This window comes from Salmo trutta, chromosome 18, assembly GCF_901001165.1.
Source record: "Salmo trutta chromosome 18, fSalTru1.1, whole genome shotgun sequence".
Classification (NCBI taxonomy): Eukaryota; Metazoa; Chordata; class Actinopteri; order Salmoniformes; family Salmonidae; genus Salmo; species Salmo trutta.
Window position 1 is genome coordinate 18,072,380 of NC_042974.1, and position 121,896 is coordinate 18,194,275.

Here is a 121,896-nt window from a genome sequence, read left to right on the forward strand (position 1 = left end):
ATTGTCTGCAGCCGACTCTGATCGTAGCGTAATGAAACAAACATCGAGCAGCACTGACGAGCTAACTCCGGGAACCCTCAACCTTCTAGCCCTCCGTGGCATCGGCTGTGCCACAAAAGCATGTTGAAGTGGCAAAGTCGACATCAATGTTTATGAACACAGGGTCACTATAGTTATTGTTCTTTGTGGTTGTAAATATTATTGAGTTAATTCTATGAGGGGGGAGGGTGTTCAATTTATTTTACAGTACAATGGGAGGGTCATGTGAAAGTTATTTTTGCCAGGGGCACTCTACAAAACTCAGACATAATTTTCAAATTATGCATTCATGTTTAGTGAGTTCGCCAGATCAGATGCAGTAGGGATGACCAGGGATGTTCTCTTGATAAGTGTGTGAATTGGACGATTTTCCTGTCCTGCTAAGCATTCAAAATGTAACGAGTACTTTTGGGTGTCAGGGAAAATGTATGGAGTAAAACAAGTACATCATTTTCTTCAGGAATGTACGGAGTAAAAGTTGTCAAAACTATAAATAGTACCCTGTCCCTAGGAAGGGTGCGTTACTTGAGTGGATTGAGTCACTGACATGATCTTCCTGTCCGGGTTTGGCGCCCCCCTCGGGTTTGTGCCGTGGGGGAGGTCTTTGTGGGCTATACTCTGCCTTGTCTCAGGGTAGTAAGTTGGTGTTTGAAGATATCCCTCTAGTGGTGTGGGGGCTGTGCTTTGGCAAAGTGGGTGGGGTTATATCCTGCCTGTTTGGCCCTGTCCAGGGGTATCATCTGACGGGGCCACAGTGTCTCCCGACCCCTCCTATCTCAGCCTCCAGTATTTATGATGCAATAGTTTGTGTTGGGGGGGGCTAGGGTCAGTCTGTTATATCTGGAGTATTTCTCCTGTCTTATCCGGTGTCCTGGTATGCTCCCTCTAATTCTCTCTCTCCTTCCCAGAGGACCTGATCCCTGGGAACATGCCTTAGGACTACCTGGCCTGATGACTCCTTGCTGTCCCCAGTCCACCTGGTCGTGCTGCTGCTCCAGTTTCAACTGTTCTGCCTGTAGCTATGGAACCCTAACCTGTTCACTGGAAGTGCTACCTTGTCCCAGACTTGCTGTTTTTGACTCTCTCTCGCTCTACTGCACCTGCTGTCTCTAACTCTGAATGCTCGGCTATGAAAAGCCAACTGACATTTACTCATGAGGTGCTGACCTGTTGCATCCTCTACAACCACTGTGATTATAATTTGACCCTGCTGGTCATCTATGAACGTTTGAACATCTTGGCCATGTACTGTTATAACCTCAACCCGGCAGAGCCAGAAGAGGACTGGCCACACCTCAGAGCCTGGTTTCTTCCTAGGTTCCTGCCTTTCTAGGGAGTTTTTCCTAGCCACCGTGCTTCTACATCTGCATTGCTTGCTGTTTGGGGTTTTAGGCTGGGTTTCTGTATAGCACTTTATGACATCAGCTGATGTAAAAAGGGCTTTATAAATACATTTGATTGATTAAAGTACAGATACCCCAAAAAACTACTTCAGTAATATTTAAGTATTTCTACTTAAGTACTTTACACCACTGCCCCTCCCCCTCAGTAAATGTCGATATGTCCCTAAAATGCTTATGCTTATGTGTTAATGTTCAGATTGAGCGTCGGTGTTCTTAACAAAACACCCTGTACAGACGAAGCCTTCATTCAATAACACTTTTGTGTAATGGAACAGAGTCTTAATCAAGGGCTAGGGAGTCCACATCGGCCTAGCCAGGTGGGCACAACAACGGGGAATATTTTAACATCTGACAAGACACGTGATACAAAGCAATCGAACTAGCTAAGTTTATACATTTAAAAAGCTAAATTGTTAAATATAGAAAGCAGTTAGGTGGTCAATTTGTATGCTGGTTGCACTGCAGCAGCGTCAACAATCCGCTACACTGGAGTTGTTTTCCCAGCGATCTGGGGAAACTATTTCCGATTCACAGATGATTTTGACAATTTAACACAACGAAGCGACTTACCTTTTACTCAACACATGCAGATCATCTCGTTTGTTGTGAACATTAGTAAGAGATAAAGTAGAAAAGCCGCGATCAATAAGAAAATCCGCATAAACATCCTGATTTTGACGTAATCACCTGTGTTACAGTAGAAACTGCTCGGTGGGATTTATTGTACTAAAATGATGGTTCCACAACAAAAGTTCCTGTGATGCCCTTGCCTTTCCAGACTGTGCATAAATCAGGCCTATATACTAATACAATGTTGAAGGAGAACATTAAGAACATTAATTGGTCTTAATGATCATGGATTGGTCTTTGTTTATTAAAAATGGTTGATGGAACAATTAAACAAGTGACAGGCAATTGACAACTGTCAAATTCAATCATATCATTCATTATTGTATGATGTTGATACTACAGTTTGGATAGATTATCATTAAAATGTAATATGCGAACTGGCCATAGAGATCCTATTAAATTACAAGTGGGGACTATGTCATTAATTCTCAAAGTTCCTGAATGGTATGAAAATGGCAGCCATATTGGTCAGGGGGAAATCCGAACCAGTCTAATTGAAATGAATGGCAATAGATGCATAATCCTGATTTTACTTATGCAGGAGAATAAAAGTAAGGCATGTGATATCAGAAATTGTCATCAAATTATTGTCAACCTAAAATATTGTCATATAATTATAAATACAGTTTATATGGGTTAACAATTTTTCTGTATATATTGCCTCAAAACTATATGTAAACAGACCATAAATGTCTAAATGTTTTGTTTTCTTTGAAAGCTGTGAGTGCTATTGTATTAAACAATATCAGTACTTTAAAAACTTGTCTAAGTCCTATCATCAACTGATTAGGCCAGTGTACAGTATGGCTTTGGATTGACTGCATTGTTTGAATGGGATGTTGGCATATTGGTAGTTAACTTGAAAAATCTATGGAATCGTTCCTTTAAAACTGTCTGGCTAGCTAACAAACAGAGTGTAGGTACATTTTTGTAATTCATTATTTGACACAATATCTTATCACAGTGCTGGCAAACCATGGTTGACCAACTCCCTGACAAAAATGGCTGACCCTTAGACCCGGTTCATGGACATTCTAGTATTGTAATTCCTAATTCTATGGAACTGGCAATTTTTCTGTCTCATCACTTTAAGTTGAATTCATTCAACAGAAACCTAAGAGGTAGTCTTTCCAATGAGACATTGAGAGGCCTTAACCTGCACCCTGTGTCACCTCCATTTGCTTTAAATCTTTAACACTCGTATTCCAGGCCTATTCCTGGATAAACAATGAGCAACATCCATTTTTGGAATTATTGACATTTCTATCAACCACAAAATATGGTTTCCCATTGTTCTGAAGAATAAACAATGTTATTTTCAGTAAAGTATTCATATATTATTCATTACCTAATTATCAAATATTAAAACAAATATATCAAAACAAATCTTGTAAATTGAATGGAATAATCTTATGCTCAGTGTTGATCATTAACCTTTTATGACCCCATGACAGAAAAAACAAATATTCTATATATTTTGACAGAATTTCCTATGGTGGTTGGTTATTGTGCCCTCTTATATTCATGTAAACACACACACACACACACTTAATGCGGTGTAGCGGACACAAGTGTTACCCGATATAGCCTGAGAGAGAGACTGGTGTCAGTTAAGGTCATAGCTCACTTTTACTAGCTACTTAAGCACTGAGGAAAATATAACAAAACAGCTCCCTTTACACTTGATTGTCAGAAACAGCGGGCAAGGATTTCCCTTACTCCTTCAACAGTTGTCTGAATAGGCACCTCAATGGTATCTTGTTTTCTGTTTCATGTGCAGTAGGTCAATGTATATGTGGGTTGATGCCGGGCTAGCAATGATGCTAACCACTGTAATGACCTGTGAGCTTTAGACAACTAAGACAGACCACTGTGTCATACAAGCTATAGTGTATTCATATTGTGATTTGGATGGACAGAACGGTGTTACACAATGTTACAACTAACATAGCAGCTCTTTACATTTTAGGCAACACTACGTAACATAAAGTAATAGTGCATTAAATTGATTTCCAGTGTGGATTAGCCCAAAAGCAAAGTCAATCCATTACAGGACAGGATAATTCACTCTCTCGAGGGATAAGTGTACATTCAGTTCATTGTATCATACAACACTTCCTTACATGGCATCTGTTATGTGGTTACGATACAGTCATTTAATAGATGTAAATGTTCAGGAGTTGTGTTTGAAAGAAAAAAAGCAATGCAATTCGCCACAATAAGTTACAATGTGTTTATTAATTTCTTTGATAGACAATGTGGTGTGCATTGGAAGGAAACATGGGGCGACACAGCTATACAACCTTCTAGAACTTAATCAAAAGGCAAACAAAAATGGTCTCATGGATTCAAAATGTAATTGAATAGAGAGGGGCTCTGAAAAAAACTAAACTTGAAGGGTACAATTCAAGCAGGACAGAGAAAATCATATTTCCAGGAATGGAGGCTGCTGTAGGCTTGAGGAAGAACACTGGAGGCTGGAAGCTGGAGGCTGGAAGCTGGAGGAAGGAGAGGAGAACGAACACCTGCTGCTCTCTCTGCGCCCATGGATCTCTCAGGACTGGACCATGATCAGGAATTCTGTGGCGGGAGAGAAACCATAGAATTAGAATGCGAAAAACATTCTGAGATTAGTTCTAATTCTGGATAAGAACAAAAGCATTCTGAGATTAGATCAGAGCAGTACTCCACAAACATTGGTTATTTATGTAATCACTTCAATAGACAGCCCATACAATTAGGAATTGGAATACTAGAACGGACATGAACTTTGTTATCAAAGACAGTAAAGTATGAAGATAGGCAGAAACTGCTTCTCCAATAGAAATCCCCAATCAGACTTTTAGGCGATGTCATGGCGACGTTGGCTAGCTAAACTCATGTGCAGAAACATGTCATTGGGTCTAACTGTCGTCTCATGCCAAAATGCACATGTGCAGGCCTTCAAATCAATGGCACTCCTTCGATATAAAGTTGTATTCGATGAAAATGATAACATGTCAGTTTGTCACTTTCACAAGGTTGGAGTAATAACATATTCAACTACACTGAGCAAAAATCTAAACACATCACGCAACAATTTAAAAGAGTTTACTGAGTTACAGTTCATATAAGGACATCAGTTAATTGAAATATATTAATTAGTCACTAATCTATAGATTTCACATGACCGGGAATACAGATATGCAACCTTTGGTCACATATACCTTAAAAAAATGTAGGGCCGTGGATTTTTTTTGTCAACATTTAGGAAGTATAGAAAATAGAAATGACAATTGCCTGCTAAAGTGCGTTTCCATTTAATTATCTTGTGTCAATAAAAAACAGCTGGACGTAATGACGTCACACTTAAAACAAATATTGTTTTGAATAAAAATGTAGTGGTTGAAGTGTTTCCAGTGGTGGAAAAAGTACCTAATTGTGATACTTGAGAAAAAGTATAGATACCGTAATAAAAAGTTACTCAAGTAAAAGTTAAAGTCACCCAGTAAAATGCTACTTGAGTAAAAGTCTAAAAGTATTTGGTTCTAAATATACTTCAGTATCAAAAGTAAATGCAATTTATAAAATATACTTAAGTATCACAAGTAAAAGTAAAATTATAAATCGTTTCAAATTCCTTATATTAAGCAAAGCAGACTGCACTACAGATGACCACGTGTTCTCCTGATAAGTGCGTGAATTGGAACATTTTCCTGTCCTGCTAAGCATTAAAAATGTAATGAGTACTTTTGTACTACATAATTTTCTTTAGGAATGTAGTGAAGTAAAAGTAAAAGTTGTCAAAAAAATGTATAGTAAAGTATAGATACCCCCAAAAATACTTAAGAAGTACTTTTAAGTATTTTTACTTAAGTACTTTACACCAATGAGTGTGAATTGGAGCTTCATAGTTACATTCCGTGCCCCGCGTACCTTCAAAAGTATTCGGCAATCATCATTTATTCTAATAACACCATTTCCGTCATAATTTGTCGCAATAAAGACAGTTAAAATAAAAATCCACTCCTGTCCAACAGATAAAAATGTTGACCGTCTTTAGAAAATGTCTCCTATATCTGACGTTTCCATTACACATGTCGCAATGATTTTGGTTAATGGAAACTTTCTTATTGACTTCTCCAACCCCAAATCCCGGCCTGGTCTGCTTGGTCTGTTTTACAATCTTTCCCAGAAGTCTCCCAATGTTGTCGGAATACTTATGTAAATAAAGTATTTCTTGTTTTGCAAAAATTTCTTAAAACCTGTTTTCGCTTTGTCATTATAGGGTATTGTGTGTAGATTGATAAGGGGAAAAAATATTTGTATCCTTTTTAGAATAAGGCTGTAACGTAAAAAAATGTGGAAAAAGTCTGAATAGTGTCTGAATAGTTTCGAATGCACTGTTTCACATGCCTTACTTTTATTATGCATACCACCATACACATACAGTGCCTTGCAAAATGATTCACCCTCTTGGCGTTTTTCTTATTTTGTTGCATTACAACATGTAATTTAAATTGATTTTTATTTGGAGTTCATGTAATGAACATACACAAAATAGTCCAAATTGGTGAAGTGAAATAAGTTGTTTCAAAAAATAAAAAAATAAAAAACCTGGAAATGTGGGGCGTGCGTATGTATTCACACTCTTTGCTATGAAGCCCCTAAATAAGATCTGGTGCAGCCAATTACCTTCAGAAGTCACATAATTAGTTAAATAAAGTCCACCTGTGTGCAATCTAAGTGTCACATGATCTGTCACATGATCTCAGTATATATACACCTGTTCTGAAAGGTCTCAGAGTCTGCAACATCACTAAGCAAGGGGCACCACCAAGTAAGCGGCACATGAAGACCAAGGAGCTCTCCAAACAGGTCAGGGACAAGTTGTGGAAAAGTACAGATCAGGGTTGGGTTATAAAAAAATATCAGAAACTTTGAACATCCCACGGAGCACCATTAAATCCATTATTAAAAAAATGAAAGAACACCACAACAAACATGCCAAAAGAGGGCCGCCCACCAAAACTCACAGACCGGGAATGAGAAACTGGTCAGAATTGAAGGAATGATGGATGGCACTAAATACTGGGAAATTCTTGAGGGAAACCTGTTTCAGTCTTCCAGAGATTTGAGACTGGGATGGAGGTTCACCTTCCAGCAGGACAATGACCCTAAGCATACTGCTGAAGCAACACTCGAGTGGTTTAAGGGGAAATATTTAAATGTCTTGGAATGGCCTAGTCAAAGCCCAGACCTCAATCCAATTGACAATCTGTGCTATGACTTAAAGATTGCTGTACACCAGCGGAACCCATCCAACTTGAAGGAGCTGGAGCAGTTTTGCCTTGAAGAATGGGCAAAAATCCCAGTGGCTAGATGTGCCAAGCTTATAGAGACATTCCCCAAGAGACTTGCAGCTGTAATTGCTGCAAAAGGTGGCTCTACAAAGTATTAACTTTTTTTTTGGGGGGGGGGGGGGGGGGGTGAGTAGTAATGCACCCTCAAGTTTTTTGTCTTATTTCTTGTTTGTTTCACAAAAAAATATATTTTGCATCTTCAAAGTGGTAGGCATGTTGTGTAAATCAAATGATACAAACCCTGAAAAATCCATTTTAATTCCAGGTTGTAAGGCAACAAAATAGGAAAAATGCCAAGGTGGTGAATACTTTCGCAAGCCACTGTTCATTAGTATCTTTCACAAAATCAATTTGCCCCCATGTCCAAAAGATGTTGGATAAAGCATAACAACAAACCCTAGGTAATACAAACACCCAAACACTTACAAAACCTTCTGGTTTATTATTCCATCAATAAAAAAATTGACCAAAATTACCCTGAACCAAATCGTTGGTTTGTAACCAGAGAATAATGTTTAGGGTTGTCTGAATTGTCAGCTTTATTGGAATCAATGGAATAGACCCAAAAGTGCAAACGTCACCCATCTGGCACTCCAGGTAGGCTCAATCAAACGCTAAAAGTATATGAAAGGTTTCGAATACTATTTCAAACCAAGGTCTGCTGGAAGCTGTGACTTATGGATCTCTGCTTGGCAAGAAGACCAACAGGGATTGCCATTAAGAGCATCTGATTGAACTCTCCAATCTGTTCTTGTCACCCTCAAAACCTTGTACACACGCTACTCTATACTCTACCAGTGCTGTCCCAAAGCCTTCCTAATGACCTGAAACATCTGCTGTATGTAAAACCTACACTCTACCTATTCCCTTCTATCCTGGGCTGGCCCTTCAAAGCCATACATCTGTGTTGACAGATTACAACTCTAAAGAGCATAACGTTAATCTCATACTACAAAATACACATGGCCATACAATGCCATAAATATGAAGAGAGACCTGACCATCGGCATGCTTGGCTTAGATTCAATAGTATTCTGCCATTCTGGAACAGGATGGCAGAATACTAGGAAAGAAATGTAAACTATTTGATTCAAGGAAATGCTAACAGCCTTACAAACTGGCTCATGATAATGCCCCAGCCTGCAGGTGATTACAGAGAGCGACTCACCTTCTACTCCGATCTTGCCGTCGTTGTCATCATCGGCTGCAGACAGGAAGCCTTTGCATTCAGCGTCTGTCAGTGTCCGCGCCCCGGGAACAAACCGTTGCAGGAAGAACCTAGGGGAGTACACACACACACACACACACACACACACACACACACACACACACACACACACACACACACACACAATCAGAATACAAACACATATACAATAATTTTGTGAGCCTTACACATACAGTACCATGCATCTGTCACGTGCGCACACACACAACTTGTTTTCCAGGACAGCCCTTCTGGCATAAAGGTTATTTGGCTCAACTTAAACAAGGATTGAAAGTAATAAAGCTAGGTTATATAGCTGAAACATCAAATGATAAACTCTCTGGCACAATGTTCAGCCTGGTCTCTCTCCAGCTTTGTAACAATGTTCAGCCTGGTCTCTCTCCAGCTTTGTAACAATGTTCAACCTGGTCTCTCTCCAGCTTTGTAAAAATGTTCAGCCTGGTCTCTCTCCAGCTTTGTAACAATGTTCAGCCTGGTGTCTTGCCAGCTTTGTAAAAATGTTCAGCCTGGTCTCTTGCCAGCTTTGTAAAAATGTTCAGCCTGGTCTCTCTCCAGCTTTGTAACAATGTTCAGCCTGGTCTCTTGCCAGCTTTGTAAAAATGTTCAGCCTGGTCTCTCTCCAGCTTTGTAAAAATGTTCAGCCTGCTCTCTCTCCAGCTTTGTAACAATGTTCAGCTTGGTCTCTCGCCAGCTTTGTAACAATGTTCAGCCTGGTCTCTTGCCAGCTTTGTAACAATGTTCAGCCTGGTCTCTCTCCAGCTTTGTAACAATGTTCAGCTTGGTCTCTCGCCAGCTTTGTAACAATGTTCAGCCTGGTCTCTCTCCAGCTTTGTAACAATGTTCAGCCTGGTCTCTCTCCAGCTTTGTAACAATGTTCAGCCTGGTCTCTCTCCAGCTTTGTAACAATGTTCAGCCTGGTCTCTCGCCAGCTTCCTAACAAGTGTTTTTTTATATGCATTGTCATAGAAGATGAGGGACAGTCAATTGAGTAAAATCTCTGCTATACTGCATCTGTCCATAAACTCAACTGTACTTGGGTCATACAGTTGGTGTCCTAAATTCTGCTGGCTGGCAAATGTATTTAATGTAGACAGCACATTATATAATGCAAATATAACAATTATCCTTTTTTTTACCCATGGATTTTATTAAGAAAAAGGAATAATGGTAGCCCTTCATTAAAATGACAGGGCAGTTGGATTGGACAATTTGATCTCATTGGCATTCGTGGCACTTGGAACAAAAAAATAGGTCATTGTATTAAATAATATTAAGTCTCCTGTCACTCAGCATATATTTAGAAATCCTCTCTGTGGTTCTGATGGCTCAGCAGGTTGCCGCTGGCACAGTTGGTGGTCCTGTGTGGCTCAGCTTATAAGAGTCTGCTGCTGGCAAAATGCCAATGTCATGGGTTCAATTCCCGCAGGAATCACATACGCTTAGTAAAAATGTATGGTATGTATTCACTGTACTGTGAGTTGTTATGGATAAAAGCATCTGCTAATTGGCACAGTTGTAGTTTTGAATCCCACCAGTGCGACATACAGCCAACTGAATGTATTAACGATAAGTCACTTTGAATAAAGGTGTCAGTAAAATGACCATGTAATTAAATAAAGGTGTCAGTAAAATGACCATGTAATTAAATAAAGGTATCAGTAAAATGACCATGTAATTAAATAAAGGTGTCAGTAAAATGACCATGTAATTAAATAAAGGTGTCAGTAAAATGACCATGTAATTAAATAAAGGTATCAGTAAAATGACCATGTAATTAAATAAAGGTGTCAGTAAAATGACCATGTAATTAAATAAAGGTGTCAGTAAAATTACCATGTAATTAAATAAAGGTGTCAGTAAAACGACTATGTAATTTGCACTCCTATATTATCATTACACAGGAAACTGGTCACAAGTGTCTCTCCTTCTAAAGGATTACTCCAAATGTCATACTTGAGCTCTGACTCCTCGATGTAGCCACTGTTGTCGTCGTCAAGGATCTGGAAGACATCTTTGACTTCTTTGGGAGACTTGGAGGTCAGGCCACACAGCTGGAAAAACTTCTTGAAGCTGAAGGAGTCTGGGGCTGAATGGAGTAAGAGAGAACACGTCAGAGGAGGCTGGTGAGGGGAGGACGGCTCATAATAATGAACTGGAATGGAGTAAATGGAATGGTATCAAACACATGGAAACCAGGTGTTTGATGTGTTTGACACCATTCCATTCATTCCATTCCAGCCATTACTATGACCCGTCCTCTCCCTTTAAAGTGCCACCAGCCACCGCTGGAACCCATGCACCCATAAATGCACCAATGCATGCACACACAGACAGTAGACACGCAGCATGTGAGTGCACACACACACACACACACACACACACACACACACACACACACACACACACACACACACACACACACACATACAGTGAGGGAAAAAGTATTTGATCCCCTGCTGATTTTGTAAGTTTGCCCACTGACAAAGAAATGATCCGTTTATAATTTTAATGGTAGGTCTATTTGAACAGTGAGAGACAGAATAACAACAAAAAAATCCAGAAAAACGCATGTCAAAAATGTTATAAATTGATTTGCATTTTAATGAGGGAAATAAGTATTTGACCCCCTCTCAATCAGAAAGATTTCTGGCTCCCAGGTGTCTTTAATACAGGTAACGAGCTGAGATTAGGAGCACACTCTTAAAGGGAGTGCTCCTAACCGCAGCTTGTTACCTGAAAAAAATACACCTGTCCACAGAAGCAATCAATCAATCAGATTCCAAAATCTCCACCATGGCCAAGACCAAAGAGCTCTCCAAGGATGTCAGGGACAAGATTGTAGACCTACACAAGGCTGGAATGGGCTACAAGACCATCGCCAAGCAGCTTGGTGAGAAGGTGACAACAGTTGGTGCGATTATTCGCAAATGGAAGAAACACAAAAGAACTGTCAATCTCCCTCGGCCTGGGATTCCATGCAAGATCTCACCTCGTGGAGTTGCAATGATCATGAGAACGGTGAGGAATCAGCCCAGAACTACACGGGAGGATCTTGTCAATGATCTCAAGGCAGCTGGGACCATAGTCACCAAGAAAACAATTGGTAACACACTACGCCGTGAAGGACTGAAATCCTGCAGCGCCCGCAAGGTCCCCCTGCTCAAGAAAGCACATATACATGCCCGTCTGAATTTTGCCAATGAACATCTAAATGATTCAGAGGACAACTGGGTGAAAGTGTTGTGGTCAGATGAGACCAAAATGGAGCTCTTTGGCATCAACTCAACTCGCCGTGTTTGGAGGAGAAGGAATGCTGCCTATGACCCTAAGAAAACCATCCCCACCGTCAAACATGGAGGTGGAAACATTATGCTTTGGGGGTGTTTTTCTGCTAAGGGGACAGGACAACTTTACCGCATCAAAGGGACGATGGACGGGGCCATGTACTGTCAAATCTTGGGTGAGAAACTCCTTCCCTCAGCCAGGGCATTGAAAATGGGTCGTGGATGGGTATTCCAGCATGACAATGACCCAAAACACATGGCCAAGGCAACAAAGGAGTGGCTCAAGAAGAAGCACATTAAGGTCCTGGAGTGGCCTAGCCAGTCTCCAGACCTTAATCCCAAAGAAAATCTGTGGAGGGAGCTGAAGGTTCGAGTTGCCAAACATCAGCCTCGAAACCTTAATGACTCGGAGAAGATCTGCAAAGAGGAGTGGGACAAAATCGCTCCTGAGATGTGTGCAAACCTGGTGGCCAACTACAAGAAACGCCTGACCTCTGTGATTGCCAACAAGGGTTTTGCCACCAAGTACTAAGTCATGTTTTGCAGAGGGGTCAAATACGTATTTCCCTTATTAAAATGCAAATCAATTTATAACATTTTTGACATGTGTTTTTCTGGATTTTTTCTTGTTATTCTGTCTCTCACTGTTCAAATAAACCTACCATTAAAATTATAGACTGATCATTTCTTTGTCAGTGGGCAAATGTACAAAATCAGCAGGGGATCAAATACTTTTTTCCCTCACTGTATACACACAGGTTAGAGTTCAGGCAAGATTGACTCGCTGAGGAGCTTAGAAGGTAGCGTGCCTGCAGTCCAGACTGGAAATGTCTCCCTTTATAGGCTGGCACACAGACACTCTTCCTAAACTGGTACAGTCCTCTTCACCCCAGCACGTGGACTAAACCGATCCTCGGAATGCTAAATTCTACTGCAATAGTTTGTGGACTACTGTCAGCCTACTACTGAGTAGGAAGCACTTTACCTTACAATAACTCCTACAGTACATGATAACTCTCTGTTTTCCTCTCATTCTCATTCTCTCTCTCTCTCTCTTTCTCAATACTCTCTCCCTTTTCTCAGGTAGTCCTGCCTCCTGAAGTAAGACCTACCTTGGAACTCCTTGACGGCATTCTCAATATCCTCCGCGGAAAGGATAGAAGTGAGTGACATATTAATCCTGTAGGACAGAGGAACATCGAAAATTATTCACACACACACACACACACACACACACACACACACACACACACACACACACACACACACACACACACACACACACACACACACACACACACACACACACACACACAAGGGCTATTTAAACGGTCAAATCCAGTCTCTTCATTTTGAGAATATGAGTCAGTAATTCTGACTGCATTCATATTCCTTAATGAATGGAAAAAAGCAGCTGGATTGCACAAGGGTGTACAGTAGGCTAAGCCAATAATAATGCATTGATACAAAACTCATCAACTATGCAATGTTACAAATCAATTTCTTCAGAATCTTTCTCAAATTAATCAATCTTAAGTAACCAGAACCAACAACACTGCCATGAATTGAACAACACAACCCTTTAAACCTACCTATATGTCCCTTTCTCTCCCTCCCAGGTGATGACTTCTAAAAGTACAGCTTTAGTTCGATCTGTCAGCTAGTTTCCTCTCCTTGCTCTGTTAATCTGCTGATGTCAATTTAGTGAAATTATGTCTATGTCCCTGTTCTGTCTGCTTTGTCGTAATCTGGCTGCTGGATCTGATTCCTCCGATTTAGGCGATTTGAAATTATCTGGCAAAAAGGCAATCGATGAACACGCAACAACACTTCTGCATGCATATGCATAATGGCGTCTGACAAATGGATTAGGAATAGTCTGGGCTATTTAGCGAAAATCTTTAAGCCAAATTCCGTTAAAAACACAAATTCCGAGAAAAATTACCTAAGAGAGGGTCAGCCTGGTAAATTAACCTGAAAATTCCTCCGCATCACCTGAGCCGCACTAGGCTTCCTAAGCATATCTCGGTCGGCAAAGTTACAGCACGCACACGTCACACCAAAAACTCCAATAGTGTTTTATCCTGCTCACCGCTTTGATTGTCTCGCCTTGCCGGTGTCCAAAGCAGAGGATGTAAGGCTTTGTGGTGACTGATGTCAGCCGATGAGGACTTATATATGGACTGGATACACCGAGAATCAGCAATGTTTGAGTTACCTGTCCTTGTATCAAATTCTCACAGCCAGCCCCCTCTCGAATTCCTTACCTAACTAATTAACCGTTAGCCTACTATTTATATCCGTCTTCACTAGCTGATGCGTGCAAATAGGCACTGGCAACTGTACCGCACTTATACTATAGCAGCAAGTGATTTACGCATCTATCTCTCTTTCTCTCTCTCTCTCTCTCTCTCTCCCCCATCACACTCGCGTGCACACACACACACACACACACACACACACACACACACACACACACACACACACACACACACACACACACACACACACACACACACACACACCACGTATTGATATTCCCTATAGCAAGGATCTCTATAGGCATTTCCCCAATTATTTTATTTGGTCCCCCAAGTTTTCTGTTTTTTAAAAAATAATAATTTTCATTGTTGGACATTAAAAGACTGTAAAATCACAAGATAATTAGCTGAAAGTGATTTTAATTTAGGAAATCTGTTCTCAAGTATTCCCACGCGTAAATAGAGGCATATGGGATCTTATCCCAATGTAATAAAGGTTTGAAATGATTCTGTTTTTGTCAAATGCTATATCTTTTTGGTATTCTTGCGGTCAATTTGCAGTCTGCAAAGGATTTATACCTGTGTTCTTGCCCCTGGCCATCCCCTGCCCTATAGTCTTAAATGGTGGTAGTCATTAAAGTGCTAAATGATGTAGGACTTTCATTTATATGATAACATTGAACATTGAGAAATATTATTAACAAATAATCAAAAGAAACATCTACTGACAGATCCATGAACAGATTAAAATTAGGATTGCCTGTAATCCTAAAATATTAATTCCCTACTATTCTGTCAAAAACCAAGTGGGGGCAGATGAGGACAGATGATCTAATATCTTCTCATGCTAATCTAATGTAGGCTGTCAGACAGATATTACACTGGCCATCCATCAGCAAATGGCATGGCAATTTAACCATGTCACACCCCACCAGTATAAGGTTGCACTTGAATCCAACATATTAACTCACAAACATCTTAATCTCAATACTTAGTGAATAAAGTCTACTGTACATGGTATTTTACTTTTTTTTTCAAAAGTCTGTTTTAGTTTATATGAACATGCAGGAAATTGTTAGAATAAAAACTCCTGTATGAAATGTTTGCTCTGCACAGCTTTCTTATACTCTCAGGGTACCAAACAGTGTTCTGTTCCACTGTAAAGGTGAATAGCCCACACACTGTATTCTGCCTCCTGAATAAATTCACTCAACCTACATGTTGGCTGATAGCCAGCACACTGTGCTTGTGATTCCACCTGGTCACTATAACAACCTTCTTGGCTGTGGTGAGGGATGTGTAAGCGATCAGTGGAGGTTTTCAAAACATCCGGAACAGCAGCAGCATCTTTCATGACTTCATTTAGTCAGGACAAAATGAAGGTGGAGGGAAGATGAAGGGACCAAGGGAATTATTTTTCTCAATTATACTCGACCCAAAACCCAAAACCCAGTCCAACCCCTTACCAACCATTCATCTCTTGATTGACAGATCTTGATAGTTGATATAAAGGCATGCATAGAAGAAGAAACATGTTTGTGAAATTTTCATAATTTGATTCAGTGCCAGACAGTGCCTCTGGCATTAGATCGTTTGACTTTTACACCACCTAGTGGTTTATCTCTGCCAGTGCAGGGCCCTCAACAACTTCTGACTCAAACTCGAATCAATCAAACTAGAAGGTTGGAAATAAAAAAAGCAAACCGCCTTTTCTCTTATTGATGTAATAAGCATATACAACAGTGAACAATTGGTTGAATATTTAGGAGCCATTTTGGCCTACTTATGTGGATGTTGTGTTGTCTATAGTTTGTCTGTCGGCAGTCTAGTAGGCCTACACTAGAGGCATGGGTCATGGGTCACTGGTCACCTGTAGCCCATAGGCATACAGGTGACCAGGAAGTAGGGATGCAAAGGCAATAAACATAGATAGAGAACTCTAGTGCCCAAAAGCCAGTTTTAGCATGGGCAGCGCCATTGAGGACTTTCACCGTTTTGAAGTAGTCAACGTGGTGGGACTTCCTATGGTTTAAGGAAGGATCACATAATTCCATCCAGGTCATCAGGAGGGATCAGCCAATTAATTATACTTGTGAGCAAACATTCCAATGACATATCAATTACCCAAGCCCAGCTCAGTTAATCCCAACCACTGTGTCGCTGGAAGCTGCTATAGACCACCAAGTGCTAACAGTCAGTATCCAAATAACATGTGTGAAATGCTTGATAATGTATGTGATATCAATAGAGAGGTATATTTTCTGCATGATTTAAATATTAACTGGCTTTCATCAAGCTGCCCACTCCAAAAAAAACTTCAAACTGTAAATAGTATTTGCAACCTTGTTCAGGTTATCAGTCAACCTACCAGGGTAGTTACAAACAGCACAGGAATTAAATCATCAATATGTATTGATCACATCTTAATGATCACAATATAGTAGCCATATCTAGGAAAGCAAAGTTCCAAAGGCTGGGCCTAATAAACAGTATTTGATCCCCTGCTGATTTTGTACATTTGCCCACTGACAAAGAAATGATCAGTCTATACTTTTAATGGTAGGTTTATTTGAACAGTGAGAGACAGAATAACAAGAAAAAACTCCTGAAAAACGCATGTCAAAAATGTTATAAATTGATTTGCACAGATAGTCCACTTGGGTAGCTAGCAGGACTGACTTTGTGTTAGCCAGCCAACGTTTAATTACTTCTGCGTTATGAAAGGAACTAGACACGGACACGAATGATCCATTGGTAGTTTGTTGTAACCAAGTATTGGTGCTAACCATGTATTAGTTAGCTACGGCGTCATAGGATCCTCCTCTCCACCCTCTCCGAGTTGGGCATCTCCGGCGCGGCTCACTCTTGGATTGCGTCCTACCTAACAGGTCGCTCCTACCAGGTGGCGTGGCGAGAATCTGTCTCCGCACCATGTCCTCTCACCACTGGTGTCCCCAGGGCTCGGTTCTAGGCCCTCTCCTATTCTCGCTATACACCAAGTCACTTGGCTCTGTCATATCCTCACATGGTCTCTCCTATCATTGTTACGCAGACGACACAATTAATCTTCTCCTTTCCCCCTTCTGATAACCAGGTGGCAAATCGCATCTCTGCATGTCTGGCAGACATATCAGTGTGGATGACGGCTCACCACCTCAAGCTGAACCTCGGCAAGACGGAGCTGCTCTTCCTCCCATGGAAGGACTGCCCGTTCCATGATCTCACCATCACGGTGGACAACTCCATTGTGTCCTCCTCCCAGAGTGCTAAGAGCCTCGGCGTGACCCTGGACAACACCCTGTCGTTCTCAGCTAACATCAAGGCGGTGACCCGATCCTGTAGGTTCATGCTCTACAACATTCGCAGAGTACAACCCTGCCTTACACAGGAAGCGGAGTAGGTCCTAATCCAGGCACTTGTCATCTCCCGTCTGGATTACTGCAACTCGCTGTTGGCTGGGCTCCCTGCCTGTGCCATTAAACCCCTACAACTCATCCAGAACGCCGCAGCCAGTCTGGTGTTCAACCTTCCCAAGTTCTCTCACGTCACCCCGCTCCTCCGCACACTCCACTGGCTTCCAGTTGAAGCTCGCATCTGCTACAAGACCATGGTGCTTGCCTACGGAGCTGTGAGGGGAACGGCACCTCCGTACCTTCAGGCTCGGATCAGTCCCTACACCCAAACAAGGGCACTGCGTTCATCCACCTCTGGCCTGCTTGCCTCCCTACCTCTGTGGAAGCACAGTTCCCGCTCAGCCCAGTCAAAACTGTTCGCTGCTCTGGCACCCCAATGGTGGAACAAGCTCCCTCACGACGCCAGGACAGCGGAGTCAATCACCACCTTCCAGAGACACCTGAAACCCCACCTCTTTAAGGAATACCTGGGATAGGATAAAGTAATCCTTCTAACCCACCCACCCCCCCTAACCCCCCCCCCCTAATTTTTTTTAAAGATATAGATGTACTATTGTAAAGTGGTTGTTCCACTGGATATCATAAGGTGAATGCACCAATTTGTAAGTCGCTCTGGATAAGAGCGTCTGCTAAATGACGTAAATGTAAATGTAAATGTATGTTGTTGACGTAAAGAATATTTGCTGGTCTGTGGTGTGTAGTGAGGAGCAACCAGATGCTGCACTTTACATATTTATGAAATGTCTTATTCCAGTTACTAGTAGGCAAGCACTCATTAAGGAAAGGACTGTAAAAACTGTTAAATCCCCGTGGATTGATGAGGAATTTAAAAATTGTATGGTTGAGAGGGATGAGGCAAAAGGAATGGCAAATACGTCTGGCTGCACAGCCGGATATATTGATAAAAGACACCTTGTTTGAGAGAGATTTACATGGTTATCAAAACGTCATGCCTACATGAAACACAGCCCTTATTTGAAGTGTTTCTAAAATCCCCTATGGGAAAAATGGATGGTGGAAAAACGGTTGGAACCATTTCCCTGTTTGACCGCTAGGTGTTATGAGTATTATGACACCTCCACTGTGGGGCTCTATGGCACAGGCAGAGACAATAGAGAAAGCAAGACATTTCATAGGGCCTTTTTTCTGGTTAATCTGTGGTGAGTTGGAGGGGGAGAACTAAGTACACCATACCCAGCTGCTATCGCATTGGTGTGTGTTAATCTGTGGTGAGTTGGAGGGGGAGAACTAAGTACACCATACCCAGCTGCTATCGCATTGGTGTGTGTTAATCTGTGGTGAGTTGGAGGGGGAGAACTAAGTAGACCAGACCCAGCTGCTTTCGCATTGGTGTGTATGGGAGAGCCACCCCCTTAGTAGACCGGAACTGTGATTTTTTTCCCAATGGTAAAAGGCCTTTTGGCATTATCTTTAAAATCCACAATCTTTGGCACAGGTATGGAGAACCTACTAATTACATCTGCCTGCATGGAATTGTTGCAATCTATGTTTTAGAATTTTGCTGCTAATAAATGGGCAAAAAGCCCAACCACAGATAGTGTCTGCATGAACATTTCATTTACAATCCCACCAGACTCGGTTAACCACTACAAAAGTAAGAGTTCACCTCTCGATGACAATGGATTATTTTATGGACATTAGATTGAATATTTTTCATGCAATTGGCTGTCACCTAACTCTAGAGTCTAGAAAGTTTGTCTCTATGTTTTTGGTATGATGTGTTTATAATTAGTTTATGGACATTGGAGTGAATCTTTTTTATATATATTTTTTTTATATATGATTTATTTATTTGTTATGTTTATTTACTTGTTTATTTTTACACCCTTTTTCATCATATCCAATTGGTAGTTACAGTCTTGCCCCTATCGCTGCAACTCCCGTACGTCCTCCGAAACACAGCCTCGCCAAGCCGCACTGCTTCTTGACACAATGCACGCTTAACCCGGAAGCCAGACACACCAATGTGTCGGAAGAAGCACCATACACCTGGCCACCGTGTCAGCGTGCATGCGCCCAACCCGCCACAGGAGTCGCTGTAGCGCGATGGGACAGGGACATCCGGCCGGCCAAACCCTCCCTTAACCCAGACTACACTGGGCCAATTGTACGTCACCTCATGGGTTTCCCGGACGCGGCTGGCTGCGTCATAGCCCGGTATTGAACCAGGATCTGTAGTAACGCAGCTAGCACTGCATGATGTATTGATACACAATGTGATGATAATTAGTTTATGGACATTGGATTGAATCTTTTTCCTGCAATTGACTGACACCTTACTCGAAATCCTCCTGACTTCAGAGTCTGGAAAGTTTGTCTCTATGTTTTCGGTACGACGTGTTGATAATTAAGAGGTCTGTGGTTTTACAGGTTGGTTCTCCTGTGTGTCTTTCTCACTCAAACACCCACAGGCACAGCCACACACAGCCCACGAGCGCCGCCCCTTCCAATACAACTGTTGGATTTTCAAATCTAAACAACGAGAGGTCTCAACCCCCTAGGGGAAAAAACATTTTACAGGACAAATCGATGCGTCCGCTCAATTCCTGAGTGAATATTGCTTTAATAAATAGCTTCCTGTCCAGACCAGTGAGTCACCGCTCTTCCTCACTGTGTGGTCATGTGGGTCACATTAACAACATTCCCTGGTCTGATGAAAGCAAGATTGAACTCTTTGGCCTGAGTGCCAAGCTTCACGTCTGGAGGAAACAAGGCATTGCTCATCACTTGGCCAATACCATTCCTACGGTGAAGTATTAGGTGGAAGCATCATGCTGTGGGGATGTTTTTCAGCAGCAGGGAATGGGAGAATTGTCTACATCGAGGGAAAGGTGAACGGAGCAAAGTACAGAGAGATCCTTGATGAAAACCAGCTCCAGAGCGCTCAGGGGCGAAGGTTCACCTTCCAACAGGATAATGACCCTAAGTACACACCCAAGACAATGCAGGAGTGGCTTCGAGACAAGTCTATGAATGTCCTTGAGTGGCCCAGCCAGAGCTCGGACTTGAACCCGATCGAACATCTCTGGAGAGACCTGTAAATAGCTGTGCAGCGACGCTCCCCATCCAACCTGACAGAGCGTGAGAGGATATGTAGAGAAGAGAAAGAGAAACTCCCCAAATACAAGTGTGCCAAGCTTGTCGCATCATACCCAAGAAGACTCAAGGTTGTAATCGCTGCCGAAGGTGCTTCAACAAAGTACAGAGCAAAGGGTCGGAATACTAATTTAAATGTGATATTTACATTTACATTTTTTTTTTTACATTTGCCAACATTTCTAAAAACCTGTTTTTGTTTTGTCATTATGGGGTATTGTGTGTAGATTGATGAGAAAAATAAAACAATTGAATACATTTTAGAATAAAGCTGTAAAACAAAATAATTTGCAACCTGTGTTGCACAGCTGTCAATTTCTTTGTCCTTAAATTAAACTGGTATACTTTTTTATTTATCACAACTTTCTTTAACCAATTTTGGTCTTTAATGCAAGGCCGACAGACAAGTTCCTTACCTTGTCCCCCTTCCACTTGCCTCTACCACTTTTGCGGTTATGCTACAATTAGTTGGCTATAATTTTCAATAGAGCAGACATTTTTGTATATTTTTGTAAACTGCATGTGTGACATAAATCTACCAGTCCAATTTATGATATAATTTACAAATATTGTACCTTTAAAAAATATATATATTTTTTAATCAATTAGTATATTTGAGTTTAATCATAATATTTGTTGTAATATTTGGTATGTGCTTTCTGATGGAGTTAACTGAAACAGCAATGAACTTACTATGTTTTGTTTTAAAAATAGCTACAGTTGAAGTCGGAAGTTTGCATACACCTTAGCCAAATACATTTAAACTCAGTTTGTCACAATTCCTGACATTTAATCCTTGTAAAAAATTCCCTGTCTTAGGTCAGTTAGGATCACCACTTTATTTTAAGAATGTGAAATGTCAGAATAATAGTAGAGAGAATGATTATTTTCAGCTTTTATTTCTTTCATCACATTCCCAGTGGGTCTGTCATGCCCTGACCGTAGAGAGCCTTTTTATTTCTCTATTTGGTTAGGTCAGGGTGTGATTTGGGTGGGCATCCTACCTTATGTATTTCTATGTTGGCCTGATATGGTTCCCAATCAGAGGCAGCTGTCTTTCGTTGTCTCTGATTGGGGATCCTATTTAGGCAGCCTTTTCCCACTGGGTTTTTGTGGGATCTTGTTTTTGTATAGCTACTATGAAGCCTGCAGAACTTTATGTTCGTTTGTTTTGTATTTTGTTGTTTTGACGGTGTTCATTTTAATAAAGGAAAAAATGTTCGCCTACCACGCTGCACCTTGGTCTCATCCTTCAGATGAACGTAACAGGGTCAGAAGTTTACATACACTCAATTAGTATTTGCTAGCAATGCCTTTAAATTGTTTAACTTGGGTCAAATGTTTCGGTTAGCCTTCCACAAGCTTCTCACAATAAGTTGGGTGAATTTTGGCCCATTCCTCCTGACAGAGCTGGTGTAACTGAGTCAGGTTTGTAGGCCTCCTTGCTCGCACACATTTTCTATAGGATTTAGGTCAGGGCTTTGTGATGGCCACTCTAATAACTTGACTTTCTCTTAAGCAATTTTGCCACAACTTTGGAAGTATGCTTGGGGTCATTTTGGAAGACCCATTTGCGACCAAGCTTTAACTTCCTGACTGATGTCTTGAGATGTTGCTTCAATATATCCACATAATTTTCCTACCTCATGATGGCATCTATTTTGTGAAGTGCACCAGTCCCTCCTGCAGCAAAGCACCCCCACAACATGATGCTGCCACCCCCGTGCTTCATGGTTGGGATGGTGTTCTTTGGCTTGCAAGCTTTCCCCTTTTTCCTCCAAACATAACGATGGTCATTAAGGCTAAACAGTTCTATTTTTGTTTCATCAGACCAGAGGACATTTCTCCAAAAAGTACGATCTTTGTCCCCATATGCAGTTGCAAACCGTAGTCTGACTTCTTTATGGCGGTTTTGGAGCAGTGGCTTCTTCCTTGCTCAGTGGCCTTTCAGGTTATGTCGATATAGGACTTGTTTTATTGTGGATATAGATACTTTTGTACCTGTTTCCTCCAGCATCTTCACAAGGTCCTTTGCTGTTGTTCTGGGATTGATTTGCACTTTTCGCACCAAAGTACGTTCATCTCCAGGAGACAGAACGCGTCTCCTTCCTGAGTAGTATGACAGCTGCGTGGTCCCATGGTGTTTATACTTGCGTACTATTGTTTGTACAGATGAACATGGTACCTTCAGGCGTTTGGAAAATACTCCCAAGAATGAACCAGACTTGTGGAGGTCTACAATTATATTTCTGAGGTCTTGGCTGATTTATTTTGATTTTCCCATGATGTCAAGCAAAGAGGCACTGAGTTTAAAAGTATGCCTTGAAATACATCCACAGGTGCACCTCTAATTGACTCAAATTATGTCAATTAGCCTATCAAAAGCTTCTACAACTTCTACAACAAATTACATAATTTTCTGGAATTTTCCAAGCTGTTTAAAGGGACAGTCAACTTAATGTATGTAAACTCCTGACCCACTGGAATTGTGATACAGTGAATTATAACTGAAATAATCTGTCTGTAAACAATTGTTGGAAAAATGACTTGTGTCATGCACAAAGTAGATGTCCTAACCGACTTGCCAAAACTATAGTTTGTTAACAAGAAATTTGTGGAGTGGTTGAAAAACGAGTTTTAATGACTCCAACCTAAGTGTATGTTACGTGCCTCCTAGTAGGAGGGAGGTGCAGGAATCAGGAGCAGGAGAGCAAGGAAGTCCCAGTGGCACAATAAAGGAGTCCCAACTCAACAACAACATGGGGGGAAACACGCTCAAACGAAGTCGCCACACACAGGGAAAGTAACGCAACACACGAAGGAGAAACCTCTACTCCTAAACATAGTTCAAAACGGTACAACTACCGAGTGAAAAGAAAACCCTGTGGTGCAGACACGCACCCCTAACAAAGTAACACATACAAACAATCCTGCACAAAGACTAGCAGGCAGCGGAGGTAAATAAACCCACCGAAATCAACTAATGGAACACAGGTGTGACAAAACAGACAGACACAAACGAAAAGGAAAAATGGATCGGTGGCAGCTAGTAGGCCGGCGACAACGACTGCCGAGCACTGCCGGAACAGGGAGAGGAGCCACCTTCGGTGGAAGTCGTGACAGTGTATGTCAACTTCCGACTTCAGCTGTATATTTTAGAGATTATTTCATTTTCAAATAACTGAAAGTTAGATTTAGGTCTTAGTGACAGAAATATACATGACTAAACACAATGTTAGCTACTATATGACATGTGACTATTCCAGTTGAACCATTGACCTCTCAACTCCTCACCTTAGTTACTACTGTATGTGGTGATCACTTTGATGATAAATAGCGGATGCTCCGCTTATTCCTTTTCACACTATCCTACTGACCCAAACCATGCTGGTTTCGATATTTTTTTTTCACATTGTCCTTTTCAGCAACTATGGGGGATGCGTTACCAGGCCAGCTCAGTACAGCTTGGTTTGGCTTGGTTCAGTTCAGATCAGTATTGTGAGAAAAGCTCTATTAAAGTGGGTTAGGTGATGACAAAATTCCCCTCTTGTCTAAATAGGTACTCGCATGTGGAGTGGTACTGAAATAAAAGTAAACTCTAAAGAAAAGATGAGACACCATATTGAAAAAGAACGTTTATTCTCTTCTATATATCGTTCGACGTCCATTTCCCAAAAAGTGCACCATTGATTTGACAGTAAAGCAAAACTCAAATTAACGAGGACAGCGGAGACACAGCCATGCTACATTTACATTCAAAGTGGACAGAAAGATGCACTATGGGTAGACAGTCACAGGCTATGTCTGATATGACACCCTATTCCCTATGTAGTGCACTACCTTTGCCCATCGGCAATGGGAAAAGGTAGTGCACTATCTATGGGATAGGGTGTCATCTCAGACACAGTCACAGTCACGTGTATAAAAGTGTTAAGATGAAAAGGGGGATGTCTTGGGTCAAGTTGTTCCTTCAGATCAAGAGGTGTTGGTCAGGTCTTCATTTATCCTTTGATCATGGCAGCAAACTCTGAAAATGTGAACACAAAAATGTATATCAATGGTTCAATAATTTCTTATTCAACAGTTAATTTTCAATTACATCTGAGATTGCAAAGACTTGCAAGGAACATGCATGTTTTGTTTTTGAAAGAATGCTCCAAAATTCCAAAAGGAATATTCCTCACCATCAACTCCAATCATGCCATCACCATCCTTGTCCCCATCAGCCAGGAAAGCCTTGGTCTCAGCGTCAGTCAGGGCTCTGGCAGAAGCAGAGAAGTTCTGCAGGAACAGCCTGGATAGATACAGCGCATACAGGCAATGAGCAAAGACCGTGAGTACAGACTATCCTGCTGCTTTTCTTCTCCACTCATATTTTGCTGAGCTAAAAATACAGAGGGGTAGGTTTGTAGTTAGGTATCCCCCCCCCCCCACTAAACAATCAGTCAAGCCCCCATTCACTCTAAGGAACATGATCAAACTCTCCCTTTCAGCACACCAATAGAGCTGTGAGCCTGGTGAGGCATGAGAGAGCAGGCATAAACCAGAATCAGAGGTGTTAGAGGATGAGTGGAATATCAGAGGGGTCCTTACTTGAGCTCATCCTCCTCAATGAAGCCACTCTTGTCCTGGTCAATGACGTAGAAGGCCTTCTTCACGTCATCGCTGGACTTGCTGGCCAGGCCAACCTTGGCAAAGAACGCCTTGTGGTTGAAGGAGTCAGCAGCTGAGGGGAGATCAGGTATCCATTAAACTGCTGTAGGAGGATTTCACAGTTACAGCTATACTGAACGATGCTGGTGGGCCATGGCTGTGCCTGCTTGGCCAGGGATAGTCTAGTGGTAGAGCTGCTGCCCCCGGACTGGACCACATACTCCTGGAGGCAGCGGTTCAATATTCCAGTCACTCTTTTCTGTGCTATATCCCTCTCATCTATCTCATCAACCACAAACAGAAAGAAAAGAAAGAAGCCTGCTCTATACAATGTCACACACAATCATAGAGAGAGAGAGAGAGAGAGAGAGAGACAGACAGACAGACAGAAATTAGAGAGTGAAAGTGAAGTGAGGCATCTATAAGAGGTTTACCTGTGCAAGCAGCGAGGGCTGCAGCAACATCAGCATCGTTAAGACCGGCGAAGGACATGTTTAGCTGTGTAGAAAGCGGAGAAGATCTGTTACAGCCAAGCAAATGTTATTCTGTTCTTCACCTGCTTCTGTATAGCAACTGAAACTACTGATTTCATTATGCTGAAACTTTGTCCTTTATCCAAGTTGGATATTTGGAAGATTGAACCTCTCCACCCATATTAAACAATTACATTTCCTAATAATATAAGTGGTAATAACATAGTTATTGTTATGTTATTAACATCTGAAAATCAAGTTCTATTATTTTGGTTAGCTTTGGTTATTTTGGTTAGGATAGGTTAGGACATGTTCTTTGGATTAGTTTTGGTTATTTTGGTTAGGATAGGTTAGGACAAGTTCTTTTGATTAGTTTTGGTTATTTTGATTAGGATAGGTTAGGACAAGTTCTTTTGATTAGTTTTGGTTCTTTTGGTTAGTTTTGGTTCTTTTGATTAGTTTTGGTTCTTTTGGTTAGGATAGGTTAGGACAAGTTCTTTTGATTTGCTTATTTTGATTAGTTTTGGTTCTTTTGGTTAGGATGGGTTCACACAGCAGAGAGCATCAGGATGGAAGGTCTTCTATTCCAAAGCCCAGACTTGCAGGTAGTGAATGATAAAGTATATCATCCCAATGATGTAGCCTAGGGATTTAGTTGTATGATGTCCTTCCATTTGGTTCCTTGATTATTCCAAAGGCAAACAACTTTTCCTGAGTTTCTTTAATTGAGATAGCCTTTATAGTAGATGCTTCCTCCATGTTCAGTTCCATACCAAGGTGTAGTAAAGCCGAAGGGTTGAAGATACATGCAAGATGTTGTCGACCTGACAAGATGAAGATTTATCCCTCTGCAACAGACTCACCTCAGGTTTGGCTCTAAGGCTTGAGTGGATTCGCAAAGATGATTCTGCCAACTGGTGTAAGCCCCCCCTGCCTAAGCCTTCGACCTTATATACCCTACTCACCTGAAACATGAGATGTAATGTAATAGACACCACATGCAAAGCAGTTGGTAGAGAATGTGTCCTGTAGTCGGCGTCCTTTCTATTTATATATACATACATGAAAATGCTTAAAAGGTACTTGTATGCTTAATATTAAATCGGGCTAATAATATACACTTCTGCTATGGATGAAATATACTTGCTGCCGAAGCAGATTTATATCTTGTGAAAAGCCATACAGATGATGTGATGAGGTAAATTGGATTTGTAGTTATTGAAAACCAGACTTTACACACAGATGTCTGAATCTTTTGTTGGTTTCGAAGTTCACAAGTGAGCACCTGCACGTGCGCAAACGTTACTGTGATATTTAAAAAATAATTAGAAATGTTTAGATTTCAAATGAAGTGTTATTTGTCACATGCTGTAACGCCCTGGCCATAGAGAGGGGTTTTTGTTCTTTATTTTGGTTAGGCCAGGGTGTTACAATGGGTGGGCGTTCTATGTGCATTTTTCTATGTTGGTTTGTTTCGTTGATTTTGGCCGTGTGGCTTCCAATCAGGCACAGCTGTAGAGTGTTGTTGCTGATTGGGAGTCACACATAAGTGCCTGTTTTTCCATTGAGGTTTTGTGGGTAATTGTTTCTGTTTTGTATTGCACCTGACAGTACTGTTTGGCTGTCGGTTTTCTTGTTTTGTACAGTGTTCTTTCGTCCATTAAATTACGTCAATGATGAACACTAACTCCGCTGCGCCTTCGTCTACTCTCTCTCCCGACAGCCGTTACAGAATTACCCACCAAAAACGGACCAAGCAGCAGAGGAAGGAGAGGCACCAGGAAAAGGAAAGTAAATTGGACTCATGGACTTTGGAGAAGATGGAGAGGAACGTTCAGGACTCCTGGAGATGGGAGGAATTAAAATAATTGTTATGTATTTTGTCAACGTTTATGATGAGTAATTTAGTAAATTCACCAGAAGTTTTTGGTGGGTATGCTAGTTCTGAACATCACATGCTAATGTAAAAAGCTGTTTTTTTATGTAAATATGAACTTGATTGAACAAAACATGCATGTATTGTATAACATAATGTCCTAGGAGTGTCATCTGATGAAGATCATCAAAGGTTAGTGCTGCATTTAGCTGTGGTTTGGGTTTATGTGACATATATGCTTGCTTTGAAAATGGCTGTGTGATTATTTTTGGCTGGGTACTCTCCTGACATAATCTAATGTTTTGCTTTCGCTGTAAAGCCTTTTTGAAATCGGACAATGTGGTTGGATTAACGAGAGTCTTATCTTTCAAATGGTGTAAAATAGTCATATGTTTGAGAAATTGAAGTTATAGCATTTTTAAGGTATTTGTATTTCGCGCCACGCTCTACCATTGGATATTGGTGAGGCGTTCCGCTAGCGGAACGTCTAGATGCAAGATTAACAGTTCAAAAGTCTAATTTACAACCGAGCTGCTCTAATGAGTAATTGGCATGTGCAAAATGTCTGTAATGAGTGGTTGCTCATGTAGCCTAAGTGTTGAACAAAAGTAGAGTTGATGATTTATTGCTGTAGGTGTAGAGTGCTGTATTATGTTGCAGAAGGAAACAAAGACACTTGAAGGCTAATTATAGTGGTGTTGATGTTTCTTTTAATAATTTGATGTTGATGTTTCTGTTAATAATTTTAAAACACCATTTAAAGGCCCATTGCAGTCAAAAATGTGATTTCCTGTGTTTTATATATATTTCCACACTTTAAGGTTGGAATAATACTATGAAATTGTGAAAATGATGATAATGCGGTTTTAGTGTAAGAGCTGTTTGAAAAGACTGTCTGAAATGTCAGACTGTTTTGGGATGGGGTTTTGGAATGGCTGGGGACATCACCAGATGATAAATTAGTTAGTAGACTAATAACAAAGACAGTTCCAAACCTCTCTGCCAATAACAGCTAGTTTTAAATTTTCCCCTCCCCACTCAAGCCACTCCCAGACAGTCCTAGCAAAATTCTTGCTTGAGAAATGGCTCTTTACTTTGAAGCTATTTTGTTTATTTTTGACAATTTTAATTGAAAATAATCACTGTAAAGTAATTAATTGTTACCCAGAAATGATTTGATATTAAGATAAAAACGGCTTCCTTGGACTTTTAACTAGTGTGTAAATCACCAAGTGCTGCTGACACAATTTAAATTATATATGAGGAAAATAAAAGCAAAAAACTCAAGCAACATAACATAATTCAAAATCTAACCCAAAATGTCACATTACATTTTATAGGTTGTTTTATCTTTCATATGATCTTCTTTGTTTGTTTGTAATTGTTATATAAGATTTGCACATTTTGCAAACACGACAATAAAATTATACCAGACCACATGAAAAATATTAATTCATAGAGCTCTAATTAGGGCCTAATAACGTATGGAATCGTTAGTCTGTTCAATAGCATGTCACACATCTTTCCCAACAGTAGGATGTACTGGTCCCTCCTGGGCAGTTCAACATGTTGATTGGGGACCTCTTTGCTGAGGAATGTAAATGCTTTTCCTCAGTGTGATTGTAATTGTGTATATAATGGTGCCTGAGGGGATGGCTGCCGTTTTACGGGCTCCTAACCAGCTGTGGTATTTTGCTTGTTTTTATGCATTGTTTGTAACTCATTTTGTACATAATGTTGCTGCTACCGTATCTTATGACCAAAAAGAGCTTCTTGAAATCAGAACAGCGATGTCACGGTTGTTGTAAGGAGAAGCGGACCAAAGTGCAGCGTGTCGTTCCACATTTTAATTACACTGTGAAACTATGCAATACATAAATAAACTGAATGACAAAAACAACAAACCGTGATGCAGAGGTGAAACATACACTGACTCAAAGATAATCTCCCACAAACCCAGGTGGGATAAAAAAAACCCTACTTAAGTATGATCTCCAATTAGAGACAACGAGGACCAGCTGCCTCTAATTGGAGGTCATCCCAAAAAACAACATAAAAATACAAAACTAGAACCTGAACATAGAAATAGAAAACATAGAAAAAAAAAAACCCTGTCACGCCCTGACCTACTCTACCATAGAAAATAACATATTTCTATGGTCAGGACGTGACAGTTTAGGTGCGGATTCCGACCGCACCTAAACAAAACAACAACAAACCCCCCCCCCCCAAAAAAAGGGAGGGCAGGGTGGGTAACTATTGTCTATGGCGGCTCTGGTGCAGTACACATAACCTTCTCATCCCGCGGATCCTCCCACAGAGGAGGCGGCTCCGGTTCGGGGCATAACCCCCGCTCCGCCCGCTGATCCCTCTGCTTCTGTGCCACCGGACCGTGGATCGTCGTCGAAGGCTCTGTACTGCAGACCGCCACCGGAGGTTCTGGACTGCAGGCCACCGCCGGAGGTTCTGGACTGCAGGCTGCCGCCGGAGGTTCTGGACTGCAGGCCGCCGCCGGAGGTTCTGGACTGCAGGCCGCCGCCGGAGGTTCTGGACTGCAGGCCGCCGCCGGAGGTTCTGGGCTCCAGGCCGTCGCTGGAGACTCTGGGCTGCAGGCCGTTGCTGGAGGGTATGAACTGGGGAACGTCGCCGGAGGGTCTGGACTGGGAACTGTCGCCGGAAGCTCTAGACTGGGAACTGTCGCCGGAAGCTCTGGACTGGGAACTGTCGCCGGAAGCTCTGGACTGGGAATGCGCACTGGATGCCTGATGCGTGGGGCTGGCACAGGTGGCGCCAGACTAGTAACACGCACCTCAGGGCGAGTGAGGGGAGTAGGAACAGGACACCCAGGACTGGGCAGGCGCACTGGAAGCCTGATGCATGGGGCTAGCACAGGTGGCGCCAGACTGGTAACACGCACCTCAGGGCAAGTGCAAGGAGCAGGCACAGGGCCTATCAGGCTGAATAGACTCACTGGAGGCCGGGTACGTGGAGCAGGCACAGGATATACTGGGCCGTGGAGGCGCACTGGAGATCTCGAGTGTAGAGCTGGCACAACCCCTTCTGGTTGGATGCTCAACCTAGCTCGACAAATGCGGGGCACGGGCACAGATCGCACCGCCTGTGAATGTGCACTGGCGACACAGTGCGCATCACCCGCATAACACTGTGCTTGCTTCGTCACTCGCTCCCCACGGTAAGCACAGGGAGTTGGCTCAGGTCTCCAACCTGACTCTGCCAATCTCCCCCGTGTGCCCCCCCAAAAAAATTTATTTGGGGGGGGCTGCCTCTCGCACTTGCCTCGTGGTTGGCATAGTGCCTCGTAGTATCGCCGCTCCGCTCTCGCTGCCTTCAATTTCCTCTTTACGATGGCGATACTCCCCAGCCTGCCTCCAGGGTCCTTTCCCGTCCAATATCTCCTCCCAAGTCCATTTGTCCTGCTGACCACGCTGCTTGGTCCTTTGGTGGTGGGAGATTCTGTCACGGTTGTCGTAAGGAGAAGCGGACCAAAGTGCAGCATGTGTGTCGTTCCACATTTTATTTACACTGTGAAACTATGCAATACATAAATAAACTAAATGACAAAAACAGCAAATCATGACGCGGAGGTGAAACACACTGACTCAAAGATAATCTCCCACAAACCCAGTTGGAAAAATCCCCCTACTTAAGTATGATCTCCAATTAGAGACACGAGGACCAGCTGCCTCTAACTGCCTCTAATTGGAGATCATCCCCAAAAAACAACAACATAGAATACAAAACTAGAACCTGAACATAGAATTAGAAAACATAGAGAGAGAAAAACCCTGTCATGCCCTGACTTACTATAACATCTTTCTATGGTCAGGACGTGACAAGCGATTACTCACCTCGAACTGGATTGAAGATTTTTTTCTTTAATGAGTCCGACGCAAAGGTTGTAAAGCTTGTCAAGACAAGGTCCAAATCCCCATCATCAGCGTGAAGAAAAGATGGGGGAAAAAGGAAAGGAGGGCTGGGTGCCTGTAAGAATTTGCACACGAGTAGGTAAACCACCACTTACCTCAGCATTATGGGCCACGTGCAATCATTGGAAAACAAACTGGACGATCACGATTAAGACTATCCTACCAACAGGACATTAAAAACTGTAATATCTTATGTTTCACCGAGTCGTGGCTGAATGATGACACGGATAATATAGAGCTAAACTGTAGACCACACTATCTACCAAGAGAGTTCTTATCTATATTATTTGTAGCTGTCTATTTACCACCACAAACAGATGCTGGCACTAAGACCACACTCAACGAGCTGTACAAGGCCTTAAGAAAATAAGAAAATGCTCTTCCAGAAGCGGCGCTCCTAGTGGCCAGGGACTTTAATGCAGGCAAACTTAAATCTGGTTTACCTAATTTCTACCAGCATGTCACATGAGCAACCAGAGGGAAAAAAATTTTGAGACCACCTTTACTCCACACACAGAGGCACGTACAAAGCTCTCCCATGCCCTCCATTTGGCAAATCTGACCTTAATTCTATCTTCCTTATTCCTGCTTACAAGAAAAAAACATAAAGCAGGAAGTACCAGTGACTCGCTCAATACGGAAGTGGTCAGATGGTGTGGATGCTACACTACAGGAATGTTTTGCTAGCACAGACTGGAATATGTTCCGGGATTCATCCAATGGCATTGAGGAGTATACCACCTCAGTCACCAACTTCATCAATAAGTGCATTGACGACATTGTCCCCACAGTGACAGAACATACACTACCGTTCAAAAGAAAGCACATTTCTTGTCCATTAAAATAACATCAAATTGATCAGAAATACAGTGTAGACATTTGTTATTGCTATGCCCTCCGACGAACTATCAAACAGGCAAAGCATCAACACAGGGCTAAGATTGAATCATACTACACAGGCTCTGACGCTCGTCCTTATGTGGCAGGGCTTGCAAACTATCACAGACTACAAAGGGAAGCACAGCCACGAGCTTCCCAGTGACACGAGCTACAAGACGAGCTAAATCTCCTCTATGCTCGCTTCGAGGCAAGCAAGACTGAGGCATGCATGAGAACATCAGCTGTTCCGGACGAATGTGTGATCACGCTCTCCGTAGCCGACGTGAGTAAAACCTTTAAACAGGTCAACATTCACAAGGTGCGGGGCCAGACTGATTATCAGGACTTGTGCTCTGGGCATGTGCTGACCAACTGGCAGGTGTCTTCACTGACATTTTCAACATGTCCCTGATTGAGTCTGTAATACCAACATGTTTCCAGCAGACCACCATAGTCCATGTGCCTAAGAACACGAAGGCAACCTGCCTAAATGACAACAGACCCGTAGCACTCACATCCGTAGCCATGAAGTGCTTTAAAAGGCTGGTCATGGCTCACATCAACACCATTATCCCAGAAACCCTAGACCCACTCCAATTTGCATACTGCCCAACAGATCCACAGATGATGCAATCTCTATTGCACTCCACACTGCCCTTTACCACCTGGACAAAAGAAACACCTATGTGAGAATACTATTCATTGACTACAGCTCAGTGTTCAACACCATAGTAACCTCAAAGCTCATCACTAAGCTAAGGATCCTGGGACTAAACACCTCCCTCTGCAACTGGATCCTGGACTTCCTGATGGGCCGCCCCCAGATGGGCCGCCCCCTACCTCTGCGGAAGCACAGTTCCCGCTCAGCCCAGTCAAAACTGTTCGCTGCTCTGGCACCCCAATGGTGGAACAAGCTCCCTCACGACGCCAGGACAGCGGAGTCAATCAGCACCTTCCGGAGACACCTGAAACCCCACCTCTTTAAGGAATACCTGGGATAGGATTAAGTAATCCTTCTAACCCTCCCCCCCTACCTCCCCCCCCAAAAAAATATATATATGTACTATTGTAAAGGGGTTGTTCCACTGGATATCATAAGGTGAATGCACCAATTTGTAAGTCGCTCTGCATAAGTGCGTCTGCTAAATGTCGTAAATGTAATGTAGGTAGCAACACATCTGCCAAGCTGATCATCAACAATGGGGCCCCTCAGGTGTGCGTGCTCAGTCCCCTCCTGTACTCCCTGGTCACTCACGACTGCATGGCCAGGCACGACTCCAACGTCATCCTTAAGTTTGCAGACGACACAACAGTTGTAGGCCTCATCACCAACAATGACGAGACCTGGCCGGGTAGTACCAGAATAACAACCTCTCCCTCAACGTAACCAAGACTAAGGATATGATTGTGGACTACAGGAAAAGGAGGACCGAGCACGCCCCCATTCTCATCGACGGGCTGTAGTGGAGCAGGTTGAGAGCTTCAAGTTCCTTGGTGTCCACATCACCAACCAACTAGAATGGTCCAAACACACCGAGACAGTCGTGAAGAGGGCACGACAAAGCCTATTCCCCCTCAGGAATCTAAAATGATTTGGCATGGGTCCTCAGATCTTCACAAGGTTCTACAGCTGCAACATCGAGAGCATCCTGACTGGTTACATCACTGCCTGGTACGGCAATTGCTTGGCATCCGACCGCAAAGCACTACAGAGGGTAGTGTGTACGGCCCAGTACATCACTGGAGCTAAGCTGCCTGCCATCCAGGTCCTCTACACCTGCCGGTGTCAGAGGAAGGCCCTAAAAATTGTCAAAGACCCCAGCCACCCCAGTCATAGACTGTTCTCTCTACTTCCGCATGGCAAGCGGTACCGGATTGCCAAGTCTAGGACAAAAAAGCTTCTCAACAGTTTTTACCCCCAAGCCATAAGACTCCTGAACAGATGTTCAAATGTCTACTTGGACTATTTGCATTGTGCCCCCCCAACCCCTCTTTTACTCTGCTGCTACTCTCTGTTTATCACATATGCATAGTCACTTTAACTATACATTCATGTACACACTACCTCAATTGGCCTGACCAACCAGTGCCCCCGCAAATTGGCTAACCGGGCTATCTGCAATGTGTCCCGCCACCCACCACCCTCCAACCCTTCTTTTACGCTAATGCCTCTCTCTGTTTATCATATATGCATAGTCACTTTAACCATATGTACATGTACATACTATCTCAATCAGCGCGACTAACCGGTGCCTGTATATAGCCTCGCTGCTGTTATAGCCTCGCTACTGTATATAGCCTCGTTACTGTTATTTTTCACTGTCTTTTTTACTGTTGTTTTTATTTCTTTAGTTACCTATTGTTCACCTAATAGCTTTTTTTGCACTGTTGGTGAGAGCCTGGAGACTGCAGCCCGCTGGAGACTCTGGGCTGCAGGCCGTTGCTGGAGGGTATGAACTGGGGAACGTCGCCGGAGGGTCTGGACTGGGAACTGTCGCCGGAAGCTCTAGACTGGGAACTGTCGCCGGAAGCTCTGGACTGGGAACTGTCGCCGGAAGCTCTGGACTGGGAATGCGCACTGGATGCCTGATGCGTGGGGCTGGCACAGGTGGCGCCAGACTAGTAACACGCACCTCAGGGCGAGTGAGGGGAGTAGGAACAGGACACCCAGGACTGGGCAGGCGCACTGGAAGCCTGATGCATGGGGCTAGCACAGGTGGCGCCAGACTGGTAACACGCACCTCAGGGCAAGTGCAAGGAGCAGGCACAGGGCCTATCAGGCTGAATAGACTCACTGGAGGCCGGGTACGTGGAGCAGGCACAGGATATACTGGGCCGTGGAGGCGCACTGGAGATCTCGAGTGTAGAGCTGGCACAACCCCTTCTGGTTGGATGCTCAACCTAGCTCGACAAATGCGGGGCACGGGCACAGATCGCACCGGCCTGTGAATGTGCACTGGCGACACAGTGCGCATCACCGCATAACACGGTGCTTGCTTCGTCACTCGCTCCCCACGGTAAGCACAGGGAGTTGGCTCAGGTCTCCAACCTGACTCTGCCAATCTCCCCGTGTGCCCCCCCCAAAAAAATTATTTGGGGGGGCTGCCTCTCGCACTTGCCTCGTGGTTGGCATAGTGCCTCGTAGTATCGCCGCTCCGCTCTCGCTGCCTCAATTTCCTCTTTACGATGGCGATACTCCCCAGCCTGCCTCCAGGGTCCTTTCCCGTCCAATATCTCCTCCCAAGTCCATTTGTCCTGCTGACCACGCTGCTTGGTCCTTTGGTGGTGGGAGATTCTGTCACGGTTGTCGTAAGGAGAAGCGGACCAAAGTGCAGCATGTGTGTCGTTCCACATTTTATTTACACTGTGAAACTATGCAATACATAAATAAACTAAATGACAAAAACAGCAAATCATGACGCGGAGGTGAAACACACTGACTCAAAGATAATCTCCCACAAACCCAGTTGGAAAAATCCCCCTACTTAAGTATGATCTCCAATTAGAGACACGAGGACCAGCTGCCTCTAACTGCCTCTAATTGGAGATCATCCCCAAAAAACAACAACATAGAAATACAAAACTAGAACCTGAACATAGAATTAGAAAACATAGAGAGAGAAAAACCCTGTCATGCCCTGACTTACTATAACATCTTTCTATGGTCAGGACGTGACAAGCGATTACTCACCTCGAACTGGATGAAGATTTTTTTCTTTAATGAGTCCGACGCAAAGGTTGTAAAGCTTTGTCAAGACAAGGTCCAAATCCCCATCATCAGCGTGAAGAAAAGATGGGGGAAAAAGGAAAGGAGGGCTGGGTGCCTTGTAAGAATTTGCAGACGAGTAGGTAAACCACCACTTACCTCAGCATTATGGGCCAACGTGCAATCATTGGAAAACAAACTGGACGATCACGATTAAGACTATCCTACCAACAGGACATTAAAAACTGTAATATCTTATGTTTCACCGAGTCGTGGCTGAATGATGACACGGATAATATAGAGCTAAACTGTAGACCACACTATCTACCAAGAGAGTTCTTATCTATATTATTTGTAGCTGTCTATTTACCACCACAAACAGATGCTGGCACTAAGACCACACTCAACGAGCTGTACAAGGCCTTAAGAAAATAAGAAAATGCTCTTCCAGAAGCGGCGCTCCTAGTGGCCAGGGACTTTAATGCAGGCAAACTTAAATCTGGTTTACCTAATTTCTACCAGCATGTCACATGAGCAACCAGAGGGAAAAAAATTTGAGACCACCTTTACTCCACACACAGAGGCACGTACAAAGCTCTCCCATGCCCTCCATTTGGCAAATCTGACCTTAATTCTATCTTCCTTATTCCTGCTTACAAGAAAAAACTAAAGCAGGAAGTACCAGTGACTCGCTCAATACGGAAGTGGTCAGATGGTGTGGATGCTACACTACAGGAATGTTTTGCTAGCACAGACTGGAATATGTTCCGGGATTCATCCAATGGCATTGAGGAGTATACCACCTCAGTCACCAACTTCATCAATAAGTGCATTGACGACATTGTCCCCACAGTGACAGAACATACACTACCGTTCAAAAGAAAAGCACATTTCTTGTCCATTAAAATAACATCAAATTGATCAGAAATACAGTGTAGACATTGTTATTGCTATGCCCTCCGACGAACTATCAAACAGGCAAAGCATCAACACAGGGCTAAGATTGAATCATACTACACAGGCTCTGACGCTCGTCTTATGTGGCAGGGCTTGCAAACTATCACAGACTACAAAGGGAAGCACAGCCACGAGCTTCCCAGTGACACGAGCCTACAAGACGAGCTAAATCTCCTCTATGCTCGCTTCGAGGCAAGCAAGACTGAGGCATGCATGAGAACATCAGCTGTTCCGGACGAATGTGTGATCACGCTCTCCGTAGCCGACGTGAGTAAAACCTTTAAACAGGTCAACATTCACAAGGTTGCGGGGCCAGACTGATTATCAGGACTTGTGCTCTGGGCATGTGCTGACCAACTGGCAGGTGTCTTCACTGACATTTTCAACATGTCCCTGATTGAGTCTGTAATACCAACATGTTTCCAGCAGACCACCATAGTCCATGTGCCTAAGAACACGAAGGCAACCTGCCTAAATGACAACAGACCCGTAGCACTCACATCCGTAGCCATGAAGTGCTTTAAAAGGCTGGTCATGGCTCACATCAACACCATTATCCCAGAAACCCTAGACCCACTCCAATTTGCATACTGCCCAACAGATCCACAGATGATGCAATCTCTATTGCACTCCACACTGCCCTTTACCACCTGGACAAAAGAAACACCTATGTGAGAATACTATTCATTGACTACAGCTCAGTGTTCAACACCATAGTAACCTCAAAGCTCATCACTAAGCTAAGGATCCTGGGACTAAACACCTCCCTCTGCAACTGGATCCTGGACTTCCTGATGGGCCGCCCCCAGATGGGCCGCCCCCTACCTCTGCGGAAGCACAGTTCCCGCTCAGCCCAGTCAAAACTGTTCGCTGCTCTGGCACCCCAATGGTGGAACAAGCTCCCTCACGACGCCAGGACAGCGGAGTCAATCAGCACCTTCCGGAGACACCTGAAACCCCACCTCTTTAAGGAATACCTGGGATAGGATTAAGTAATCCTTCTAACCCTCCCCCCCTACCCTCCCCCCCCAAAAAATATATATATGTACTATTGTAAAGGGGTTGTTCCACTGGATATCATAAGGTGAATGCACCAATTTGTAAGTCGCTCTGCATAAGTGCGTCTGCTAAATGTCGTAAATGTAAATGTAGGTAGCAACACATCTGCCAAGCTGATCATCAACAATGGGGCCCCTCAGGTGTGCGTGCTCAGTCCCCTCCTGTACTCCCTGGTCACTCACGACTGCATGGCCAGGCACGACTCCAACGTCATCCTTAAGTTTGCAGACGACACAACAGTTGTAGGCCTCATCACCAACAATGACGAGACCTGGCCGGGTAGTACCAGAATAACAACCTCTCCCTCAACGTAACCAAGACTAAGGATATGATTGTGGACTACAGGAAAAGGAGGACCGAGCACGCCCCCATTCTCATCGACGGGGCTGTAGTGGAGCAGGTTGAGAGCTTCAAGTTCCTTGGTGTCCACATCACCAACCAACTAGAATGGTCCAAACACACCGAGACAGTCGTGAAGAGGGCACGACAAAGCCTATTCCCCCTCAGGAATCTAAAATGATTTGGCATGGGTCCTCAGATCTTCACAAGGTTCTACAGCTGCAACATCGAGAGCATCCTGACTGGTTACATCACTGCCTGGTACGGCAATTGCTTGGCATCCGACCGCAAAGCACTACAGAGGGTAGTGTGTACGGCCCAGTACATCACTGGAGCTAAGCTGCCTGCCATCCAGGTCCTCTACACCTGCCGGTGTCAGAGGAAGGCCCTAAAAATTGTCAAAGACCCCAGCCACCCCAGTCATAGACTGTTCTCTCTACTTCCGCATGGCAAGCGGTACCGGATTGCCAAGTCTAGGACAAAAAAGCTTCTCAACAGTTTTTACCCCCAAGCCATAAGACTCCTGAACAGATGTTCAAATGTCTACTTGGACTATTTGCATTGTGCCCCCCCAACCCCTCTTTTACTCTGCTGCTACTCTCTGTTTATCACATATGCATAGTCACTTTAACTATACATTCATGTACACACTACCTCAATTGGCCTGACCAACCAGTGCCCCCGCAAATTGGCTAACCGGGCTATCTGCAATGTGTCCCGCCACCCACCACCCTCCAACCCTTCTTTTACGCTAATGCCTCTCTCTGTTTATCATATATGCATAGTCACTTTAACCATATGTACATGTACATACTATCTCAATCAGCGCGACTAACCGGTGCCTGTATATAGCCTCGCTGCTGTTATAGCCTCGCTACTGTATATAGCCTCGTTACTGTTATTTTTCACTGTCTTTTTTACTGTTGTTTTTATTTCTTTAGTTACCTATTGTTCACCTAATAGCTTTTTTTTGCACTGTTGGTGAGAGCCTGGAGACTGCAGCCCGCTGGAGACTCTGGGCTGCAGGCCGTTGCTGGAGGGTATGAACTGGGGAACGTCGCCGGAGGGTCTGGACTGGGAACTGTCGCCGGAAGCTCTAGACTGGGAACTGTCGCCGGAAGCTCTGGACTGGGAACTGTCGCCGGAAGCTCTGGACTGGGAATGCGCACTGGATGCCTGATGCGTGGGGCTGGCACAGGTGGCGCCAGACTAGTAACACGCACCTCAGGGCGAGTGAGGGGAGTAGGAACAGGACACCCAGGACTGGGCAGGCGCACTGGAAGCCTGATGCATGGGGCTAGCACAGGTGGCGCCAGACTGGTAACACGCACCTCAGGGCAAGTGCAAGGAGCAGGCACAGGGCCTATCAGGCTGAATAGACTCACTGGAGGCCGGGTACGTGGAGCAGGCACAGGATATACTGGGCCGTGGAGGCGCACTGGAGATCTCGAGTGTAGAGCTGGCACAACCCCTTCTGGTTGGATGCTCAACCTAGCTCGACAAATGCGGGGCACGGGCACAGATCGCACCGGCCTGTGAATGTGCACTGGCGACACAGTGCGCATCACCGCATAACACGGTGCTTGCTTCGTCACTCGCTCCCCACGGTAAGCACAGGGAGTTGGCTCAGGTCTCCAACCTGACTCTGCCAATCTCCCCGTGTGCCCCCCCAAAAAAATTTATTTGGGGGGGCTGCCTCTCGCACTTGCCTCGTGGTTGGCATAGTGCCTCGTAGTATCGCCGCTCCGCTCTCGCTGCCTCAATTTCCTCTTTACGATGGCGATACTCCCCAGCCTGCCTCCAGGGTCCTTTCCCGTCCAATATCTCCTCCCAAGTCCATTTGTCCTGCTGACCACGCTGCTTGGTCCTTTGGTGGTGGGAGATTCTGTCACGGTTGTCGTAAGGAGAAGCGGACCAAAGTGCAGCATGTGTGTCGTTCCACATTTTATTTACACTGTGAAACTATGCAATACATAAATAAACTAAATGACAAAAACAGCAAATCATGACGCGGAGGTGAAACACACTGACTCAAAGATAATCTCCCACAAACCCAGTTGGAAAAATCCCCCTACTTAAGTATGATCTCCAATTAGAGACACGAGGACCAGCTGCCTCTAACTGCCTCTAATTGGAGATCATCCCCAAAAAACAACAACATAGAAATACAAAACTAGAACCTGAACATAGAATTAGAAAACATAGAGAGAGAAAAACCCTGTCATGCCCTGACTTACTATAACATCTTTCTATGGTCAGGACGTGACAAGCGATTACTCACCTCGAACTGGATGAAGATTTTTTTCTTTAATGAGTCCGACGCAAAGGTTGTAAAGCTTTGTCAAGACAAGGTCCAAATCCCCATCATCAGCGTGAAGAAAAGATGGGGGAAAAAGGAAAGGAGGGCTGGGGTGCCTTGTAAGAATTTGCACACGAGTAGGTAAACCACCACTTACCTCAGCATTATGGGCCAACGTGCAATCATTGGAAAACAAACTGGACGATCACGATTAAGACTATCCTACCAACAGGACATTAAAACTGTAATATCTTATGTTTCACCGAGTCGTGGCTGAATGATGACACGGATAATATAGAGCTAAACTGTAGACCACACTATCTACCAAGAGAGTTCTTATCTATATTATTTGTAGCTGTCTATTTACCACCACAAACAGATGCTGGCACTAAGACCACACTCAACGAGCTGTACAAGGCCTTAAGAAAATAAGAAAATGCTCTTCCAGAAGCGGCGCTCCTAGTGGCCAGGGACTTTAATGCAGGCAAACTTAAATCTGGTTTACCTAATTTCTACCAGCATGTCACATGAGCAACCAGAGGGAAAAAAATTTGAGACCACCTTTACTCCACACACAGAGGCACGTACAAAGCTCTCCCATGCCCTCCATTTGGCAAATCTGACCTTAATTCTATCTTCCTTATTCCTGCTTACAAGAAAAAAACTAAAGCAGGAAGTACCAGTGACTCGCTCAATACGGAAGTGGTCAGATGGTGTGGATGCTACACTACAGGAATGTTTTGCTAGCACAGACTGGAATATGTTCCGGGATTCATCCAATGGCATTGAGGAGTATACCACCTCAGTCACCAACTTCATCAATAAGTGCATTGACGACATTGTCCCCACAGTGACAGAACATACACTACCGTTCAAAAGAAAAGCACATTTCTTGTCCATTAAAATAACATCAAATTGATCAGAAATACAGTGTAGACATTGTTATTGCTATGCCCTCCGACGAACTATCAAACAGGCAAAGCATCAACACAGGGCTAAGATTGAATCATACTACACAGGCTCTGACGCTCGTCTTATGTGGCAGGGCTTGCAAACTATCACAGACTACAAAGGGAAGCACAGCCACGAGCTTCCCAGTGACACGAGCCTACAAGACGAGCTAAATCTCCTCTATGCTCGCTTCGAGGCAAGCAAGACTGAGGCATGCATGAGAACATCAGCTGTTCCGGACGAATGTGTGATCACGCTCTCCGTAGCCGACGTGAGTAAAACCTTTAAACAGGTCAACATTCACAAGGTTGCGGGGCCAGACTGATTATCAGGACTTGTGCTCTGGGCATGTGCTGACCAACTGGCAGGTGTCTTCACTGACATTTTCAACATGTCCCTGATTGAGTCTGTAATACCAACATGTTTCCAGCAGACCACCATAGTCCATGTGCCTAAGAACACGAAGGCAACCTGCCTAAATGACAACAGACCCGTAGCACTCACATCCGTAGCCATGAAGTGCTTTAAAAGGCTGGTCATGGCTCACATCAACACCATTATCCCAGAAACCCTAGACCCACTCCAATTTGCATACTGCCCAACAGATCCACAGATGATGCAATCTCTATTGCACTCCACACTGCCCTTTACCACCTGGACAAAAGAAACACCTATGTGAGAATACTATTCATTGACTACAGCTCAGTGTTCAACACCATAGTAACCTCAAAGCTCATCACTAAGCTAAGGATCCTGGGACTAAACACCTCCCTCTGCAACTGGATCCTGGACTTCCTGATGGGCCGCCCCCAGATGGGCCGCCCCCTACCTCTGCGGAAGCACAGTTCCCGCTCAGCCCAGTCAAAACTGTTCGCTGCTCTGGCACCCCAATGGTGGAACAAGCTCCCTCACGACGCCAGGACAGCGGAGTCAATCAGCACCTTCCGGAGACACCTGAAACCCCACCTCTTTAAGGAATACCTGGGATAGGATTAAGTAATCCTTCTAACCCTCCCCCCCTACCCTCCCCCCCAAAAAAATATATATATGTACTATTGTAAAGTGGTTGTTCCACTGGATATCATAAGGTGAATGCACCAATTTGTAAGTCGCTCTGCATAAGTGCGTCTGCTAAATGTCGTAAATGTAAATGTAGGTAGCAACACATCTGCCAAGCTGATCATCAACAATGGGGCCCCTCAGGTGTGCGTGCTCAGTCCCCTCCTGTACTCCCTGGTCACTCACGACTGCATGGCCAGGCACGACTCCAACGTCATCCTTAAGTTTGCAGACGACACAACAGTTGTAGGCCTCATCACCAACAATGACGAGACCTGGCCGGGTAGTACCAGAATAACAACCTCTCCCTCAACGTAACCAAGACTAAGGATATGATTGTGGACTACAGGAAAAGGAGGACCGAGCACGCCCCCATTCTCATCGACGGGGCTGTAGTGGAGCAGGTTGAGAGCTTCAAGTTCCTTGGTGTCCACATCACCAACCAACTAGAATGGTCCAAACACACCGAGACAGTCGTGAAGAGGGCACGACAAAGCCTATTCCCCCTCAGGAATCTAAAATGATTTGGCATGGGTCCTCAGATCTTCACAAGGTTCTACAGCTGCAACATCGAGAGCATCCTGACTGGTTACATCACTGCCTGGTACGGCAATTGCTTGGCATCCGACCGCAAAGCACTACAGAGGGTAGTGTGTACGGCCCAGTACATCACTGGAGCTAAGCTGCCTGCCATCCAGGTCCTCTACACCTGCCGGTGTCAGAGGAAGGCCCTAAAAATTGTCAAAGACCCCAGCCACCCCAGTCATAGACTGTTCTCTCTACTTCCGCATGGCAAGCGGTACCGGATTGCCAAGTCTAGGACAAAAAAGCTTCTCAACAGTTTTTACCCCCAAGCCATAAGACTCCTGAACAGATGTTCAAATGTCTACTTGGACTATTTGCATTGTGCCCCCCCAACCCCTCTTTTACTCTGCTGCTACTCTCTGTTTATCACATATGCATAGTCACTTTAACTATACATTCATGTACACACTACCTCAATTGGCCTGACCAACCAGTGCCCCCGCAAATTGGCTAACCGGGCTATCTGCAATGTGTCCCGCCACCCACCACCCTCCAACCCTTCTTTTACGCTACTGCCTCTCTCTGTTTATCATATATGCATAGTCACTTTAACCATATGTACATGTACATACTATCTCAATCAGCGCGACTAACCGGTGCCTGTATATAGCCTCGCTGCTGTTATAGCCTCGCTACTGTATATAGCCTCGTTACTGTTATTTTTCACTGTCTTTTTTACTGTTGTTTTTATTTCTTTAGTTACCTATTGTTCACCTAATAGCTTTTTTGCACTGTTGGTGAGAGCCTGTAAGTTTGCATTTCACTGTAAGGTCTACACCTGTTGTATTCATCGCACGTGACAAATAAACTTTGATTTGATTTGGTTAATGTTGTAAATTTCTATTGTAGCTGGAAATGGCTGATTTTTATGGAATATCTACATAGGCATACAGAGGCCCATTATCAGCAACCATCGCTCCTGTGTTCCAATGCCACGTTGTGTTAGCTAATCCAAGTTGATCATTTTAAAATAATAATTGATCATTAGAAAACCATTTTGCAATTATGTTAGCACTTCTGAAAACTGTTGTTCTCATTAAAGAAGCAATAAAACTGGCCTTTTTTAGACTAGGTGAGTATCTGGAGCACCAGCATTTGTGGGTTCGATTACAGGCTTAAAATGGCCAAAAACAAATAACTTTCTTCTGAAACTCGTCAGTTTATTTTTGTTCTGAGAAATAAAGGCTATTCCATCCAAGAAATTGCCAAGAAACTGAAGATCTCGTACAACACTGTGTATTACTCCCTTCACAGAACAGAGCAAACTGGCACTAGCCAGAATTGAAAGAGGAGTGGGAGGCCCCGGAGCACAACCGGACAAGTACAAGTACATTAGAGTGTCTAATTTGAGAAACAGACACCTCAGAAGTCCTCAACTGGCAGCTTCATTAAATAGTACCCTGAAAAACCAGTCTCAACGTCAACAGTGAAGAGGCGACTCTGGGATGCTGGCCTTCTAGGCAGAGTTGCAAAGAAAAAGCCATATCTCAGACTGGCCAATAAAAAGAAAAGATTAAGATGGGCAAAAGAACACAGACACTGGACAGTGGAAGATTGGGAAAAAAAGTGTTATGGACAGACAAATCTAAGTTTGAGGTGTTCGGATCACAAAGAAGAACATTTGTGAGACGCAGAAAAAATGAAAAGATGATGGAGGAGTTCTTAATGCCATCTGTCAAGCATGGTGGAGGTAGTGTGATCGTCTGGGGGTGCTTTGGTGGTGGTAAAGTGGGAGATTTGTACAGGGTAAAAGGGATCTTGATGAAGGAAGGCTATCACTCCATTTTGCAAAGCCATGCCATACCCTGTGGACAGAGCTTAATTGGAGCCAATTTCTTCCTACAACAGGATAATGACCCTAAAGCACAGCTCCAAACTATGCAATAACTATTTAAGGAAGAAGCAGTCAGCTGGTATTCTGTTTATAATGGAGTGGCCAGCACAGTCACCGGATCTCAACCCTATTGAGCTGTGTGGGAGCAGCTAGACCGTATGGTACGTAAGAAGTGCCCATCAAGCCAATCCAACTTGTGGGAGGTGCTTCAGGAAGCATGGGGTGAAATATCTTCAGATTACCTCAACAAATTTACAACTAGAATGCCGAAGGTCTGCAAGGCTGTAATTGCTGCAAATGGAGGATTCTTTGATGAAAGCAAAGTTTGAAGGACACAATTATTATTTCAATTAAAAATCATTATTTATAACCTTGTCAACATCTTGACTATCTTTCCTATTCCTTTTGCAACTAATTTAATCTATGTTTTCATAGAAAACAAGGACATTTCTAAGTGACCCCAAACTTTTGAATGGTAGTGTACATTTCCCAAACAGAAGTCATGGATTACAGGCAACATCCGCACCGAGCTAAAGGCTACAGCTGCCTCTTTCAAGGAGCGGGACACTAATCCGGACGCTTATAAGAAATTCCACAATGCCCTTAGACGAACCATCAAAGAGGTAAAGTGTCAATACAGGACTAAGATTGAATCCTACTACACCGGTTCTGACACTCACCGGATGTGGCAGGGCTTGAAAAATATTATGGACTACAAAGAGAAACACAGCCGCGAGCTGCCCAGTGACGTGAGCCTACCAGACGATCTAAATGCCTTTTATGCTCGCTTCGAGGCAAGCAACACTGAAGCATGCATTAGAGCACCAGCTGTTCCCGACGACTGTGTGATCACGCTCTCAGTAGCCGATGTGAGCAAGACCTTTAAACAGGTCCACATTCACAAAGCTGTGGGGCCAGATGGATTACCAGGACTAGTACTCAAAGCATGAGTGGACCAACTGGTAGGTGTCTTCAGTGATATTTTCAACCTCTACCTGTTTCAAACAGACCACCATAGTCCCTGTGCCCAGGAAAGCGAAGGTAACCTGCCTAAATGATTACCGCCCCGTAGCATTCACGTCAGTAGCCATGAATTGATTTGAAAGGCTGGTCATGGCTCACATCAACACCATCATGCCTGAAACCCTAGACCTATTCCAATTTGCATACTGCCCCAACAGATTCACAGATGACGCAATCTCAATCGCATTCCACATTGCCCTTTCCCACCTGGGCAAAAGGAACACCTATGTGTCACGCTTGTGTGTAGAAACGGACCAAGGCGCAGCGTGAGTATCGTTCCACATCTTTATTATATGTGAAACTTAGCCAGACAAACATTAAACTATAAACAAAATAACAAACCGTGACGACAGAGGTGCAACATGCACTAACTCAAAATAATCTCCCACAAACACAGGTGGGAAAAACAACTACTTAAATATGATCCCCAATTAGAGACAATGATAACCAGCTGCCTCTAATTGGGAATCATACAAAAACCCCAACATAGAACCTTCTCATCCCGCGGATCTGCCAGCATTGGAGGCGGCTCTGGTGCAGGACGAAGAACCCTCTCATCCTGCGAATCCACCAGCATCGGCGGAGGCTCTGGACTGCCGACCGTCACTGGAGGCTCTGGACAGCCGACCGTCGCTGGAGGCTCTGGCCCGCAGACCGTCGCTGGAGACTCTGGACCGCAGACCGTCGCTGGAGACTCTAGACCGCAGACCGTCGCTGGAGACTCTGGACCGCAGACCGTCGCTGGAGACTCTGGACTGCAGACCGTCGCTGGAGACTCTGGACTATGGATCTTCACAGGAGGCTCCGGGCTGTGGACCATCTCAGGAGGCTCTGGGCTGTGGACCGTCTCAGGAGGCTCCGGGCTGTGGACCGTTTCAGGAGGCTCCGGGCTGTGGACCGTCTCAGGAGGCTCCGGGCTGTGGACCGTCTCAGGAGGCTCCGGGCTGTGGACTGTCTCACCAGGCTCCGGGCTGTGGACCGTCTTAGGAGGCTCCGGGCTGTGGACCGTCTCAGGAGGCTCCGGGCTGTGGACCGTCGTTGGAGGTTTCGGACTGTGGACTGTCGTTGGAGGTTCCGGACTGTGGACCATCGTTGGAGGTTCCGGACTGTGGACTGTTGTTGGAGGTTCCGGACTGTGGACCGTCGTTGGCGGTTCCGGACTGTGAAACGTCGCCGGAAGCTCTGGACTGGGAACGTCGCCGGAAGCTCTGGACTGGGAGCTGTCGCCGGAAGCTCTGGACTGGGAACTATCACCGGAAGCTCTGGACTGGGAACTGTCGCCGGAAGCTCTGGAACGGGAAGGCGCACTGGAGGCCTGATGTGTGGGGCCGGCACAGGTGTCACCAGACTGGTAACACGCACCTCAGGGCGAGTGAGGAGAGCAGGCACAAGACGTATCTGACTGAGGACACGCACTTCAGGGAGAGTGCGAAGAGGGGGCACAGGACGTACCTGACTGAGGACACGCACCTCAGGTAGCGTGCGAGGAGGAGGCACAGGACGCACTGGGCTGTGGAGGCGCACTGGAGACCTGGTGCGTAGAACCGGTGCAGAATATACTGGACCATGGAGGCACATTGGAGGTCTGGAGCTGGCACAACCCATCTTGGCTGAATGCTCACTTTAGCCCGGCAAGTGGGGGGCGCTGGCACAGGACGCACTGGGCTGTGAAGGCGCACTGGTGACACAGTGCGTAGAGCTGGTGCAGGATATCCTGGACCGAGGAGATACACCGGAGACCAGAAGCGCTGAGCCGGAACAACCCGTCCTGGCTGAATGCTCACTTTAGCCTGGCAAATGCGGGCAGCCGGCAACGAGCGCACCAGGCTGTGAATGTGCACTGGGGATACGGTGCGCATCACCGCATAACATGGTGCCTGACTGGTCACACGCTCCCCACGGTAAGCACGGGGAGTTGGCTCAGGTCTAAAACCTGACTCCGCCAATCTCCCCGTGTGCCCCCCCCCCCAATTTTTGGGGGGAGCTGCCTCTCTGGCTTCCGTCGTTGCCGTGCTAATTCCTCGTATCGTCGCCGTTCCTCTTTTGCTGCCTCTATCTCCTCCCTTGGATGGCGATACTCCCCAATCTGTGTCCAGGGCCCCTTGCCGTCCAGGATCTTCTCCCATGTCCACTCCTCCTGGCCACGCTGCTTGGTCCTCTGGTGGTGGGAGATTCTGTCACGCTTGTGTGTAGAAACGGACCAAGGCGCAGCGTGAGTATCGTTCCACATCTTTATTATATGTGAAACTTAGCCAGACAAACAATAAACTATAAACAAAATAACAAACCGTGACGACAGAGGTGCAACATGCACTAACTCAAAATAATCTCCCACAAACACAGGTGGGAAAAACAACTACTTAAATATGATCCCCAATTAGAGACAATGATGCCTCTAATTGGGAATCATACAAAAAACCCAACATAGAAAAAACTAGAACACAACATAGAAAAAATAAACTAGATAAACCCCCCAGTCACGCCCTGACCTACTCTACCATAGAAAATAAGAGCACTCTATGGTCAGGATGTGACACTATGTGAGAATGCTGTTCTTTGACTACAGCTCAGCATTCAACACCATAGTGCCCTCAAAGCTCATCACTAAGCTAAGGACCCTGGGACTAAACACCTCCCTCTGCAACTGGATCCTGGACTTTCTGACGGGCCGCCCCCAGGTGGTAAGGGTTGGCAACAACACATCTGCCACGCTGATCCTCAACACTGGGGCCCCTCAGGAGTGCATGCTTAGTCCCATCCTGTTCTCCTGTACTCCCTACTCCCTGTATTAGTCACATGCGCCGAATACAATAGGTGTAGATCTTACGAGGCCCTAACCAACAGTGCAATTTCAAAAAACGTGGATAAGAATAAGAGATAAAAGTAACAAGTAATTAAAGAGCAGCAGTAAAAAAGAACAATATATACAGGGGGGTGCCGGTACAGAGTTAATGTGTGGGGGCACCGGCTAGTTGAGGTAGTATGTACATGTAGGTAGGTGTTAATTAAAGTGACTATGCATAGATGACAACAGAGAGTGGCAGTGGTGTGGAGAGGGGAGGGGGGCAATGCAAATAGTCTGGGTAGCCATTTGACTAGATGTTCAGGAGTCTTATGGCTTGGGGGTCGAAGCTGTTTAGAAGCCTCTTGGACCTAGACTTGGCACTCCGGTACTGCTTGCCGTGCGGTAGCAGAGAGAACAGTCTCTGATTAGGGAGGCTGGAGTCTTTGACAATTTTTACTCCAACACCATCATTAAGTTTGCTGATGACACAACAGTGGTAGGCCTGATCACTGACAGCGATGAGACAGCCTATAGGGAGGAGGTCAGAGACCTGGCAGTGTGGTGCCAGGACAACAAACTCTCCCTCAATGTGAGCAAGACAAAGGAGCTGATCGTGGGCTATAGAAAACGGAAGGCCGAACAGGCCCCCATTAACATCGACGGGGCTGTAGTGGAGCTGGTCGAGAGTTTCAAGTTCCTTGGTGTCCACATCACCAACAAACTATCATGGTCCAAACACACCAAGACAGTCGTGAAGAGGGCACGACAACACCTTTTCCCCCTCAGGAGACTGAAAAGATTTGTCAGTTCCACAACTACACCATGGAGAGCATCCTGACCGGTTGCACCACCGCCTTGTATGGCAACTGCTCGCCATCTGACCATAAGGCGCTACAGAAGGTAGTGCATATGGCCTAGTACATCACTGGGGCCAAGCTTCCTGCAATCCAGGACCTATATGCTAGGCAGTGTCAGAGGAAAGCCCCAAAAATTGTCAAAGACTCCAGTCACCCAAGTTATAGACTGTTCTCTCTGCTACCGCACAGCAAGTGGTACCGGAGCACCAAGTCTAGGACCAAAAGGCTCCTTAACAGCTTCTACCCCCAAGCCATAAGACTGCTGAAGAATTAATCAAATGGCCACCCGGACCATTTACATTGACACACCGACCCCTCCATTTGTTTTTACACTGCTGCTACTTGCTGTTTATTATCTATGCATAGCCACTTCACCCCTACCTACATGTTCAAATTACCTCGACTAACCTGCACCCCTGCACATTGACTCGGTACCTGCACCTCCTCGATATAGCCTCGTTATTGCTATTTTATTGTGTTACTTTTTATAATTTTTTACTTTAGTTTATTTGGTAAATATTTTCTTAACTCTTTCTTGAACTGCATTGTTGGTTAAGGGCTTGTAATTAAGCATTTCACGGTAAGGTTGTATTTGGCGCATGTGACAAATAAAGTTTGATTTGATTTGATGTAGACTCCTGCGTCCCAAGAGGCGCAATCGAAAGCATTGTGAAATTTGTACGGTGATGTACGGTACTGTAGGCATAGGTATTGCGTAATGGCTCTCCCCAGATCTGGATGTTTGAATGATGATTGGAGTAGACCAATCACCTTTCATTGTTCTCAGCAATAGTAGTATAGCCATAATGAGAAACAGCCTGGAGGGGAGTAGGGGAGGTGAAAAGGGATGAAAATAACATCCGGAATCCCTCAATTGGACAGAGGTGATGACTAACTCAATCAATCTTTTGTGCCAAATACATTCCTACTCCTGTCCCCTCTCCTCTCCCCCCAGCCACCGATAGCTCCGTCATAAAGATTTTTAAAATGATATTATTATTTTACCTTTATTTTAACAGGGAGTCCCATTGAGACCAGGGTCTCTTTCACAAGGGAGCCCTGCATGCACACTATTTACCAAATACAATAAAAATCAAATCAAATCAAATGAAAATGTCAGTGAAGACACTTGCCAGTAGCGATCACTGCCTCATTGCCTGCACCCGTAATGGGTCAGCGGTCAAACGACCTCCACTCATCACTGTCAAACGCTCCCTGAAACATTTCAACGAGCAAGCCTTTCTAATCGACCTGGCCCTGGTATCCTGGAAGGATATTGACCTCATCCCGTCAGTAGAGGATGCCTGGTTATATTTTAAAAATGCCTTCCTCTCCATCTTAAATAAGCATGCCCCTTTCAAGAAATTTAGAACCAGGAACAGATATAGCCCTTGGTTCTCCCCAGACCTGACTGCCCTTAACCAACACAAAAATATCCTGTGGCGTTCTGCATTAGCATCGAACTGCCCCCGCGATATGCAACTTTTTAGGGAAGTTAGAAACCAATACACACAGGCAGTTAGAAACGCCAAGGCTAGCTTTTTCAAACAAAAATTTGCTTCGTGCAACTCCAACTCTAAAAAGTTCTGGGACATTGTAAAGTCCATGGAGAATAAGAACACCTCCTCCCAACTGCCCACTGCACTGAGGATAGGAAACTCTGTCACCACCGATAAGCCCACTATAATTGAGAATTTCAATAAGCATTTTTCTACGGCTGGCCATGCTTTCCACCTAACTACCCCTACTGCATTCAACAGCATTGCACCCCCCACAGCTACTCGCCCAAACCTCCCCCATTTCTCCTTCTCCCAAATCCATTCAGCTGATGTTCTGAAAGAGCTGCAAAATCTGGACCCCTACAAATCAGCTGGGCTTGACAATCTGGACCCTTTCTTTCTAAAATTATCTGCCGAAATTATTGCAACCCCTATTACTAGCCTGTTCAACCTCTCTTTCGTGTCGTCTGAGATTCCCATAGATTGGAAAGCAGCTGCTGTCATCCCCCTCTTCAAAGGAGGTGACACTCTCCCAAATTGCTACAGACCTATATCCATCCTACCCTGCCTTTCTAAGGTCTTCGAAAGCCAAGTCAACAAACAGATTACCGACTATTTCGAAATCCTACCGCACCCTCTCCGCTATGCAATCTGGTTTCAGAGCTGGTCATGGGTGCACCTCAGCCACGCTCAAGGTCCTAAACGACATCGTAACCGCCATCGATAAGAAACAATACTGTGCTGCCGTATTCATTGACCTGGCCAAAGCTTTTGACTCTGTTAATCACCACATCCTCATCGGCAGACTTAGTAGCCTTGGTTTCTCAAACGATTGCGTCGCCTGGTTCACCAACTACGTCTCTGACAGAGTTCAGTGTGTCAAATCGGAGGGCCTACTGTCTGGACCTCTGGCAGTCTCTATGGGGGTACCACAGGGTTCAATTCTTGGGCCAACTCTTTTCTCTGTATACATAAATGATGTCGCTCTTGCTGCTGGTGAAGCTCTGATCCACCTCTACGCAGACGACACCATTCAGTATACTTCTGGCCCTTCTTTGGACACTGTGTTAACAACCCTCCAGACGAGCTTCAATGCCATTCAACTCTCCTTCCGTGGTCTCCTGCTGCTCCTAAACACAAGTAAAACTAAATGCATGCTCTTCAACCGATCGCTGCCTGCACCTGCCCGCCCATCCAGCATAACTTCTCTGGACGGTTCTAACTTAGAATTTGTGGACAACTACAAATACCTAGGTGTCTGGTTAGACTGTAAACTCTCCTTCCAGACTCACATCAATCATCTCCAATCCAAAGTGAAATCTAGAATTGGCTTCCTATTTCGCAACAAAGCATCCTTCACTCATGCTGCCAAACATACCCTCGTAAAACTGACCATCCTACCAATCCTCGACTTCGGCGATGTCATTTACAAAATAGCCTCCAATACCCTACTCAACAAGCTGGATGCAGTCTATCACAGTGCCATCCGTTTTGTCACCAAAGCCCCATATACAACCCACCACTGCTATCTGTATGCTCTCGTTGGCTGGCCTTCACTTCATAATCGTCGCCAAACACATTGGCTCCAGGTCATCTACAAGACCCTGCTAGGTAAAGTCCCCCTTATCTCCGCTCACTGGTCACCATAGCAGCACCCACCTGTAGCAGGCGCTCCAGCAGGTATATCTCTCTGGTCACCCCTAAAGCCAACTCCTCCTTTGGTCGTCTCTCCTTCCAGTTCTCTGCTGCCAACGACTGGAACGAACTACAAAAATCTCTGAAATTGGAAACACTTATCTCCCTCACTAGCTTTAAGCACCAGCTGTCAGAGCAGCTCACAGATCACTGCACCTGTACATAGCCCATCTATAATTTAGCCCAAACTACTACCTCTTCCCCTACTGTATTTATTTATTTTATTTATTTTTGCTCCTTTGCACCATATTATATATATTTGAACTTTGAACTTTCTTCAAACTACAAATCTACCATTCCAGTGTTTTTCTTGCTATACTTTATTTACTTTGCCACCATGGCATTTTTTTTGCTTTTACCTCCCTTATCTCACATCATTTGCTCACATTGTATATAGTCTTATTTTTTTTTCTACTGTATTATTGACTGTATGTTTGTTTACTCCATGTGTAACTCTGTGTTGTTGTATGTTGTCGAACTGCTTTGCGTTATCTTGGCCAGGTCGCAATTGTAAATGAGAACTTGTTCTCAACTTGCCTACCTGGTTAAATAAAGGTGAAATAAAATAAATAAATAAAATAAGTATGCATACGTGTGTGACCAGATGAATGTCACTGCGTCCCAAATGGCACCCTTTTCCCTATGGGCCCTGGTCAAACGTAGTGCACCATATTGGGAATAGGGTGCCACATTGGATGTTTCTAATGGGTTTTATACTGCAGCAGGTGGCACTCTTGGGTTTTTCCTCTTGTTTTTGTGTGAAGACATTTCACAGCCAGCTGGATAAACTTTGGAAATCAGTTTGTTACCATTCTATTTCTATGGTTGTGTAGAGACTATCCAAACCCTTTTAATAAATCTAGCACTGGAAACCTCATCAGTTAATATTTTATGGTACATAATTTGCCAGGCAGAGAATTACATGGAAAATGGTAATTACTTAGTAATACCAGTAATACCTGACCCCTAACCCCTGACCTTTACCCACAGACAGGTATTGGAATCCATTTAGACACAAATTATTTTTTTTATTTTTATTTCACCTTTATTTAACCAGGTAGGCAAGTTGAGAATAAGTTCTCATTTACAATTGCGACCTGGCCAAGATAAAGCAATAAGATAAATAAGATAAAAGTGTTCCCCCCTTAACTATTCTCCCTCAGATGATGTCCTTTGTATCCATTCCTGCCATTATTTAATATGAGTGTTGTTGTAAAATGTCAGAACAGTGGACAACCCGTTATTGGATGAAACTAGGACTGAATCCAAGCTGATGTGGGACATTCTAACATTCTGACATTTTAACTCCACTTAGAGGTGATCCTTGGACTAAATTCCACCTTGTCATCAATTAGTATGTAAAAATAATGAAATACAGTTACTGTACATTCTAGCTGGAAACAAATATCTGCAAGTAAATGTTCAGAGTGCAATTTGTTCACTTCTCCTTCCCTTTCTTCATAAATAGAAATGGCCTTATTCTATGTCACCGAGTATGACATTCTCTCAGTCTGATATCTGAGAGAGAGAAACGTATTCATAAATGTGCCTCATTGACAAAAACAGTGTAACTTGGGAGTTCTGAAACCCTAGCCGGGTGCTGGCTGGGGCCCTTTGGAATGTGCTGGCTCTAACTGAACAGAGATCCTCTAGCTGGCCAGCCCCCTAAAGAGCTGGCTCCAAGAGGTCCTGACAGTGGCTGTGTCTTTCTGAACCAGCTATAGGTGTGCCAGAGCTGAACATATATCTGTCTCCTATATGCAGTGCCAGAAGGTGGGTCCTGTTTGAGCTTTATGTGAACCTGTGTTCACATGATGTATGTTCACTATATACAGTTACTTCTCAGTACCCCAGGGAGTAATGCCAGATGGGAATCCCCACGTAGCTAGTGCTGAATCAGTCTTATATACTCTAATATTATAAATAAACATTCTTTAGTTCTTTGAAGGACTTCCTCAGTTGTGACACTCAATGTTCGATTAATAACAAAAGTCGGTGCTAATCCAAATGTGAATTTATTTCAATTTTCAAAAAGTGCAAAAGCATGGTGGTAAAATTTTGCACACCGGCTGAATGCGAACATAAGACATATTTAAAAAACATAACAGTCAACACGCTTTGGGGGTGTGGGGTTACAGTCAAAACAGTCTGTGCGACATTCATAAATAAAATGAATATAAAAAAGATGCAGTATGTGACAGGCAGCGGGCCAGGACAAAACCTCAACAGCAGATTTGTGGTTCTATGATAACCAAGCCAATGATAGATGACTTATGCGTTCACCAAGGTGACGAACTCTGTGGAAACAAGGAGGAAACAACAACAATTATTGCAAGGCAGGTCTTGATGAGATCTTTTAAAAAGTGCACCTCATAAAATCCTCATTCCTACATGGCATCTAAAAGTAGTTATGTGTAACTAAAAGTTACACATAACTACTAAAAGTAGTTACTTGTTATTTTTAGGGGTACTTCTATATCCAATTGGTAGTTACAGTCTTGTCCCATTACTGCAACTCCCATAATGACTCAGGAGAGGTGAAGGTAGAGAGCCATGCGTCCTCCAAAACATGACCTTGCCAAGTCACACTGCTTGCTTTAACCCAGAAGCCCTCCGCAATGTGTCGGAGGAAACACTACAGCTGGCAACTGAAGTCAGTGTGCATGCGCCTGGCCTGCCACAAGGAGTCGCTAGAGTGTGATGGGACAAGGCCATTCCGACCAGCCAAACCCTCTCCTAACCCGGACAACACTGGGTCAATTGTGCACCACCTCATGCGTCTCCCAGTCACGGTCAGCTGTGAAACAGCCTGGGATTGAACCCGGGTCTGTAGTGACACCTCAAGCACTGCGATGCAGTGCCTTAGACCGCTGTGCCACTAGGGAGGCCTAGTTACTTGTTACAGTTACTTGGCCAACTGAATAGGGTAATGTACATAGTTGCTAGTTTGATAGTTTAATTGAAATGTGTAAAAGTGATTTGTTACCATCTACTCCGATCATGCCATCACCATCAACATCTCCTGCTGCAAGGAAGGCCTTGGTCTCTTTATCTGTCAGAGCTCTGGCACCAGCAGAGAAGGTCTGGAGGAACAGCCTGGAGAAAGAGGAGGAGGGTGGAAGAGAGGGGGGAGAGAGGGAGGGAGGGAGAGAAGGAGGGAGGAAGGGAGAGCCGGAGGGAGAGAGGGATGAGGGGGGAGGAAGGAAGGGAGGAGATAGAGAGGGAGGAGGGAGGGAGGGAGAGAGGGAGTAGGCATTTTTTTTTAAATTGTGTGCTATTTTCCCATGTGAATTCATGACTTGAATTCATTAGTTGAATAAAAATGCATTTGACCATCGAATTGACCCTTGGATCTATTTTAGTTGAAAAGATTTACATTTCTGGCCTCAGAATAGTCAGAAGGGAATAGCCCAAATATGTAGGTTACTGGTGTTCATTTCAGTTGAAGGGTGTGTTTATGTTACCCCTATGCAATCAAATGAATATGAGACATGGTGAGTAGAGAGCAAGGAATAGTCAAGATATGCACTGGTATTCATTTCAGTTTCAAGGGTACTGGACAGTAAGGTAGCCTTTGGCAACTGAATCAACATGAGACTTACTTGAGCTCATCTTCCTCAATGAAGCCACTCTTGTCCTGGTCAACGAAGTAGAAGGCTTTCTTCAAATCCTCAGCAGACTTGCCAGCCAGGCCAACCTTGGCGAAGAACTCCTTGTGGTTGAAGGACTCAGCAGCTGTGAGGGATAAACACAGTGGTCATTTCAACATGACAACTTGCTCATGGATGATTAAACCTGGTCAATATGGCCCCTTCCACTTTCACTGACATTGATCGTCATAAATCAATTAAGTTTAGCACACCTGCACAATGCTTGAGGGCAGCAGCGATATCCTCATCCTTAAGCATTCCCTTGAAAGCCATTTTTAGATTCTGAGAAATGGAGAGAGAGAGAAAGTAAGAGAAGAGAGCGAGAGAAACATTTTTGAAGTCCTGATCATAAATATTTAACAGTAAATACATAGACTATCTTTTGACTGATAACCACAACTATTGTCAAGAAAACTGTCTTAGGCTTATAGATATATGTAGATAGACCTTTTCTCAAATGTTCTTTAATTAATTAACTAACTATTTAGTTCATTCATGGATTTAAATGGATAAGAAATAGCATTGGTTCTGTTCTTTATGTATCATACAAGTTTACATTCCAAACTTAGCTCCTCTGTGCTAAAAGGTAGAGTGCCCCAATGCAAGAAACTACAGTAGGCCAGCACCCATACAGTAGTATGCTGTGACCCATGACCTTTAGCTCTGCTAGACCTGTTTCTATTCTGTCTCTCAACCATTCACACACAAAGATTCACATAGGACTTTCATTGTCATGAAAGTCCAGCCATGGTAATTTAGATGGAGAACAAGCATTGGTTTAGAAAGAAAGATTGAGTAAGACATGTCTGCCAGTGATAGTAAGTCTTTTTCAGAGTGGTCCTCGAACTGACATTCCTTGTGAGCCAAAACCATGGCATAAGTCCTCCATCTCCATCTCTCAGGTAAACGCTTGAAGTCCCATATTTATTTATGTTTTACTCCAACTCCAAACACATTCCAGATAGAAACGTTTCCCTCTTCATTTTAATTGAATGTATTCCGTGGAGGATGTAAATAAAAATCTTTGCATGTTGTTGATGTTGAAAACCATTGGTGGTCAGTAAATTAGAACATCAGTCCGATTGAGGGAACTCACCTTTGGAAGATTAGTGGATTAGTGGCGAGGAGCAGTTGTATCTCAGTGTAGGGCCGGATGAAGCAATTCTCCTTTAGCTCTCACATTATATACTCTCGCCCTTCAAGGTGTAACGCACACCATATGCTTAGGGTTAGTTTTGGAAAAATGTGTCTAGTAGTCAAATTGTGCTATTTTTATCCTTTCAACTAAGGATATGCATGCGGTCCTTGGTGAAACGCAAGGCGTGCGTTTTTGGGCGCAAGCTCATCTACTCATTCAGCTGCATGTTGGAGATAAAATGCCTGCAATGCATATTGTTTTTGTAATATGACCCTTTATCTGCAACCTCAGTGAGTTTCTGAATGTATAGAACAAGTCTCACATCATAAACCAGATATGAACCATTTAGTATATGTCAAATCAGATCATTTAGTTTTATATACAAATGTAACTGTTTTAAGCTAGTGTACATTATAGTATTAACCATTATGGACACTAATGTCTCTGTTGCAAATTGCTATATTCATGTGATGTAGGCCTCGATTTTATACTTGATCATTATTTGCATAGATTCATCATTCTTATGCTAGACGATACTGTGCTTGTCATACTTGTAAACAACATAAATCACCTCCATACCAGCACAGTCTCATTTAAACATTTTAAAAGTTGCTGTTGTTGTTGATAGAAACATATACATAATCTTCTTGACAGTTGAAAGGTTCCAAAGTTATCAGTTTATAGCAAGAAACTTAATCCCTCGTCTGCCCTTCATATAATCATGAGGAGGAAATTACTTGGTTTGGATGATCTACTGCAGATGGATACACATGAGAGGAATATAGACGTTTGTTGACTTGACTCCTTACCCTGGGCTACATGCTCATGAAAAGGCCCAGCCTGTCAATGACATGGCTAGGATACATCACATAGTGTCATATGAAGACAGGTGCTATATTATTTATGGTCAAACCCAGATACAGTATCTGTATATGAAGGCACAGAGCAGATTCACACAGACCATGTACAGCTTGTCTTCAAATTGTCAAAATACATATCTTCCTCCTCTTCATCTCTTTATGAAGACATGACAAGGTTGGAGAACTCTGAAAGAGAGACACAAACAAACCAAAATGAAATGTGCTCATTAACCTTCAACATGCAGAATGTAGAGATTGAATTACTTTCCAACCACATTCCAAACTAGGTTTCTGATCCAGTGATCCTTAAACTGCCACAAGAATCATAAATGTTAACTTTGGCCTCGGCCCTCGTTGCCTAGTAACCCTACCGTCCCAGCCTATCTTTCCATTCCCGTCCTTGTCCCCAGCCAGGAGGAAGGCTCTGTTCTCAGCCGTTGTCAGGGGACGAGCCCCCTTGGAGAAGTTCTGGAGGAAAAGCCTAATACACAAACACAACACACACACACACACACACACACACACACACACACACACACACACACACACACACACACACACACACACACACACACACACACACACACACAAACATGAAACACAAAACAATTAAAGTAGTATTACATACAGTACACTGTACAGTATAGGTTTTGTGTGTTTGATTGTATCCATCTAACGGATCAGAAGTACTTGTATTAGGCAACTTTTGTTGAGAAACTAAATAAAAATCATTCTTGGTGTGATATCTGCTTAGTATCAGCTGCTGTTTTGATCATGGGTTCAAGTATGTTATATTGAGACTCAACTGTAGCTCGTCCTGTTCGATGTAGACACTCTTGTCCTGGTCCAGGATCATGAAGATCTTCTTAATCTCAGGGGGAGACTTCTTGGACAATCTCACCATCGCAAAAAACTTCTTTGGGCTGAAGGAGTGGTTTGCTAATAGCAGAATGGACAATGCAAAATGACAAGTGACCAAACAAACCGTTGACGTTTGAAGTTAGTAGCTCATATCTCACTAAGTTTCCTTTTCATTGAACTTCTTGAGTATTAATATAAACACATTTGTGGAGCCACAATAATATACAAAAAAATATACTGCATTCATGAGTCCCTACGGGCAACCTAACATCCCTAATGTAAGATTAAGAGTCAGATCATTTTACTGGTCAATTGCAAACAAGGTACAACTGAAATTTAAATGCTGCTTTTAACCCAAACCCTTCTAAAGACACACATAAATATAGAGGTTTGGAGAGGTGCGGGGGACTGCCACACTAACATTCCCAATACCAATTAAGCTACAGTAGAGGTCAAAACATTCCCCATGCTCATTAAGCTACAGTAGAGGTCAGAACATTCCCCATACACATTAAGCTAAAGTAAAGATCAGAACATTCCCCATACCCATGAAGCTACAGTAGAGGTCAGTATATTCCCCATACCAATTAAGCTTCAGTAGAGGTCAGAACATTCCCCACAAAAAATTAAGATACAGTAGAGGTTAGAACACTCCCCATACACATGAAGCTACAGTAGAGGTCAGAATATACCCCATACCAATTAAGCTACAGTAGAGGTCAGAACATTACACATACCCATGAAACTACAGTAGAGGTCAGAATATTCCCCTTACCAACCAAGCTACAGTAGAGGTCAGAACATTCCCAATTCTCTTGAAGCTACAGTACAGAACATTCTACATACACATAAAGCTACGGTAGAGGTCAGAACATTCCACATACCAATTAAGCTACAGAAGAGGTCAGAACATTACCCATACCAATTAAGCTCCAGTAGGGGTCAGAACATTCCCCGTACAAATTAAGCTACAGTAGAGATCAGAACATTACCCATACACATCAAGCTACAGTAGATGTCAGAACATTCCCTATACCCATTGAGCTACAGAGGAGGTCAGAACATTCCCCATACCAATTAAGCTACAGTAGAGGTCAGAACATTACCCATACAAATTAAGCTACAGTAGAGGTCAGACCATTACCCATACCCATAAAGCTACAGAAGAGGTCAGAACATTCCCCTAATTCCCATTAAGATGGAGTAGAGGTCAGAACGTTACCCATACCCATGAAGCTACAGTAGTGTTCAGAACATTCCCCATACCCACGAAGCTACAGTAGAGGTCAGAACATCAACCGTTCCAATTCAGCTACATTAAAGGTCAGAACATTACCCATAGCAATTAAATTACAGTAGAGGTCAGAACATTCCCCAAACCCATGAAACTACAGAGAGGTCAGAACATTCCCCATGTCAATTAAGCTACTGTAGAGGTCAGAACATTCCCAATACCAATTAAGCTACAGAGGAGGTCAGAAACTTCCCCATACCAATTAAGGTACAGTAGAAGTCAAAACATTACCCATACAAATTAAGCTACATTAGAGGTCAGAACATTACCCATACCCATTAAGCTACAGTAGTGTTCAGAACATTCCCCATACTCATTCATCTACAGCAGAGGTCAGAACATTACCTATAAAATTTAGCTACAGTAAAAGTCAGAACAGTACCCATACCAATTAAGTTCCAGTAGAGGTCAGAACATTCCCGTACACATTAAGCTACAGAGATGTCAGAACATTATCCAGACCAATTAAGCTACAGTAGAGGTCAGAACATTCCCCATACCAATTAAGCAATAGTAGAGGTCAGAACATTCCACATGTCCATTAAGCTACAGTAGAGGTCCGATCATTCCCTATACCCATTAAGCTACAGTAGAGGTCAGACCATTCCCCATACCCATGAAGGTACAGTGGAGGTCAGAACATTCCCCATACCAATTACAGTTTTTCTCCATTGGTTTGGCTCATTTCTTGAAACAGAAATTACATTCTCAAAACTACATGGACAAACCTCCAAACCACTGAGCAATTGTTCACAACAGAATTGAATTTCTCATTCATTTCATCAAATTGCAAATGTCTAAGTACATGTCTCAATGTCTCAGTACATCTTTGCAAATGATTAAGTACATGTAGCCTACATTTAGCACAATTTCCAAGTGAATAGATCTTATCGATCTAAGCTGATTGTTGATTCTCAGTCTAATGGTTGTTCGCTCCAAAACGTTTCAGCGTCATTTCATTGTATAAGTCATCACATGCACAATAGTCTGTTCAATTGTCAAAATTAGTCAAGAACATAATACCATGAATACCATATATGAATCCCTTGGAACATTTGATACATTTATTACAGCAATTGACAGTCAGGTGAAACTAGAACTTGACTAACGAAGGAGGAGTTTCACACATCTCAGATGACCAATCAAACAGTATGTTTAGTTACCTGACAGGTGCTGTCCATGACTGTGAATGCTGCCAAACATGTATGTAAAGAGCTTGACCATGCAGGACCAGAACAATTTCTGAACATGGAGGCACCTGGCCAAGTAAATGAACAAGAGCAACTGCCTGCTAGAGGAAGAGGAGGAGGAGGAGGAGGAGGAGTAAGGGTGCGTGGTGGTGGAATAGGGGGAACAGGCCGAGGAGCACGAAGACACCATGCTGTCCCGGATGAAATTCGGGCCACAATTATAGACCATGTCATCAACCATGGCCTCACAATGGCAGAGGCAGGTCGCCGAGTGCAGCCTAATGTGCCTCGCTCAACAGTCTCCTCCATCATCCAAACCTTTCGCAGGGAAAACAGGTATGTAGTCAGTCAATGATGGAATTATATGTTGTATAGGACAGGACACTGTGCACAGAGCAAGAAATATATTTATTTTTTACCTATTCATTTAGTGTGTGTGTGTGTGTGTGTGTGTGTGTGTGTGTGTGTGTGTGTGTGTGTGTGTGTGTGTGTGTGTGTGTGTGTGTGTGTGTGTGTGTGTGTGATAGGCCTACAGTAATATCTTACCTCAATGGGATGTTATGATACTAAAAATGACAAGAAAAACATTGGAGAAAATAAACTATGGAATAGTTTATTTTCTACAGTATTGATGATATAGTTTACAGTAGTATTCCAGTCACTGTGCAGTGATGCATTAGAATTGTGGTAAAGTTACTGTAAGTAAAACAACAATACAATTACATAGGTAACTCATTCTGTAAGGAATACATAAGGTATACATTACGAATGGAGTGTTGTCCTTTGACTTCTATATCTAGGATTGGACGACAACCTTGCACGGGTGGCAGAGGAAAACTTCTCAATGAACAACAAGAACAAGAGATCTGTAACATGGTGATGGCAAATAATGCCATCACATTGAGACAGATCCGCGCTGCAATCCTACAAGACAAATGCCATATTCCAAAATGTCAACTCTATAAGCAACTCCACAATAGACCGGATATTGAAGAAGCATCAGATGACAATGAAGCAAATTTACAGGGTACCATTTGAGAGGAACTCTGATAGAGTGAAAGAGCTGCGGTACCAGTATGTACATGTAAGTCAGTTACTGGTTGTCCATCATTATAACCTTTTTACAATTAAGCAGTGGCTCCCAAACTTTTTTGGCTTCAGTACCCACTTTACCTGATTTGTGTATCCAGGTATGGAAGTATTTGATTTATCTGACTTCAACATTTCGCCTAAAAACTGCAGCTTACTGTATGATGCAATTATCATTATAATCCATATTTTGAAGAATATAACATACAATAAGAAAAGGGGTCAAAGAGCTGCAATTAGTGCCTCCCATGTAAATCTATCTAATACGGTGGGTTTTACTGTAACATTTCAGTAAGTCTAGTCATTGATGATTTCCCCCCTCCCCTTTCTGTCAAATACCCCCTGTAGTACCTCTGCATAGGGGTACATGTACCCCAGGTTTGGAACCACTGGAGTAGTGGCCAGTAGTATATTGAACTTGTGGAGAACATAGAACATTCCTATGTAATTGTCTGTAACTGTAGTGTATGACTCTTCTGTATGACTGATTTGATGTTTTCTTTTTTTACGCTATTGTAGAGAATAATGGCATTGGAAGGAAACGAGACCCATCACATCCTCGTGTTTGTGGATGAAGCTGGCTTCAACCTGCCCAAGGGCCGAAGACGTGGCCGTAATATTATTGGCCACCGGGCCACGGCGGATGTCCCAGGCCAGCGAGGGGGCAATATAACTATGTGTGCTGCCATATCTGAGAATGGTGTGGCCACTCACATCCCCAGTCTTGGCCCATACAATACACAGAAGCTCCTCATCTTCTTGGACCGCCTTCATTTTGATTTGATCCCTGAAAATGAGAGAGGTCTCATGGGGCCTCACCTACCACAATATGTCATTGCATGGGACAATGTGAATTTCCACCGTGGCCCGCTCATCAGGGCCTGGTTCACTACTCATCCAAGGATGGTCATGGTGTTCCTACCACCTTACTCTCCTTTCCTCAATCCTATTGAGGAGTATTTCTCCGCTTGGAGGTGGAGAGTGTATGAGCATCGGGCTCAAGATCAGAGGTCCCTGCTCCATGCAATGGACTCTGCGTGTGAGGATATTACAGGAGATCAGTGTAGGGGATGGTTGCGACATGCACGCCGTTTCTTCCCTCGTTGCATCGCAAGGGAGAATATACGCTGTGATGTGGATGAGAATCTGTGGCCAGACAGACAGCAGCGTGTGGATGGCCAGGAGGGTGAGGATGGTGGCCAGGAGAGGGAGGGTGAGGACAGCGACCAGTGAAGAACTGTTAGTTGTGAAACTCCAGCTTTATTTACAACACTGTAGGCTGCATATAATTTTCATTGTTTTTTGTTTGTGTGTTTATATTACAGTATATTATGCTGTATACATTTTCTTTTTACTCTGATGTATGGAAGTTACTTTATGTGTGTGAATGATAATGGTTACAATTTCCTTGGCAGTATGAGTGCAATGTGTGATGTCAAACCTTGGAGGCTACTCTTACCCTAAAATCCTATTTATTTTTTTCAGTTTTATACACAATTGTATTCTGTTAGCTGGACAAAAAACAGTGCAGTATCCATTGTCAATGAAGGACTGGGCTAAGACTGAAAGGTGGACATGAGGGATATTTCAATGGTCCTCTGCCGTAGTGACAAAACATCTAAACATTTTGACTTGCAGTGCTTACACAATGCCAAAGAGACGAAGCATTTTGGGGGCACTGGCTGTTTAAATGAGAAGGAAATTTAGTTTTGGTTAAAGCACCAAGAGTGTTGAGAACGTCCGGTCTGTTTCATGAAATGAGCCAAAGCAATTGAGAAGGATCTTTGCCATTTTCGTGGCACTGACTCTTTATATGGGAAAGGAATTTAGTTTTGAAGCATGAGTGAGCAGTTTTAGGAGAGATATGAGCTTTTGCAAGTGAGCTATAGTGTTGTGCTGAACTGTAAGACTGTTTTGCCAAATGATCTTAGAGTTTTGAGAATGTAATTTCTGTTTCAAGAAATGAGCCAAACCAATGGAGAAAAACTGTAAACTACAGTAGAAGTCAGAACATTACCCATACTATTATGCAACAGTAGAGGTCAGAACATCAACCGTTACAATTCAGCTACATTAGAGGTCAGAACATTACCCATATCCATTAAGCTACAGAAGAGGTCAAAACATTCCCAATTCCCATTAAGCTACAGAAGAGGTCAGAACATTCCCCAAACCCATTAAGCTACAGTAGAGGTCAGAACATCAACCGTTACAATTCAGCTACAGAGGAGGTCAGAACATTCCACAATCCCATTAAGCAACAGGAGAGGTCAGAACTTTCCTAAATCCCATTAAGCTACAGTAGAGGTCAGAACATTCCCCATACCAATTAAGCTACAGTAGAGGTCAGAACATTACCCATAAAAATTAAGCTACAGTAGAGGTCAGAACATTACCCATTCCCACTAAGCTATAAAAGAGGTCAGAACATTCCCCTTATTCCCATGAAGATGCAGTAGAGGTCAGAACGTTACCCATACCCATGAAGCTAAAGCAAAGGTCAGAACATTACCAATACTCATTAAGGTACAGTAGAGGTCATAACATTCATCATACAAATTAAGCTACAGTATAGGTCAGAACATTACCCATACCAATATGGCTACATTAGAGGTCAGAACATTCCCCATACCTATTAAGCTACAGTAGAGGTCAGAACATTACCCATAACAATTATGCTACAGTAGAGGTCAGAACATTACCCATTCCCATTTAGCTTCAGAAGAGGTCAGAACATTCCCAGTTCCAATTAAGGTACAGCAGAGGTCAGAATAATCCCAATTCCCATTAATCTACAGTAGAGGTCAGAACATTCCCCATACCAATTAAGCTAAAGTAGAGGTCAGAACATTACCCATTCAAATTAAGCTACAGAAGAGGTCAGAACATTCCCAATTCCCATTAAGCTACAGTAGAGGTCAGAACATCAACCGTTACAATTCAGCTACAGAGGAGGACAGAACATTCCACAATCCCATTAAGCAACAATGGAGGTCAAAACATTACCCATATCCATTAAGCTACAGAAGAGATCAGAAAATCCCACATACCCATTAAGCTACAGTAAATGTCAAAAGGCTTCCCCATACCAATGAAGCTACAGTAGAGGTCAGAAAATTCCCTAACCAATTAAGGTACAGTAGAAGTCAGAACATTACCCATACTATTATGCTACAGTTGAGATCAGAACATTCCCCATACCCATTAAGCTACAGTAGAGGTCAGAACATTCCCCATAACCATGAAGTTAAAGCAAAGGTCAGAACATTACCCATATCAATTAAGCTACAGTAGAGGTCAGAACATTACCCATATCAATTAAGCTCCAGTGGAGTTCAGAACATTACCCATACCAATTAAGCTTCAGCAGATGTCAGAACATTCCCAAATCCCATTAAGCTACAGTAGAGGTCAGAACATTACCCTTACCCATTAAGCTACATTAGAGGTCAGAACATTACCCATACCCTTTAAGCTACAGTAGGGGTCAGAACATTACCCATACCCATTAAGCTACAGTAAATGTCAGAACATTCCCCTAATTCCCATTAAGCTGCAGTAGAGGTCTGAACGTTACCCATACCCATAAAGCTACAATAGTGTTCAGAACATTCTCCCTACCCATTAAGCTACAGCAGAGGTCAGAACATCACCCATACCAATTCAGCTACAGTAAAAGTCAGAACAGTACCCATACCAATTAAGTTCCAGTAGAGGTCAGAACATTCCCCATACACATTAGGCTACAGAGATGTCAGAACATTATCCACAACAATTAAGCTACAGTAGAGGTCAGAACATTCCCCATACCAATTAAGCTACAGTAAATGTCAGAACATTCCCCATACTCATTCATCTACAGTAGAGGTCAGAACGTTACCCATACATATTAAGCTACAGTAGAGTTCAGAACAATACCATACCAATTAAGCTACAGTAGAGGTCAGAACATTCCCCATACCCATGAAATTACAGTGGAGGTCAGAACATTCCCCATACCCATGAAATTACAGTGGAGGTCTGAACATTCCACATGTCCATTAAGCTACAGTAGAGGTCAGAACATTCCCCATACCCATGAAACTACAGTGGAGGTCAGAACATTCCCCATACCAATTAAGCTACAGTAGAGGTCAGAAAATTCCCTATACCAATTAAGCTACAGTAGAAGTCAGAACATTACCCATACTATTATGCTACAGTTGAGATCAGAACATTCCCCATACCCATTAAGCTACAGTAGAGGTCAGAACATTCCCCATAACCATGAAGTTAAAGCAAAGGTCAGAACATTACCAATACTCATTAAGCTACAGTAGAGGTCAGAACGTTACCCATACATATTAAGCTACAGTAGAGTTCAGAACAATACCATACCAATTAAGCTACAGTAGAGGTCAGAACATTCCCCATACCCATGAAATTACAGTGGAGGTCAGAACATTCCCCATACCCATGAAATTACAGTGGAGGTCTGAACATTCCACATGTCCATTAAGCTACAGTAGAGGTCAGAACATTCCCCATACCCATGAAACTACAGTGGAGGTCAGAACATTACCCATACCAATTTGGCTACAGTAGAGGTCAGAACATTCCCCATACCTATTAAGCTACAGTAGAGGTCAGAACATTACCCATAACAATTATGCTACAGTAGAGGTCAGAACATTACCCATTTTCATTTAGCTACAGAAGAGGTCAGAACATTCCCAGTTCCCATTAAGGTACTGCAGAGGTCAGAATATTCCCAATTCCCATTAAGTTACAGTAGAGGTCAGAACATTACCCATACCCATTAAGCTACAGAAGAGGTCAAAACATTCCTAATTCCCATTAAGCTACAGTAGAGGTCAGAACATTACCCATATCCATTAAGCTACATTAGAGGTCAGAACATTCCCCATACCCATTAAGCTACAGTAGAGGTCAGAACATTCCCCATACCCATTAAGCTACAGTAGAGGTCAGAACACTACCCACACCAATTAAGCTACAGTAGAGGTCAGAACATTCCCCATACCCATTAAGCTACAGTAGAGGTCAGAACACTACCCACACCAATTAAGCTTCAGCAGTGGTCAGAACATTCCCCATACAGATTAACCTACAGTAGAGGTCAGAACATTCCCCATACCCACAACGCTACAGGAAAGGTCAGAACATTACCAAGTCTCATTAAGCTACAGTATAGGTCAGAACATTCCCCATATCCATTAAGCTACAGGAAAGGTCAGAACATTCCCCATACAAATTAAGCTACAGTAGAGGTCAGAACATTACCCATACCAATTAGGCTACAGTAGAGGTCAGAACATTCCCCATACCCATTAAGCTACAGTAGTGTTCAGAACATTACCCATATCAATTAAGCTACAGTAGAGGTTGGAATATTACCCATTCCCATTAAGCTACGGAAGAGTTCAGAACATTCCCAGTTCCCATTAAGCTACAGTAGGGTTCAGAACATACCCCATACCAATTATGCTACAGTAGAGGTCAGAACATTCCCCATACCAGTTAAGCTACAGAAGAGGTCATAACATTCCCAATACCCATTAAGCTACAGTAGATGTCAGAACATTACCCATACCAATTAAGCTTCAGCAGATGTCAGAACATTCCCAAATCCCATTAAGCTACAGTAGAGGTCAGAACATTACCCTTACCCATTAAGCTACGTTAGAGGTCAGAACATTACCCATACCCTTTAAGCTACAGTAGGGGTCAGACCATTACCCATACCAATTAAACTAAAGTATTGGTCAGAACATTCCCCGTTCCAATTAAGCTACAGTAGAGGTCAGAACATTTCCCACACCAATTATGCGACAGTAGAGATCAGAACATTACCCATACCAATTAAACTATAGCAGAGGTCAGAACATTCCCCATACCCATTAAGCTACAGTAGATTTCAGAACATTACCCATTCACATTATGCTACAGTAGAGGTCAGAACATTACCTATACAAATTAAGCTACAGTAGAGGTCAGAACATTACCCAATTCTGTTAATCTACAGAAGAGGTCAGAACATTTCCCACACCAATTAAGCTACAGTAGAGGTCAGAACATTCCCAATCCCACTAAGCTACGGTAGTGTTCAGAACATTACCCATACCAATTAATCTACAGTAGATGTCAGAACATTCCTCTAATTCCCATTAAGCTGCAGAAGAGGTCAGAACATTACCCATACCCATAAAGCTACTGTAGTGTTTAGAACATTCCCCCTACCCATTAAGCTACAGTAGAGGTCAGAACATTCCCCATGACAATTAAGCTACAGTAGATGTCAGAACATTCCCCGTACCCATTAAGCTACAGAGGAGGTCCGAAGATTACCCATACCAATTATGCTTGAGTACAGATCAGAATATTCCCCAAACCCATTAAGGTACAGAAGAAGTCAGAACATTACCCATACCAATTAACCTGCAGTAGAGGTCAAAACATTACCCACACCAATTAAGTTACAGTAGAGGTCAGTGCAAACACACAATGTAGTACATCCATACCCCTGCAAGCGTTGATAGCTGAAGCAATATCTGACACAGCGAGGAAGTCTGTGAGAGTCATACTGAATCTGTAGCGAGATCGTGATGAGATGTAGCAGCTTGTGGTTGTATCCAAACTGATGGTGAGGTAGAAAGCTATTGATAAGAGGGAACTTATGATACCGTGGTGTCAGAAACCTCCAGCGTTTCCCTGCCAAACACAGCTGCCTTCTGGGCCCACTTGATGTTCAACTGATGTGAATGTCACAGCGTCACTATGACAAAGCTTTTGTTTGGCACTTCAGAGACAAACTGAATGTATCCCTTCTGGTGAACAGAAAGCCTTTCTTACTAGCTTTCCCCCCATATACAGGGCATTCGGAAAGTATTCAGACCAGTGGAGGTTCCTCAGAGGAGACAGGGGAGGACCATCCTCCTCAGTGAATTAAAAAAAAAAAAAATAGTAAATCATTTGAAAGTTATCCTTTTTAGATAAAACTATCTTAAATATAATCACGTCACCAAATAATTGATTAAAACATACTATTTTGCCATGAATGTCTACAGTAGCCTCAACAGCACTCTGTAGGGTAACACCATGATGCATCCGGAGGACAGCTAGCTTCCGTCCTCTTATGGGTACATTGACTTAAATACAAAACCTAGGAGGCTCAGGGTTCTAACCCCTTTCCATAGACTTACACAGTAATGATGACAACTTCCGGAGGACGTCCTCCAACCTATCAGAGCTCTTGCAGCATGAACTGACATGTTGTCCACCCAATCAAAGGATCAGAGAAGGAATCTAGTAGTGAAAGCATAAGATACAGCTAGCTAGCACTGCAGTGCATAAAATGTGGTGAGTAGTTGACTCGAAGAGAGAGAAATACAATAGTTGAACAGTTTTGAACAAATTAATTTCTTCCAAAATGAAGGAGAAGCAAGAAATATATAAAGTGAGAGATTGACATAATTTTTCACTTACACTTTCACTTACTTTGTAAGCAAATGCAGCTATCTAGTTTAGCCTTCTCAAACACCCTGCTCAAACAGGGGGATGCTATGTTAGCTAGCTGGCAATGACTATCCAACACAACACTGGAACTCTTCCAAGTCAAGGTAAGCTTTTGGTTTTACAAATTTATTGCCACAGGGGGCCGCCGGTGTAACTGCTTACTGATGGTACACTGTAACGTTACTGCATGATTGTAGTGGGTTTACAAAACGCGTTAGTTATTTTAGCTATGTTGACTAGGATGTTACTTTAGCTAATATGGTGACAACAATGTAGGCTGTGTGTAGCAGTTATGATGTGGTTTGGCTTGGAAAGGTTTTTTTGCCTGGTCACACAGCTGATGTGTTGTGCATTGATGTCCACAAGCGATGAAGGGAAAAGATGAGAGGAGGTGAGCACATAGATGTGAGAAGAAATACAAGGTGGCTGTTATGAATGTGAACTGTGTTTACGCGTGATCAGAGGTGTATTCATTCCGCCGATTCTGTTGAAAATCGTTTCTCAAAACGGGGATAAACATACCTACATTTGTCCAATGGAAACTCTCGCTTGCAACTGTGTCACTGTCTGTCCATGTGTCACTGTCTGCCACCTCTAATTTTTCTCTCGACCTGTTTGCACCTATATTGTAAACTTTCATCATAGGCTCGGTTGTAGAAACCTCATAATGCGTATAGGGAAACTTTGAGTATCATGTAATAGCCTAAACCTAACGCTGTTTCATTGAACTGGGTGAATGGAATATGAATGACAGTCATCCAATATGCTGTATTAGAGATAAGGCCGTGCTCATGGAAAAAATGTATTGGCCTCGCTCATCTTAAACGACACTGACTGCCACTGGGATAAATATACCTGAATTTGTCTTATAGAAACTCTCGTTTGCAACTGTTGAACTAATGATTACACTAGATCAGCTAGATGCAGGAAAGAGTGTGCAAGGCAGTAATGAATGTGTCACTGTCTGTGCACCTAAGTTGTAAACTTTCATTCGTAGGCTAGGTTGTAACAACCCCATGATGGGTATAGGGAAAATTAAACCTATCGATGTTACATTGAGCGGGGTGAATGGAATATGAATGACAGTCATCCAAATTGCTGTAATAGAAATAAGGCCATGCTCACTCCCTCATCCTAAACGACACATTTTGTTACGTTACAGCCTTATTCTAAAATGACATAAATTGTCCCCCCCATCAATATATACACCATACCCCATAATGAAAAGCTAATTTATAAAAAGAAAAAAAAAATGAAATATCTCATTTTTGTGCTTAGGGTTGTTGTCCTGTTGGAAGGTGAACCTTCACCCCAGTCTGAGGTCCTGAGCACTCTGGAGCAGGTTTTCATTAAGGATCTCTCTGTACTTTGCTCCGTTAATCTTTCCCTCAATCCTGACTAGTCTCCCAGTTCCTGCTGCTGAAAAACATCCCCACAGCATGATGCTGCCACCACCGTGCTTCACCGTAGGGATGGTGCCAGGTTTCCTCCAGACATGACGCTGGCATTCAGGCCAAAGGGTTCAATCTTGGTTTCATCAAACCAGAGAATCTTGTTTCTCATTGTCTGAGTGTCCTTTAGGTGCCCTCCAAGTGGGCTGTCATTTGCCTTTTACGGAGGAGCGGCTTCCGTCTGGCCACTCTACCATAAAGGCCTGATTGGTGGAGTGCTGCAGAGATGATTGTCCTTCTGAAAGGTTCTCCCATCTCCACAGAGGAACTCTGGAGCTGTCAGCGGGACCATCGGGTTCTTGGTCACCTCCCTGACCAAGGCCCTTCTCCCCTGATTGCTCAGTTTGGCCGGGCGGCCAACTCTAGAAAGAATCTTGGTGGTTCCAAACTTCTTCCATTTAAGAATGATGGAGACCACTGTGTTCTTAGGAACCTTCAATGCTGCAGACATTTTTTGGTACCCTTCCCCAGATTTGTGCCTCGACACAATCCTGTCTCAGAGCTCTATGGACAATTCCTTCAACCTCATGGCTTGGTTTTTGCTCTGACATGCACAGTCTTTCTGTGGGACCTTAAATAGACAGGTGTGTGCCTTTCCAAATCATGTCCACTCAAACAGGTGGACTCCAATCAAGTTGGGTTGCATCTGAACTCAATTTCGAGTCATATAGCGAAGGGTCTGAATACTTATGTAAATAAGGTATTTCAGTTTTTTATTATTAATAAATTAGCAAAATATTTAAAACCTGTTTTTGCTTTGTCATTATGTGGTATTGTGTGTAGATTGATAAGAAAAAATAATACTTGAATCCATTTTAGAATAAGGCTGTAACGTAACAAAATGTGGAAAAGGGGAAGGGGTATGAATACTTTCCGAATGCCTTGTAGTATAAAAATGTCAGATTGAACCTGAATATGGGATTTGTTTGAAACAGCCAGTGACAGCAATAAATCATCTGATGACTTGTAAACAGTTTCTATTTCCATCAAACTGTTGAACACTTGAACTGGACTGGCCACCTGCACTGACTCTCCGCACCTTAGCACCTTAGCACACACACACACACACACACACACGCACACACACACGCACACGCACACGCACACGCACACGCACATGCACACATGCACACGCACCCACACACATTCATGCTACACACACATCACAATTGGTGCTACCAGACTCTTATTTACTATTAATGCACAATTTAAACACTTGCCCACCCAATTCCCCCTTCCCAGGTATACGTGTAAATATTGTGCCTTCCTGTATTATACTGATGCTAAAATTTTTATTCTATTCTATTGAGCCATATCTTTTATTATTTCTTATTATTTTTGCATTGTCCAGAAGAAACCAGACAGTAAGCATTTAGTTGGGCCGTGTATACCATGTGTATCCTGCACATACGATGAATACAATTTGAAACTTGAAAAAGTGTTTGTCTTCGTATTCATGTGATTGAGTGTTTTTCCTTCAGGATATGAAGGGGAAAGGCATTAGGACATGCTGGGGAAAGGCTTTAGGACATGCTGGGGAAAGGCTTTAGGACATGCTGGGGAAAGGCTTTAGGACATGCTGGGGAAAGGCTTTAGGACATGAAAAGGAAATGCTTTAGGACATGCTGGGGAAAGGCTTTAGGACATGTTTGGGAAAGGCTTTAGGACATGCTGGGGAAAGGCTTTAGGACATGTTTGGGAAAGGCTTTAGGACATGCTGGGGAAAGGCATTAGGACATGCTGGGGAAAGGCTTTAGGACATGCTGGGGAAAGGCTTTAGGACATGCTGGGGAAAGGCTTTAGGACATGAAAAGGAAATGCTTTAGGACATGCTGGGGAAAGGCTTTAGGACATGTTTGGGAAAGGCTTTAGGACATGCTGGGGAAAGGCTTTAGGACATGTTTGGGAAAGGCTTTAGGACATGTTTGGGAAAGGCTTTAGGACATGCTGGGGAAAGGCTTTAGGACATGCTGGGGAAAGGCTTTAGGACATGCTGGGGAAAGGCTTTAGGACATGAAAAGGAAAGGCTTTAGGACATGTTTGGGAAAGGCTTTAGGACATGCTGGCGAAAGGCTTTAGGACATGAAAAGGAAAGGCTTTAGGACATGTTTGGGAAAGGCTTTAGGACATGAAAAGGATAGGCTTTAGGACATGCTGGCGAAAGGCTTTAGGACATGAAAAGGAAAGGCTTTAGGACATGTTTGGGAAAGGCTTTAGGACCAACCTATTCATGCGTAAGATCACATACCAAGTCCAAATGTAAACCAAGATCTACCACTTGCAAAAAATGATGAAAAAAACAAGGACACAATGTAGTTCCACATTGACATTCTTTATTTTGTTACCTGTCAGTCACAAGCAAAGTATTCATGTAATTATACAAATAGAATAATCAGAAGTAAGTGCAACTATCATTCAACATTTAATAACAGTCATATTACATTTTTCAGTAATTCCACAGGCCTATTACTCATTCACCATTCATATATTACCTCAATAATCAGTCAATTACAGGCCTAAGCCAATCATGTACAGTACTGTTTCACTTTCCCTTTTTGAACAACATACAACACAGATCATATCCTTTTGTAAACAATAGAGCCTACAACAGATTTCAAACTGGCAATACTCACTCACGCTGATGGCTTTGGATGAGATCTCCTCCCCACACACACACATTCAATGTGATAGCTCTGATTGCACACTATCAGCAAGTGCTCTGTAGTCTGGCTCATAGTTTGACACAGCAAGTCTGACACTGTCTGTGAGATGTCTGACACTGTCTGTGAGATGTCTATTTGTTAGACAAGACCTGTTCTTTGACTTGATTATTTTCATCTGTCACAGAGATATGTTTTGACTAGTGTAATGTTAGCTAGCTACATAGTTGTCTTTGTATCAAGATAGAGGCGTAGTACAGAGTAACTATCGAGGTTAGCTAGCCAGCTACATTTTCTAACATAGCCAACAACGCAGCCACTGCTAGCTAGCTAACCCTACCAGCTAGCTGTATCATTTTTAGTCAATAAGATTGTTGCAATGTAAGCTTAACTTTCTGAACATTCGAGATGTGTAGTCCACTTGTGTAGCTAGCAGGACTGACTTTGTGTTAGCTAGCCAACGTTTAATTACTTCTGCGTTATGAACTAGACACGGACACGAATGATCCATTGGTAGCTTGTTGTTACCAAGTATTGGTGCTAACCATGTGTTATAGGATGCTAGCATGCTAGTTAGCTAGTTAGCTACGGCGTCATAGGACACGGTGCACTAGGTGGGTTTTCACGGAAGAATAATATACCAAGTTATCTGGCGGAATAAACTAAGTTTGAGCCTATTCCTGGAAACATTGAACCACTGTAGTTTACATCAATTTTAATTTCTAGTGGTAGCTAGAAAAGTTATATTTTAGCGTTTTAGTGTTTCAGTGAATTGTTAGTGAGGGAGGCCCTGCTCTCTCGCTTCCCCAGTTGTTTAGTTAATTTTCATGCCAATCTCCTTTGCATTAGTGTAGCCTCTCCTGTAGCCTATCAACTATGTGTCGGCCTATCCCTGTCCTCTCCTCTCTGCACAGGCCATACAAACGCTTCACATCGCGTGGCCGCTGCCACTCTAACGTGGTGGTCCCAGCGCACACGACCCACGTGGAGTTCCAGGTCTCCGGCAGCCTCTGGAACTGCTGGTCTGCGGCCAACAAGGCAGAGTTCACCTCAGCCTATGCTACCCTCCAGTCCCTCGACTTCTTGGCGCTGACGGAAACATGGATTACCACAGAAAACACTGCTACTCCTACTGCTCTCTCCTCGTCTGACCACGTGTTCTCGCACACCCCGAGAGCATCTGGTCAGCGGGGTGGTGGCACTGGAATCCTCATCTCTCCCAAGTGGACATTCTCTCTTTCTCCCCTGACCCATCTGTCTGTCTCCTCCTTTGAATTCCATGCTGTCACAATCACTAGCCCATTCAAGCTTAACATCCTTACCATTTATCGCCCTCCAGGTTCCCTTGGAGAGTTCATCAATGAGCTTGACGCCTTGATAAGTTCCTTTCCTGAGGATGGCTCACCCCTCACAGTTCTGGGTGACTTTAACCTCCCTATGTCTACCTTTGACGCATTTCTCTCTGCCTACTTCTTTCCACTCCTCTCCTCTTTTGACCTCACCCTCTCACCATCCCCCCCTACTCACAAGGCAGGCAATACGCTTGACCTCATCTTTACTAGATGCTGTTCTTCTACTAATCTCACTGCAACTCCCCTCCAAGTCTCCGATCACTACCTTGTATCCTTTTCCCTCTCGCTCTCCTCCAACACTACTCACTCTGCCCCTACTCAGATGGTATTGCGCCGTCGCAACCTTCGCTCTCTCTCTCCTGCTACTCTCTCCTCTTCCATCCTATCATCTCTTCCCTCTGCTCAATCCTTCTCCAACCAATCTCCTGATTCTGCCTCCTCAACCCTCCTCTCCTCCCTTTCTGCATCCTTTGACTCTCTATGTCCCCTATCCTCCCGACCGGCTCGGTCCTCCCCTCCTGCTCCGTGGCTTGACGACTCATTGCGAGCTCACAGAACAGGGCTCCGGGCAGCTGAGCGGAAATGGAGGAAAACTAGCCTCCCTGTGGACCTGGCATCTTTTCACTCCCTCCTCTCTACATTTTCCTCCTCTGCTTCTGCTGCTAAAGGCACTTTCTACCACTCTAACTTCCAAGCATCTGCCTCTAACCCTAGGAAGCTCTTTGCCACCTTCTCTTCCCTCCTGAATCCTCCTCCCCCTCCCCCCCTCCTCCCTCTCTGCGGATGACTTCGTCAACCATTTTGAAAAGAAGGTTGACGACATCCAATCCTCGTTTGTTAAGTCAAACGACATCGCTGGTCCTGCTCACATTGCCCTACCCTATGCTTTGACCTCTTTCTCCCCTCTCTCTCCAGATGAAATCTTGCGTCTTGTGACGGCCGGCCGCCCAACAACCTGCCCGCTTGACCCTATCCCCTCCTCTCTTCTCCAGACCATTTCCGGAGACCTTCTCCCTTACCTCACCTCGCTCATCAACTCATCCTTGACCGCTGGCTATGTCCCTTCCGTCTTCAAGAGAGCGAGAGTTGCACCCCTTCTCAAAAAACCTACACACGATCCCTCCGATGTCAACAACTACAGACCAGTATCCCTTCATTCTTCTCTCTCCAAAACTCTTGAGCGTGCCGTCCTTGGCCAGCTCTCCTGCTATCTCTCTCAGAATGACCTTCTTGATCCAAATCAGTCAGGTTTCAAGGCTGGTCATTCAACTGAAACTGCTCTTCTCTGTGTCACGGAGGCTCTCCGCACTGCTAAAGCTAACTCTCTCTCCTCTGCTCTCATCCTTCTAGACCTATCTGCTGCCTTTGATACTGTGAACCATCAGATCCTCCTCTCCACCCTCTCCGAGTTGGGTATCTCCGGTGCGGCTCACTCTTGGATTGCGTCCTACCTGACAGGTCGCTCATACCAGGTGGCGTGGCGAGAATCCGTCTCCGCACCACGTGCTCTCACTACTGGTGTCCCCCAGGGCTCAGTTCTAGGCCCTCTCCTATTCTCGCTATACACCAAGTCACTTGGCTCTGTCATATCCTCACATGGTCTCTCCTATCATTGCTACGCAGACGACACACAATTAATCTTCTCCTTTCCCCCTTCTGATAACCAGGTGGCGAATCGCATCTCTGCATGTCTGGCAGATATATCAGTGTGGATGACGGATCACCACCTCAAGCTGAACCTCGGCAAGACGGAGCTGCTCTTTCTCCCAGGGAAGGACTGCCCTTTCCATGATCTCGCCATCACAGTGGACAACTCCATTGTGTCCTCCTCCCAGAGTGATAAGAGCCTCGGCGTGACCCTGGACAACACCCTGTCGTTCTCCGCTAACGTCAAGGCGGTGACCCGATCCTGTAGGTTCATGCTATACAACATTCGCAGAGTACGACCCTGCCTTACACAGGAAGCGGCGCAGGTCCTAATCCAGGCACTTGTCATCTCCCGTCTGGATTACTGCAATTCCCTGTTGGCGGGCTCCCTGCCTGTGCCATTAAACCCCTACAACTCATCCAGAACGCCACAGCCCGTCTGGTGTTCAACCTTCCCAAGTTCTCTCACGTCACCCCGCTCCTCCGCACACTCCACTGGCTTCCAGTTGAAGCTCGCATCTGCTACAAGACTATGGTGCTTGCCTATGGAGCTGTGAGGGGAACGGCACCTCCGTACCTTCAGGCTCTGATCAGTCCCTACACCCAAACAAGGGCACTGCGTTCATCCACCTCTGGCCTGCTGGCCCCCCTACCTCTGCGGAAGCACAGTTCCCGCTCAGCCCAGTCAAAACTGTTCGCTGCTCTGGCACCCCAATGGTGGAACAAGCTTCCTCACGACGCCAGGACAGCGGAGTCAATCACCACCTTCCATAGACACCTGAAACCCCACCTCTTTAAGGAATACCTGGGATAGGATAAAGTAATCCTTCTAACCCCCCCCCCAATAAAAGATATAGATGTACTATTGTAAAGTGGTTGTTCCACTGGATATCATAAGGTGAATGCACCAATTTGTAAGTCGCTCTGGATAAGAGCGTCTGCTAAATGACGTAAATGTAAATGTAAATATGTTGATCCAAAGTAAGCCTTCACCTTAAGTGAGCAGGATGAAAGGAGGGAAAATGTTTCAGTGTTTACAAGACCCCAAAGGGCACTGTCTCTTGATCTTGCTTTCAGCTCAATGTAATTTTGCAATTCAACTATCTCCATGTCAACTCTGATTGGTAAAGCAAATTTACTTACTGGAATTTGGCAGACACCTCCTCAATCTCAATGGGGAGGAAAGGATTTGAGATAAATGCAACAACCTCTCCTATGTCATTTAACTCCTGAAAACGCCTGTTGAATTCGTATGCCAGTTTCTCCAGGTGGGCAGAGAATTCTTGCGGGAGAAAAGCATCTTTGTTTCCGATGTTTTGGAACATTTTCTCCAGGTTTGGGAAGTGCACCAGACTTCCATTCCTCAGCTGAGAGGCCCACACACCCACCTTGGCTTTAAAGGCATCGACAGCGCTGATCATGTGTGCCACGCCTTTTCCCTGAAGCTCATAGTTGAGCTGGTTCAGTTTTGCTCTTATGTCCATGAGGAAACCTCAGTCTAGCAGCCATGCATCATCAGACAGTTCCTCATGCTCCTCATTTCGTGACTCCAGAAATGATTTGATCTCGGGCAACAAGTCAACAAATCAACCACTCAACCACCTTACGCAAGCGTGGAGAATCAAGTCACCTTATGCGGCATTAAGCTCATCTAATAAAGATTTAAACAAGCGGTGCTGAAGTAATTTTGCACGAATCGAATTAACAATCATAACGACAAGTGTCAGGACATGAGACAAGTCCACTACTTTACTAGCTAGTGCTTGCTGATGGATCACACAGTGATCGTTCAAAAACTCTGGGAAATCGGGATCACGACGGCACAGTGTAACGAAGCCCGAATGCACCCCACGCATTGCCGGTGCCCCGTCTGTAGTGATCGCTACCAGCTTATGAATGGGAATGCTGTTATCCTGCACATAACGTTTAAACTCATTGTAAATGTCCTCACCTCTTGTCCTCCCTTTTATTGATAAAAGAGTGAGAAAAGCCTCCTTAAAAGCCATGAGAACAAACGCCATCAGCTGTGCAGTGTCTGTCATATCCTGGGAATCATCAAATTGCAGTGAAAAGCACTCACAAAGTGATAAATCCTTGAGCACTTTTTGGTTCACGTCCTCCGATAACGACTCTACCCTTCTTGTCACAGTGGCTGGGCCAAGTGGCACACTTCCGATAGCATTTTTAATGTCCTCTTTGTTTTTGAAATCTTTGGATAACATCTCTGCGGCAACGGCCATTGCCTGCTTGTATAGCTCTCCATTGGTGAACGATTTCTTATGTTTAGCCAAGAGATGGCTGACACGGAAGGATGCCTCTGTTGCAGCATTACTTTTAGATGTCGGTTTGGCAATAAGCGATTGCTGTGCTTTCAATACAGACTTGAGCTCGTCAACTTTCTGTGAACGAAGTGTGCTCTTTAGCGGTGTAACGGCTTGTCTGTGGTGTGGCGGAAAGAAGCGCAGGAAGCAGCAAACACTGTGTGGTAATTTTAATAAACCACATGTACAAAATAAAAGGTCTCCCAACAACAGGGAAAATACAATCGACAAGCACAGTCGAACAAAACGCAGTCGACACACAGAAGGACAATCCCGCACAATAGGGAGCGGGCCAGCTGAACTAAATAGCCCTCTTAATTGACTAACTCAGGGCAGGTGAGAAAACATAAAAAAAGGGAAAAACAAAAAGGGAATCGGTGGTAGCTAATAGGCCGGTGACGACGACCGCCGAGCGCCACCCGAGCAGGAGGGGGCGCCACCGTCGGTAGGAATCGTGACAAGCGGGTAGGTTTCTTTGAACTAGGGGTGGATGGTGTTGTGGTGCCGCTTCACATTACCCCTTTTTGCGAGCACTACAGCCTGGAGACAAAATCAGGCAAATCCTTTTGCACTTAACTACGGTGAGCAGAAAATCGTGTTCCCATTCTACATGAAAATGATATGTTTTTTGCTTTTTCCGTTGTGCCTCCTCCATCGTTACGTTAGCTTGCATATCGTTAGCTTGATAGCTCGTGAGCGTTATAACAAGTGCCTGAGCTAGTTAAGGCGGGAGTCAGGGACATAATTTGTCAGACGTTAAACCTAGAAACTGTATTTGATTGGCCAGATATACACCTCCCCCGCCCCTCAACCCCCATTAGTACACACAGGGCTCACACATGGCACATTTGAAATTCAAGTCATAAATAATAATACATTTAAAACGTTTAGATATTTATGACTTTTATTTTCTCTGATTTTGAACACTCCTCGCGATCGACTTGGAATGCTCCAAGATCGACTTGCCGACCGTGATCAAAGGGTTGGTGACTCCTGCTTTAGGACATAAAAGGGAAAGGCTTTAGGACATGTTTGGGAAAGACTTAAGGATATGCTGGCAAAAGGCTTTAGGTAATGCTGTGGAAAGGCTTTAGAACAGATAAGTGGCCAAGAAAATAGAAGACTTTATATTTGGTTGGCCAGATGCCGCCTGGCTGACCTGCTCTGCTCCCTCCCTATCTCCCTATCTTCCGCTCGCCCTCTCTTCCTCTCTCCCTCTCTTCCTCTCTCCCTCTCTCCCTCTCTTCCTCTCTTCCTCCACTCCCATTGCCCATCTCCCTCCCCGTGTTACAGAGCTGTCTCTCTGGCACAGGATCCCCCAGGCGTATCTATAAACATCCTGTTATTCGGAGGCCCAGTCACGTTTGGACTTTCCCCTGTGATGCGGTTAGGCTCACTATCATCACGGGTAGAGGTAAAACTTTGTTTTATGAAAATATTAGGTTTTGAGTCTTCAAATCTCCAGTGTCAGTCGTACTGTATGTGTTATGTCTTTGGGTCAGACACAGCTGTTGGTGCCTGATAAATGAAGTGTTAATTTTTTATTGTTTTATTTATTTCATCTTTATTAAACCAGGTAGGCAAGTTGAGAACAAGTTCTCATTTACAACTGTGACCTGGCCAAGATAAAGAAAAGCAGTTCGACATATACAACAACACAGAGTTACACATGGAGTAAAACAAACATACAGTCAATAATACAGCAGAAAAATAAGTCTATATACAATGTGAGCAAATGAGGTGAGATAAGGGAGGTAAAGGCAAAAAAGACCATGGTGGCAAAGTGAATACAATATAGCAAGTAAAACACGGGAATGGTAGATTTGTAGTGGAAGAAAGTGCAAAGTAGAAATAGAAATAATGGGGTGCAAAGGAGCAAAATAAATAAATACAATAGGGGAAGAGGTAGTTGTTTGGGCTAAGTTATAGATGGACTATGTACAGGTGCAGTGATCTGTGAGCTGCTCTGACAGCTGGTGCTTAAAGCTAGTGAGGGAGATAAGTGTTTCCAGTTTCAGAGATTTTTGTAGTTCGTTCCAGTCATTGGCAGCAGAGAACTAGAAGGAGAGACGGTCAAAGGAGGAATTGGCTTTGGGGGTGACCAGAGAGAGATACCTGCTGGAGCGCGTGCTACAGGTGGGTGCTGCTATGGTGACCAGTGAGCTGAGATAAAGGGGGACTTTACCTAGCAGGGTCTTGTAGATGACCTGGAGCCAGTGGGTTTGGCGACGAGTATGAAGCGAGGGCCAGCCAACAAGAGCGTACAGGTCGCAGTGGTGGGTAGTATATGGGGCTTTGGTGACAAAACGGATGGCACTGTGATAGACTGCATCCAGTTTATTGAGTAGGGTATTGGAGGCTATTTTGTAAATGACATCGCCGAAGTCGAGGATCGGTAGGATGGTCAGTTTTACGAGAGTATGTTTGGCAGCATGAGTGAAGGATGCTTTGTTGCGAAATAGGAAGCCAATTCTAGATTTAACTTTGGATTGGAGATGTTTGATGTGAGTCTGGAAGGAGAGTTTACAGTCTAACCAGACACCTAGGTATTTGTAGATGTCCACATATTCCAAGTCAGAACCGTCCAGAGTAGTGATGCTGAACGGGTGGGCAGGTACAGGCAGCGATTGGTTGAAGAGCATGCATTTAGTTTTACTTGTATTTAAGAGCAGTTGGAGGCCACGGAAGGAGAGTTGTATGGCATTGAAGCTCGTCTGGAGGGTTGTTAACACAGTGTCCAAAGAAGGGCCAGAAGTATACAGAATGGTGTCATCTGCGTAGAGGTGGATCAGAGACTCACCAGCAGCAAGAGCGACATCATTGATGTATACAGAGAAAAGAGTTGGCCTAAGAATTGAACCCTGTGGCACCCCCATAGAGACTGCCAGAGGCCCAGACAACAGGCCATCCGATTTGACACATTGAACTCTATCAGAGAAGTAGTTGGTGAACCAGGCGAGGCAATCATTTGAGAAACCAAGGCTATTTAGTCTGCCGATGAGGATGTGGTGATTGACAGAGTCGAAAGCTTGGCCAGGTCAATGAATACGGCAGCACAGTATTGTTTCTTATCGATGGCGGTTACGTTATTGTTTAGGACCTTGAGCGTGGCTGAGGTGCACCCATGACCAGCTCTGAAACCAGATTGTATAGCGGAGAAGGTGCGGAGGGATTCGAAATGGTCGGTAATCTGTTTGTTGACTTGGCTTTTGAAGACCTTAGAAAGACAGGGTTGGATAGATATAGGTCTGTAGCAGTTTGGGTCTAGAGTGTCCCCGCCTTTGAAGACGGGGATGACCGCAGCTGCTTTCCAATCTTTGGGAATGTCAGACAAAACAAAAGAGAGGTTGAACAGGCTAGTAATAGGGGTTGCAACAATTTCGGCAGATCATTTTAGAAAGAAAGGGTCCAGATTGTCTAGCCTGGCTGATTTGTAGGGGTCCAGATTTTGCAGCTCTTTCAGAACATCAGCTGACTGGATTTGAGAGAAGGAGAAATGGGGAAGGCTTGGGCGAGTAGCTGTGGGGGGTGCAGTGCTGTTGACCGCGGTAGGGGTAGCCAGGTGGAAACCAAGGCCAGCCGTAGAAAAATGCTTATTGAAATTCTCAATTATAATGGATTTATCAGTGGTGACAGAGTTTCCTATCCTCAGTGAAGTGGGCAGCTGGGAGATGGTTAATGACTGATGTGACTTCACCAATGGTTAATGACTGATGAATTTTGAAGAGCCACCTCCCTTTGAGGCTGTTAGGCTGTTTTTCACTGAGCAGTCACCTGCTGGAGTATTGACACATTCACAGCTGGCCAGGCCCTACTGTAGCCTATTATGTACAGGAAATGGATAATTGCCGCTGGCTTGGAAACAGTAAAGCATAATGTTTCCTGCTGGTTCAACAGCAACTAGCTTTGGAGAGAAACATATCGATAAAGATATTGAACTGACCTTGACGCTTTTCCCTTTACATTAAACATTGGCTTACTGTACAGTATCCCAACTATCCATAAAAATAAAGCTATTTTGTTCCTCCCATGTGGGGGTCATTGCTGATATCTGCATCAGACCCTCTCTGCAGCTATGGTGTCTGTGTCGCTGTGGGCCTGCTACTGAGCATGTGCAGGCCTATGGCTGGAGCTCTAGTGCTCCTCTGAGCACCAATGACGTGAGCCAGTTTCCTCAGGATAGACGACAGCAGGCCTCTTAACCAGGGGGGTTGAGGAATGACAAAAACATCCTCTCCCTCCATACCTGCCCCCGGCCGCGACCTTGTCCCCTTTCCATGCTCCGACGCTTGTTTGCAGGAAGGCCAGGTTTCCTGTGTGATGGAGGAGAGGAGGAGAGGGAGATGAGGGAGAGGGGAAGAGGGATGTGACAGTTGGGCTTGTGCACGTAGAGCTTGTACAGATTGACTTTATGTTTTAGCTGTGTGTGGATGTTGTTGTGTTATGTCGTTTTCTGCGCAGGTGCAGCTTGATGAGATCCATGAAGACAAGACGCAGCAATGGAGGAGGTGGAGGAGGTGGAGGAGGTGGAGGAAAGACAATGGGACTAAGAACCAGAGCAGCCTTCTTCTACATGGACAAACATATTGGTATGTGATAGGGAAATTCCATTTTTGTGATTGGGATTTGTGTTTGTCATTGTATTCCTGTTTTGTGTTGAGCTGGTTGATAGAGCTTACTGTATCCACTTTGCTAGATATTATGACGTTTTGAGACAAGACTGAATTGTCTGGGTTTGTAAAATATTTTGTTGATCTATTTTAGCCCATATATTATGTTTAGTGTAAAAACTTGTCCATATATCTTCCTGGGGATCTGTACTCCAGCATTATAGCTGTGTCTAACTGCTAACTACGGAATTACTAAAAAACACGCTGGCATATTGGTTAGCTCAGTGAATAAAACACACATACAGGTGTACTATCTTAATTTGACCAGTTTCTCACAGTAGGAAAATAATCCTGCATCAACAGGAAATGTGAACTATTATTTGGATTATCATTCATGGACATTTGTGTAGGTGTTGATACATTTTTAGTTAGTATAAATAAAAATTGACATTTTAAAGTGTAAATTACAAACTTTAGAAGACTTTTAATCTTTGAATTCACTATAATTAGCATTTCCTGCTCCGCAGGAAAGTTCTCTGTGACAACAGAGTGATCAAACAGAGGGATCATAGTGATAATAAAACACATTAGCCTCCTGAGGGATCTCACCCAGATCCCTGGACCATGATTACCACATAGTTGTTTTAATCAGCTCATGCCTGGCTGGGTGGGTTTGGAGCTATTTTGGTGTGGCGAGAGCTGAGTCCTGTTGGCATAGCTATGTCTCTCTGACAGACATGGGGACGGACTCTCAGCTGCCAAGCCAACCAGGCGGTGGCAGCGTGCTCTTCTACTCCCAGGGTAAGAGGCGAGAGCATGAGCCTGCTCACCTGCTGGCTTTGGGCTTGCTTTCTTTCTCTTGCTTTTTATCCATTGGTCCCACTGCATAGAGCAAGCTAAATCAAGTACACCTTAATAAGTATTTGAAAGACAACAAATCCTGTTTTGGCTAGGTTATGAGCAAATTTCTGATAAGGTATATCTGATAAGGTATGGGTGAAGTCACAGGGAGTATATCTGATAAGGTATGGGTGAAGTCACAGGGAGTATGTCTGATAAGGTCTTGGTGAAGTCACAGGGAGTATATCTGATAAGGTATGGGTGAAGTCACAGGGAGTATGTCTGATAAGGTCTTGGTGAAGTCACAGGGAGTATATCTGATAAGGTCTTGGTGAAGTCACAGGGAGTATATCTGATAAGGTCTTGGTGACCAGGGAGTATATCTGATAAGGTATGGGTGAAGTCACAGGGAGTATATCTGATAATGTCTTGGTGAAGTCACAGGGAGTATATCTGATAAGGTCTTGGTGAAGTCACAGGGAGTATATCTGATAATGTCTTGGTGAAGTCACAGGGAGTATATCTGATAATGTCTTGGTGAAGTCACAGGGAGTATATCTGATAATGTCTTGGTGAAGTCACAGGGAGTATATCTGATAATGTCTTGGTGAAGTCACAGGGAGTATATCTGGGGCTCAGCTGCTGAGCTATTCAGCCTACTGTCCTCCTCTTACACTCAGGCACAGCGATCTGTAGCCCGCCCTCGCTCGCTCAGCCCACTAGCTGGCTGCCATGGGTTCGGGCTTTGGGCTTCGTATCTATCTGCCATGTTGTACAAACAGGATATTGTCATTGGATAATTACTGTGGACACATATAATTAAGATAGTTGTTTATAGTATGTTGTGGTTTTTTATGTTTTAAACATTTGCCCCATTGAGACAATAGAGAGAGAGAGAGAGAGAGAGAGAGAGAGAGAGAGAGAGAGAGAGAGAGAGAGAAAATAAAGAAGAAGAGAGACTGCTTGAACTCCATCCATCCTGGGAAAAGCGATTGCTCCTCTTCTCTCCTGGACTCAGTTACACCTCTGTCTATTTCCATCTGGCCAGCTGTGGTAGGGGACATACCGATAGCGCTCTCAGATTCATCCCAAACCCCCCCAATCCCATCACCAGTCCTCTCCTCCCCTCCAAACTCCTCCCTCCCTTCACCTCCACTCCCTTCTATTCCCCTCTACTCTCTCCTCCCCTCTCCACTCCTCCCCTCTCGTCACCTCCCCTCTTCATCCCCTCTGCCCCCTCTCCATCTCCCTCTCCTTCCCCTCCCTCTCCACTCCTCCGCAGTCCCTCTCCTCTCCTCACCTCCCTTCTCCTCCTCTTTACCTCTAACCCCCCCTCTCCTTCTCCTTGCCTCTCCCTCCTCAAGCTGTTTTGTTTCGCTCTCCTGATGTGCTGACATTAATCACTCAAGATTAAAGTGTGTGTGCGTGAGTGCAAGTGTGTGTTGATGGGAGCCCTGTAGTGACCCTGTCCCACTTCTCACAGGAACCAATGGAAAACAAGACAGAGTGTTCTGTCTGATTGCTGCTCACTTTCTGATCATCAATGCTCACGTTACTCCTCTCTCCAGCCTAACTTTACTGCCAGGCTGGCTGAGTACCCTGTCAGTTCCACAACAACAACCTAAGCACCCTCCCTCACATACACTCTGCAATCTGCACTTGAGCCAAGGGTAGGCTACACCGTTGTGGGTTTGTGAGGGGAGGATGAACACAACAGGACATAGTTTTACCCAGGGATGAAAATGACCAGATGTTTTATAGGCATAATATATGGAGACAGTTATCAGGTGGGTTGCATGAACACTTCAAATCAAATACAATTTACCTGCATACTGTTAGGTGTTCCCAATCACGTTTCTTAATTAAATGGACAATGTTTTAACCAACAATTTGTATACTGAGAAAAACACCCGTCCCAGTTAAAGACCAGGCTGGGCCATGGTCATGGCAGTGTCATCACTCCTTGATTAGTGGCTCCTAAGTCCCCAGGACCGGGATTGATGAGCCCTGGGTAAGAGGGGACATTTGGCAGTTGGCCGGAGAGAGACTTCCCCACGCACAGATATCCCCCTCTGCTGGTGTGATCTCACCAGACCATTACTTAGGCCTATGCTAGCTAGTGTACTATAGCTCCCTGAGATGGTTGTAAAGCCATTGTATATCAGGTTTCCCTTCTACACCCACATCAGCAGGTGCAGCGCTGTCTCTCTCTCTCTCTCTCTCTCTCTCTCTCTCTCTCTCTCTCTCTCTCTCTGTCTCTCTCTCTGTCTCTCTTCACCTATCTCTCTCTCTCTCTCTCTCTCTCTCTCTCTCTCTCCCTCTCTCTCTCTCTCTCTCTGTCTCTCTTCACCTATCTCTCTCTCTCTCTCTCTCTCTCTCTCTCTCTCGCGCACGCTCTCTCTCTCTGTCTCTCTCTCTCATTCTCTCTTCACCTATCTCTCTCCCATATCTCTTATTCTTTCTCTCTCTTCCCATCTCTCTCCCATATTTCTTATTCTTTCTCTCTCTTCCCCTATCTCTCTCCCTTATCTCTTATTCTCTCTCTCTCTTCCCCTATCTCTCTCCCATATTTCTTATTTTGTTTCTCTCTCCCTCCCATATCTCTTATTCTCTCTTTCTTGTTTTGCTCTTTACTCTTCCCTCTTTCTATTTCTCTCTCTCTCTTCCCCTCCACCTTTCTGTTCTGAAGAGACAGAGAATGGTTGCTCTCTCCCTTGTGTTACCTACTGGATAGGAAATGGGCCATGGGGTGGAATGTAATATGCACTTCTCAAGCTTCTGTCCCCCCTTAAAGAGTGTTAAGAGATTTGGGCTAGACAGGCTTATCAGATGATTTTCTGAAATGTTCAAATCCACAGGGATCTTGGCTTCCACCAGCCTGCACTACGCTGTAGCCTATTTCATGTAATGGTTTTAGATTAAAACTTGTCCTTTAATCTCTATGCTTTAGCCATTGGCTAGCATCAGTTGCCACGGAAATGTAAGGAGTGCAGCTAGCCAGCCTCTGTACTTAAAGAGTGAGGGTAGAAGCAGTAATCCATACAAAAAACAAAAAACTTCACAATTATTTTAATCATAAGTACAATAAGTTAGTCCGCAACAAGTGTCATGTAAACTATTTATTAGATGTGAAAATCAGTTTGAGCCTGTGTAGCTTGTACCCTTCATGTTCTGTCTCTGTCCTTCTATCTTCTGTTTCATGTATGTTTCATTCGTAACCAGGGGTAACCCTGACTCATTGCATTTTGGATCGAAATATAGTTACACCATGCAACTGGAGTAGGACCCCCCCTGAACTGGAGTAGGACCCCCCCTGAACTGGAGTAGGCCCACCCGAATGCCAGGTGGCTTAAAGCATGAGTGACAGTTTCTCTCTCTCTGGTGGTGGGGGAGTGAAGGGTGAGGGATGACAGGGGGGTAGGAGGGGGGGGGGACTCCCCAGGGCCCATTGGAAAAGGTTGGGATAGGTAGAGAGCGTGAGATGGATTGTCAGGCTTCAGTGAGGGGTAGGAGGAGCTCAGAGATAGTTGAGGGTATAGATTATAAACTTCGCTGGCAGTGTCCTCAAAAACCACAAAAACAATTTATTTTGATATAGCCAGTTAGGGAATGCTTTGACAATATGTCAATCATTAGATTCTCCGGCTACTGTGTGTACGTTGTGTCGTCTCCCTCCTGACTAGCTGTCCCAGCGGGACTGTTTTAGTATCTGTTAGTGGCTGTGACTGAATGATCATCTTGCACCATCCAAGAGTTCTACAGCTGTTCGCCTTGGATTATGATTGTGTGTGTATGAGTGTGTGCAGGTCAGAGGTGACAGTCTGGCTTTTCAACACTTTCCCAACAGTCCTCGGCCACTCAGCATCGGCACCAAATTTCTCAGTGATTGTGTGTGCCGCAGCTCAGTCCTAGCTTCATGTTATTGCTGAAATATCAGTTTGCTCTAAACTGGTCTCCTGCATGGATTACAGTAAATGTGAGATGTGTGTTGGTGTACTGTATGAGTTGCATTCACTTGTTTGTATGTGTACCTTTATATGGCACAGTCACAGGCTTCAATTGGTTTCTTGTTACTGCGTTAAGATAGTTTCAGTTTACTTTCTACTTTTACTACACTCGCTTTTAAAGACTCAAAAATGTTTGGGAATATCACCGTGATAATAAATACTGTAACAAAGTCTTAGTGAAATTCCTAAAATTAGGTTGTACAGGTTGACGACGTCATGACAGGCCTAGGTGTGCCATTGCTCGTCTTGACTAACCCCCCACACGCCTACACACCCTACAACACCCACTTCCTTACACCCTACGAACCGGAACCCTCCAATCCCCCTCTTTCTCCTGAGATCAAACCAACAGTTCACAGTCTAACCTAATGTTGCATTAACAGTCAAGTAAGTAGACAATAAACCCTTAATAAAGCCTTTAGAGACATTCTGCAGAGTATGCTAAAGTGGATCTAGTCTTATTTTTAGCACTTGTATGTACAGATGTAGGATTTTAATTTGAGCCAGTTTGCTACAGCAGGAAAATAATCCTGCAGCAACTCTTATCCAGAGCGACTTACAGAAGCAATTAGGGTTAGGTGCCTTGCTCAAGGACATATTGATAGATTTTTCACCTAGCCAGCTTGGGGATTTGAACCAGCAACCTTTCAGTTACTGGCCCAATGCCCTTAACCTCTAGGCTAGGCTACCTGCAGTATAGTAGCCTAGGCTACCTTACAGTATACACAGATATAGACAGTTATAGATAGCATAGATATAGACAGTTATAGATAGTATAGAAATAGACAGTTATAGATAGTATAGATTTTGCCAGTTATAGATAGTATAGATATAGACAGTTATAGATCGTATAGATTTAGACTACTACAACGTTTTCAGACAAGATAGAACGACCAAAGGGGGCGGTGTTGCAATCTACTGCAGAGATAGCCTGCAGAGTTCTGTCCTGCTATCCAGGTCTGTACCCAAACAATTTGAACTTCTACTTCTAAAAATCCATCTCTCCAAAAACAAGTCTCTCACCGTTGCCGCCTGCTATAGACCCCCTCGGCCCCTAGCTGTGCTCTGGACACCATATGTGAACTGATTGCCCCCCATCTATCTTCAGAGCTCGTGCTACTAGGCGACCTAAACTGGGACATGCTTAACACCCCAGCCATTCTACAATCCAAGCTTGATGCCCTCAATCTCACACAAATTATTAATGAACCCACCAGGTACAACCCCAAAGCCGCAAACTCTGGCACCCTCATAGATACCATCCTAACCAATGTGCCCTCTAATTACACCTCTGCTGTTTTCAACCAAGATCTCAGCGATCACTGCCTCATTGCCTGCACCCGTAATGGGTCAGCGGTCAAACGACCTCCACTCATCACTGTCAAACGCTCCCTGAAACATTTCAACGAGCAAGCCTTTCTAATCGACCTGGCCCTGGTATCCTGGAAGGATATTGACCTCATCCCGTCAGTAGAGGATGCCTGGTTATATTTTAAAAATGCCTTCCTCTCCATCTTAAATAAGCATGCCCCTTTCAAGAAATTTAGAACCAGGAACAGATATAGCCCTTGGTTCTCCCCAGACCTGACTGCCCTTAACCAACACAAAAATATCCTGTGGCGTTCTGCATTAGCATCGAACTGCCCCCGCGATATGCAACTTTTTAGGGAAGTTAGAAACCAATACACACAGGCAGTTAGAAACGCCAAGGCTAGCTTTTTCAAACAAAAATTTGCTTCGTGCAACTCCAACTCTAAAAAGTTCTGGGACATTGTAAAGTCCATGGAGAATAAGAACACCTCCTCCCAACTGCCCACTGCACTGAGGATAGGAAACTCTGTCACAACCGATAAGCCCACTATAATTGAGAATTTCAATAAGCATTTTTCTACGGCTGGCCATGCTTTCCACCTAACTACCCCTACTGCATTCAACAGCACTGCACCCCCCACAGCTACTCGCCCAAACCTCCCCCATTTCTCCTTCTCCCAAATCCATTCAGCTGATGTTCTGAAAGAGCTGCAAAATCTGGACCCCTACAAATCAGCTGGGCTTGACAATCTGGACCCTTTCTTTCTAAAATTATCTGCCGAAATTATTGCAACCCCTATTACTAGCCTGGTCAACCTCTCTTTCGTGTCGTCTGAGATTCCCATAGATTGGAAAGCAGCTGCTGTCATCCCCCTCTTCAAAGGAGGTGACACTCTTGACCCAAATTGCTACAGACCTATATCCATCCTACCCTGCCTTTCTAAGGTCTTCGAAAGCCAAGTCAACAAACAGATTACCGACTATTTCGAATCCCACCGCACCCTCTCCGCTATGCAATCTGGTTTCAGAGCTGGTCATGGGTGCACCTCAGCCACGCTCAAGGTCCTAAACGACATCGTAACCGCCATCGATAAGAAACAATACTGTGCTGCCGTATTCATTGACCTGGCCAAAGCTTTTGACTCTGTTAATCACCACATTCTCATCGGCAGACTTAGTAGCCTTGGTTTCTCAAACGATTGCGTCGCCTGGTTCACCACCTACTTCTCTGACAGAGTTCAGTGTGTCAAATCGGAGGGCCTACTGTCTGGACCTCTGGCAGTCTCTATGGGGGTACCACAGGGTTCAATTCTTGGGCCAACTCTTTTCTCTGTATACATAAATGATGTCGCTCTTGCTGCTGGTGAATCTCTGATCCACCTCTACGCAGACGACACCATTCTGTATACTTCTGGCCCTTCTTTGGACACTGTGTTAACAACCCTCCAGACGAGCTTCAATGCCATTCAACTCTCCTTCCGTGGCCTCCAACTGCTCCTAAACACAAGTAAAACTAAATGCATGCTCTTCAACCGATCGCTGCCTGCACCTGCCCGCCCATCCAGCATAACTTCTCTGGACGGTTCTAACTTAGAATTTGTGGACAACTACAAATACCTAGGTGTCTGGTTAGACTGTAAACTCTCCTTCCAGACTCACATCAATCATCTCCAATCCAAAGTGAAATCTAGAATTGGCTTCCTATTTCGCAACAAAGCATCCTTCACTCATGCTGCCAAACATACCCTCGTAAAACTGACCATCCTACCAATCCTCGACGTTCGGCGATGTCATTTACAAAATAGCCTCCAATACCCTACTCAACAAGCTGGATGCAGTCTATCACAGTGCCATCCGTTTTGTCACCAAAGCCCCATATACAACCCACCACTGCGATCTGTATGCTCTCGTTGGCTGGCCTTCACTTCATAATCGTTGCCAAACACATTGGCTCCAGGTCATCTACAAGACCCTGCTAGGTAAAGTCCCCCCTTATCTCCGCTCACTGGTCACCATAGCAGTACCCACCTGTAGCACGCGCTCCAGCAGGTTTATCTCTCTGGTCACCCCTAAAGCCAACTCCTCCTTTGGTCGTCTCTCCTTCCAGTTCTCTGCTGCCAACGACTGGAACGAACTACAAAAATCTCTGAAATTGGAAACACTTATCTCCCTCACTAGCTTTAAGCACCAGCTGTCAGAGCAGCTCACAGATCACTGCACCTGTACATAGCCCATCTATAATTTAGCCCAAACAACTACCTCTTCCTCTACTGTATTTATTTATTTTATTTATTTTGCTCCTTTGCACCATATTATTTATATTTGAACTTTGAACTTTCTTCAAACTACAAATCTACCATTCCAGTGTTTTTCTTGCTATACTTTATTTACTTTGCCACCATGGCATTTTTTTGCTTTTACCTCCCTTATCTCACATCATTTGCTCACATTGTATATAGTCTTATTTTTTTTTCTACTGTATTATTGACTGTATGTTGTTTACTCCATGTGTAACTCTGTGTTGTTGTATGTTGTCGAACTGCTTTGCTTTATCTTGGCCAGGTCGCAATTGTAAATGAGAACTTGTTCTCAACTAGCCTACCTGGTTAAATAAAGGTGAAATAAATAAATAAAATAAAAAGACAGCTATAGATAGCATAGATATAGACAGTTATAGATAGTATAGATATAGACAACTATAGATATAGATACATATAGACAGTATAGATATAGACAGGATAGCTATATCTATAATTTGTGTTACTGTTCAAAATGGGTCATTTGATATCCTCATCATGGTAACCACCCAGAACCCAGGCAGAGAGTGAGAGGTGGGAGAGTGGACGGACTGACATGGTGCTTTTATTTTTAAATAGCCGTGATACAGCAGCAGCAGCACAGACGCATCTATTAGACATGCAGGACCCTATAAGGTCAACTTCCATCCACTACACACACTGGCTGATTGAACCAAGCTCTTCTGGAGGGAGGGATTCTCTTCTCCGCCACCTAGTGGTAGGATACTGTTATGACATGAGTTTCTCTGCCTCTTACATGCTGACCAGACCGGACACGTCGTGTGCGCGAGTGTCGCAAAATACATTTAGAAATCCATGTTATTCAAATATTGCACCCACACTGCTCGCGCGCCAATGAGCGTTTGCGATGCCAAGGGCTAAAATAGATCTCCTTTCTATTTCTGACGCAGATCGCGCCGCAAGTCCTGCCTCTCCCATCTCCTCATTGGTTTATAGAAGCAGCTACCCACGTGCCATCTCCTCATTGGTTATACCCACGTGGGTGATTGAAAGACGAACTGTTTTGCCGGTTGTCGTGGTAATACTATGAAAGTGTAGATGCGATCCCCATATAAGTTCAAAGAAACATGGGTTTCTCTGCCACCTAGTGGTAGGATACTGTCACGACATGGGTTTCTCTGCCTCCTAGTGGTCGGATACTGTCACGACATGGGTTTCTTTGCCTTCTAGTGGTAGGATACTGTCATGACATGGGTTTCTCTGCCTCCTAGTGGTCGGATACTGTCACGACATGGATTTCTCTGCCTTCTAGTGGTAGGATACTGTCATAACATGGATTTTGGAGTTCACTGACTAACTGTCATTGCTTTGGAGGGAAGTTGGTTTCATCATCAGGTTTTTGGGAGGGTAATACTGATGCCTCTTCTCTATATTAGGTTAGTGAAATTGTGCTAGCACTTTATTTTACAGTACTTTATCCACTGGTTATAACTGTGCAGTTACCATTTTATTATGTAACGTAAATACCTGGTACTTTATTGTTAAAAAAACCAACAACTCTGAACCAAAGCCTTTTGTCAGGAGATACATTTTTTTTCTCTTTCTCTCTGAGGTACTTTAAGTGCTGCTAAATATGCTGCATGATTCATCTGATTGTGTTGAAGAAGCCGAGTAGAGGATCTAACTGTGTATGTCCTGCTCTCTTTCCCAGCAGGAGAAGAGGAGGATGGGGGGAGAATAGTGGAGGGGAGTGGAGTCCTCTACATACACAACCCTCTACACAGCAGGTCATGGACATACTGTAGATGTGTTTACCTCTACTTAGTGTCTGTTTAGGGATGTGTTCAGGGTGTCTACATTTAGACTGTGTTGAGGGGTGGAGGTGCTATTACAGGTTACTGTACTATACACTGTAGTATAGAGTTCCTTATCCCAGTAAGCGTGTTATGCCCATACCAGGAAATGAACACAGATAAATACGTCAGGTTAAATTGGCCACACTCAAAACTTATTCAGACACAGCATGCAAGTACACACACACACACACACACACACACACACACACACACACACACACACACACACACACACACACACACACACACACACACACACACACACACACACACACACACACACACACACACACACACACACACACACTTGACGCTTACACACTTGTCCAAAATGGCAGTGCATTATTGGCATCAGTCTTGCTTGTTCAGCCATGTCCAGGTCTGAACTGGAGAAGAGCAGGTGTACTGCTGTCAACAGAGGCTCATTAATGCATTACCGGCTTTCTGAAATGTATCTTACGTTTATGTCATCATATTATAGGAACTCTGTCAGCAAACACTCTAAAGACAATAATCTGTACTAAGATAGTATTTGTGATAGTAAGCCCCTAGTGAAAAGAAAAATGCTCTTCCACTTAATTCCATTTCTATATTGACCATCAATGCTGGTTTAGAATAAGATTTGAGGACAAACTTAGCAACTCCGAAACTGAATGATCCCACTCAGCTCATGAAGGAATGTTAATGTGGAACTGCACAGGAGGTTTTTGCCACCTTGATTAATGGAGAAGACAAATTAGGTTTTTAATTCTCCCCTGTGAAAATATTTAACTGACAGGACACAATAACATGTTTACCACTTTGGCTGTTGTTTCAGTGTCTAGTTTCCCTTAACCTGCAAAACACCAGAATGACAAGTGAGAAGCTATCCTCCTGCCGTGTCCAAATAAAGGCTGTAGCCAGGGCTGCTAGAGGCCTGTGTGGGGGAGGGCTCATTTCACAGTTTTACCCAGAGTGCAAAGCTACATAGTCTGGACAGTGGGAGAGCAGAGGGTCATGTGGCCCTGCTTGGGGCATCACGGTTTTGCACTGCTCAGAATAAGCCCTGTGTGTGTGTGGTTGTGTGTACGTATGTGTGTTTTGCATGCTCAGAAAAAGTCAGGCGAGCTCCAATTACCCTCCTCTCACGGATTGTTTGGTGTCACTTGTCATCTGACGGCTGGATATGAGGATTCTGCGCCTCTAGTGTAAAAGGATAGTTATGCAGGACCCCCCCCCTGCAAATGTACATGTGTCACAACTCAATTGGTGTGGGACACTCAAAGCTAACCCAATTAGAAAAGCAAAGCAACCCCCCTCAATTCCATTTTTCTAGTAGGGTTAGGGCTACTATTGGCCCTTTCTGTCCCTAACTCCACCCACTAGGGTCTGCACATGGACAAGTGTCCCAAGCCGTTGCATTGCATTGTGGGACGGGTGCATTGAATTTCTTTGGACTGTCACCAAATGCCCATTAATGTTGACCTGGGAAGAGGGGAGGTAGATATAAACCTGTTATTACCCTGGGAAGGGGCAGGGGAGAAGGGATATTCTATGCTTTGCCCCAGTTAGAAAAACAACAGTAAATTAGGGAATGTAACGACTAGTCACCCTGTCACACCTGAAACCTGAGCAATGATGGAAGACACTTTTAATGTGGCCCATCAGATCACAATCTTCCAAAGAGGGGGAATCAAAGATACTGTAATTCATGAATGAAATGGACAACATTGTAGATTTATATCAAGAGGTTGATGCTGGGTAAACAGACTGACCACAGCACAAATAGTTTAGATTAAAATAGATTTTATTTGGCTTTTTCAACCCTGGCCTATATCATACTAGATTTGTGTGTATTGGGTATATGTTTTGTAATTGTTAGATATTACTTGTTAGATATTTCTGCGCTGTCGGACAGGAAGCACAATCATTTTGCTACACCCGCATAACATCTGCTAAACACGTGTATGTGACCAATAAAATGTGATTTGATTTGATATGCGTAATACTGCTAGGTTCAGTGGAAAAAGTGTGAAGTATCCGTTCAAGCATCAGGCTGACCTAACAGAAGGACCAGGGTTCGCAGGCTAGGTGACATGATGCCTGGGCTATACGGGAAGAGGGAGGGAGGAGTGGAGGAAGGGAGGGAGGGATGAAAGGAGAGAAGGAGGGTACCCCTTAATGAAACACACAGGGGCTAGGTTGAAACACAAGCACCTTCCTCCATTTGAGTTAACCACCATCTGTCCATCTCTCTCTACCTCCTTTCCTCCACTCCTCTCTTCACTCCTTCCTTCCCTTCTTCTTCAGACCCGGGACAGAGAGGACCTGAAAGACGAGTGTGTGTGTGTGTCTCCCTGGGAACAATATCCTGATGCTGCATGAGTGTGTCAAGTAGAACTCCAGCATCAGTGATTTTGTTGCCAGGGAGAGGACAGTAGCGACCGGACCTTACAACTTGTCCTCTGTCAGAAAGAGTATGGGAAATATACTGTGTGTGGGCTCCCGAGTGGCGCAGCAGTCCAAGGCACTGCATCTCAGTGCTAGAGGCATCACTACAGGCCCTGGCTCGATTCCAGGTTGTATCACAACCGGCCGTGATTGGGAGTCCCATAGGGAGGCGCACAATTGGCCCAGCGTCGTCCGGGTTAGGGTTTGGCCGGGGTAGGCCGTCATTGTAAATAAGAATTTGTTCTTAACTGACTTACCTAGTTAAATAAAGGTTAAATAAAATATGTTCACTAAATGAATCATTCAGTAGATAGTAGTAATTGAATTAAATCTGTACAGAAACATTTATTACGTAACATCAAATAAACTTTAAACTAGATATTTAAGATTTCTGTGAATCAATCACATAGCGGCAGAGTAGCTATTTTCTAGACTGCCCTAGCTGTTCTCCTGCTGAAGTGTGTGTGACGTCTTTGACATCGACTGTCTGCTATTATCAACAGAACCACTAGAGGGCACTCATGCCCACATAGGCTTGTAATAATATGCCATTTTGAAAGTCCTGAAGATAGTAAGGGGTCCTGAGGTTGCACAGGCCTCTAAAACTATCTTTCCTCCAAACACTCTTGTAAACGTTCAGGTTCTGATTTTGAGTCAAAATTGTCATTGCAGCTTCTCTGTAGAGCTTTGTGTGTGTGTCTGTGTGTGTCTGTGTGTGTGTGTGTATATTGTCCTCTCACTGTCTCTCTCACCAAGGAGGCTCTGCTACATTAGCCAGGCAATTAATTGATCTGTCTGTTCTCTGCTACTGGTCAAGTCCATGGGACTGACTACTGTATACCTATCTCTCTCTCTCCGTCTCTATCTTTCTCTCTCTCTCTCTCTCTCTCTTTCTCTTTTCCTCAATTCCTATTTTAGTGTCTTATTTCCTGGGTTACTGACCCTCTGAATGTGGCCCTGGCTCAAATTACAAGGTACAGTAGTATTCTGACATTCTCTCTAAGTGACTTTTCTCTTGAAATTGACATTGATAGTGTAACAGATGTGCCTGGGTGTCAGGAAGTTGCAACATAACATCGTAGGGTTCTGTAGTTGTAGGGCATCATGATGTAGCAACATGTAAAATGACATTTGTTCATCTTCACTTGACAGACTTACTTCACTTCAGAGAATGAGTTTGCTGTTTCCTGTCTTTGGATGGACCCTCATCTTAATGGCTACCGAAAAGGGGTGTGGTCGTTGTGGAGCAAACTAATGAGAGAGAACAATGGTATGCCTCTGATTCTGTAACTTTTACTAACAGTGTCAATAGTTGTTGACCATTGCTTTGCAGTTCCATTGTCATGTTCTTTAGCTAACAGTCCTCTTCCTTTTATAGTAGTGTGTGTGCATGTGTGCGTGCATGTGTGTGTGTGTGTGTGTGTGTGTGTGTGCACATGCTTGCGTTGTTTGTTCGTTTGTGCGTGTGTGTGTGTGTGCGCATGCTTGCGTTGTTTGTTCGTTTGTGCGTGTGTGTTTGTGTGTGTGTGTGCGAGTGTGTGTGTTTTAGTTATGTCTGTAAGTAGGGCGTTGGTAGGGGTATTTTGGGCAGTGCTGCTGTGGCCCCCTACTCACACCTGTTACACAGTGAGTTGCTGATCTAGGTGATACAGGAGACACAGATTAAAGCTGTGTGTGTGTGTGTGTGTGTGTGTGTGTGTGTGTGTGTGTGTGTGTGTGTGTGTGTGTGTGTGTGTGTGTGTGTGTGTGTGTGTGTGGTGTGCCTCTTGCATTTGTTCGTCATACCGCTCAGTGAGTCAGCATCTCCGTTTCCTTTTCTGAGTCACTCATTTAACGGTTGCCCGGTGACCACAGACCCTATTGCGTGTTCGCCTGCGAGGACGGCCACCTATATTTATTCAGGCCCTGTAGTAAGTGGTCAGGAGAAAATTATAAATATAAATTCTCCAATGATTGCCTAGGTGCCATGTCATTGAATGGAAAGCACACTTAGTAATCAGTTTGAACACTTCCTCTTTTTGAAGGAGATATACTGTTGCTACGGCTCAAGTCCATGGGAGACAATGGATGTCTGAATAGATGTTTAGTTTTATGTTGAAGAATAACATAAAAGACTTCTAGTGCTGGCTCCCCTCAGGTGAGAGGGTCCCCCAGGCCAGTCTTTTAGCCCCCCAGGCCAGTCTTGCTATCCCCCAGGCCAGTCTTGCCATCCCTCAGGCCAGTCTTGCCATCCCCCAGGCCAGTCTTGCCATCCCCCAGGCCAGTCTTGCCATCCCCCAGGCCAGTCTTGCCATCCCCCAGGCCAGTCTTGCCATCCCCCAGGCCAGTCTTGCCATCCCCCAGGCCAGTCTTGCCATCCCCCAGGCCAGTCTTGCCATCCCCCAGGCCAGTCTTTTAGCCCCCCAGGCCAGTCTTGCCATCCCCCAGGCCAGTCTTGCTATCCCCCAGGCCAGTCTTGCCATCCCTCAGGCCAGTCTTGCCATCCCCCAGGCCAGTCTTGCCATCCCCCAGGCCAGTCTTGCCATCCCCCAGGCCAGTCTTGCCATCCCTCAGGCCAGTCTTGCCATCCCCCAGGCCAGTCTTGCCATCCCCCAGGCCAGTCTTGCCATCCCCCAGGCCAGTCTTGCCATCCCCCAGGCCAGTCTTTTAGCCCCCCAGGCCAGTCTTGCCATCCCCCAGGCCAGTCTTGCCATCCCCCAGCCCTGCATCATCAGACAAACCAGGACAAGGGAGGAAGGTGTCTCTCTTTGATGATGTCACTGTCGATGTGTTGGATCAGGTAACATCTATCAGCTAATTGGTATTTTACATCGGAATCATGTTTTAATACCTACAGTATCTAAATAATGTCATTTTCAACATTCACAATAGGAGAGTCCCACCAGGGAGCTACAAAGTCACTGACCAGAAACCTACAGCAAAGAGACCAAGGGTCAAACCCCATATGCAAATTTACAGACACAGACCTGAGACCAACGATCAAACCCCAATCCCGCACTGCAGCAATGTCAACCTTCTAACTGAAATGTCAACCTCAGGGGTCGTCTCCTTAGAGGACAATATTATGTCTCTATCTCTCTATCTGATGGTGGTTTATGTTCACTCTTCCCTACAGGTGTTGGTTTAGAATGGGAGGATGACTTCTCCTTCTTGGACAGCTCTCTCAAAGCTAAGATGGTCGACCACCATCTTATTAAATCAATTAACATTTTATTTGTCACATGAGCCGAATACAACAGGTGTAGACCTTACCGTGTAATGCTTACCGTAATTTCCGGACTATAAGCCACTACATTTTTCCCACTCTTTGAACCTCGCGGCTTAAACAATGACGCGGCTAATATATGGATTTTTCCCGCTTTCAAATAAAACAAAATAAAAAATAAAACATTCTGTGATGTGCTCAGTTTTTTGGCGGCATGAAGCTTTCATTAGACCAATGAAATTGCCGAACGGGTTAAGGTCAAACAACTTTTTTGTTTACTGTTTAGATTAAATCGAGCGCTCTCAAACTTCCCATCATTCTGATTACGGTAGTCATTTTGTCACCCTCATCATGGCAAAGACACAGAGAAATGCATATGATGCAGCTTTCAAGTTGAAGGCGATTGATCTGGCTGTTGGAAAAGGAAATAGAGCTGCTGCACGGGAGCTTGGTCTGGAGCAATGACTTTCTTGGTAGGCTACTGTTTACTGCTATTTTTTTATTTTTTGTTACAAGCCGTGTTTCGTTAAAGCCTATTTATTTTTGTTACAAACTGTTTCGTTAAAGCCTGTGTAAAGTTCATTTGTTTCAATGTACTGGTAGGCACCTGTGGCTTATAGACATCTGTGGCTTATTTATGTTCAAAATAATATATTTTTTTAAATTCAGTGGGTGTGGCTTATATTCAGGTGCACTCTATAGTCCGGAAATTACGGTACTTACAAGTCATTAACCAACAACGCAGTTCAAGAAATAGAGTTAAGAAAATATTTTCTAAATATGCTAAAGTAAAACATGTAATAAAAAGTAACACAATAAGATTACATAACAATAACGATGCTATTTACAGGGGGTACCGGTACCGAGTCAATGTGCGGGGGTACAGGTTAGTCAAGGTAATTTGTACATGTAGGTAGGTGTTCAGCAGTCTTATGGCTTGGGGATAGAAGCTGTTTGGACCTAGACTTGGTGCTCCGGTACCGCTTTCCGTGCGGTAGCAGAGAGAACAGTCTATGACTTGGGTGACTGGAGTCTTTGACAATTTTTTGGGCCTTCCTCTGACACCTCCTAGGATACAGGTCCTGGATGGCTGGAAGCTTGGCCCCAGTGATGTATTGGGCTGTATGTAGTACCCTCTGTAGCGCCTTATGGTCGGATGCCGAGCAGTTGCCATACCAGGTGGTGATGCAATCAGTCAGGATGCTCTCGATGGTGCAGCTGTAGAACTTTTTGAAGATCTGGGGACCCATGCCAAATCTTTTCAGTCTCCTCAGGGGGAAAAGGTGTTGTCGTGCCCTCTTCACGACTGCCTTGGTGTGTTTGGACCATGTTAGTCTGTTGGTGATGTGGACACCAAGAAACTTGAAACTCTCGACCCGCTCCACTTCAGTCCCGTCGATGTTAATGGGGGCCTGTTCGGCCCTCCTTTTCCTGTAGTCCACGATCATCTACTTTGTCTTGCTCACATTGAGGGAAAGGTTGTTGTCCTGGCACCACACTGTCAGGTCTCTGACCTCCTCCCTATAGGCTGTCTCATCATTGTTGGTGATCAGGCCTACCATTGTTGTGTCATCAGCAAGCTTAATGATGGTGTTAGAGTCATGCGTGGTCACGCAGTCGTGGGTGAACAGGGAGTACAGGATGGGACTAAGCACGCACCCCTGAGGGGCCCAGTGTGGTAGATGTGTTGAGGATCAACGTGGCGGTGTTGAGGATCAGCGTGGTAGATGTGTTGTTACCTACCCTTACCACCTGGGGGCGGCCCATCAGGAAGTCCAGGACCCAGTTGTAGAGGGAGGTGTTTAGTCCCAGGGTCCTTAGCTTAGTGATGAGCTTTGAGGGCACTATGGTGTTGAGCTCTGAGCTGTAGTTAATGAACAGCATTCTCACATAGGTGTTCCTTTTGTCCAGGTGGAAAGGGCAGTCTGGAGTGCGATTAAGATTGTATCATCTGTGGATCTGTTTGGGCGGTATGCGAATTGGAATACTTCTAGGGCTTCCAGCATGATGGTGTTGATGTGAGCCATGACCAGCCTGCTAGAAACATGTTGGTATTACAGACTCGGTCAGGAAGAGGTTGAAAATGTCAGTGGAGACACCTACCAGTTGGTCCGCGCATGCTTTGAGTACATGCCCTGGTAATCCGTCTGGTCTTGCGGCCTTGTGATTGTTGACCTGTTTAAAGGTCTTGCTCACATCGGCTACGGAAAGCGTGATCACTCAATCGTCCGGAGCAGCTGATTCTCTCATGCATGCTTCAGTGTTGCTTTCCTAGAAGCGAGCATAAAAGGCATTTAGCTCGTCTGGTAGACTCGCGTCACTGGGTCGGCTCGCGGCTGGGTTTCCCTTTGTAGTCCGTAATTGTTTGCAAGCCCTGCTACATCCAACGAGCTCAGAGCCGGTATAGCAGGATTCAATCTTTGTCCTGTATTGATGTTTTGCCTGTTTGATGGTTCGTCTGAGGGCATAGCGGGATTTCTTATAAGTGTCCGGATTAGTGTCCAGCTCCTTGAAAGTGCCAGCTCTAGCCTTTAGCTTGGTGCGGATGTTGCCTGTAATCCATGGCTTTGGGTTGGGATATGTACGTACGGTCACTGTTGGGACGTCGTCGTTGATGCACTTATTGATGAAGCTGGTGACTGAGGTGGTCTAGAGTTTTTTTCCCTTCTGTTTACACATGTCTTGCTGGTAGAAATTAGGTAAAACGGATTTAAGTGCCTGCATTAAAGTCCCCGGCCAATAGGAGCACCGCCTACGGATGAGCTTATGGCCTTATACAGCTCGTTGAGTGCGATCTTAGTGCCAGCATCGGTTTGTGGTGGTAAATAGACGGCTACGAATAATATAGATGTGAACTTTCTTGGAAGATAGTGTGGTCTACAGCTTATCATGAGGTATTCTACCTCAGGCGAGCAATACCTCGAGACTTCTTTATTGTTAGACATCGTGCACCAGCTGTTATTGACAAATAGACACCCACTCCCGCCCCTCTTCTTACCAGACATAGCTGCTCTGTCCTGCCAATGCACCAGCTCTATAATATCCGTGTCGTCATTTAGCCACGACTCGGTGAAACATAAGATATAACAGTTTTAATGTCCTGTTGGTAGGATAGTCTCGAATGTAGATCATCCAGTTTGTTTTCCAGTGATTGCATTTTGGCCAATAGAACCGATAGTTGTGGCGATTTACTGCTTGCCTACGAATCCTCACAAGGCACACAGACTTTCGCCCCCTGCATCTCTGTCTTTTCTTCACGCGAATGACAGGGATTTGGGCCTGGTCTCCGGGAAGCAGTATATCCTCCTCATCGCACTCATTAAAGAAAACGTCTTTGTCCAGTTCAAGGTGAGTAATCGCTGTTCTGATGCTCTTTTCAGTTATAAGAGAGAGTAGCAGCAACATTATGTACAAAATAAGTTACATAAAATGCAACAAAAAAAACACACAAAATAGCGCAGTTGGTTAGGAGCCCGTAAAACGGAAGCCATCCCCTCCAGCACCATTATATTAAGTCATATCACAGTCCAGTATACTATACTTCAGCATCCCCCCACCAGACCTCTACACCACCACACCCATGCCTGAGACCTTCCAGTCTGGTCCTCACCCACGTCTCTGACGCTGACCTAGAGCAGTGAGGCAAGTGGTTGGATACAAACTTGTTTTTCTGTCACCAATAGAGCCTTGTCCTCCTCCTCTCTCTCTCCCTCACTCTCTCTCCTCCTTTCCCCTACTCTCCATTCTTCTCCACTCCTCTCCCCAACTCTCCCCTCCTCTCTCCATCCTTTTTGTGATGAGTCAGTATTTAACGGATCGCTAGCTTAAAGAAAAATAAATATTTGTATTTCCGATAGTTCCAAACCACCTGTTAGTTGGTTACTCTGGCATCACAAAGCTCTGTGACAGTGTCTGACTCCATAAGCCTTCTATCTGGTGACATTGATCACTGGACTGTGTGTAGTAGCTAACACTGCCGCTCGTCATGCTCTCGTGCCACATTCAGCCTTAGCCCAAATGACGTCATCATTACACAATGTACTAAGTGGTCTAGTAATTAGATATTATTGACCAGTTATATATAATATTGATCAGTTATAGGTAATTTTGATCAGTTATATATAATATTGATCAGTTATAGGTAAATTTGATCAGTTATAGATAATATTGATCAGTTACAGATAATATTGATCAGTTATAGACAATATTTATTTATTTATTTTATTTCACCTTTATTTAACCATGTAGGCTAGTTAGAACAAGTTCTCATTTATAACTGCGACCTGGCCAAGATAAAGCACAGCAGTTCGACACATACAACAACACAGAGTTACACATGGAATAAACAAACATACAGTCAATAATACAGTATATTATTCATCAGTTATAGGTCAAATTGATATTGATCAGTTATAGGTCATATTGATCAGTTATAGATAATATTGATCAGTTATAGATAATATTGATCAGTTATAGGTCATATTGATCAGTTATAGATAATATTGATCAGTTATAGATAATATTGATCAGTTAAAGGTCAAATTGATCAGTTATAGATAATATTGATCAATTATAGATAATATTGATCAGTTATACATAATATTGATCAGTTATAGGTCAAATTGATCAGTTATAGATAATATTGATCAGTTATACATAATATTGATCAGTTATAGATAATATTGATCAGTTAAAGGTCAAATTGATCAGTTATAGATAATATTGATCAATTATAGATAATATTGATCAGTTATACATAATATTGATCAGTTATAGGTCAAATTGATCAGTTATAGATAATATTGATCAGTTATAGATAATATTGATCAAGTGTAGATAATATTGATCAGTTATACATAATTTTGATCAGTTATAGGTCAAATTGATCAGTTATACATAATATTGATCAGTTATAGATAATATTGATCAATTATAGATAATATTGATCAGTTATAGATAATATTGATCAGTTATAGATAATATTGATCCATTTTATTATTTTATAATAAGAAATTGCACAGTGTGTGTGGACTCTAAACAGAGCCCACCGGGCACACACTGGTTGAATCAATGTTGTTTCCATGTAATTTCAATGAAATCGGGAGGGAAGGAAAGGAAGTGAAAGAGAGAGAGAGGGAAAGAGAGGGAGAGGCCCCTTTATTTGTCTATCTATGTCGAGGTGTGTCCTTGAGTCCATCTGTGGGCTGGGGACAGCACTATGAGCAGAGGGGGTGGAGGACAGGACAGGACGGCACTCAACTCTAATGCGCATGTTCATGCTTGTATGTGTGTGTCCTTGTGCCTGTGTGTGCGTGTGTGTGTGTTACGGTATTTATGCCAGCTTGTAGGAGCTTAGTTTGCACATTATTAAAGCACACCCGGCACAGTGTACTTATCAGTTATCAGAGCCCATGGGTAAACTAAATAGATACGGTTGGCCTTAGGAGAAACTGAATCGAGAAATGTTTGCACAGAACCTGAAGTGTGGTTGGGTTGATTTCAAGAAACCTGGCAGGACCAGCCCTAGTGTTCACACACACACACACACACACACACACACACACACACACACACACACACCCACACACACACACACACACACACACACACACACACACACACACAAACAAATAAACACAAATACTCAAGGACATCGCCACTGTATATTTTGCTGCTGGGAGCTGCTCACCTGTGTCTGACATTCTCTTCAGATACCGGTAAATATATTTGTGGAACCATAACACTACAGTTGAAGTCGGAAGTTTACATACACCTTAGCCAAATACATTTAAACTCAGTTTTCCACAATTCCTGACATTTAATCCAAGTAAAAATCCCTGTTTTAGGTCACAACTTTGTTAACAATGTGAAATGCCAGAAAAATAGTAGAGAGAATGATTTATTTCACCTTTTATTTCTTTCATCACATTCTCAGTGGGCCAGAAGTTTACATACACTCAATTAGTATTTGGTAGCATTGCCTTTAAATTGTTTAACTTGGGTCAAACGTTTCGGGTAGCCTTCCACAAGCTTCCCACAATAAGTTGGGTGAATTTTGGCCCATTCCTCCTGACAGAGCTGGTGTAACTGAGTCAGGTTTGTAGGCCTCCTTGCTCGCACATGCTTTTTCAGTTCTGCCCACACATTTTCTATAGAATTGAGGTCAGGGCTTTGTGATGGCCACTCCAATACCTTGACTTTGTTGTCCTTAAGCAATTTTGCCTCAACTTTGGAAGTATGCTTGGGGTCATTGTCCATTTGGAAGACCCATTTGCGACCAAGTTTTAACTTCCTGACTGATGTCTTGAGGTGTTGCTTCAATATATCCACATAATTTTCCTGCCTCATGATGCCATCTATTTTGTGAAGTGCACCAGTCCCTCCTGCAGCAAAGCACCCCCACAACATGATGCTGCCACTCCTGTGCTTCACGGTTGGGATGGTGTTCTTCGGCTTGCAAGCCTCCCCCTTTTTCCTCCAAACATAACGATGGTCACTATGGCCAAACTGTTCTATTTTTGTTTCATCAGACCTGAGGACATTTCTCTAAAAAGTACGATATTTGTCCCCATGTGCAGTTGCAAACCATAGTCTGGCTTCTTTAGGGCAGTTTTGGAGCAGTGGCTTCTTCCTTGCTGAGCAGGCTATCAGGTTATATCAATATAAGACTAGTTTTACTGTGGATATAGATACTTTTGTGCCTGTTTCCTCCAGCATCTTCACAAGGTCATTTGCTGTTGTTCTGGGATTGATTTGCACTTTTCGCACCACAGTACGTTCATCTCCAGGAGACAGAACGTGTCTCCTTCCTGAGCGGTATGACGGGTGCATGGTCCCATGGTGTTTATACGTGCATACTATTGTTTGTATAGATGAATGTGATACCTTCAGGCGTTTGGAAATTGCTCCCAAGGATGAACCAGACTTGTGGAGGTCTACAATTTTTTTTTTTAGGTCTTGGTTGATTTCTTTTGATTTTCCCATGATGTCAAGCAAAGAGGCACTTAGTTTGAAGGTAGGCCTTGAAATACATCCATGGGTACACCTCCAATTGACTCAAATTATGTCAATTAGCCTATCAGAAGCTTCTAAAGCCATGACATCATTTTCTGGAATTTTCCAAGCTGTGTAAAGGCACAGTCAACTTAGTGTATGTAAACTTCTGACCCAATTGTTGGAAAAATGACTTGTGTCATGCACAAAGTATATGTCGTAACCGACTTGCCAAAACAATAGTTTGTTAACAAGAAATTTGTGGAGTGGTTGAAAAACAAGTTTTAATGACTCCAACCTAAGTGTATGTAAACTTCTGACTTCAACTTTATATCATACAGAAGTCTGACTGGCTTTTTTTGTGTTTACCCCAGGATCCGCCGCTGGGGATAAGAAGACTAATAATGTGTTTGCTGAAGGAAGACAAACACCCAAATAAACAGAAGAGCTCAACAGTGGGACCTTGCTGTTTCACAACTAGTGAACACTACACATTCTCCCTTTACAATTTATAGACCAGGGGTTCAACTACAGGGATGTAAACCATCCCTTTTCAGGTTACTGTACCACCAAGAGTCAGTCGTTGACCTTTCAGGGCTATGTCTGCCTGTCTCCCAATAAGGATTAGTCTGGAACACATTAACAGTAACAGAAGGGTCTGATGACCACAACGTAACAACAAGGATTAGTCTAGAACACATTAACAGTAACAGAGGGGTCTGATGACCACAACGTAACAGAAGGATTAGTCTAGAACACATTAACAGTAACAGAGGGGTCTGATGACCACAACATAACAACAAGAATTAGTCTAGAACACATTAACAGTAACAGAGCGGTCTGATGACCACAACGTAACAGAAGGATTAGTCTAGAACACATTAACAGTAACAGAGCGGTCTGATGACCACAACGTAACAACAAGGATTAGTCTAGAACACATTAACAGTAACAGAGGGGTCTGATGACCACAACATAACAACAAGGATTAGTCTGGAACACATTAACAGTAACAGAGGGGTCTGATGACCACAACATAACAACAAGGATTAGTCTGGAACACATTAACAGTAACAGAGGGGTCTGATGACCACAACATAACAACAAGGATTAGTCTAGAACACATTAACAGTAACAGAGGGGTCTGATGACCACAACATAACAACAAGGATTAGTCTAGAACACATTAACAGTAACAGAGGGGTCTGATGACCACAACGTAACAGAAGGATTAGTCTAGAACACATTAACAGTAACAGAGGGGTCTGATGACCACAACATAACAACAAGGATTAGTCTAGAACACATTAACAGTAACAGAGGGGTCTGATGACCACAACATAACAACAAGGATTAGTCTAGAACACATTAACAGTAACAGAGGGGTCTGATGACCACAACATAACAATGATGACCTGATAATCCTGCAATGAATAAATGGAGTCCATGGTTTGATGGTTTGATTCACTCATAAAGTGTGTGAAAGACAAGACTGCCCGCGTATTGAAAATGTAAGAAAATGTTCATCAGGTTTTTGGAAATGATGGAGGCTAACTACTGTACTGATAATACCATGATATTGTAAATACAAGAAACGAGTAAACAAATATTTTTATACAGAGTTTTCCTTTGATTTGTTTCTCCTTGCCTACTGTGAAGCATAACTCAGTGATAAGTAATACTATGCTGTAACACATGGACACACACACACACACACACACACACACACACACACACACACACACACACACACACACACACACACACACACACACACACACACACGCACACTGAGATGTGAATGCAAATAGAAAAATAAACAGTTAAAATAGATTAACCAACATAAAAAATCATGTTATATCCCTCTGACAATGAATGGGCGGGTGCAACAAGTGGACTGACATGTGGAAAGCCTCTAATTGATTTTGACAAAGTGCAGTTTTAGCCCTGTTTATACCTGCTTCTAACAATCTTGAGCATGTCCACATTCTCGTTGTGATCTAATTGTGATATTATCTTTCTGACCACCTCCAGAGCGGTTTTTCAAATCATTTGCATAATTTGCATACAGGGAGGGACCATGATATGTGGTCACAATGTGGACACAGTGGATGGAGAAGAGACACATTTGTGGCATAAAGTACTGAAGTAAAAATACTTTAAAGTACTACATCAGTCGTTTTTTGGGGGTATCTGTACTTTACATTCCTAATGAAGATAAGGTACTTTTTACTCCATGCATTTTCTCTGACACCCAAAAGTACTCATTACATTTTGAATACTTAGCAGGACAGGAAAATGGTTATCCATACTGCCTCTGATCTGGCGGTTTCACGAAACACAAATGCGTCATTTGTAAATGATGTCTGAGTGCTGGAGCTGGAGTAAAGAGTAAGAGTAAATAAATAATCAGTAAATCAAAATAAAATAAAAACGATTGTGCCATCTGGTTTATTTTTGTATTTATTTATTTTGAACCTTTATTTAACTAGGCAAGTCAGTTAAGAACAAATTCTTATTTACAATGACGGCAATATGTGAAATTTTTTATACTTTTACTTTTGACACTTAAGTATATTTTAGAAATTATATTTACTTTTGATACTTAAGTATATTTAAAACCAAATACTTTTAGACTTTTACTCAAGTAGTGTTTTATTGAGTGATATTCACTTTTACTTGAGTCATTTTCAATTAAGGTTATCTTTACATTTATTCAAGTGTGACAATTGGGTACTTCTTCCACCACTGCATTTATGCAACGGCTTCACTGTGGGCACAATCAGAATGCGGATAAGATCAGGGAAAGGACGCATGTTAGACCAGGTGTAAACGAGGCTTTTGGTAGCGCAGGGCACAGATGACCATGTCCGGAGTTGGAGCGCACTCCCATTGGCTAAGCGAGCGCTACGTGTACATTACAGCAGCAACAGGTACATCACATGTTTACAGTTATCTTCATCCTCGGAGCGGAACCGCAGACGCTATTACCACTTAAGCAAAACGTGCATTCTGAAGATATTATCGATGTTCCATGGTGAAAACTATTCTTCTACGTACAGGGGAATTTTACTTTCACTTGAAAGGTAAGTTAAGTTTCAATTTGTTGTCCATTCCATTTTTTCTTCATGGAAATCCAATGAAGTTGTATCAATTTAAGACGTTCACAGTTTTTTCAACTATTCAAATCAAAATAACCTTTCTTACTGAAAAACATGATATACAGTCCGGTGCGTAATTATTGGCACCCTTGGTAAAGATTAGCAAAAAAAGATTGTATAAAATAAATCATACAAATACTGAGCTATATTGTATGCTCAAGAAAGGAGGAAAATTGTATTATTTTATACTAATACAGTTGCTCAGAGATAGAGATTTTGTGTAACAAGTAATATATATATTTAACAAGATTATTGGTATGCTTGTTTTCAATAGATTTCAATACCTCACCTAGCGAGGATAACGGCACTGAGCCTTTTTCTAACATGTTTTATGAGATTAGAGAACACATTGGGAGGGATCTTAGTCCACTCCTCCATACAGAATGTTTTCAAGTCCTTGATATCCGTGCGCTTATGGACTCTCCTTTTCAATTCAAGCCACAGGTTTTCAATGGGGTTCAAATCCGGAGACTGAGATAGCCATTGCAAAATGCTGATTTTGTGGTCAATTAACCATTTCTTTGTGGATTTTGATGTGCGCTTGGGGCTATTGTCATGCTGGAAGATCCACATTGCTAAATGGCATTGGCACTTGGATTGGAAGCTGTGCTATGGTCAGATGACATTAAAATAAGAGCTCTTCGGCCACGCGTCACTGGGCAGCTCGCGGCCCGGGTTTCCCTTTGTAATCCATAATAGTTTGCATGCCCTGCCACATCCGACCAGCGTCAGAGCCGGTGTAGTAGGATTCAATCATTGTCCTGTATTGACGCTTTGCCTGTTTGATGGTTCGTCTGAGGCTATAGCGGGATAAAAAATATTAAAACATACAGGGAAGCCGCTCATCATTTACATTACATTCAGTCATCTAACAGACTCACATCCAGAGTGACCCACAAGGGAACGTCGACAGATCTCCCACCAAGTCAAAACGGGGGCCCAAACCAGCGACCTATCGGCCACCGGCCATGCTTCTAACCGCCAGGCCACCAACCATCCAATATCCCCCCACAGTTCCCTGAGAGCTGCCCCTCAACCATCCCGTGAACCACCCCCCACCCCGAAAAAAACAACAACCTCACCCTCCATTCCCCAGTGACTGATGTGGGGTACTCCTCAATGCCATTCAATGAATCCCGGAACATATTCCAGTCTGTGCTAGCAAAACAGTCTTGTAGCGTTGCATCCGCGTCACCTGACCACTTCCGTATTGAGCGAGTCACGGGTACTTCCTGCTTTAGTTTTTGCTTGTAAGCAGGAATCAGGAGGATAGAATGATGGATAGATTTGCCAAATGGAGGGCAGGGTAGAGCTTTGTACGAGTCTCTGTGTGTGGAGAAAAGGTGGTCTAGAGTTTTTTTCATCTCGTTGCACATGTGACATGCTGGTAGAAATGAGGTTAAACGGATTTAAGTTTGCCTGCATTAATGACCCCGGCCACTAGGAGGGCCGCCTCTGGATGAGCATTTTCTTGTTTCTCTATGGCCTTATACAGCTTGTTGAGTGCAGTCTTAGTGCCGACATCGGTTTGTGGTGGTAAATAGACAGCTACGAAAAATACAGATAGTGTGGTCTACAGTTTAGAATGAGGTACTCTACCTGAGGCGAGAGATCTAAGATCCCTCCTTATGTGTTCTCTAATCTCATAAAACGTTTTAGAAAAAGGCTCAGTGCCATTATCCTCGCAAGGTGAGGTACTGAACGCTATTGAAAACAGGGGTGCAAATCATTTTGACCTCTATATTTAAAAAAAAAAAAAAAATTACTTGTTAAGTAAAATCTGCCATATGTATGTTGTTTGTATAAATATGTTATCAATCTAACCTCAATAATCTTTTCATAATAAGCAAAAGCCTAAAAGTGTTGCTTTGTTACCCAACTCATCATCACAATGAAATAATCCTGAATGTATCATTTCTGTAAATACAACAGTGGTTTTATGCTGTGAAAAAACTGGTAGAATAACTTGCTGTATAGCAGAATAGCCCCTTGCAGTGAATTCACCTGTTACCATGTTACATGAATGGCGTCTGATGAAGCATAACAGTAGGCCAACAGCCTCCACACAGGCACGTTTCACATCATAGATAGCCTATATCTCAGACAAGTTTACTGTTAATCTCACACAGCAATCTGCAATTTAAAGGAGCAATCTGTGATTGCTACATCTGCGATTGCTACATGCAACTGTCGTACCCCATCAGAATCCAAAATATATGCTTGTTTTACTCAATTGTTTGTAAACTATTTAATTGTACACAAACACTGTACAGTCTCAAGGCATGTTTAAAATTATAACTGTGATATCATGGATGGTCAGTCCTTGCATTCATAGCTCTGTTTCTGAATTTGAAAGTGGTAACATTTCTTCAGCCCCGTCCCTCAGCTGTTTACCAAATCAGTGGCGGGGTGACGCTTTGTTGTTTGAAGTGCAGATTTCCCCTTTAAGGTATGAGATGGAGTACACAAGGGTAAAATCTCTCCCCCCAAAATTGTGCTGTACTTTCCTGTCCCTTGTGTGTATTAAAAGAGAGTAACCTTGAGTTGGGTATTATCTGGAGGCCTGGGTAGCCTACAGTAGGATAAGAGAGGTGGAGATTACATTATAGCATTTTCACACACTGGCTGATTAGATAGACACTGTGTTTCTTGCATTTTTCTTCACATCAAAAGAAAATGCATCTTCATTTAAAACTGCGAATAAAAACCATTCTAAAAAGGCCATATTTCTGTCTTATTGTAATATAACATATATAACTCATCATTAATCATCATAAACAGCAGGTTTAGTTCCATTAGCTAATTACAATGTAATTACAGTTTAATCAGCATTTCACGGTAAGGTCTACACTTGTTGAATTTGGTGCATGTGATGAATAAAGTTTGATTGGATTTTAGAACTTCATTAGGTTTGTCAATTCGTAGTTGTTTTTCTGAGTAATAAGGACTCAAACTCAAGTACCCCCTGTATAGTTACATTTTGTACATTTTTTATTTCCCCTTTATTTAACCAGGTAGGCCAGGTAGGCCAACTGCGACCTGGCCAAGATAAAGCTGTGCACAGCTGCAGCGATCGGTAAGCTGCTCTGACAGCTGACGCTTAAAGTTAGTGAGGGAGATATGAGTCTCCAACTTCAGTGATTTTTGCAATTCGTTCCAGTCATTGGCAACAGAGAACTGGAAGGAAAGGCGGCCAAAGTAGGTGTTGGCTTTGGGGATGACCCGTGAAATATACCTGCTGGAGCGCGTGCTACGGGTGGGTGTTGCTATGGTGACCAGTTGCTATGGTGACCAGTGAGCTGAGATAAGGGGGGACTTATAGATGACCTGGAGCCAGTGGGTTTGGCGACAAATATGTAGCGAGGACCAGCCAACGAGAGCATACAGGTCGCAGTGGTGGGTAGTATATGGGGCTTTGGTGACAAACCGATGGCACTGTGATAGACTGCATCCAATTTGCTGAGTAGAGTGTTGGAGGCTATCTTGTAAATTACATCACCGAAGTCAAGGATCGGTAGGATAGTCAGTTTTACGAGGGTATGTTTGGCAGCATGAGTGAAGGAGGCTTTGTTGCGAAATAGGAAGCCGATTCTAGATTGAATTTTGGATTGGAGATGCTTAATGTGAGTTTGGAAGGAGAGTTTACAGTCTAGCCAGACACCTAGGTATTTGTAGTTGTCCACGTATTCTAAGTCAGAACCGTCCAGAGTAGTGATGCTAGTCGGGCAGGCGAGTGCGGGCGGGCAGCGATTGGTTGAAGATGATGCATTTAGTTTTACTAGCATTTAAGAGCAGTTGGAGGTCACGGAAGGAGTGTTGTATCGCATTGAAGCTTGTTTGGAAGTTTGTTAACACAGTGTCCAAGGAAGGGCCAGATGTATACAGAATGGTGTTGTATGCGTAGAGGTGAATCAAATAATCACCTGCAGCAAGAGTGACATCATTGATATACACTGCTCAAAAAAATAAAGGGAACACTAAAATAACACATCCTAGATCTGAATGAAATAAATAATCTTATTAAATACTTTTTTCTTTACATAGTTGAATGTGCTGACAACAAAAACACAAAAAATTATCAATGGAAATCCAATTTATCAACCCATGGAGGTCTGGATTTGGAGTCACTCTCAAAATTAAAGTGGAAAACCACACTACAGACTGATCCAACTTTGATGTAATGTCCTTAAAACAAGTCAAAATGAGGCTCAGTAGTGTGTGTGGCCTCTACGTGCCTGTATGACCTCCCTACAACGCCTGGGCATGCTCCTGATGAGGTGGCGGATGGTCTCCTGAGGGATCTCCTCCCAGACCTGGACTAAAGCGTCCTTCAACTCCTGGACAGTCTGTGGTGCAATGTGGCGTTAGTGGATGGAGCGAGACATGATGTCCCAGATGTGCTCAATTGGATTCAGGTCTGGGGAACAGGCAGACCAGTCCATAGCATCAATGCCTTCCTCTTGCAGGAACTGCTGACACACTCCAGCCACATGAGGTCTAGCATTGTCTTGCATTAGGAGGAACCCAGGGCCAACTGCACCAGCATATGGTCTCACAAGGGGTCTGAGGATCTCATCTCGGTACCTAATGGCAGTCAGGCTACCTCTGGCGAGCACATGGAGGGCTGTGCGGCCCCCCCAAAGAAATGCCACCCCACACCATGACTGACCCACCGCCAAACCGGTCATGCTGGAGGATGTTGCAGGCAGCAGAACGTTCTCCACGGCATCTCCAGACTCTGTCACGTCTGTCACGTGCTCAGTGTGAACCTGCTTTCATCTGTGAAGAGCACAGGGCGCCAGTGGCGAATTTGCCAATCTTGGTGTTCTCTGGCAAATGCCAAACGTCCTGCACGGTGTTGGGCTGTAAGCACAACCCCCACCTGTGGACGTCGGTCCCTCATACCACCCTCATGGAGTCTGTTTCTGACCGTTTGAGCAGACACATGCACATTTGTGGCCTGCTGGAGGTCATTTTGCAGGGCTCTGGCAGTGCTCCTCCTGCTCCTCCTTGCACAAAGGTGGAGGTAGCGGTCCTGCTGCTGGGTTGTTGCCCTCCTATGACCTCCTCCACGTCTCCTGATGTACTGGCCTGTCTCCTGGTAGCGCTTCCATGCTCTGGGCACTACGCTGACAGACACAGCAAACCTTCTTGCCACAGCTCGCATTGAGGTGCCATCCTGGATGAGCTGCACTACCTGAGCCACTTGTGTGGGTTGTAGACTCCGTCTCATGCTACCACTAGAGTGAAAGCACCGCCAGCATTCAAAAGTGACCAAAACATCAGCCAGGAAGCACAGGAACTGAGAAGTGGTCTGTGGTCACCACCTGCAGAACCACTCCTTTATTGGGGGTGTCTTGCTTATTGCCTATAATTTCCACCTGTTGTCTATTCCATTTGCACAACAGCATGTGAAATTTATTGTCAATCAGTGTTGCTTCCTAAGTGGACAGTTTGATTTCACAGAAGTGTGATTGACTTGGACTTACATTGTGTTGTTTAAGTGTTCCCTTAATTTTTTTGAGCAGTGTATATAGAGAAAGAGTCGGCCTGAGAATTGAACCCTGTGGCACCCCCATAGAGGCTGCCAGAGGTCCGGACAACAGGCCCTCCGATTTGACACACTGAGCTCTATCTGAGAAGTACTTAGTGAACCAGGCGAGGCAGTCATTAGAGAAACCAAGGCTGTTGGGTCTGCCGATAAGAATACAGTGATTGACAGAGTCGATAGCCTTGGCCAGGTCAATGAAGACAGCTGCACAGTACTGTCTTTATTAATGGCGGTTATGATATCGTTTAGGACCTTGAGCGTGGCTGAGGTGCACCTGTGACCAGCTCGGAAACCGGATTGCATAGCGGAGAAGGTACGGTGGGATTTCAAATGGTCGGTGCTCTGTTTGTTAACATGGCTTTTGAAGACTTTAGAAAGGCAGGGCAGGATGGATACAGGTCTGTAACAGTTTGGGTCTAGAGTTTCTCCCCCTTTGAAGAGGGGGATGACCGTGGCCGCTTTCCAATCTTTAGGAATCTCAGACGATATGAAAGAAAGTTTGAACAGACTAGTAATAGGGGTTGCAACAATAATTTTAGGAAGAGAGGGTCCAGATTGTCTAGCCCAGCTGATTTGTAGGGATCCAGATTTTGCAGCTCTTTCAGAACATCAGCTGTCTGGATTTGGATGAAGGAGAAGTGGGGGTGGGGGGGGTGGGGGGCTTGGGCCAGAAATGCTGATTGAAATTCTCGATTATCGTGGATTTATTGGTGGTGAGAGTGTTTCCTAGCCTCAGTGCAGTGGGCAGCTGGGAGGAGGTGCTCTTATTCTCCATGGACTTTACAGTGTCCCAAATTTTGGGGGGGAATTAGTGCTGCAAGATGCAAATTTCTGTTTGAAAAAGCTAGCCTTTGCTTTCCTAACTGACTATGTATATTGGTTCCTGACTTCCCTGAAAAGTTGCATATCACGGGGACTATTCAATGCTAGTTTAGTACGCCACAGGATGTTCTTGTGCTGGTCAAGGGCAGTCAAGTCTGGAGTGAACCAAGGGCTATATCTGTTGTAAGTTCTACATTTTTTGAAAGGGGCATGATTGTTTAAGATGGTGAGGAAAGCACGTTTAAAGAACAACCATGCATCCTCTACTGACGGGATGAGGTCAATATCCTTCCAGGATACCCAGGCCAGGTCGATTAGAAAGGCCTGCTCGCAGAAGTGTTTTAGGGAGTGTTTGACAATGATGAGGGGTGGTTGTTTGACCGCGGACCCATAATGGACGCAGGCAATGAGGCAGTGATTGCTGAGATCCTGGTTGAAAACAGCAGAGGTGTATTTAGAGGGCAGGTTGGTTAGGATGATATCTATGAGGGTGCCCATGCTTACGGATTTGGGGTTGTACCTGGTAGGTTCCTTGATAATTTGCGTGAGATTGAGGGCATCTAGCTTAGATTGTAGGATGGCCGGGGTATTAAGTATATCCCAGTTTAGGTCACCTAACAGTACGAACTCTGGAGATAGATGAGCGGCAATCAATTCACATATGGTGACCAGGGTACAGCTGGGAGCAAGCAGCAACAGTGAGAGACTTATTTCTGGAGAGATGGATTTTTAAAAGTAGAAGCTCGAACTGCTTGGGCATAGACCTGGATAGTATGACAGAACTCTGCGGGCTATCTCTGCAGTAGATTGCAACTCCGCCCCATTTAGCAGTTCTATCTTGACGGAAAATGTTGTAGATGGGGACGGAAATTTCAGAATTTTTGGTGGTCTTCCTAAGCCAGGATTCAGACACGGATAGGACATCAGGGTTTGCGGAGTGTGCTAAACCAGTGAATAAAGCAAACTTAGGGAGGGGGCTTCTGATGTTAACATGCATGAACCCAAGGCTTTTACCGTTACAGAAGTCAACAAAGCACCTGGGGACACACATGGCCTAGGTTAACCTCTACATCACCAGAGGAGCAGAGGAGAAGTAGGATGAGGGTACAGCTAAAGGCTATGGTAGGATAGATTCAGGGCATAATGTACAGACAAGGGTATGGTAGGGTGCGAGTACAGTGGAGGTAAACCTAGGCATTGAGTGACGATGAGAGAGGTTGCATCTCTGGAGGCACCAGTTAAGCTAGGTGAGGTCTCCGCATGTGTGGGGGTGGGACAAAGGAGCTATCTAAGGCATGTTGAGCGGGAATAGGGGCTCCGCAGTAAAATAAAAACAATGAGAGCTGCCCTAAACAACAGTATACAAGGCATATTGACATTAGAGAGAGGCATAAAGCAATCACAGGTGTTGATTGGGAGAGCTAAGACAACAACGGGTAAGACAACAACGGGTAAACAGCTAAGACAACAACAACGGGTAAATGGCGATGAATGGGCAGAGAGGGTCAGTTATCTACACACAGGGCCTGAGTTCGAGGCTGGGGCCGACAGATAAACAAAATGAAGTACAGTGTTAATGAACAGTCCAGCAGGCATCAGCAGTGTAGCCGAGTGATCATAGGGGCCAATGGATATCATAAGGTGAATCCACCAATTTGTAAGTCGCTCTGGATAAGAGCGTCTGCTAAATGACTTAAATGTAAATGTAAATGAGCAGCAATAGATGAAACAGGGAGCTGTTCGGTAGTCGTTACAAATAAAATTTTATTGGATGATTTGATTTGAGAGTGGAAGGGGAAAATGGTGGTCAAAAAACTGCATATTCCAACTTGAGTATTTAAACTAATCTGTACCACTGTAGCCCTCAGGGCAAAGGCATTGCCACTTGTTTGCTTATCTCTTCCTTGACAAGTCCTTTCTATAACCAGTTGTTGTTTCTGTTGTCTTTCAAGGCTGTTGTGAGGAAGAGGGGTAACAAATCAGGCTGAAGGATGAAGTCTAAAGGGAAGGCCGCTAAGTCATCCAGAAAACCCTGGACCGAGCAAGACCTGGACCTTGAACCAGAGAACATTGAACCAGGCACCAGCGAACAGGAGGGCTCTGAGGCCTCGGTCCATATTGGAGGCTCCTGGAGAGGCGTTCTGAGGGGCGGGGACCGCGAGCGAGGTGGAGGCGGTGGCACCACCCACGGCCCCCACAGACACCGACGGTCTCACAACAGCAACAAAGAGCGCAACGTCCGGCGGCTGGAGAGCAACGAGCGGGAGCGCCAGCGCATGCACAAACTTAACAATGCCTTCCAGGCTCTTAGAGAGGCCATTCCGCATGTCAAAATGGACAAGAAACTCTCCAAGATCGAGACGCTGACGTTGGCTGAGAACTACATCAAGTCCCTGACCTCCATCATCCTGGGGATATCCAGCGGCCGCCTGCCCCCCGGGGAGACACCGACAGAGGCTAGTGCTGCCAGACTGCTCCAGTGTTACCAGCAGCACCTGGAGGAGGACGGGGATGAGAGCCTGTCTCAATTCCTCACCCAAATCCACAGCTTCAGCCAGGAGAGCTAACAGCTAGCCCCAGTTCCTCACCCAGATCAACAGCTTCAGCCAGGAGAGCTAACAGCTAGCCTCAGTTCCTCACCCAGATCAACAGCTTCAGCCAGGAGAGCTAACAGCTAGCCTCAGTTCCTCACCCAGATTCACAGCTGCAGCCAGGAGAGCTAACAGCTAGCCTCAGTTCCTCACCCAGATCAACAGCTTCAGCCAGGAGAGCTAACAGCTAGCCTCAGTTCCTCACCCAGATTCACAGCTGCAGCCAGGAGAGCTAACAGCTAGCCTCAGTTCCTCACCCAGATCCACAGCTTCTGCCAGGAGAGCTAACATCTAGCCTCAGTTCCTCACCCAGATCCACAGCTTCAGCCAGGAGAGCTAACATCTAGCCTCAGTTCCTCACCCAGATCCACAGCTTCAGCCAGGTGAGCTAACATCTAGCCTCAGTTCCTCACCCAGATCCACAGCTTCATCCAGGAAAGTTAACAGCTAATAGCTGCTAACTCCACAGCCAAAGAGTTGAAGCATCCAGGCTTGACTTGGGGCGCGAATCTCAACTGAAACCCTATCTACCATATTGTACACTGCTACTCTACTTATGACCATGGCCAAAAGTAGTGCACTCTATGGGGAAAGGGTGTCATCTGAGATGCAGCCTTATACTCCGACAAGCTAGTGAGCTATAGTGACATACCTGACCATACACTAAATGGAGCACACAAGAACTTGCCTCAGTAACTCCATGAGACAGTGGTGGGAGGTGATTTGGAGCACTGTACCCTTAACATTCATTCTCAGAAACATAATGGTGGAGTACAAGTGAAGACAGACAGACAGGCAAAGAGCACCAGCAGCCTGTGGACTATGTCAGATTAGACAAAGGCCTAGCCAGGGCTGTGACAGACAGAATCCCCAAAGGACCATGATATAACTTCTAGAACAGTGGAATTTAAAGTTAATCTCACGTGGGATTCCGATTCTGATTTGTGGTGAGACCCAAGTCAAAGAACATTCCAGCGCCATTTAATCTGTTTTCTTTCTTTTTTTCTGTAATTTTTCTAGCTGGCGATTAACTGTAGTTTCCTGATTGGTCAGAAATGTAAAATAACTGATTGTTAACCTCTACGGGCTAGGGGGCAGTATTGAGAATTTTGGAAAAAATATGTGCCCATTTTTAACTGCCTCCTACACCAACTCAGAAGCTAGAATATGCATATTATTGTTCAGGTTTGGATAGAAAACACCCTAAAGTTTCTAAAACTGTTTGAATGGTGTCTGTGAGTATAACAGAACTCCTATGGCAGGCAAAAACCTGAGAAGGTTTCATGCAGGAAGTACCCTGTCTGACAAGGTGTTGTTGTTCTTGCTTCTGTTTATTGAAGAGTCAGGATCTTAGCTGTAACGTGACAATTCCTAGGGCTCAAATAGGCTCTCAGAACCCGGGAAAAACCTGAACGATGACGAGGCAGCCTCAGGCTGAAACACAGAATCCCCTTTTCCAAGTGTCCCATCAGAGGACAATGGAATTAGGCGCGTGCGCGATTCGACCCCGTGCAGTATTTTCCTTCGGCTGTTTAGCTAATTGCAGATTCCCGGTCGGAATATTATCGCTTTTTTACGAGAATAATGGCATAAAAATTGATTTTAAACAGCGGTTGACATGCTTCGAAGTACGGTAATGGAATATTTAGAATTTTTTTGTCACGTTCTGCGCCATGCGCACGACCGTGATTTACCATTCTGATAGTGTCTAGAACGCACGAACAAAACGCCGCTGTTTGGATATAACGATGGATTATTTGGGACCAAACCTACATTTGTTATTGAAGTAGAAGTCCTGGGAGTGCATTCTGATGAAGAACAGGAAAGGTAAGACCATTTTTCTTATAGGAAATGTGATTTTGGTGAAGGCTAAACTGGGTGGGTGTCTAAATAGCTAGCCCGTGATGGCTGGGCTATGTACTTAGAATATTGCAAAATGTGCTTCATCCGAAAAGCTATTTTAAAATCGGACATATCGAGTGCATAGAGGAGTAATGTATCTATAATTCTTAAAATAATTGTTATGCTTTTTGTGAACGT

General features: G+C 44.0%; 5 protein-coding genes and 1 long non-coding RNA gene across 12 annotated transcripts in view; 1 reads left to right on the plus strand and 5 right to left on the minus strand.

Annotated features, from left to right (window-relative positions):
- Positions 1-2,722, minus strand: part of LOC115152920 (uncharacterized) — an 8,385-nt gene extending 5,663 nt beyond the window's left edge. Inside the window, exon 1 of the long non-coding RNA XR_003867603.1 lies at positions 2,013-2,722. This is a non-coding gene — a long non-coding RNA (uncharacterized LOC115152920). The remainder of the gene's footprint in view (positions 1-2,012) is intronic.
- A 1,569-nt stretch (positions 2,723-4,291) lies between these two features.
- On the minus strand, positions 4,292-14,283 carry LOC115152921 (parvalbumin, thymic CPV3). Of its 2 annotated transcripts, none has more exons than XM_029697851.1 (5): positions 14,019-14,283; positions 13,039-13,106; positions 10,596-10,728; positions 8,583-8,692; positions 4,292-4,652 (listed from the first exon to the last, which is right to left on the minus strand). In XM_029697851.1, the coding sequence occupies exons 2-5, from the start codon at positions 13,097-13,099 to the stop codon at positions 4,627-4,629; spliced, it is 330 nt and encodes a 109-aa protein (XP_029553711.1). In that variant the 5' UTR covers positions 13,100-13,106; positions 14,019-14,283; the 3' UTR covers positions 4,292-4,626. The 2 variants fall into 2 exon arrangements, with proteins under 2 accessions (XP_029553711.1, XP_029553712.1); XM_029697852.1 differs by lacking the exon at positions 14,019-14,283 and adding an exon at positions 13,519-13,568.
- A 10,054-nt stretch (positions 14,284-24,337) lies between these two features.
- Positions 24,338-26,789, minus strand: LOC115152922 (parvalbumin beta 2). Its single transcript, XM_029697853.1, has 5 exons — positions 26,707-26,789; positions 25,805-25,868; positions 25,311-25,443; positions 24,902-25,011; positions 24,338-24,744 (listed from the first exon to the last, which is right to left on the minus strand). The coding sequence occupies exons 2-5, from the start codon at positions 25,860-25,862 to the stop codon at positions 24,719-24,721; spliced, it is 327 nt and encodes a 108-aa protein (XP_029553713.1). The 5' UTR covers positions 25,863-25,868; positions 26,707-26,789; the 3' UTR covers positions 24,338-24,718.
- A 28,403-nt stretch (positions 26,790-55,192) lies between these two features.
- Positions 55,193-58,036, minus strand: LOC115152924 (parvalbumin-2). The gene is made up of 5 exons (XM_029697855.1): positions 57,940-58,036; positions 57,056-57,125; positions 56,796-56,928; positions 56,180-56,289; positions 55,193-55,490 (listed from the first exon to the last, which is right to left on the minus strand). The coding sequence occupies exons 2-5, from the start codon at positions 57,114-57,116 to the stop codon at positions 55,465-55,467; spliced, it is 330 nt and encodes a 109-aa protein (XP_029553715.1). The 5' UTR covers positions 57,117-57,125; positions 57,940-58,036; the 3' UTR covers positions 55,193-55,464.
- Positions 58,037-58,571: 535 nt separating this feature from the next.
- Positions 58,572-69,909, minus strand: LOC115152923 (parvalbumin, thymic-like). The gene is made up of 4 exons (XM_029697854.1): positions 69,797-69,909; positions 59,648-59,780; positions 59,213-59,322; positions 58,572-59,027 (listed from the first exon to the last, which is right to left on the minus strand). Exons 1-4 carry the CDS (start codon positions 69,855-69,857, stop codon positions 58,999-59,001), a joined length of 333 nt encoding a protein of 110 aa, XP_029553714.1. The 5' UTR covers positions 69,858-69,909; the 3' UTR covers positions 58,572-58,998.
- A 14,704-nt stretch (positions 69,910-84,613) lies between these two features.
- LOC115152926 (class A basic helix-loop-helix protein 15) lies at positions 84,614-121,000 on the plus strand. 6 transcript variants are annotated; one of them, XR_003867608.1, is made up of 5 exons: positions 84,635-84,810; positions 98,452-98,507; positions 98,686-98,803; positions 104,008-104,086; positions 104,299-104,317. XR_003867608.1 is itself a non-coding variant. In XM_029697856.1 (4 exons), exon 4 carries the CDS (start codon positions 119,257-119,259, stop codon positions 119,830-119,832), a length of 576 nt encoding a protein of 191 aa, XP_029553716.1. In that variant the 5' UTR covers positions 84,633-84,810; positions 98,452-98,507; positions 98,686-98,803; positions 119,218-119,256; the 3' UTR covers positions 119,833-121,000. The 6 variants fall into 6 exon arrangements, 2 of the variants coding, with proteins under 2 accessions (XP_029553716.1, XP_029553717.1); XM_029697856.1 differs by lacking the exons at positions 104,008-104,086; positions 104,299-104,317 and adding an exon at positions 119,218-121,000 and having other exon boundaries at positions 84,633-84,810; XR_003867607.1 differs by having other exon boundaries at positions 84,640-84,810; positions 104,008-104,375.
- The last annotated feature ends 896 nt before the right edge of the window (positions 121,001-121,896 follow it).

Bases quoted from the DNA above. Each gene is read 5' to 3' on its own strand.
- LOC115152921 (XM_029697851.1), bottom strand. From the start codon at position 13,099: ATGTCACTCACTTCTATCCTTTCCGCGGAGGATATTGAGAATGCCGTC. The intron at 8,693-10,595 runs GTATGACATTTG...GTACTCCCCTAG, and splicing joins ATCGAGGAGTCAGAGCTCAA to GTTCTTCCTGCAACGGTTTG. The intron at 4,653-8,582 runs GTGAGTCGCTCT...CTCCCGCCACAG, and splicing joins CGGCAAGATCGGAGTAGAAG to AATTCCTGATCATGGTCCAG.
- LOC115152922 (XM_029697853.1), bottom strand. From the start codon at position 25,862: ATGTCCTTCGCCGGTCTTAACGATGCTGATGTTGCTGCAGCCCTCGCT. The intron at 25,012-25,310 runs GTAAGGACCCCT...GTATCTATCCAG, and splicing joins ATTGAGGAGGATGAGCTCAA to GCTGTTCCTGCAGAACTTCT. The intron at 24,745-24,901 runs GTGAGGAATATT...TCACATTTTCAG, and splicing joins TGGCATGATTGGAGTTGATG to AGTTTGCTGCCATGATCAAA.
- LOC115152924 (XM_029697855.1), bottom strand. From the start codon at position 57,116: ATGGCTTTCAAGGGAATGCTTAAGGATGAGGATATCGCTGCTGCCCTC. The intron at 56,929-57,055 runs GTGTGCTAAACT...TATCCCTCACAG, and splicing joins TGCCCTCAAGCATTGTGCAG to CTGCTGAGTCCTTCAACCAC. The intron at 56,290-56,795 runs GTAAGTCTCATG...CTCTTTCTCCAG, and splicing joins ATTGAGGAAGATGAGCTCAA to GCTGTTCCTCCAGACCTTCT.
- LOC115152923 (XM_029697854.1), bottom strand. From the start codon at position 69,857: ATGACTCTCACAGACTTCCTCGCTGTGTCAGATATTGCTTCAGCTATC. The intron at 59,781-69,796 runs GTATGGATGTAC...TTCTGCTATTAG, and splicing joins AGCTATCAACGCTTGCAGGG to CAAACCACTCCTTCAGCCCA. The intron at 59,323-59,647 runs GTTGAGTCTCAA...TTTGTGTATTAG, and splicing joins ATCGAACAGGACGAGCTACA to GCTTTTCCTCCAGAACTTCT.
- LOC115152926 (XM_029697856.1), top strand. From the start codon at position 119,257: ATGAAGTCTAAAGGGAAGGCCGCTAAGTCATCCAGAAAACCCTGGACC.